Source organism: Saccoglossus kowalevskii, chromosome 6 (genome assembly GCF_978046115.1).
Source record: "Saccoglossus kowalevskii chromosome 6, keSacKowa6.1, whole genome shotgun sequence".
Classification (NCBI taxonomy): Eukaryota; Metazoa; Hemichordata; class Enteropneusta; family Harrimaniidae; genus Saccoglossus; species Saccoglossus kowalevskii.
The window spans coordinates 26,131,034-26,247,545 of NC_140646.1; the positions used below are offsets into that span (position 1 = coordinate 26,131,034).

At 35.3% G+C, this 116,512-nt stretch overlaps 4 protein-coding genes across 5 annotated transcripts; 2 read left to right on the forward strand and 2 right to left on the reverse strand.

The window, feature by feature from the left end:
- The first annotated feature begins 2,472 nt into the window (after positions 1–2,472).
- Positions 2,473–10,533, forward strand: LOC102802229 (protein phosphatase 1 regulatory subunit 3B-like). Its single transcript, XM_085500270.1, has one exon. It carries the CDS (start codon positions 2,667–2,669, stop codon positions 3,525–3,527), a length of 861 nt encoding a protein of 286 aa, XP_085356396.1. The 5' UTR covers positions 2,473–2,666; the 3' UTR covers positions 3,528–10,533.
- A 14,170-nt stretch (positions 10,534–24,703) lies between these two features.
- LOC100377324 (neuralized-like protein 2) lies at positions 24,704–28,075 on the reverse strand. Its single transcript, XM_002735214.4, has 2 exons — positions 26,815–28,075; positions 24,704–25,556 (listed from the first exon to the last, which is right to left on the reverse strand). The coding sequence occupies exons 1-2, from the start codon at positions 27,503–27,505 to the stop codon at positions 25,438–25,440; spliced, it is 810 nt and encodes a 269-aa protein (XP_002735260.1). The 5' UTR covers positions 27,506–28,075; the 3' UTR covers positions 24,704–25,437.
- Positions 28,076–28,081: 6 nt separating this feature from the next.
- Positions 28,082–50,848, forward strand: LOC100377178 (nucleoporin SEH1-A-like). Of its 2 annotated transcripts, none has more exons than XM_085500271.1 (12): positions 28,082–28,266; positions 31,056–31,106; positions 32,079–32,184; positions 32,588–32,628; positions 32,960–33,118; positions 38,202–38,254; positions 38,747–38,839; positions 39,541–39,681; positions 42,157–42,244; positions 43,189–43,267; positions 43,748–43,928; positions 48,818–50,848. In XM_085500271.1, the coding sequence occupies exons 1-12, from the start codon at positions 28,156–28,158 to the stop codon at positions 48,882–48,884; spliced, it is 1,170 nt and encodes a 389-aa protein (XP_085356397.1). In that variant the 5' UTR covers positions 28,082–28,155; the 3' UTR covers positions 48,885–50,848. The 2 variants fall into 2 exon arrangements, with proteins under 2 accessions (XP_085356397.1, XP_085356398.1); XM_085500272.1 differs by lacking the exon at positions 48,818–50,848 and adding an exon at positions 47,408–48,474.
- Positions 50,849–70,236: 19,388 nt separating this feature from the next.
- LOC100370457 (guanine nucleotide-binding protein G(s) subunit alpha-like) lies at positions 70,237–110,452 on the reverse strand. Its single transcript, XM_002734425.4, has 12 exons — positions 110,030–110,452; positions 109,841–109,913; positions 109,552–109,606; positions 109,264–109,383; positions 107,947–108,044; positions 78,263–78,317; positions 74,999–75,072; positions 74,370–74,428; positions 73,575–73,695; positions 72,835–72,965; positions 71,143–71,210; positions 70,237–70,679 (listed from the first exon to the last, which is right to left on the reverse strand). The coding sequence occupies exons 1-12, from the start codon at positions 110,166–110,168 to the stop codon at positions 70,533–70,535; spliced, it is 1,140 nt and encodes a 379-aa protein (XP_002734471.1). The 5' UTR covers positions 110,169–110,452; the 3' UTR covers positions 70,237–70,532.
- Positions 110,453–116,512: the final 6,060 nt, after the last annotated feature.

Genomic DNA, 116,512 nt, shown 5'->3' on the forward strand with positions numbered 1-116,512 from the left:
TGTTTTCATCATTTTTTAAACGGCAACTGTTTCTTCACATTAGGGTTACTGTGAGGTTAGGTTTGTTTTTCCGAACGACATTTCAGAAAACACAGGACGGATGACTTGAAAGCTAATATTCTCAAAAACAAAAACAAAAGCCGTATCGTAGTGCTATAGTCAGTGAGTCGCTATTCGAATTTTACTAGCAAACTTATTCAAAATAAAAACGGAGAAAACAGCACTTTTGTCTGTATTTAGGTTTGTATTTTCGGCAAGGTTATCTTTTTAGAAGATACACATTTCTGTAAATTTTAGTTGACCGGCGTTTTCATGTTTTTGGCCTATTTCAAGCAACTTCCTCTTCTTTTGGAAATAACCATTGTTTATATCTTATCTATAGGTGTTGGTAACCAAAGACATTAGAAAGAGATTTCTATTGTCTTTGTGGTAACATAGGTGCTAATCCTCTGTCATACCTACTTGAGCTTGTTGTAGTTATGTTTGACAATCGTGAATAACACTATTTACACAGTTTACCATGAGTAAACAAAGACTTGTGCGATGTTATTACATGGACCACGGTTGGTTTTTTTTTAGTAACCGTGCATGGACCTACAAGGTAGGTCCGTGATTATTGGAAGAGAAAAACATGTTTTTGTTTTCATGAAAAACAAAACAAAATATATATGACACTAAATAAACCGAATGCCAAAGTATTCATTATTTTTTTTAAAAAACGAAAACAAATTAAAAATTATACTTCTACCACACACTTAGACGGACGAATTTCAAAGCAAAACATTACAATAATCGGCTTACGAGAAAAAATCAAGGTCAAGAACTTAACACACAAATAATTTGCATTTTTTCTGTCATATTCTCAATAAAAATATTGGAAAAAAAATAAAATACACACCGTACAATACATTTACTGCATACGTGCATAAGAGCATGCGACCGTAATTTATTAATATACGTCATTTGTGTCAGGAAAAGGGCCGACAATTTCCATGATATTTGAACATGTAATGGAACTAACCCTTCATTTCTTAAGAATCTGCTTAAAATATTCATGAAAAGTGGAATATCATGTTGTTTGAGAAGAACTTCACAAAATGTTCACCTTAAAGTCCTAGAATGCATGTCTGAGATGTAACGTTGTGTTGATGGGGCGTTGATGGGTTGTTGAATGGACAATTACTGTTAATATTCACTCTACATACCAAAACTCTGCCCATGATAGCCATAACCTGGGGGGGGGGGGATTTATTACTAATAATAGTTCAGGACTAATGTTTGTAACCGCTTACAAAGATAAATTCATGTTTCCTATATGTTTCGCTGCTCGCGAAAGGGGACAACAAATTTTCAAATTATAGGAGAAATTCCATTCGAGACGACCAGGGTGTGCCAGTGGGCTTCTTTGATTCTACACATTTATTTATAAATTATAACCTCATGCCAGTATCGGATATATATTATCAGAGGTACATTACTTGGGGTTTGCAACGCACATAGGCCTGTGTAGTTACATCATACTATCAAGGAGGTATTCTATTTGAGAATCAACTCGTAGTGACGTACCAGGGGCGGATACAGGATTTTTTTTATGGATCCAAACTTTAAAATCGCCAGACTAAGTTAATGATTTTTTTATATTATACAAAAACAAATTGAATAATTTTTTCAACGGGGGGGGGGGGGGTCCCGGACCCCAAGAACCCCCTAGATCCGCCACTGCGTACATCTGATATCGGCCCGGGCACCATCAACTTGAAGGTTGCTTCTGATGAGCGAGTTTATAGGTCAAATACAAACTTACAAAGTGGTTCATAACGGAATATTGCTGTATCTGTCAATTAATGAAAACAAACCATCCACCGTATTCGTAAACATGCGATTTCTTCATAGTTTTGTTTTTTCAGAGTAGGGTCTATTTTTCCAAAAGAACTTAAACTTCTGAAAAACGTATTTTTTCAAGTTGTCGATATGTGTGGGTGCAGATTTGTCTCACATCTCTAGAATTAGTAGAATTGCGTAAAAACGGGCGCGTGTCTGTCTGTCTAAGATTATTTAGCAGGTTACGTCTTCAAACAACCCGGTACCCCGCCCCCAGCATACTGTGCCGTCAACAACACACGCACGCATATTAATAAGTGGTCCGTGCCCGTGGTCGCGTCCGTATCTTGGGAAAAATAGATCACGGAGCGAATAACATCATGGACACGGATTGCGTGTCAAATCCACACCCCTCCGAGATACCACTTGAAGCCCAGAAGCGCTTGTTATTTACTATTATTGTCATGGTTATCACTTCTTGTTATTCCGTGATACAATGCAACGCAATACAATAAAATAACATACTCGCATCTCCATGCAGGTTGAAAGATACTTGGCTCTGCACCCCATCATAATAATGGATTGTCCCGGTGTATGCAAATATTTCAATAAGTTCAATAACAGGTCGATCTAGGTGAACCATACTCTACTACTCTAATTTGGTGACGATTTTTCTGTGGGCTCCGTCAAATGTCGCTTTTCTCAGACCGTCGACGACATCTATACATCACGGTATACCTTCTTCGTAGGGACAAATTGAGCATTTTTTTTTCTAATGTGTGACGATCGTTGTGTAAAGGACAGAGCAGTGTGGTGAAAACTGAGGTCGCGCTGTGTAAAATAATATGGATGACAACACCAATGATACGGCTGTTGGTTGTATGCCAGCTATGGCGACTGGTGCGATGGACAGTGAAAAAGGCAATGCCCCAAAGTTTTCGCGCAGGAATCGTTTTCCAAACGGTCTTGTTGTTGACACAGCCCAAGCCGCTGCACTTCAACTGCAAGACCTCCAGCTGGAAAACCAATCGTGTGATCGCGAGGTGGAACAAGCGACGAATGCAGGATTCAGGTGTCGCACACCATCTGGGAGCTGCCTGAAAAGCCCGTGTAAGACCCCACCAACCACCCCATTTGAAAAGAAACACGTTCGATTTGCAGACAACCTAGGAAAAAGGCTTATTCAAGGCGTGCGATTGATAGAACGCAGTGATTCAGCTTCTGACATTCAAGTGCCTGATTATGTTTACGAGACACTAGGAATGCATCCGAATGACCCCATCCCGGTGACCAGCACATTTTTACATCCACTTTTTGATCAGCCGTGCGCCGACTATATGGACTTCCAAAATAGACTCCGCACCTACAATGTTTGCTTGGAGAATGCCGTATCATCGGATTTGACGGTGCTGGGAACTGTCAGAGTGTGCAACCTTGGTTTTCACAAAACCGTCGAAGTGCGATACACAATGGACGAGTGGCGTTCAACTACAAATAAAGCGGCCACTTATGTGAAAGATTCATGCGATGGCCCCACGGACAGGTTTACCTTCGGCCTCTCAGCTCCCCATGACCTAGGAATTGGCAATCGTTTAGAATTCGCTGTCTGTTTTAAAGTCGGTAGCAATGAATTCTGGGATAATAATAATGGAAAAAATTACATTTTTGAGTGCGAGCCCAAAGAGAATGTTTTCGACTTGTATTAGGAATACACTTGCATGCCAAATAATAGTTTTACCATAAAGGAGTGTCGTTTCGATTTTTAAAATTATTATAATGGCAATCACTTGAAATTCCTAATTAAGGTAATTTAATCAACCTGAGTGAAAAAAAAAAAAAAAAACTTTAAAAATTACAATTTCACTGTGATTGCCACTACTTTCAAATTACTGTTGCTAGAGGGTGTAATGTATAATTTGACCAGCCAAGGGAAAAACTTTATATAAAATTGATGTCATCAAAACTTGATTCTTGCACCAAAATTTAACAGTTTTGAAGTCTATCTGTGCTGGGCATTACTATGGCAATCATTTTGGGTATATAAGCACAACTAAAGATAAATGACTGTCAGACAACATTTTTATCAATTTAAACCCAAAAATTTATATATTTTATAGTTAAAATATTAAATTCTATTTCTTCATCTTCTTTGCTACCATGCCAACTGACATAACAATAAGTTCCAATATATATACATGTACCAAATACGGTAAACCATTCTGGCCTACATGATCACATATGGGATGGTTTATGTGTGGTTTAATTTCAACTGAGCATTACCAAAAAGTGTATTACATTATCTTTATCAGTAATGATACATTTAATTAACATATGCTAAAATTTTTAGTCACGTGATCTATTTCTTCATCTGCTTCTATCATCAATAAATACTGGTGAATTGTTATTATAATATCAGTGGATGGAGCTTCTAAATTTGATTTGATATACCATTAATTATTCTCGGACTCCAAAATCGTCCAAATGTCAACACCCCTTCAAGTTAAGGACTAGTTTTGGGTATGCATGCCATGCTTCTGGTGCAACATTATCAGGAAAAGAAAAACTATGATTGGAACATTTAAAGTGATTTACATTCATCCCTGTAAAGAATTGCCATTGTGAACGGTTATTAATCGGCAATTCATAGTGACAAAGGGGTTGAAGACATCAAGTAAACGTTTCAAATCTGATAACAGTAAGATTCAAAACGAGATGCTTTTGATTTTACAGCATCACGATGTGAATATAAATTAAGATCTGTGCAGTCAATCAACAAAGTATCTACATCATGAGTGCGAGAAGCTCAACTTATCTGACCTTTGGATGACCTTTGATAAGAATGAAAGAAATGAACCTTTAACATTGACATAAAGTTCTTTTGCTGGAGACCATGGCTACCACACAGGATAATGGACCTAAAGGGATCACATGTTTCTCTCCAGTGGGAGGTCAGTACTGTATTGTGCTGACTTTTAAACTTGGATACTTGCCATTGCTATAAAAGTTGAGTAATTGATTGATTATAGCAATATTGTGTATTGTATAACAATTTTAGTTCTACATTATTTTGGGGGGGGGGTGAATCTTTATTTTATTATTATACATCAACAATAGATTTTAACCATTTGTAATTAACAAGCCATTTGAAAGCATTCAGAACGTGTTCGAATGTGTTTAGGGTCTTCCATATAAGGACAACATGCAGCATTTTACGTCACATTCGATCACTCCTGTTTACATCAGACACAATCACTAGTGCAGTAATAACATTTTATTACTGAAATGATCTCGCGGGCAAGGACTTTCTAAAATGTGTTTTGTTGACCTTTTGTGCTGTTTTCCCACAAAATTACGACCACTGTAAAATATGTATTAGAAGCCGCGGCTTCTATTGAAATGGTACAACACAACAGAGGGGATGCGGCTTCTATTAGAGCATCTACACATATGAGAAATGATGAATTTTTGATTCTCAATTATTCGAAAAGAATGGAAGCGACTTCTATTAGGGATGCGGCTTCTAATAATAACAGATTTTACGACTACAAATATAGAAAAGATGTATAATAATAAAGTTAGCGCAAGAATACAGCAAAGTAGTATGAATTACCATACTGCCTTTGTGCACTATACTTCAGAGCTGAAACAAATACACTAAAACAATAATTTTTCTTTCGTAGTGAAAGTATGTGTAAACATTATAATCATCAAAACCTATGATTTGTGTGCATATGAATAACTTTGATATTTTTAATCATTTTTGTTAATTATTGAGTATTGATATACAATCTGAATTATGTTTTATCAAGCACTAAAAAGTTCCTTTTGCAGCAAATATTACGATATTTGAGAATATATTTACCGTTGCAAATCATGTTTGCACTTAGTATTATGTGGATGTGGTAGGGCTAAAAAATGCATACCCGGTATAAAGTTGCATGATACAACAACATTAGTCCGCAATAAAATACAATCCAGGGTGTATATCAATATGTACCACTGTCGCTGTCATGCGCAATTCCTTAGCATGGGTCAAGAGGTCAAACATGTTAGCCCATGTGTAGACGCATAGCATGGGCTAGTCTGATTACACATGCCAATCTGATCTAGCTCGTACACTTAGTATGGACTATGGAAACGTGTTTGAACTAAAGTACGTATCCTCTAGAATGACTTTGGCAGGATTTCCTACTTATGACTACCAGCGGTATATATTTCAAGCAAAATGAACTCATCTATGAGACTCAACAAGTGATTTCTGCATTATGTTTGGGTCATTCTGTAGTCAAGTCTAGTAGGTCCTCCATGTACAAAGATGCAACTGGATCTAGCCGATGTATTAACGTACAGGGTTAGCCTTAACACTAGTCCATACTAAATGTAGCAGCCTGAACTAATTTTAACCATTTTAATTATAATTCTTTTGAATTTTGTTTACAATGTTGATGGTATTTACATGTAGAGTTTTCAAGTTGCATTTGCATCATTGTTTAATATTATCGAAAAAATCAAAGATGCTTTAATTGAAATAATTTTTTTTTTTTTTGGATTTTTATTTTTTCTGGTTTCATATTTAAATATTAAGTTAGTTTTTTTTTTTTTTTTGGAAGTTAAAATTGCAGCAAGTTAATCTGAAAATGGATACTTTGTCTGCATTCTGTATCCTTGGTAACAATTTCAGTTTCACCATGGCATAAGGATGGTCATAATCTCTTCAGCTACTGTAGTTACATTTAATGAGTCAAATATTATAAATTCTGTGAGTGGTGATTGTAGAAATACTGTGAAAAGTTTTTCTTTATTTTTAAAACAGGATGGAGTTGCTGTGAAATTTCTTTTGCTTTCCTCTCTCAGATTTGTGAGTTTTTACCTTGCCCGTACCATCAAAGATGGAAGGGAAAGGTATATTAAGGGGAAAATTTTGTCTGTCGTTGTTGTTGTCGTCGTCGTCGTTGTCGTCGTTAATAATTGTTATTGTGTGCATAATAACTTTACTAATTCTATTCCAAACTTCATCAAATTTGGTCACCTTATTCATCAGTATAAAGTCTTCCCTGAGTTTGAACAACAGATGTCCTGTATGAAAATATCATGCAAAAATTGAGAAAATCTGATAAAATATTTTGACTGTTTCTACTTGACTGCTCACTGGTGATACACATCAAAGGTCACTGATCTCAGTGGAAATATGCATTGTTGTATGTGTTCAATGAAGCAAATCATTTATCTTGTAATAATATCCTTGGTAATGTATCTCAGAATCCCATACTGGGTTTCAAAACCAACTCATGGAGAGATTGCACAGTCTGATACACATTTGCAAACCTACCAATAAATTCTTTACAGAAAACAAGATGTCAGAAAATCAATATAAGCACTCCTATGAACTGGGTTAAGATCTGAAGCTAATAGAAAATCTGTTTAGTTCAAAGTTATCAAATCAAAAACAATACATAAAAAATACATAAAAAGCAAAACATTTCATCCACATTTTAAAAAGAAAATTGTTCTAAAATATATGTATTCTGTATTTGACAAACAGTTCATTCGACAAATGAAAACTCACAGGAATATGTTTCAGCTATTAGAACAGAATGATATAGTTTTTATAATACTGGTTTAAAAACGCACTTCAAAGATTGCAGTGTTTGAAGATGTAGATTCTCAGGAGGCAACAGTACTGTTGACTTCTCCCTCCACTGTACACCAACTAACTATTTAAGTTGATTTGCATACAAAGCAGAGCTTGCAACATGATAGCTATTCATAAAGGGCATTTTTTTTTTTACTTTTCATATAATACAGTAGTCACACAATGAGGCAGTTCATATTTGTCTCAGTGAATCATTAATTTTTGACAGACACCTGTACAAAATACTTGGACAAAAGCCAGCTAAGATTTTTTGTTATCTTGCATGTTTTATGAATCTATTCACGTCTAAATGCAGCACTTTTTTTTTGCGATGAAGCATTTGTTTTTATACTAAAATATCTGAATTACTTTGAATAAAGCTGGAAATTATGTCCCTTAAAATAATTAAACAAATAAGGCACCAATGTTTTTGTAAGATATTTACATCTTTTAAGGACATTCGGTAGACTGATTCCCCACTGTTGGTTCAACCCCAAAACTTGTTTGTATTCAAAATTAATTATGACAATGCATATTTATATTGAAACAAACTATGATAAAGGGAATTATATTATATAACAAAGGGCAAGGTCACCAGAGTTCAACTATGTTTTATTTTTTGGAAAAAAAACACCATCCAGATTTAGAATAATCAACCCCTAATTAAGATAATTAAGATAATCTTTTGCTGCTGCTGTATTTTCTGTAAAAAATTCACTGCACATGCTGAGTGTCAAGGTCGTAACAATCTAGGAGAGCGCTTTTTTTCAAATTTACCTAACTTATAACGCCCTCGAATCACTGTAGAATAATTCCTAAGTGCTGCATGTTAATTACTATTTTATGATAATTTGCATGCAAAATAATATGCTGGATGCAGTTACATGAACGGAATGAATCTGAAAATGACAATAACAATCTAGAGTATGCTGTACGTATCAATGTCTGGGTATTGCAATCACAAATGCCATACGTAGACATATTGGTCACAAATACCTGCATCATAGGGGCTGCTCATTTGAAAACTAGTAGGGGGACATGCAGGAGGAAGGGTACGCTGCAAAAAAAAAAGAAATTTGCCCAAACTTTCATTTCAATCAACGTCTAAATTGTTTTTCTTTTCTCTCGTTCCACAACTGTTTTACCTGAAATCCTCCAGTCCACTTTGTTTTCAAATTGGTAACCCAGAATAAATACATTTGATATATATATATATATATATTTATAATTGTATAGACACACAAGTGCAGACTTGTTTGTAGTTAAGACATGAAGTACAAGTTAATATGTTTAGACATTCCTATAGATTTGACCACACCTAAACAGGTGCTTTTGTGTGCGAGTTTTTTGATCACATGACTGATTTAAATGTACATAGTTGCTTCAGATTGCATGGATTGAATCTCTCCATTTGGCATTTAATGCTATAGATATAGTTTATGATACCAGCTTTTGTTACAGACTGGTGTTTTAAAGGTCAGTTTTGTTATTGTTAATTTTAATTGTACTAGGTGCCATAGGGCCTGAAAAATAATTGTATATTTGTTGATGATGCACTCTAATGTTTATTATATTTACCGCACCTGCTTTAAGAAATGCAAAACACTGGTGTTTTTAATAGTACATTAGATTTAGATTTAATGTTGGTATACGTGGTGTTTATAACCATTTTAAAAATGGGAATGTTTAAACAGCATGATCACAGATTTGAGCATGTTTTTTTTAGTCTAACCAATTTTACATCAAAGGGGAAACCTATTTTTTAAAAACTAAATACTGTTTTTCTAGTCCATTCTTCCTAGACTTGTGTGTATAACAGACATGTCATACGTTCGTTTAACTCTTTGAGCGTCAAGGTCAACTTTTGACGTAATCTACAAATTGATTTTGTAGTCTGCTTCTTCCTACGTAAAGTGTTGATAAAAAATTGACAAACATTTTGATCAAAAAACTAAAAATACTGGGGTAATATCTGAACTTGTCTGTATGGGCCAAAATAATGTGAAAATTTTACAAAATGTAAAAATATTTGCACTAAATTTGGGATGGAAAAATATCTGGTACTCAAAGGGTTGAAACCAAACAATAATCAGTCCCTTTGGTGTTTGGTCTAAACAACAATTACTCTACTGTATTTGAAGCTGTACAACAGTATTTTTTGCATGACAAGTTTTAAAGAATTTTGCTCAATTGTAGTTTGAATGAAGTCAAAAGTTTAACTATATCTAGTCTGTCCAGTTGAGTCGTTAAGTTTTTTAAGTGATCAGATACATAGTTATAATTTATTGTCAAATGTTCTGCTTTGGATCAAAGAAGCATCGATCACATTACATAATGACTTTTCCATACTTTAATGTAATATCCTGAAATATATCCCTTTAATATAGAAATTCTTGACATATTTTCTTTTACAAATTGACCAATCAACTTTCATATAACCTGTGAAATTCATTAAGTATATTTGGTTGTCACTATAAACAGGTTGGACTGCAGTAGCAAAAAACTCTGAAATGAAAAGATTTGCCTTCTGTTTGTTTGTTTTCACAGTGAGAAAAGAAAACTTTGTCAATATATTACACTTTTCACCCCCAGCCAGTACATAGGGATGTAGGACTGCTTTTCAGTGAACAGTTGTTTTTTCTACTTCATTAATCAGAAGTAAAATAATTCAGGTTAGAGGGTATTATAGAAGACACCCTAAGTCACTACATATTTCTACTTCAATGTTTCAAAGCAATGAAAAGTAAATGACAAATGTGGTTGACATGGAAACAAAAGGTGCTCATGTACATTGTTGCATGTGATTTGATTTAAAGACATGATTTTAATTTATAGAATTTTAATAGTAAAAAACTTGCGACTCAACTTTTTGCAAGAAGTGTGAATGTACATACAGTACAAATATTTATCCCAAGATTTTTCATGAAACGGAATGTTAATTTGGTCTGTTTACAGAAAAACAGATGCATTGTAAATATTTATAGTGTAGTTATTCCCTTAAGTGATTAATTTAACCAATATTGTGATATTGATTGTATATATAAAGAAAATAGAATATTTTATAAAGGATTGTTATTTTATTGCGTTCATGTTTTTTTGACTCGTGTGTGAAGCACACATTGGGATTCTTACCCGATCTGTGTTTATGTGTTCATGTCTGTTCCACTGATATTTCAAGAACCAAACATCATCATTTTTCCATAGATGTCACGAACTAATTACCACATTCCAATGAAACTTTGTACATAGATGCCCAGGAACAATGTGCAGATCTAATTAGTTTAGCGTTGAAATTCATTCTCGAAAACTAATTCTATTTCAATTAAACCTGGAACATAGATGCTTGTGCTTGATACAATGTGCAGACCTGATTAATTTAAAGCGGGGGGATCGTCACCTGCACACGCGCTAAAATGCAAAGGCTCATGGGCAGGTGCTTGTTTGTAAACAATGACACGCAATGGCCATCTGACGCATGCGCAGGTGATGACTCCCCCGCTTTTAAGGTTGAAATCAGTGCATACTAATTACTCATTGTCAATTGTTCCACAGATATGTTCAGTACCTCATCCCTCACCGAATTTTAAAGAAATTTGGTACATATATGCTTTGTGATGTATGTACCATATTATTAGTATTCATGCATAATAATGATCTAATTTGAATAAATTAATATGATCAGCTGTTCCAAATATTTCAAAAACCATCAGATTTCAATGAAATTTGTGCTCCAAGAGGGGGGAGGGGTTGTGATTAGTGTGCATATTAATTACCTAATTTGCATAATGTATGCCTGGAATGACTGACTGGAAGATTTACAATCCAATTTATTCTGTTTGTGTTAATAAGAGTTTTCTGTTAGTATTATAAACTTCAATTGTGTGGATCTTATTGCTTCCATATCTCAATGATTAGGCGTCTTGCTTACGAGGGCTATTTTTAAATAATTTTACAAATATTCATATACCTCCTATACCTTCACCACAGGGGAGTTCTTTCCATGCTTTCTTTGATTTTATTGATGGAAAGAAACAAGCAGCGATGATTTTGTATTTTGGCATTTTGTGATCAGGACTATCGATCCTTCAGTTATGAAGTCAAAACATTTGCCATATGAATTAAATACGACTTGCTAGAGATAATCGGCTGATCACAAAAAGAAATATTTTGAAATCTGATTCGTCTGTAGCTGGCTAGCTTGTATGTCATTTGCAAGTAGAGGGTTTCGTGAGTTCAGTATGCAGCTATAGAATTGGCACAGGTCTTCGTTTACTATAATAGGCTTACGTTGCTAATTACAAAACAATTAATTTTTTAGCAATTGTGTTTGTTAATCATGGAAATGAATATAATCATACCCAGGCAAGGTTTTTTCAATTAAGGCAATAACAAAAAAACTTATGTTGCCCTGAAGTTTGAAAATTGAAAAATTGGGTCGGTCGGTCGGTTGGTTGGTCAAATTTTTTTTTTTAAACTTGTGAAAACTAAGGGTATTGTAAATAACCCGTATATGGGAAAAAAAAAAAACGCGACCCGATATTTCATATTTTTCAGTCTGCCACTGAGGCCAACAAAACAATTTTTTTTTTTTTGGCCTTATGTTATTGTGTTGTTCAACAGTCGATGCCAAGTACAGATGTCGCACACTTTCATTTTTTCTAGTGATATTTTAATATAAATATTAAATGACCTTTCATTCAGTGAAGGCCACAGAATGACCAGCATGCATTGTGGGTAGAAATCCACAGATCCCTGTTCTGGAATGGAAATGTTGTACAGTATATACCAGTCTACTGTTATAAGGAATAACATTTCATTTGTTGAATATGCGTTATACTTCATACTGCGAATAATGTTAGGAATATATAAATATGTGATTCATGTGTGGATAGCGCTGAAATATCCAAGCCAGTTTCATTTGATATATCCCAATCAGTCAAACCATTGTTCATTTATTAATGCTCATTGATCAACTGAGAACACCGCTAATGATGCGTGCATGCAACTTTTTCCTATGTTTCATTGGATTCTAAGGAATTTTGTTAGTCCATGTCTCGTATGAATATAATTCAGAGTAGATTTCTTACCTTTAAATTTCAGGAGCTTGCACTGTGGTCTTGGCATCTCATCACAAGAGTATATTCTATTACATCACCACAGAATTAGCTAACATTTTAGTTACATCTATGATGACACTGCAATCTCAATAAGTCATTTTCTTTACCTATAAAAGGTCACACATCTTTTTATCAAAAAATTATGGCTGACTATTCACAGAGGCTCCACATCGTTTGGGATGGCTTATCCAAAATTTCTTTATTTTGAAATTTTATAGAAAATTTCTATTGACCCCCCCTCCCATTATGAAGGTTGGGACTGCAAACTCTTTTTGAACTATCTTTGTTATTCAAATCAATGAGTGTTATAAACACAAAATGTCAATGAAAGAAACAAAATATCCATTCAACATGCATATTGAAAAAATAGTATGGACTTGTTGAATTACACCCAGTGTGAATGAAATCTGTATTTGAGATATCACACAAACTTTATAATGATAGTCTTTCTGGGATAAAAAAAAATTAGGTGCAGTAGAAGAAAATTTATTTGGGGTCCCAGAAAACCTGGTCCGAGACCTGCTAAAAAGTATCAATCAAAAAAATCTTAAGTATCCTCTTCTACTTTTAATGGCTACAAGACTTTGATTCTCCAAAACCATTGTGCATATTGTCACACACAATTTAAAAAAAAAAAAGTATTGATACTCTATTAGTACCACATGTCCTTACATAAATTACAATATAGTCGTAAATATTAGAAGAGGCTACATATGGCTATTTATGATAGTCACTTTATAGTTTCTATAGACAAAATAGGTAATAGTATATGATTCAGTATAAAATAAATACAATGTGCTTCTAATAGAACAAATATGGTATGTGCATTTCTAATAGGGTGTGCTTCTAATAGAACATATATGGTGTGTGCATTTCTACTAGGGTGTGCTTCTGATAGAGCAAATATGGTATATGCATTTCTACTAGGGTGCGTTTCTAATAGAGCAAATATGGTATGTGCATTTCTACTAGAGCTAATATGGTATGTGCATTTCTACTAGGGTGTGCTTCTAATTGAGTAAATATGGTACGTGCATTTCTACAAGTTTAAGGGTGTGCTTCTAATAGAGCAAATATGGTATGTGCATTTCTACTAGGGTGAGCTTCTAATTGAGTAAATATGGTACGTGCATTTCTACAAGTTTAAGGGTGTGCTTCTAATAGAGCAAATATGGTATGTGCATTTCTACTAGTGTGCTTCTAATAGAGCAAATATGGTGTGTGCATTTCTATTAGGGTGTGCTTCTAATAGAGCAAATATGGTGTGTGCATTTCTTTTAGGGTGTGCTTCTAATAGAGCAAATATGGTGTGTGCATTTTTACTAGAGTGTGCTTCTAATAGAGCAAATATGGTATGCGGATTTCTACTAGGGTGTGCTTCTAATAGAGCAAATATGGTGTGTGTATTTCTATTAGGGTGTGCTTCCAATAGAGCAAATATGGTGTGTGCATTTCAACTAGGGTGTGCTTCTAATAGAACAAATATGGTGTGTGCATTTCTACTAGGGTGTGCTTCTAATAGAGAAAATATGGTATGTGGATTTCTATTAGGGTGTGCTTCTAATTGAGCAAATATGGTATATAGAGAAGATTACTTGTTACTTTTATTTATTATTCTGTGAAATTCAAAGGTCAAAGGTCTTTCTATTCATTCGCATATCTGGAATTTGTCCAACTAAATTAATGTGTCAGTGTTGGGGTTGATGACCTCAAAACAAACAGGTGAAAATAGAACACGTTAGAGCAACGAACTGAATGGCATAGAGCCAGCTATCATGATAAAGTTGGAATGTATAAACACATGTTAAAACAACTCCTATGGTACAGTCATTTACTGATGTCTAGAGGCTTCCCGGAGTTCAATGTACCATATAACCAAATCAGAACATCCTCTAATTGTGTCACATTACCGCTGCACGTCTTATTTCCCGTCAATTTAAGTATGCCATGAACCAACTTTCTCTAAGAAGGCTAAGAATTCTGGTGAAATGTTAATAAATTTAATTGTAAGTCACATGATGTTCGTTACTTAGAGAATAAAAGATGACGCACTTCCCGCTAATGCATGATAACAGGACGATAATGTACACAATAATACAAACCCATTCTTTAGAGGGTGGTAGTCGTCTCACCACGCATGCGCAAGATATATGGGTCTCGTATAAACAAAAATAGCGACTTTGACTGTTGCGTAGATCAACAAGTACAAACTGAGACTTTTCCAAGCTTTAATTACGTAATTTTAGGTGATTGGAAGGTATCGAAAGAGTAATCAGTGATAATCAGTGCAATTCGCGCAGATGTCAACCTCAAACTTCCACTTGAAGAGCGCATTGGATTGTGGGAAAATCAATTTTTATCAACACAAATGTCGCACATGCGCAGCGAGGCAACCACCGCGCTTTAAGCAAGCATCCCCATCTCAGCCCTGTTATTTAAACAATGAATCCTTACTATCTATGACAAGATACTGTGTGACGCAAAGCCGAATCTCGTCTGGCGCTGTGAGGAGTCATTATTGTTTAAATAACAGAGCCAGGATGTGCGCAATAATAATTATTTAAGCAAACATATTGGAAGAAGAAATGGGTCTATGGCAAGATAACGTGTGAGGCAAAGATGAACCCTTCTAGATCCTTCTGTCTGAAAATTAGTAGAATGTTTCCCTAATGTCACAAAATGAACCAATCTAATAAAGGTTCACCCAAAGTACATGTACATATATACCAAGTTTTTAAGAACTCAAATAGCCTTTTCACTAAAAATGACAAAAATATTTGCTAAAATTATATCATCATGAAATCTAATAGAAGTCCACCCAATGTATCTGTATACTAAGCGATGACAACGGAGTTAAATAAAAAATTAGGTAGGTTAAATTTGTTGCAAAATTACAAATGTTAACTTTGGCATTCTAAGGGTTTAGCAGATTGCAAAATAAAATGTTATTTAAGTAGATGATGTATTGTCATTGTACCAATTAAGTTTTACTACCGCCACCGGACATAGCAGCGCAGCGCACATATCGTTCAAATACCAATACAGTGTGTGAAATTATTGTTTCTGCTCTCTTGAGAGTTGTTACCCATCTCAACTATAAAACTTCACACGGAAATGTATTTACAATATTTCAATAGACTTGGATGAACTTGTATGGGGAAAACAGTTTGTAGAAATTTCAGGATAAAATTGTAAAAGCATAAATAAAGACAGGAAACATGTGTCATACGTGTGGAACAACTATTTTTTTTTATTGTATACCAAATACACAAAAATGGCAAACTGTTCGTTATAAATGATTTTCAAAAAGCTGTGGTGGTTTCTACTTCAAAATAATGATATTTAACATGACGAGTCCAGCTGGTAAGAAAAAATCATGCAGTTGTGTTCCAATTTTAAAAGTAGGTGCCAGAAGCTTGTCTGAAACCAACTTTGTTAACTGCCAAGCAAATTTGCACACTAACACGCTACATTAATGTTTGAATGCTCTGTGCGGCGGTAGTAAATGGTATAAAACCATGGAAGTGCATGTGCAAGTCGGCCATGTTGAATCACACAAATCTTTACACAATGCCAAATTTGAAAAATCCATTTATACATGTACTTATTCAAATTACAGCTGGCTATACACTCACACACCATATAGGTTTTATTAAAAACTCATATTCAAATTACAGCTGGCTATACACTCACACACCATATAGGTTTTATTAAAAACTCATATTCAAATTACAGCTGGCTATACACTCACACACCATATAGGTTTTATTAAAAACTCATATTCAAATTACAGCTGGCTATACACTCACACACCATATAGATTTTATTAAAAACTCATATTCAAATTACAGCTGGCTATACACTCACACACCATATAGGTTTTATTAAAAACTCGTATTCAAATTACAGCTGGCTATACACTCACACACCATATAGATTTTATTAAAAACTCATATTCAAATTACAGCTGGCTATACACTCACACACCATATAGATTTTATTAAAAACTCATATTCAAATTACAGCTGGCTATACACTCACACACCATATAGATTTTATTAAAAACTCATATTCAAATTACAGCTGGCTATACACTCACACACCATATAGATTTTATTAAAAACTCATATTCAAATTACAGCTGGCTATACACTCACACACCATATAGGTTTTATTAAAAACTCATATTCAAATTACAGCTGGCTATACACTCACACACCATATAGATTTTATTAAAAACTCATATTCAAATTACAGCTGGCTATACACTCACACACCATATAGATTTTATTAAAAACTCATTCAAATTACAGCTGGCTATACACTCACACACCATATAGATTTTATTAAAAACTCATATTCAAATTACAGCTGGCTATACACTCACACACCATATAGATTTTATTAAAAACTCATATTCAAATTACAGCTGGCTATACACTCACACACCATATAGATTTTATTAAAAACTCATATTCAAATTACAGCTGGCTATACACTCACACACCATATAGATTTTATTAAAAACTCATATTCAAATTACAGCTGGCTATACACTCACACACCATATAGGTTTTATTAAAAACTCATATTCAAATTACAGCTGGCTATACACTCACACACCATATAGATTTTATTAAAAACTCATATTCAAATTACAGCTGGCTATACACTCACACACCATATAGATTTTATTAAAAACTCATTCAAATTACAGCTGGCTATACACTCACACACCATATAGATTTTATTAAAAACTCATATTCAAATTACAGCTGGCTATACACTCACACACCATATAGATTTTATTAAAAACTCATATTCAAATTACAGCTGGCTATACACTCACACACCATATAGATTTTATTAAAAACTCATATTCAAATTACAGCTGGCTATACACTCACACACCATATAGATTTTATTAAAAACTCATATTCAAATTACAGCTGGCTATACACTCACACACCATATAGATTTTATTAAAAACTCATATTCAAATTACAGCTGGCTATACACTCACACACCATATAGATTTTATTAAAAACTCATATTCAAATTACAGCTGGCTATACACTCACACACCATATAGATTTTATTAAAAACTCATTCAAATTACAGCTGGCTATACACTCACACACCATATAGATTTTATTAAAAACTCATATTCAAATTACAGCTGGCTATACACTCACACACCATAAAGATTTTATTAAAAACTCATTCAAATTACAGCTGGCTATACACTCACACACCATATAGATTTTATTAAAAACTCATATTCAAATTACAGCTGGCTATACACTCACACACCATATAGATTTTATTAAAAACTCATATTCAAATTACAGCTGGCTATACACTCACACACCATATAGATTTTATTAAAAACTCATATTCAAATTACAGCTGGCTATACACTCACACACCATATAGATTTTATTAAAAACTCATATTCAAATTACAGCTGGCTATACACTCACACACCATATAGATTTTATTAAAAACTCATATTCAAATTACAGCTGGCTATACACTCACACACCATATAGATTTTATTAAAAACTCATATTCAAATTACAGCTGGCTATACACTCACACACCATATAGATTTTATTAAAAACTCAAACAAAAAATTACTAAGACAAAGATCCTGAAGCTTACATAGATATTCAAATTAAAACAAACAAAATTGTATCATCCAATTCCCAACTGACAAGTGAGCACTTCAAAGAAGCTATAAAATAGGGATCTACCATGATTTACTGTGCCTACTAAATATGTTTTGCGAAGTCTGATTTCATGTTATAGGAGTTCAGTCAGATAAGGTCTTGTTAAGACATGTATGGACTAATTATTTACAGAATGGCAGTAGAGCTTATTCAGCATTTTTTTTTTTCATTTATCTTTATTAAAATTTATTTTGTTCTATTATTTCAATTGTCTGACCAGAGAAGCAATCACAAAAACGTAGTAAAACAGCTTGTCCATGATTTGTGATTTATACTGTGATTTATGATAAAATTTATGTCATAATGGTTACAAACACGATAAAATAACTATTAGTTTATCAATAATGTTGGGTTTATTTCTTGGGGGTTGGAGCAGGGGGTTTGTGGGGGATTCACTGGACTTTCAGTTTAGTTGAGATGTATTGGCTAAAGTTATATTATCATACCCCATTGTAGAGCAAGTCATGATACAGGATAGCCTCCTTATATATATTAAATAACTTGTATGCTCTCTAATAAACCTTGAAACAATTAATACAGAGGCATCGTTAATTTTGATCATCAAATAAACATGTGACAGGATGTGTGAAATTTGAATATGAGCAAGACGTGTCAAAAGATATACGAGTAGGGAGGGAGTAAATCTGTCCCTGATTTTGGATTCAGTCCGAATGGTATTTTACAAGCACAATGTAGTTGTAAGTAATTATTTATGAAATTAACAAGTCTTTTTGTTTCTTAGTTAACATTAAATGTACAGTATTAATCTCACAGCCCCTTATAAAATACAAAATGAATTGTATTAAAGTTCCAACCCCAGCTGCCTTCGCCTGTTTTCCCCGCTTTACTGCAAATGAAAAATAGCAATATATCTAAAAAAAAAGTTGGCGAGGCAAAAATACATGCCATGACTTGTATTTATAATTGTCTACTTTTGGCACTAAAAATTATTGACACTATTTTAAAATAAGAAAACAACATATGTGGTTACTATGCTATTTAAGTAACATATCTAGGAGAGTATAGTACTGACATTTGGTTCTCATAATCAACACTGAGTCCAAATGTCTTCATGTCTGTACTTATTTTTATGTTCAATATTTCTAATTTATGGCAGAAATGCTAGATTTTGAAAATTAAATTGGCCACCATTTGGTCATCATGCATCAAATCACACCCAAATAAATGTGCATATGTGCTTCATTATATATAGTTTGAACATGATTGGTCAACGCATGTCAAAGATATAGCTCTGGAACTACATTTGTTAAAACAAAATGGCCACTAGTTGGCCATTTTGAATCCAATCTGAAAAAATATATTGCATCCTTTAAAACAAAATGATCACCAGTCAGCCATTTTGAGCTTAATCCGATAAATAAAAATACGTGTATCAAGGTCCCACTGTGTTCAATTTGTTGCCCTATGTTTAAACCAAATCCATCTACACATGACTGAGATCTGGTTCCGGAATTGTGAAAATATGCGATTTTGATGCATTTTAGTTATTAAAATTAGCGGCATTCAACTATCTTGAATCTGATTATTAATGCATGAGCATATGTTCGATAAAATATATGGTATATGTATGAAGTTTGGCTGGATATGGACGGATGGACATAAACACGCACAAGCCTAAAAAAAAAAGAAGCAGAGCCAAATAAGATCTGATTTAAATATGATTCGGCTCAACCAGAATTAGATAAAATAAATTGTGCAGGTAAAAAAAACCTGTTGAATTCCTGTCTAGGCATAGAATGGTTTGGGTCCATAAAAAATAAGTCTTCCGGTACTGTTATACTCTTTTTAATTTCATTTCATTTTTCATTGCTATACCTTTATTGTATTTTATAATCAAAGTCCCATAGATGATACAATAATAATAAAGATCATTATTATTATTATGTGAACATGCTGTCATGATACTGTATGTATGCCATTCTTAAAATATGAAAACAAGCAACGTCTGTGTGTCCTCTATCACACACCACTGATGCCCAAAGATTTGCTGTGACACAACTTGTTATGCTAATTCACTGGTGCAACAGAAAATTATACGATGTAATCTGACTTGTTATGATTATGGAATTTGTAACATGGCAAAGAGAACTTCACATTTTCACACTGAACAACATTCACATAGTTACAACACAGATCTTATCTTTAAATATCACATGTTGTTAAATTTACAAGCAAAGCTTTGACCTTTGTTACCATAATGTTATGATATTGAAAATAATGCCACATTTAAAACTGTGCTTGCTGTAATGTATACATTTCATTTACACAAAGTATTGTATTACAAGGAAATCAGTGATGTGCTGTAACCATGGCGTTATTGAATGCCAGCTATGTAATAAAAAGAAATCAAAGAAAGCTTAGAAAGAACTCCCATGTGCTGAGAGTATTGGAGACACATTAAATATAATTCGAAATTACTTAGCTGAAAACTAATTATGCAAATCAGAAAATTAATATGAACAGATTTGAGTGTAAAACTAATGAGGTCTTCGCAATGTAACAGAAAATCTATGTTTCCAAGTTTAATTGAAATGTGATTAGAACCAAAAAATTATGAATTATTATGCTTATTAGGGAATTAATATGAACAGATTTTTAACCCAAACTAATTAGGTTTGTACATTGTCCTAGAGCATCTTTTTACTAAGTTTCATTGAAATGGAATAATTAGTACTTTAGATATCAGTGTAAAAGCTTAAAATTGGTTAATTATGCAAATTAGGTAATTAATATGTACAGATTTTTACCGGCAATTATTTAGGTCTGTCTATTGTCCTACAGCATCCATGTACATTCCTTGATATGTGATGTATAGTACCTGAGATATCAGTGTGAAAGTTGGTTAATTATGCAAATTAGGTAATTAATATGCACAAATATTTACCCAAAACTAATTAGGTCTCTGCACAGTCCTCAAGTAACCATGTACCAAGTTTCATTGAAACGTGATCATTATTACTCGAAATATCAAAACCTGAAAATTAATTAATTATGCAAATTAGGTAATTAATATGTACTTATATTACCCTAAAAACTATCAGGTCTGTGCAGTGTCATATGACATCTATGTACCAAGTTTCATTGAAATGTGATGATTAGTACTTATACCAAATGCTGAAAATTAATTAATTATGCAAAATAGGTAATTAATATGTACTGATATTACCATAAAAACTATCAGGTCTGTGCAGTGTCATATGATATCTATGTACCAAGTTTCATTGAAATGTGATGATTAGTACTTGAGATATCAGTGGAAAAACTGAAAATTGATTAAACTAATCAAATCTGCGCATATGTTCAGAGCATCTATGTACCAAGTTTCATCAAAATCCAATGAGTGGTTGTTTAGATATCAGTGGAACAATCATGGAACAGCTAAAATTCAGCTAATTATCATGCAAATTAGGTAATTAATATGCACAGATTTTTACCCAAAACTAATCAAATCTGCGCATATGTTCAGAGCATCTATGTACCAAGTTTCATCAAAATCCAATGAGTGGTTCTTTAGATATCAGTGGAACAGTCATAGAACAGCTAAAAATTAGCTAATTATCATGCAAATTAGGTAATTAACGAGCATGGATTTTTACCAAAACCTAATCAAATCTGCGCATTGGTCCAGAGCATCTATGCACCAAGTTTCATCATGTTGGGCTATATCCTGTTACTAGGATTTAATACTTTAGTCAGAGACTTAAACCACGGCTCCGGATGTATAAAAGGAAAGATGGCCACCAGTTTTCAGTATGCAAGCATGACACTCAAGCATGAAACATCTCTTCGAGGTGCTCCGCAAAACCACTCTTTTCAACAAACATCAATTTGCGATAATGACCATTATTATACTATTATATTATCTGTCACCGTAACGCCATAAGTTATAGCGTGCCATAATTTTGTGGTATTTTATGAGGTATTTTCATCCTACCATATTAGAAAATGCAAATTCCAAATATGGAATGATTACGCAAGTAAGCGCCCTCTAATAATAAAAACAAACATGGCTGCCACAAGAGTTTGACCGGATGCCAAAGAAATCTGCTGATTCTGTTATAAACATTTCGGCATTCCCATGATGTATCCTTGGAAGGAAAAGATAATAACATAATAACAAGTCATTGAAAATGACACAGTTCTCCGTTTAATTTTTGGAGGTCTCTTTGTGCTCGTCATATTGAAGCGGAGGGGTTGTCGCGTGTGTGTCCTTGAAACTTGAGTCCCAAGTGGCATATGGGTACAACAGATTATTTATTCACATCAAATTCGAACACGTGTTGCGTGACGACCCCTCCGGTTTAGGACAGCAAAGAAAAACATGTCCATGTTATCACATTTTAAACAAACAAGATATTTGATCAAATTGCAAATTGAATTTATGACATGCTAAATATCAATGTAAATGATACATGGGTGACAGAAATATACCGGTAGTAATATGGCCAAAAATAAAAACAGCTGTTATTCGGCCATCTTTGATCTGATTATAAAACAAACTGACATGTATAATGTATGTGCCAAATACTAATGAAAATGGTACATAAATCTTGAAAATATAGTAGTAAGGCCAAAAAGTCAGATGGCTGTCAATCGACCATCCTTAATCCGATTTTGAAACAAATTGTCCTGGACATGTATCCTAACATGTGTAAGGTATGAGCCAAATTTGAATGAAAATTGACAGAGCATGTCCAAGATACCCAAACATAAAAAACAAAACAAGATGCCTGCCAGTCGGCCATCTTTGATCCAATTGCAAAAGAAATTGTCATGGACATGTATCCTAACATGTATAATCTATGTACCAAATTTCAATGAAAACTGACAAAACATGTAAAAAATATGACATTTGCAAAAAACAAGTCTTCGTTTTCGGACTTTCCGAACTGGGACTTATAAGGTTATTACGAGGATATGGAATGATTACAGGCATAAGCGTTCTAAAATAATAAAAACAAACATGGCTGCCACCAGGGTTTGACTGGACTCCACACAAAGAAGTTCGCTGATTCTGTTTTGGATTTCAGTATTTCCATGATGTATCCTTGGAAGGAAAAGATGTATAAATAATAAGGTTATTACGAGGACACCTCAAAGTATGCACTCAGACAGTACGCCGCGCATCGATCTCCGCTGCGTGTCGGTCGATAACCCAGCTGTACTGTCTTCATGCATATTTTGAGGTATCCTCGTAATAACCTCATAATCACATGTACTAGGCGATGTTACTACGGTAATTAATACTAGGGTCGATGTTTGTATTCAGAATTAGAGAACAAAAGCACTGCAAATGTTGCCAAACTGAATTGTGAGTTGGGCGAAAAATTGCTCCAACGCCATTATCATTGATATGACACCCAAGAAACACAATGTGCATACGTAAATCAGAGAAATACATACATATTGTTACCAAAAACTATTGTTGACTATTTGGAAAGTCTGAGTTTGTGGACAGTTGAATCACGTGTGAATTTTTTTAATCCAGAGATAGGAAGGATGAATTCTGGAAATGTTCTTTCCAACTTTAACCTGGATGAGAGTCGAATTGTTTGACTTCTTTCGTCTTCTCTTGTCTCAAAGAACATATACACTATATTATATCTAGGATTTATTGGCAAGTAATAATGTTTATTTTCTCCCCAGTCAATCATTAAATGATATTCTGAATAATAAAAAACTATTACCAGTAATACGTTAATGAAAATATACAGCTCAATAAATCTTTGTTCAGTCACCTAGAGGGCAAACTAACAAGTTCCTTTGTTTTTATTTTCTGTGAGGGCGCTCATCACCTAAGAAATTTGTTAATGCGCTTTAGTGAACCATCATTTTATACTTCTTGTTAAATATTGCAATTGTGTAAAGCATGTCACAGTGTAACTGATTATAGTAATAATTCAGTATCAGGTATTATGTAAACTGGAAACGACAATTTTATATCACATTGAAATAAATTTAAAATCAAAAAGCTCGGAAGGAACTACCATATACTAAGGATATTCAAGACTTTTGAAGGCTTTATCTAAGGCTAACATCTGTATCCAGTGACATGATTATATTTCCATCACTAGCAAAAGTGTTTCTTATCTGACGCAAGCAAAGTTAATTGATGCAAGCAAAGTTTAAGTGATGTGAATAATCTTGAATGTGTCAATGTTGGTGATGTAGTAATTTTCAGTCCTGTTTTTTTTTTTTTTTTGTAAATAAAAATGGGTCAGAAGTGAAAACATTCAAGAAATCGTAACTTACTGAGGCATGATTTAGCAAGGGGTTACTGTATTTTATGCTAGTGACCAATACTCTCTGGGATAGAAATGTTGGTAGTAGAATACAAAGTTGGTGCATTTCTTATACCAGTACATTATAAACAAATCATCATATGAACACCCCAGTAGAGTTCTTTATTGACATAACCTAGCATAACACTGTGGTGTGTGTGTGGTTGGAGCAGTTGTTAGAGGGCGCCATTCACACATAACATTGACAGTCAACTTGGCTATTTCAGTCAATCAACTACCTTAAATCGGATCAAACATTTATTTACTTGGAAGCTGAGTTTAGCTACTATAATTCCAAGTCGAGTACATGTAATAATATTTTTGTTACCAGCTTTTATTGCACAAAATGGTAAATACCAAAAAGTGAATGTTACAAATTTTGTTTAATCTCACTTACAAATTATGATTAAGTTTAGAATAAATACAAGTATTTTGTACCATTATCTTTTTATTGTCACATCATCACCAACTTAAATTAGATTATCCATGCAGATCACACAAGTGTATGCAATTACAGTTGATGCGTAATAAACAAGTTACTGTAGATGCATTAATTAATCACTAGGTTTCAATTTCGCTATTTTCGATGATAGGTGAAATTAAATTCATGTGAATATGTATAATAACAATAAAACTCACTGTTTCTGGTAAATTCGTTAACTTAAAAAACCCAGTGAATGTGATCAAATTTAAAAATAGTTAAATTAAATACCAACAAAAAATTAATGTTTTTACAGTATATATGTAATAATGCACAGCATACTACTATATGTGAAAAATATTATTTATGGTTTCCATGATCTAAAAAAGGGAACTAAAATTTAATTTACAAACTACAAGACTTGAAATTTCAGATATTCTTTGACTTTTGTTGGTAATGGCAACCTCATAACGTCTTCCTCGGGCACAAAAGTTCGTATGATATCTCTGCAATACTCTTGAAGCATTCTCACTGATAGAAAATTATAAGAGAGAATAATGGTTATAATTGGTAAGTTCCATGTTAACAATTAACTGTGAATGCCTCTCAAATTTAATACGTACCGGTACATGAAATACACAGATCCTTTAAAGGGAAACCTTCCAAGCCCAGGGATTGCACCAAAGAATCATGGGACATTATTGTTTATGTTAGTTACAAAGTTAATCTATCTTTTGTTATCCATTGTAATTTTAATCCAGAAAGTAAATTTGTTGTGAGATTAGGCTTAACTGGAAGTGCCCCTTTAATAGGTTATTCAACAACTCGGCAGTATAGTCTCAAAATAAAAATTAGAAATTATTGACTGATTTTAATAATGAAGTGGATAAATTTAAAAAAAAAAAATTTACTGAAACATTAATTTTAAGCAAACGTAGCAATTGTCAGTTCCTCTAAGGTGTTAATTGGATAGAAGATTACAACTAATTTTACACGAAAGAGATACCCACAGTTGCATGTCTCTACTCTCTAAGGTCTATGCATTCACGCAATATTACATGTTTTTTACAACTTTAAACTCAGACAACCAACCCAAACGGACTGACAATGCCTATTGTTTAAGGTGTTAATTGACTTAATTCTATATGCTATGTGTGCCACACTCAGTTGTATTAACATAGACACCGCCAAAGTTTATCGAACACCGGATATTCTACAAACTTCTCGCTTCTTCAGAAATTGCAAGCAACAGCTGTCAGGGCAGCAACAGTGCAGTGAACGACAATTTGTTATGCGCAGTATCGCTGCGCAGTAGTTTCAGTGACGTCATCCATATAACAGCAGTGAGATGTGATAAATGTTTATGTCTTGTGTTGTATTGCGATAGTTGGTTGGAATATAAATACATCTTGCATTCTTTTGTGAGATCTAATGATAATCTCGTTGCTCCGCAATGTTTACTTGGTATGATAAGAACTGATAACCTAAACAAACGTGACATGCATTACTTCAATAGAAAACGCTGCATTGCTAGTCTGTTGGATTGGTTGTCAGAGTTCAAAACACATTAACTGAGGTCTTGTCGACAACCTTTAAGTAAAAAATGATAGATAACAATGCAGAAAACCAAAATACCGGTACATGCAAGTATTTTGGTCCTAAACAGAAAGTTAGTAGGACTCCGTACATGAGAGGGACATGCGAATAGTCATTTTGTTGAACATTTTGGCTATTCACATGTCCTGTGCAAATAGACACTCTGATTCTTTTCATCCAAATGGTCACTTACCTATTGCTAGCTGTATTACTCTGACTCGCTTTGTTGTACCATATACATCAACCACACAATAGAATGGTCTATCCAAATCAGCCTGATCCATAATTGCTGCACCTTGATCCTCTCCATTTATGAGAAAATGCATCTCTGCAACTCCATCAACAATTTCATATGTGACACCAATCCTGCTTCCATTACATGTTGCCACTAGTTCCCCACCACTTTTATCTTTCCCAACTAGCATATGTTTAGGAATATTGACCGATCCACAGCGAATATAGCCAATGAAGTCCTCAATGAAAGGTTTACGGTGTACAGGACGTAATGTTGAGGAATCCTCATTCTCTCGGTTTGCAGAAGGTACTCGATTGTGAGATTTAGTGATTGCAAAAATCCATGTTTTTCCCATGTTAGCCAGGTCTGGCATTGAATATTGCGGGATCTTGATTTGATCCGGCTTACTCGAATCATCCACATTGTTTGTCATTAAAACAGGGTTGTGTTGGGTGAGCCCACATCGGAGATGACCACTCCATCCTCTTTCCTGTCCCTCTATCTCGACGAGAAACACTTCGCCGACTTTCAGTGGTCTTTCGCTAAACGTTATTGCGTTGGCGAAGCTGCAAGTTCGCCTTGCCACAACTCCACCTTCGGACAAGACTAAGTTAGTACCGTGGTTTCCATGAAACCGCGTCAAAGGCATATTAGAAACTACGATTCAGTGGTACGAGTGGTATTCCAAACTGAAGTTTAATATACAGAGTATCTTCGAACTTGCACAAATAAGAATCACTTCTCACGCCGGCGTCACACGGTCGAATCTTTTATTTTTCGTCTCAATTATAAAGCAACGGGTTTGCGAGTCAAAATTAAAATTCACTGCTCAATCGCTTACCTTTCACGTGTAAAAAATGTTTCACAACTGATGTAAGGAGTTCAAAACTACGGTTAGAAATAGAATTACTTCTTTACCAAAAGATGCAGAAAAAAACAACGAGAACTACAACATGGATATCGCCATTTTGACTTTTTGTTCTGTTCCAAAAATATCTGGGAAGAGGGTGATGTATTTTATGCAGTATCTATAATTGCATACGAGAATTTAATTTAAAAAAACAAAACGTATAATAATTTCTAGTTCGTTACCATAATCGATACTCACATAAAATATCACACTGTGACCAAAGATGCAATAAAAATCCAAGCACAAAGGTCAGTGTAATATCCCCCCCCCACTCAGTCTGCAATTCGTTTGACCCATTTCCGTTGACTTTATTCGCTGCATTCTGGGAAGGAGGTCAGGAACGAATCTGGACGACAGCTTGTTCACAAAATTGTGTTTAGTTTCTTACGATGTTCGTGACGAAGAGTATATCTGCCGAACACAAAGATCTCATTCACGATGTCGCCTACGATTTCCACGGACGGCGAATGGCGACATGCTCGAGTGACCAAAGTGTTCAGGTACAAATTAAAATCTTTCATCAGTCAAACGGAAGTGTGAGGGACTGTGATCTTCATCACTCAAGATAACACGGGCTGTTCCTTATCACTTATAACTTTATGAACCAAAAAAATCTCTTCCATCGGCACGTAGAATTCCTAAAATAATGGAACATTATTTTGTAGGTTTGATAATCTTCTAACTATAAATAATAATAATTGTCATGTCTCATAGTTGTGAACGCTACTCTGATTGGATGAGATATTGAAAGGAATAAATCACATTATTATACATCTGACATCGAAAACATCTGACCATAAAATATTGTATGTTGTAGCCCTGCGTACATGGCTGTGTAGGGGTGATATTTACATTGGGCTTCTTACGCCACCCCAACACAGCCATGTGAACGGTCACAATGATTTTCTAAAACCCCACATCCCCAGCGGACGTGGCATGGAAAATTACATTTTGTTTCAGAAACTTAACCATCCTCCATCAGGAAATGGCACCGATCGTTTCAATAACATTTAATGAACACTCGGTTTGTACCTTACGCATGTCTTGACAATTATAAAGTGGAAAAATTCACGTTTTGTCGTCAAACTCGCATTTGTCAACAAACTGTGGCAGCCATCTTGAATCACGCGTGTCTTAATTGCGTTGTGTCGTTACCTGAAGCGCTGTCCTTGCACAAACCTGTGTCATATGACGCCTTACTAGCTGATTTTGGCTCAAATTCCGCTCCGCCGCCTCTTTACAACAGTGTTTATACGCGGAACTTGATATTGCTTTTTACAATTTGGGTTGCCTTTGAATCACATATTTTAGTGAAACATTGTTTATAGAGTGAAATATTATTGTCATACATAATTCAATCTTTGAAACAACAGAAACTAACACATAATAACGATAATCAAATTTGTGTTTGAAGTTCAAAAGTAGTTGCGTTATTTCCGGTTTCAACTAGTTCGAAAATAGAACGTCCTTGAGCGCAAAAAAATCACGCGTAGAACTCCATCCGAACCAGACTCTAGCAGCGTAAACTTATTGCAATTTGCGCAATTTGGGCCCAGTTTGTTCTTACAAGTTTTCTAAGTTTCATTTATTTTTATTTATTAAACAGGTTTCTGAAACGATTCAATATATCCGTAAAATACGTGGCAATCGACAATTGACTTCGAAACGTTCGAAATTTCGAACAAACTCCCGGCACACCTAGCGCGATATGCGTCAGATCGGTGTAGAAGACGCCGAACTGCAGCGTCAATGGACTTAATTGATTAACGATGATCATGTGATACAACTTTTTCTTGACGTCACAGCTGCGAAAAAGAAATCTGCATGTACTTTCATCGAATACCGTTCAACGAACACTATAAAGAAACATGAATACAACTGTTCAATAAATATTTCATGAATTTATTATTCATTTATTATGTATTTGTTTTGAAAATTAACATAAATAAATGATGTATTATAACTAAAATTTAATTTATTTTTATTTATTTATTTTTAATTTTAAAAACCCATCATGCTGAGCAGTCTCCACCCATCTTTGATCACAGATGTTGTGTTGAGCTGTATATATTTGAGACACATCTGTAGCAGCTATAACCTCCATCATTAAGATTTAGTTTACTATTTCTGCCAAGCATGATGGATAACAAAATAATATATTACTTTTTAAAATTAAAATATTTTTTCTTGAAAATAACTGAAAATTTAAACATTTTAGTCAAAAACCACAACAATTATTTGTAAAACAAGTTTTATATTGATTTTCCTCATAGAAAACACGTTTTCGTCATTCAGCTCTGACGTCATAGTAAAAAAGATTTATCACGTGATCAATCTCGCGTGACCAAAATGGTGTCTCTGTTTATATACTTAAGTACCGTGTATACGCATTTTGGGCAATAAATAGTCTGTTTTAACATCCACACCTCCCCTACAGTACATCAATTCAACAACCGAGTGTTCATTACAGTATGTTAAGGTGATCGACGCTGCTTTTGGTGCAAAGAGGTACGAATTCATCCCGAAATAAGACATTTTGTATGACATGTGTAGTGTTTTTGAAAATGCCTATGGTCGTTCACAGGGCTGTGTATTGGGGCGCAGATAAGGTCCCGATGAATAGGAGCGCCTCCACATTCACAGACCTGTACACAGAGCTATGTATGTTGGTGTTCATAAGTGTTCTGGATGCGATTGAATGTCTTCCTTAATTTTAGAAAATGTGTGCCATTTTTAAGTCGTATATGGTAAAACACTTTTTTTTCTTTCTATCAGACTCTAGTTCAATAATAGCCGTGGTTTCGCGGCGTTTTGGGTCCACTCCACTCCTCACACACACCAGTTTTCCTGGCCTTTGTATTACCCCTCGCATAGGGCTTCTTTGCTACTAGCAAATGATACATTTTACCACTCGCATATGCCGTTTTTACCGCTAGCATATGGCATATTTTGCTACTTGCGACTCGCAACTTGGTACTCGCATATGGCACTTTTTCTAGGTCGTACATACCTCTTTTGGCAATCAAACGGTTAAACTAAATCACAAAACGTCTTTTTCTATATGTGTATTAGAAGTTTAAAAAACTTATTTTCATATTACTTATCATTTATTGAATTACTTCAGTCCTAGAAACCGTACCATTCCACTTGTGTAGATGCTCTAATAGAAAGCACATTGCTCTAAGTTATACCATTTTAATAGAAGTTGCAGCTTCTAATTTTACAGTGTCTGTCGTTACAAAACATGTTTTTCAACTTTGATGTACTCGTATACAATATGTATTCATAGGTATGGGATATAGGTGAAGATTCTGAGTGGCATTGTACTGCTAATTGGAGGGTATGTATTAACAATTTTAATACATATATGCATTGTTTAAAATTGTTTTTGGTACGTACAAATAACTACACTACACATGTGTAGTTTTGATTCTTCATCTAACCAATACTGTGGTCTGTATGCTGGATTATTAAAACATAATTTATTTTTGCCATATCATAGACACAACTGTCATTCACATAAGTGTATATGTATATGCTAATAAAGTAAATATGGTATAAGACTATTTCCCTGTTAACCTTTTCACCACCAGATCCTTCTTTTCATCACAAATTCAAAAATGGTCCCATTTATAGTCTACTTTCCTTCAGAAGATAGGGGCAAAAATAGCCAACTTTTTTTGGGTGAAAACTAAAAATTGACTCAAATTTTGTCTGTTGGCTCCAAAATTAGGGTTCATTTCCAGAAATATTTGATAAAATAAGAGAAAAAATGCAGAAACATTTGGAGGAAAGTCTGGTGGTGAAAAGGTTAAAAAAATTTGAATCTTGATAATTATCCTTTGTGGAAACAAAACATTTTTTTGTCCAATTTGTGATTTTCCGAACAATTGCGAGATCTCGCGAGATGCATGAAAGACGCGCGTCGAACAAAAATCGAATGATTTGATTTTGAACTAGAATTTCTTTATTTTGTAGCTCACATCGACCGGCCGATCTTTGACAGAGGAATATTGCTTCCAAATACTCTTACTTAATCGAAATTGCCTATCATCAAATGTGGACAGCACATTATTAAGCATGGAAATGTCCCCAAAATACTTTCGCGTTTGTCGAATCCCACGCGATGTTTGACGCGACTACGACGCTATGACCTTTGTTTGTCCTGTTTTTACATTCGATTTCACGCATAACGCGTGATTCTCGCAGTGTACGGAAAATGGTCTATTTGTTGTGTTTGATAATTTTTCACAATGGCAAACAAACATGTATGTGGTTGCATAATACTGATAACTTTCAATATTGTTTGAAGACTCACAGTGGTTCTGTATGGAGAGTAACGTGGGCACACCCAGAGTTTGGTCAAGTACTTGCCACCTGTTCTTTTGATAGAACTGCTGCAGTCTGGGAAGAAGTTGGTGAGTTGACCAGTGATACATATACATTCAGTTGGTTCCTATGCCACTATAATTTTATTTTCATAACTCTACACGGAACTCATTGTGATATTTTTATACTTTCTGTGAAATCATTTTAACTGCAGCTACTACTGTATTTTACAGCTACCAATGTTTGCACTTGTAAAGAGCACATCAGGGGTCCCTTCAGTGAATATATAATTGTATTCTGGGTGCCCCTCCCCTATTTTCTAGAATAAACGTTTTCATGAAAATTCAATTTGTGATGTAGGGAGGCTTATTGAGTTGTTCAAATGTAAATTGAGAATCAGTTATTGTTGATTTTTCGAATATGCAATATGTTCATTGAAATATATTTTAAATTGAATCATTTATTCCATTCTCATTATCTTTCTACCTATAGTTGGTGAATCCAATCCAAATCATAGAGGACAGAATCACTGGGTAAGTGAAGAATTAAATCAGTGTGTTTTGACATCAGTTCATATGGTTCTGGCCGCTTTTTTTTTTTTGGTGGCTGGGTGGGTGGTAGGAGGAGGGTATTCAAATCAAAAGGAGATAAGTTGAAAGATTAACAAGGAATTGGTTTTCTCTGCAAAAACAGTGACCCACACCATTTGTGAGTATGCCTCATCAAACATAGTCATGGATTCACATGTGCTTCACTGTGAAACATGCACACTGGTTTTGAGTTAAATATACTGTTGTTTTTCATATCACATGGTGATGTTACCAAAAGTTAAATGATAACCTCCACTTCTATTTTGTTTTTAAGGTGAAACGTACACAGTTAGTAGACAGTCGTACTTCAGTCACCGATGTCAAGTTTGCACCTAAACACCTGGGTTTGTTATTAGCTACTTGTTCAGCCGATGGTGTTATCAGAATATATGAAGCTCCGGATGTAATGAATCTTAGTCAGTGGTCGTTACAGGTAGGAATAATATATTACTAAGAATAGAACTATGTATAGTAGACATTGCAGTCGGGATTACAGGTACGAATAATATATTACTAAGAATAGAACTATGTATAGTAGACATTGCAGTCGGGATTACAGGTAGGAATAATATATTACTAAGAATAGAACCATGTATAGTAGACATTACAGTCGGGATTACAGGTACGAATAATATATTACTATGAATAGAACTATGTGTAGTAGACATTGCAGTCGGGATTACAGGTAGGAATAATATATTACTATGAATAGAACCATGTATAGTAGACATTGCAGTCGGGATTACAGGTACGAATAATATAATACTATGAATAGAACTATGTGTAGTAGACATTGCAGTCGGGATTACAGGTAGGAATAATATATTACTATGAATAGAACTATGTGTAGTAGACATTACAGTCTAGATTACAGGTAGGAATAATATATTACTAAGAATAGAACTATGTATAGTAGACATTGCAGTCGGGATTACAGGTAGGAATAATATATTACTAAGAATAGAACCATGTATAGTAGACATTACAGTCGGGATTACAGGTACGAATAATATATTACTATGAATAGAACTATGTGTAGTAGACATTGCAGTCGGGATTACAGGTAGGAATAATATATTACTATGAATAGAACCATGTATAGTAGACATTGCAGTCGGGATTACAGGTAGGAATAATATATTACTATGAATAGAACTATGTGTAGTAGACATTGCAGTCGGGATTACAGGTAGGAATAATATAATACTATGAATAGAACCATGTATAGTAGACATTGCAGTCGGGATTACAGGTACGAATAATATAATACTATGAATAGAACTATGTGTAGTAGACATTACAGTCTAGATTACAGGTAGGAATAATATATTACTAAGAATAGAACTATGTATAGTAGACATTGCAGTCGGGATTACAGGTAGGAATAATATATTACTAAGAATAGAACCATGTATAGTAGACATTACAGTCGGGATTACAGGTACGAATAATATATTACTATGAATAGAACTATGTGTAGTAGACATTGCAGTCGGGATTACAGGTAGGAATAATATATTACTATGAATAGAACCATGTGTAGTAGACATTGCAGTCGGGATTACAGGTACGAATAATATATTACTATGAATAGAACTATGTGTAGTAGACATTGCAGTCGGGATTACAGGTAGGAATAATATATTACTATGAATAGAACCATGTGTAGTAGACATTGCAGTCGGGATTACAGGTAGGAATAATATATTACTATGAATAGAACTATGTGTAGTAGACATTGCAGTCGGGATTACAGGTAGGAATAATATATTACTATGAATAGAACCATGTGTAGTAGACATTGCAGTCGGGATTACAGGTAGGAATAATATATTACTATGAATAGAACCATGTGTAGTAGACATTGCAGTCGGGATTACAGGTAGGAATAATATAATACTATGAATAGAACTATGTATAGTAGACATTGCAGTCGGGATTACAGGTACGAATAATATATTACTAAGAATAGAACTATGTATAGTAGACATTGCAGTCTAGATTACAGGTAGGAATAATATATTACTAAGAATAGAACTATGTGTAGTAGACATTGCAGTCGGGATTACAGGTACGAATAATATATTACTAAGAATAGAACTATGTGTAGTAGACATTGCAGTCGGGATTACAGGTACGAATAATATAATACTATGAATAGAACTATGTATAGTAGACATTGCAGTCGGGATTACAGGTAGGAATAATATATTACTAAGAATAGAACTATGTGTAGTAGACATTGCAGTCGGGATTACAGGTACGAATAATATAATACTATGAATAGAACTATGTGTAGTAGACATTGCAGTCGGGATTACAGGTAGGAATAATATATTACTAAGAATAGAACTATGTGTAGTAGACATTGCAGTCGGGATTACAGGTACGAATAATATAATACTATGAATAGAACTATGTGTAGTAGACATTGCAGTCGGGATTACAGGTAGGAATAATATATTACTAAGAATAGAACTATGTGTAGTAGACATTGCAGTCTAGATTACAGGTAGGAATAATATATTACTATGAATAGAACTATGTGTAGTAGACATTGCAGTCGGGATTACAGGTACGAATAATATATTACTATGAATAGAACTATGTGTAGTAGACATTGCAGTCTAGATTACAGGTAGGAATAATATATTACTAAGAATAGAACTATGTGTAGTAGACATTGCAGTCTAGATTACAGGTAGGAATAATATATTACTAAGAATAGAACTATGTGTAGTAGACATTGCAGTCTAGATTACAGGTAGGAATAATATATTACTATGAATAGAACTATGTGTAGTAGACATTGCAGTCTAGATTACAGGTAGGAATAATATATTACTAAGAATAGAACTATGTGTAGTAGACATTGCAGTCTAGATTACAGGTAGGAATAATATATTACTAAGAATAGAACTATGTGTAGTAGACATTGCAGTCTAGATTACAGGTAGGAATAATATATTACTATGAATAGAACTATGTGTAGTAGACATTGCAGTCTAGATTACAGGTAGGAATAATATATTACTAAGAATAGAACTATGTATAGTAGACATTACAGTCTAGATTACAGGTAGGAATAATATAATACTATGAATAGAACCATGTATAGTAGACATTACAGTCTAGATTACAGGTACGAATAATATAATACTAAGAATAGAACTATGTGTAGTAGACATTACAGTCTAGATTACAGGTAGGAATAATATATTACTAAGAATAGAACTATGTATAGTAGACATTGCAGTCTAGATTACAGGTAGGAATAATATATTACTAAGAATAGAACTATGTGTAGTAGACATTGCAGTCGGGATTACAGGTACGAATAATATATTACTAAGAATAGAACTATGTGTAGTAGACATTGCAGTCGGGATTACAGGTACGAATAATATAATACTATGAATAGAACTATGTATAGTAGACATTGCAGTCGGGATTACAGGTAGGAATAATATATTACTAAGAATAGAACTATGTGTAGTAGACATTGCAGTCGGGATTACAGGTACGAATAATATAATACTATGAATAGAACTATGTGTAGTAGACATTGCAGTCGGGATTACAGGTAGGAATAATATATTACTAAGAATAGAACTATGTGTAGTAGACATTGCAGTCGGGATTACAGGTACGAATAATATAATACTATGAATAGAACTATGTGTAGTAGACATTGCAGTCGGGATTACAGGTAGGAATAATATATTACTAAGAATAGAACTATGTGTAGTAGACATTGCAGTCTAGATTACAGGTAGGAATAATATATTACTATGAATAGAACTATGTGTAGTAGACATTGCAGTCGGGATTACAGGTACGAATAATATATTACTATGAATAGAACTATGTGTAGTAGACATTGCAGTCTAGATTACAGGTAGGAATAATATATTACTAAGAATAGAACTATGTGTAGTAGACATTGCAGTCTAGATTACAGGTAGGAATAATATATTACTAAGAATAGAACTATGTGTAGTAGACATTGCAGTCTAGATTACAGGTAGGAATAATATATTACTATGAATAGAACTATGTGTAGTAGACATTGCAGTCTAGATTACAGGTAGGAATAATATATTACTAAGAATAGAACTATGTGTAGTAGACATTGCAGTCTAGATTACAGGTAGGAATAATATATTACTAAGAATAGAACTATGTGTAGTAGACATTGCAGTCTAGATTACAGGTAGGAATAATATATTACTATGAATAGAACTATGTGTAGTAGACATTGCAGTCTAGATTACAGGTAGGAATAATATATTACTAAGAATAGAACTATGTATAGTAGACATTACAGTCTAGATTACAGGTAGGAATAATATAATACTATGAATAGAACCATGTATAGTAGACATTACAGTCTAGATTACAGGTACGAATAATATAATACTAAGAATAGAACTATGTGTAGTAGACATTACAGTCTAGATTACAGGTAGGAATAATATAGTACTAAGAATAGAACTATGTGTAGTAGACATTACAGTCTAGATTACAGGTAGGAATAATATATTACTATGAATAGAACCATGTATAGTAGACATTACAGTCGGGATTACAGGTAGGAATAATATATTACTAAGAATAGAACCATGTATAGTAGACATTACAGTCTAGATTACAGGTAGGAATAATATAATACTAAGAATAGAACTATGTGTAGTAGACATTACAGTCTAGATTACAGGTAGGAATAATATATTACTAAGAATAGAACTATGTGTAGTAGACATTGCAGTCGGGATTACAGGTAGGAATAATATATTACTAAGAATAGAACTATGTATAGTAGACATTGCAGTCGGGATTACAGGTAGGAATAATATATTACTATGAATAGAACCATGTATAGTAGACATTGCAGTCGGGATTACAGGTAGGAATAATATATTACTATGAATAGAACCATGTATAGTAGACATTACAGTCGGGATTACAGGTACGAATAATATATTACTAAGAATAGAACTATGTGTAGTAGACATTGCAGTCGGGATTACAGGTAGGAATAATATAATACTATGAATAGAACCATGTATAGTAGACATTACAGTCGGGATTACAGGTACGAATAATATAATACTATGAATAGAACCATGTATAGTAGACATTGCAGTCGGGATTACAGGTAGGAATAATATAATACTAAGAATAGAACCATGTATAGTAGACATTACAGTCTAGATTACAGGTAGGAATAATATATTACTATGAATAGAACTATGTGTAGTAGACATTGCAGTCGGGATTACAGGTAGGAATAATATATTACTAAGAATAGAACTATGTGTAGTAGACATTGCAGTCGGGATTACAGGTACGAATAATATAATACTATGAATAGAACTATGTATAGTAGACATTGCAGTCGGGATTACAGGTAGGAATAATATAATACTAAGAATAGAACCATGTATAGTAGACATTACAGTCTAGATTACAGGTAGGAATAACACCTCTGTCATGGTTTTATAATTTATTTACAGAATGAAATTTCTTGCAAAATGAACTGTAGCTGCATATCGTGGAATCCTTCCAGGTATGTTGAACTCTCGCCAAGTGAAATATTGTATATACTCTTAAACTTATTTTGCACATAAGAAGCATAAATCAAACCTGACTCTGGCTGTCTTAGAACCTTACCAATCCAAATTTTAAACTGAGTTGCGTGGGTATAAAGACTGACATAGGCGATAAAAAGATACTGCTGTCATACTGACATGTGTGTACATAGCGAATGATTTTTACCAAGCTTCTAAAAGCTCTTACAAAATAAAATAATCTGAGCTTAGTCATAGTCATAGGCTTTTTATAATGATAATGTACGAGTTACTGATTTATGTTTATAACTTTACTATTACTTTGTGTTGAATGAATGGAGAAAAGTAGAATGCACACATGTAAAGTTCTGACTACATTGTCCCTGTAACAGATTATTTAAGTTTACTAATTGAAGCAGATATTTTCTGTTCATCTCATGGGATTGATGTAGAACACTAACATACAATTTCTGTTTCAAATGTGATTGTAGAGTACATCCAGCTATGATATCAGTTGGTAGTGATGATCCAAGTACAACAGGAGGTGGAAAAGTACAAGTATATGAATATTCTGATGGTAATCGGTAAGTGGTGAATACTGCCCTCTTGTGGCAGAATTTAACAAATTCACAGTTTCAGAGTTGCATCTGTTGTGTATTTCTGCTCGCAATGATTTCAAAGAAAAGAATTTTGTCCTTATATTTCCGTGGAGTGGGATGCTATTTTTTTTTGTGGCTGCTTCCTGACTTTTTTGTGTGAAAGTTATCATGACTGTTCAACTTGTGTAATTGCAATTATTTAAACCTTATATGAAGTCAACATAAATTTTCATAGGGCTGGCTGGATAAGGGTATATGAAAATGTTTTTAACACTATTGTATATTATTAATTGTGGTCGCAGTTACCCAGTTTATTAATATATATTATGATTACTAATTTTAATTACTCTAATTTATGGGTGTTACAGACAGTTTTATGAACGTTCTTAGAAATATCTAATTTGGTGTAAATATATTTTTATTGCTATACAAAGTCATATGTAGGCATAAAAAATTGAAAGTTATTGACCAAATTTTTGTAATTAACATACATACATTATTATTGTACTGAGGCAATAGGAAAAGATGTGTCAGTTTCAACAGTTTGTCCTATGTACGTACTCGCGTGAAAACTCGTTCACTTCGAACCCACTCAAAAACCTTTGTGATGGAGCAAGTGCCTGAATTTTTCTTAAGTTTGTAACCTAAAAAAAAAAGATTATTGCATAATAAATGTTGCTTGACAGGAAATGGAACAAAGTGGAGACTTTGATGACAGTAACAGAGGCAGTCCATGATGTAGCATTTGCACCTAATCTAGGCCGTTCTTATCACCTTTTAGCGGTAGCGTCTAAAGATGTCCGAATAATCATGTTAAAGCCACTCAGGTAAGACTGAAGTGTTTGATGGTTGTTACCGACAACTGCATGTCCCACATGTATATTTGGTACTATGACTTATGATTTACTGTAAAGATGTCGGCAATCCTATATATATATATTGTATTCAAGTTGTCTAATGTGGAAAGCATATTTGCAAAATAATTGATATGTATGTCTTAAGCCATTTAAACAGATGCTATCAACTGGAGTAAAAATCTGGCTTAAATGTAAATTAAAATATTGTTATTCGGTATGGTATTACCGGTCTGAGGATATTATGAGTATACCTCAAAGTATGCACAAAGACAGTACAGCTGGAGGATCGACCGATGCGCAGCGGAGGTCGATGCGACGGCGTACTGTCTGAGTGCATACTTTGAGGTGTCCTCGGAATAACCTTATTATTATAACATCTTTTCCCTTCAAGGATACATCATGGAAATGCCGAAATCCAAAAAGTTTAGAACAGAATCAGCGAACTTCTTTGTGTGGTGTTCGGTCAAACCCTGGTGGCAGCCATGTTTGTTTTTATTATTTTAGAACGCTTACGCGTGTAATCATTCCATATTTGGAATTCGCATTTCCTTACCTTGTAAAATACCGCAAAATTATGATATGCTGTAACTTATGGCCTTACGGTGTCAGATGTATAATAAATATATATATATATATATATATATATATATATATATATATATATATATATATATATATATATATATATATATCCAAAGATGCTAAGACCGTAAAGATTTATCATTAACTTGTTGCTCTTTTGACACTAAGCATTTATGTGAGTTACTGTGGAATATTTTATTTTCGCGGTATTTTATTTTCGCGATTTTAAGATACCCGGCATTTTCGCGGGATTTTATTTTCGCGGAGTTGAATAGAGAATTCGTGGGATTAACTTCCGGGATCAACACTTGCCCAGTTGGGCAGGAAATGCTCCAGATTTTGATTAGTGAAAGCAGAAGCTACTTATTGTTTGAATGAAAAATAATCACACCTTCCTAGGTCTAGACATCGATACAAAAGTCAGTACCTGTTTTAATAATAGAACACATTAACGCCAAAGAACAAAGGTTTTTACCTTTAAAAACCAGTGATTTTCATCAAGTTTGTCAGTTTAATTTACGTTCGAGTACTGTATACACCATGTCTCTTTTAACGAACTAGTTAAAGCAAGTTAATCCACCGTCATCCCCGGGTCTCGGTCTTCCTGACCCACGTGAAGAAGTATCCCTCGTCGAGGCTAAAGCCATCGAAGCTGCTAACACCGCTGTTGAACAAAGTGTTTCTGTGTCCCGCAAACGAAAACGTGGTGACTACAATTTTTATTCTGATGAAGTTCGGGCAAAAATTGGACGATCGGCTCTTGAAAATGGTGTCATGAAGACTGTTCGAATGTTTAGCAAAGATCTTGGAAAAAATGTTTCTGAGAGTAGCGTCAGAAGCATGAGAGATTCTTATGTAAGGAAACAAAAACAAGATTCGAGTTCAATTGTCACAGCTTTACCGAAGGGTCAACGGGGTCAACCACTTCTCATCGGCCGTGAGCTCGATATCAAGGCGCAGCAGTGGATTCGTAAAGTGCGTGTAAGTGGTGGGGTAATAAATACAAGAATTGTTATGGCTGCAACACAAGGAATAGTGCAAAAAGTCGATAGAACAAAACTTCAACAGTATGGGGGAACAGTAAACATTAGTAAATCCTGTTGACAGTCTTCCTGGCCAATCAATCAAACATGTCGCATGACTTTGTTTATTTACATGAAATTCGAACACGCGCTGCGCGACGACCACCGCGCTTTAAAGCGGGAGAGTCGTCACCTGCGCATGTATCAGATGGCCACAGCTTGTCATTGTTTTCAAACAAGCGTCTACCCATGAGCCTTTGCATTTTAGCGTGTGTTGTTATCGTCGCTTGGGACTCAATTCCCGCGCGTGCGCAGGTGATGACCTACCCGCTTTCATTTTTATTTCGAAATAAATACAAGTGCAACGTAAGATCATAATCAAAATGTCTGCTCTATACAAATTTCACTTTGTATGTAGAACAGATAAATAAATACATTCCACAGATCATCAATTTACTTATTGTACATATTCACCCGAGGATAATAAAAGAAATATTAAATAAAAAATAAAAAAAAAGTATATTGTTTTAGAGTGTGTGTAGAAACGTAGCGTGTTATTCACTACGATCCAATATGGCGGCAAGCTGGCCTAATTAATTATTCATGAGATGCTAAAACAACACTTCGCGGTGTTTTTATTTTCGCGCTAATTTCTCTACCGCGAAATAAGCGAAAATAAAATCCCCGCGAAAATAAAGTATTCCACAGTATTATATTTCTTTTTCATTGCTTCAGGGGGGGGGGGGGGGTAATGCAGTTTAAACATTTTTTTTTTCTAAATTTTCATAATCGCTTACTTTTATATGCAACTAAAACTTGTTAATTATCTCTTTTTTTTCAGACGAGCTCAAAGTACCGTAGGCCAGCATAGTGGCGTTACAAGATTTGAAGTTAGACAGCCTGCACAATTTGATGAACATAACTCACAGGTAAATTTCACCATATGTGTCTCTGTAGAATTACTGTTACAGTAGGGTTGAGCACTTGAGATAAGCCTTGTGTAAAAAGCTACTACTAATCGATCCCACAGTTGTTGCACTATTTCTTGTTCAATATATTGGTTCCATGTGACTCTTATGTGCATAGAAATCAAATTTGAACACCTTAACTCTCTCATGCATCAACTGAAATTGGTTACATTAAAAGTGGTTACTGTAAACTGCTTAATTAGTCCCTGTTCAGGTGATCTGAATCAGTGACAGATGGGTCGTACCATTACCAATCTCAGTAGAAAATGTAGAGGGGTGTCAGGGCTACATTTTGATGGGAATTTTAGTGGTGATACTGATATACAAAGTCAAGTTGTTATTAAAGGTACATCAAGGTTTACTCAGATTTATGAATGCAGTTTCTTGAGCATGAATGAGACATAGTTGACCCGGGTCAATGACAGTTTTCAGTTATCAGATTAAGGGCAATCACTCTATGATGAGTTGTACCCACATAGAGTACATATTAATTCAATTGTTTGCAGATGTTCCATTTATTATTTTAACATGAGTATTTTATAATTAGATAACGAGGACTGTGACATTCATGTCTTGTTTTTGCTGCAATGAATTTTCAAGATTGGATGAAGACAAAATTGTGCAAAAATCACTGACACTCTGTATCGTGTGAACAATTTCCACTGCAACAAAATTTCGCTTTTTTCACTGTCTCCTGAAATTCGTAAAAATATGTCACTCACAAAATTGAAGTGATTTGATTCATAAGGTTCTAGGAGAGCTACTTAGTTTACAAGTGTTTCAATTCTGTAGAAAAATCATGCATCATGTTTTGCAATATGATATAAGTCGGGCACAGTCCCTGCATACAAAATATGTATTACTGTGCTTTATGCAATAGTACATGAAGTGTGTTCTTGTTACAGGTATGGCGAGTTAATTGGAACATTACTGGTACAATACTAGCATCGTCTGGTGATGATGGATGTGTGAGGTTATGGAAAGGTAATTTATACATAGTATCACATGTGATACCCAAAGTAAACAACTTGTTCATTGCAAACCAGTCTCTGATATAATATAACATCTAATCATTTGCAGACAGTATAACCAGTCCGTATCAAAAACCAGAAAATGTGTCTCAACGGAATTCTTTTTCCAATCACCATCTCCGCTTATGTAGAAAATAACTATTACAAGAACAATTGACATATATCTGTCTTCCGTTGTTTCTTTGATCAATGTAGCGTGTTTTGTTTTAATTTCTCTCATTATTAGAATTGCAGATATGTGTAAAAGTATTTATTTTGTATGCAGTGGGTTAGGGAGATAGATGATACTCGGGAGTTCTGGCAATCTTTAAACGAATAAAGCAATTCACTACTATTATTACAGCCCTTAATTCATAGACAATATAGTTGATAACATTATTTGTAATATCCTGTGATTTTGGGTGTTAACCTCGATATAATATTTAATTTGCAGCAAACTACTTAGATAACTGGAAGTGTATAGGAGTTCTAAAAGCTGACGGTACGCATCATGGGCCCGGGCACAGTGGACGATCTCATTCGTCCCACGTAGTTGGTACATCGGCTACATCAGGAGCATCATCATCATCATCATCCGGTGCTGCTGCTGGCAACTCGTCACAGTCAAGTACAAGGTATTATAAATTAGGTGCTATCGCTCATCCTAGTGAAGTGGTATGGCATTAGCCCCGCCCCTTTTCCATAGGTAGTGAAGTGTTCTGATCAAGATAGAGGAGATGACCCAAATGCGACCATGAAAGATTACAAACTGCTTTCCACTAGATTGGTTATAATTTCTTGACATTATACTTGAACCAGGTATTCAAGATTCAATGTTTATTGCAAACTACGCATCACTATCATAATTTTATGACTTGTTATTAATAATTTCAATGTGACTTTCTGCTAAAATTGATTTGTTCAATTATGACTAATGTGTGGTGTCCAGTATCGTATTGATATTGTTGCCTTGATTTTATTTTCACATTTTCTAGTCTCATTTTCAACTGTCTACTAATAATTCTTGTGTTAAGGCTGTGAAATAAACTGATGGGTACAGTAATTGTTTTTTACGCTGTTACTATAAGTTTTGATGATTTACTTTTAAAAAACACACAGAACTACATGTATATTCTATACTATAGAATTAAATACCGCCACTGTTTTGATCTCCAATATTTAGTCAAAACTGTGGATTCACGTGTTTTAAGGAATTTCAAACCAAATTGGAAGTTGAATGCATGTCATTAGGATAGATAAAATGAAAAAACAAACTGTGTGATCAACCAGGCATTTTTTTTTTTTTGAGAATTGAGTCTGAAATTTTGTGAAAAACAGTACAACTTTCATATGTTTTGCATATTCTATATGCTTAGTGATATGCGCTGGAAAAAAAATCATAATTGTTATGGATAACATTACTGACATTGTTAGCATTAATAAAAAATGGCATTTCTAATTAGATTACTATTTACTGTTATATTCAATATGATTCTTCTCCCATAATGCATTGCAAACATGCTTTAATAGGAGAAATTGGATCAAACTGTCTTGAAAACAGTTATGTGTCATTGTAATCTTACCTCCATACCGCTTTGCTAGGATGTAGTCCCTCACATCCTGGGTTGGTCCAGAGTCTATTTTCACTACATGTACAGGTATTCTTTCTCTAGTAGTTATTGAAAGATTTGTAAGTTATGCATTGCAGATGAGATCTGAAAAACTGCCTATTATCATTAGAGGTCATCTTTTTTGATGCTATTTTCATCAAATAAAGTCTATTAAATAGCAAAAGTTTAAAGACTGCAAAAGTGTTACACAAAAAAGTTACATAAACCTTTTAACCACCAGACCTTCTCACCCAAATAATTCCGCATTTTTTTTTCTATATTCTATAATATTTCTGGAAATGAACCTTAATTTTGGAGCCGACAGGCAAAATGTTAGTAAATTTTCATTTTTTTGCTCAAAAAAATTGGCTATTTTTGTTCCAATCTTCTGAAGGAAAGTGCAGACTGTAAACAGGACAATTTTGTGAATTTGTGATGAAAAGGAGGAACTGGTGGTGAACAGGTTAAAAGAGTATAAATGCAGATGAAATGCATTACATTTTTGTGTTATATTAAGCAGTGCAAAACTTGCAAATATCAAGAAAATTTTATTTAATTCTTGCAATAGATGAATATGCTTGCTTTATAAATTAAACTTATAACATTATGTAGAATTTGAGCAATTATTTTCAACGCTGCACAATGTTTCAATTTTTGCAAGTTAATTTTTTCAGCATTTCTAAAAATATGCAGAAGCAGGAACATTGAAGGCTTTTTTTTTACAAAAATGTAGTATCTTGCATGTCTACATTCTGAAATCACGTTTTTTCTCTTTTAATGTTTTGTACCTTGTTTTTGAATTTTGTCTTTGGTTTGGTCTTTGGGTTTATACACTGCAATTATGTAACTATTTCTTTTAATTTTTTTTATGTATTTCCTGTTGAAACTAACAGGCTCATGACCTTTTCTTTGGATTATTTAATATCAATATTATTTTGTTTTTGCACTACTGCTGACTTACAGCAAGTCTCAGAAGTATTGGGGCAGCCAATTTGCAAACTTGCTAGCGAATTGGCTAAATGTTTGGGTTTTGACTAAACAGTTGGCTTTCGAATCTCGCTGGCGCCGACTCGTCGTCGCGTCCACTCCGGGCGAGTCTATTTTGCATTAGGGAACATAGTATGCTTTTACGTAGCCTGGTACATGCCTAGATTACCCCGAATGATTTGCTTTGCGAGGCGTTGTAATGTGAAAGTAGTTTCCCTGGTCATCCTGGGAATGGCCACAGTCAGCTGGCGTGCAAGTGATAATATGATAAATGCACCGATATTTACTATATGGGGGTAGCCATCTTGAACACTGATTGAAACTAAATAAAGAGACAAGTTGAGAAAGTTTCCTATAAATCATGGAGAAAATGAATGTTCACATCCAAACGATTCGTTGGGGTAACATTAAACCAACCGCTAATAAAATTTGACTTCATTCATCGTTTTTGCGTGGACAATCCCTTGTATACGAACACCACGAAGAAAATAGAACACTTTTCCTGGTATATTTGAAAGCGAAATCGCCATCCAACTAAAGTATGACGACTGTCCCCTACTGTTATATAGATTCACCCAGAGTGGGCGTGACCACAGGACGGCGCCAGCGAGATTCGAAGGCCAACTGTTTAGTCAAAACCCAAGCAGTTAGCCAATTCGCTAGCGAGTTTGCAAATTGGCTGCCCCAATACTTCTGAGACTTGCTGTAACATCACTATAGTTTATGACACAGGATTCATTACCTCTTTAATTCATGGCATATTTAATTCATAAAAAAGTAAAATCATTCCATACGTAACTTACACGTCCACAACAGCTGCATTTACTTCTCTATTCACCCACTTAAAGATGAGATGAAAGTTTTAAACTTTCACCTCGTCCCAATTTTTGGGAATAACCAGTGATTTAGTGCTACATTTTATTAAAAATAAAAGAAAGATTGAAACTTCTTTAATTGAAATGTACTGAAACAATCTTTTAGATACGTTAATTATTCCAATTATTTTCTTGACTTTTCAGATATTAGCCGATTGTTCTCACATTTTATTTATAGATTGGCCACCCTTAGAACAGTGCTGGCATATTCTAATATCTTGAACTGAGCAAAAGTTATGATACTATTATTAAGTAAAAGGTGTTTTAATAATTTGTAAACTCTTGCTGTAAAACAATGTCACCCGATAAAATGTCCGCTGGCCTGTTTTTTATTCCAAAATCAAATACTCTAATTTGCTTTCTAACAGACAGTCGTTTCTAAGAAGATTTTCTTTTTAATCACTTTGTTTCTAAAGTTGTTGACAACATCATGAGAAAAAACACAATTTGCAAAATTTAATATCAGCTGTCATTTCTGTCCATTGAACAGCCTCATTAATGTCTGGATGGCTGACTCAGACTCAAGGTCATCTCCAAACTGCATCTCATCCTTATGAATTCTTGGGAACTGTTCATCTTGCTGTATTCTCTTATCATATACATGTAGTACAGTTTATTTAATTGCATTATGATTTTTTGCAGTGTATTTTACCTGTCAAGACCAAACTTCAAAAAAGTATGATCAAGAGCAGTGTGTTATGTGTACATGTTAGTTTTACAAATTTAAAAGTATTAGCTAAGATGATAGTTACAGCTGTCAGACATATTTAAACTGTTATGGCAAAGACTAAATGAACAAGATTCAGAAACCCCTATTCTGGATCAAATATTGGTGGAGGGTTATGGCTGGTCAAGGCACGGAAATTCCAAAGAATAGATGAAAACCCTGTAAAATGTAATCACCTTTCTGATTAAAATGCCAGGGGTGGATTTGGTACATTGCATAGAAATACATATCCTAAAATTGCAAAACAATTCCATTGACAAACAGTTCATTGTTCTAGTTTTTTGTTTTTTTTGCTTTCTACTTCACACTCCATGCAAATTGATTTGTTGAACTGCTTACTACTTATGACTGGTGACATATTTTGAGCAATAATACTAAAATGAAGTTTTAAAGTGTTTTTCTCATTCGCCATGAATTACGCAACTTGCTAAAGAGAATACTTGTTATTACTTTCATCAGTTTCCTGGACTGTGATCAAAAACTTGTTTTAAAAAACACTTTTACAGCAATTTCTTGATTATTTTTTCAGCTTGTAATTTAAAACTTATTGCATATGCATTTTGGCACAGTTTTACTGAAAATTTTTTTTTTTTAAATATCATCGCTCATGAATATTACTTTATGCAAATGATGCAAATTGCATCATACTATTCCCACTCTGGCAACAGTAATTCATTCAGATAAATTTAGGTTTGTTTGCATGTTACAACTTCATAACTACACACTCTTTTTTTCCCCATGGTGCACCAAACACATGAAGTAAATTTTTACATTGCATTTTGGGAAATGATTATGTGCATAGCATTATGGGAAATGATTATGTGCATAGCATTATGGGAAATTCTGACATGTCACTGGTATGTAAATTTTTTTGGTGGTGATTATGAGATTACCAACCAACATGTTATGAGTGTGATCAATCAGAAGATTATGAAAACTTTGTAATTCTATTTTTACAAGAAATAAATGTTTCAAGATGATATTTCTTGATTTATTCTTGATTCATATGTATATTTTTTTTGTAGTAAACATATTGTTGCTTCACTAATTACCCATCATGAAAACTAACAGGATATGACCTCACTACTATAAACATTGCTATGCATCTCTAGTTCTAATCAGCTATGAGTAAAATAAAAATTATATATTAATTATTCATAGTTTAATATTGAAACTTATTCAATACTGCCTATTCTTGATAATGTAATACCTTCTTTTGGTTGATGGCATATCTGTTCTGTGCACTAATTCACAAAGCATCGTGGAGGTAACAGTGTTCACTAGGTGTGCTATTAATAGTTTTGCTTTTTTCTCCTCGTTTTCAGGGTCCGTTTTACAGTCTCTCCAGTTACAGACATACGGGTAGATCAAAAGTATTCAGTATTCTTCTGAAATGACTGGAATTACTATCAACGCATCACAATTATATATATATTCTTATTCTTAAGTTATTTTTAATCTTTTGTAGTTTTAAGAAATGTTTATTGAGTTGTCTTGAATCAAAGTTAATTGGTGCACTGTTTTCCTAACTCTAGTAGATTACAACGTAAATCTGCACAAACTGATATGCTCCTAATATAGACTGCTTCTTGATTACTAACTGCTTCTATAAGTGTTTTAGAAACAAGTATTTTAATATCAAACTACACATTTTGCCACATGCTTTAAATAGTGATAGTAAATGGCTGCCAAGATCTCATTGAGAGTGAGACGCTACAAGACTTGTTTTGTCCTGTCCACAGTAAGAGGAACAATGGACATGATGTCCTTGGAGAATTATATATTATTTTGGGGGCATAAACAAGTCTTGTATATAGCCACTGTTAGTTCTAAGATTTTAGAAAACTGATTTTAACATGCATAACTCTTTGATCAGATATGCCTACATTTAATTTTAAGTGAGTTGAATATTTACCCAAAAAGGGCACTTGGATCATTGAGACACGAGTCGCACTTGGATCATTGAGAGACACGAGTCGCACTTGGATCATTGAGAGACACGAGTCGCACTTGGATCATTGAGACAGGAGTCACACTTGGATCATTGACACAGGAGTCACACTTGGATCATTGAGACAGGAGTCACACTTAGATCATTGAGACAGGAGTAACACATGGATTATTGACACAGGAGTCACACTTGGATCATTGAGACAGGAGTAACACATGGATCATTGAGACAGGAGTAACACATGGATCATTTAGACAGGAGTAACACATGGATCATTGAAACAGGAGTAACACATGGATCATTGAGACAGGAGTAACACATGGATCATTGAGACAGGAGTAACACATGGATCATTTAGACAGGAGTAACACATGGATCATTTAGACAGGAGTAACACATGGATCATTGAAACAGGAGTAACACATGGATCATTGAGACAGGAGTAACACATGGATCATTGAGACAGGAGTCACACTTGGATCATTGAGACAGGAGTTACACTTGGATCATTGAGACAGGAGTTACACTTGGATCATTGAGACAGGAGTTACACTTGGATCATTGAGACAGGAGTTACACTTGGATCATTGAGACAGGAGTAACACATGGATCATTGAGACAGGAGTCACACTTGGATCATTGAGACAGGAGTAACACGTGGATCATTGAGACAGGAGTCACACTTGGATCATTGAGACAGGAGTAACACGTGGATCATTGAGACAGGAGTCACATTTGGATCATTTAGACAGGAGTAACACATGGATCATTGAGACAGGAGTTACACTTGGATCATTGAGACAGGAGTTACACTTGGATCATTGAGACAGGAGTAACACGTGGATCATTGAGACAGGAGTCACACGTGGATCATTGAGACAGGAGTTACACTTGGATCATTGAGACAGGAGTAACACATAGATCATTGAGACAGGAGTTACACTTGGATCATTGCGATTATTAGGCCTAACAAAATAAACAATTATGTTTCTGGTTTCAGCGTTTTCAGAATCAAACATTTTTAGCTGATCGTTTTTCCCCATCTATTTCACCACTGCACAGCACACTCTGTTGACAATTAGATGAAACCAGCAAAATTTGTCTTAACAAATTTCAAGAAAACAAAATAACCTCACCACCCAATTTTTGAAAAACAATCTGACCAGAAACATTTTGTTTTTGCTAGGCCTTTTGTAATTTTCTATACAAGTTTAATTTCACTTAGTTCAAAGACTGCATGGGTATAGCACCCTCTGTAGGCCAGATTACAGTATGTACATGTATGTGGTTTTTTTGTATTGAGGAAAAGCCACCATAATAACCAAAGTCATATTTTTAGCTCATTTTTATGGACTTGTATATAACTCTTCTACATTTTAAAATAATAAAGACTATTTACAAAGTTTATGCTAGCAATACTATCACAATTGATTTTCATCCCAGTAACAGGTGGTCTTCTTAACAATTCCTACAGATATGTCATCTTATAGGCTAAAAATAAATGTCCCATAGGCTGCTATTCAGATCCTGTAGTTGCAAGATGTATGTTCCACTGCAGCGTGGCCTCAAAAGATAGTTGCTGGTAGCAGGATTGATGTACTATATATCACATATGTAGCATTGCTGTTCTTGGGTATACATAATACTAAAACAGAGTCTTTCTCCAGGCTCTCTGTGTCTTCAACATTTTTATTGTTTATAATTTTCCCCTTTACAATAGGATATTTTTGTGTAGAACAGACCAGTGATGCAGAAGGTTCATTTTATGAATTCGCAGTGCATTGACACATACCTGTATTACCTGTACCTTGTATTAACGTTTCTAGTATATATATATTGAACGTCACAGTTTTCAGTTGCAAAATGATAACACTGAGTGTATTTTGTGTCCATTTGCATATAATTCATGTTTGTTTCAAGGTCAGATTATTGACAATGAGCAAAGTATAATTTTCACAACTTCAACCTCAATCTCCTGCATTCCCAGTGGAACACAAGGCTGCAATACAATTATGCCCCTGTACTCTGTCCTTAGCTTGAGCCCGGGGGGGGGGGGGGGGGTATTCACATTGAAGTGCCATATGTATATGTGCTGCCAAAAGGGGTCCCAAATTCACCACTTCTATCTGAAAAGGGCTATGTTATTTAACCCAGGTCTGTCTGAAAAGGGGCATCTTTTTTCATTATTTCTGTCATTACTTCATTTCGATCATCAAAGTCGATCCCCGGGAGTCCATCTAGGTAAATAAAAATAGCTGACCAACCCCGATCCCCTGGGGGAGGGGGGGGGGGGGCTTTAGCCTATGCTTCATTTTATGAGAGACCCATCTCCTTCAACTCGAATATGACAGTCCTACGCCAGGTTGTCTTTGGCCTTCTCTTTCCCGGTGGTGTCCATATCAGGGCAACCATATTCTGTCTTCTGTCACCTGCCATTCTGAGTACATATCCCAGCCATCTCAGTCTACGAGCTTTAATCTGAATTGACATGCTCTTGGAGTTGGTCTCCTGGTGTATTTCTTATTAGATATCTTGAGGGACTGTAGATGCCGCATATTTTATGAAGACATCCAATGTGGAAGGTATGTCCTTTTTTTCCACACTATACACTACAATACCACACGACAACATATCATTCACCAAGCTTTCTTTAAAAAGAATCGCATAGATATAAATACATTGTATTAGGCTACAAATGCACCTATTTTGTCACCAACAAAACTGATGCAAAGACATTCTATACAGAGGAAGACATTGTCAGTATGCTTGAATTCTTAATTGACAACATATGTGTAGAATTTGGAGGACACATCTTTCAACAAACCATCAGCATTCCAATGGAAACTAGTTGTGCTTTCCTTCTGGCTGATTTATCTCTTCAAAATTTGGAAAAAGATAAAAAGCACAAACAAGCCAAATTGTTTAATTTCAATTTCAGGTACATAGATGATGTACTATCCATCAACAATCCTACATTCCTTTATTATCTGCCTAGGATATATTCACCTGAACTAGAAATAAAAGAAACAACAGAATCAAATACTTCTGCATTATATCTTGACATTTATCTAGAATTTGACTCCAAAGGTAAAATCTCTACTAGACTATATGACAAAAGCGATTATTTTGATTTCGCCATCATTAATTTTCCATACATTCCACTTGCTATAGCCTGTAGTGTATACATTTCACAACTTGTTCACTATGCTAGAGCTGAATTTATGAAGCACCATAGACTTCTCTATTCCAAACTATTTGTCATAGTGTAAGGCCTGCTTTTTGCAATCGAGAGGGCCACCCACAGAACTGACACTGGACAGGGGGTTCTTTTGCTGCTAGAATGGGGTAGACAAGACGACAGTACTGGAAATGAAATACACATACACCAAAATATAGCTCCTGGCTTTAATACCTCTCAAAATAATTGCAAGAAATAAAGCACAGAAAAATACAATGAATAAAGTCACTAAAATAGAGGATTGCTTAAGGAAGTGTCCATTGGTAATAACTCAAAGTTCCAGGATGTAATAATGGACGACATTCAATGGCTTCTGCAACACAACATCGAGGAAATACAGGAGTCTTGCTTGCAGAGGAACGCTAGTCCTCTGAAGGGCACTGCTGAAAGCAGAAGATCGCAGAGCAGTTCATACAAGTCTCACAGAATGATGGTTGTAGCCTGTATCACTTGTCACACAATATCGTAGCAGCATACACAGGATACCAAGTTGAAATGATGGACCCCAACTGTCCTGAGTCTGTCTAATTTATAGGCATGATTCAGTGTCACCACCTGGGTTTCCACATGAGCCAATCAGAATGTGATCTTGCTAGCATCTGTGTCACGTAGGCAACACAGTAGATCATAAACATCCTTTCTTATTCAAATAACAGTACACCTGGTAGATTCCAATTCTCCTTCCAAAGTTGTAAACACCCTTTGTTATGTAAATCACACGCACACCTGGTAGATTCCAACTGTCCTTCCAGAGTTGAAAACAAGTATGACCTGTCAATCAACTTTGACAGTTATCACATCGCAATGCACACTGTTTCTTCCCATGATTTCATGTACACTTGCAGGGTTTGAGGTAATAAAAACCTAGAATAAAGGATGTTGACACTATTAGACCAAGGCTTCAAACAGAGAGCATCTTGCCAGGACATTCAAATAATTTTTTGGCAGGTATCACAAGTTTGTGAGAAAATATAATCGTACTCTTAAATAGATGGTCTCTGATGTCATTTGTCCCATGTAGGAAGAGGACCGCTACCTGAATACGTTTGATATATGGAGGGTGCCACATGTGGAGCAGGATGTGCTCACTCTTTTTGAAATGCATAACATTACTTCATGGCTTTGGGTTCACATGTCATTCTTTCATTGTCTGTGTTGTGTTGTTTGTCTCTTGTACAGCATTTCTTGTCTATGGACTTGTGCTGTCCCCTGTTAGACATATTACTTGGATATTGGATTGGTATGATTGTTATTTCCATCTTACACCCAAGCCTTTCAACCTGATTGAGAAATTCTATGAATTCTTTGAATGCAGTGTCATCTTGGAAAACACAGAGTCACAGAGTTATGCAAGATTGTATCCTCTCACCCATCTACATCAGACTGCCTCCATGGCATACCTTGAAACGTGTTTTCTCACCTGGATGACCTTGATTTTGCCAATGACCTTGTAGTTTTGTCATTCAATCACAACCACATACAAGAAAAGTCTGATCACCTTAACCACTACACCAAACAAGTAGGTTTAGAAATAAACAAGAAACAGACATAAATACACCAGCAGCATCACCTTTTACCATCAATGGTGATAAAATATATAGAAGACTTTGCATACCATGGACTATAAGAAGTGACAACAGAGCTAAAATACACATAACTTCTGTACTTCTGTATGCTCAGAATATGGTAAAGCCTTAGATTTTCCATAAGCTATCACAATGCTCACTATCAAATGCTTCCCTGAAGATGGTATATAAAGGTGAATTCCTCTCGAGACATTGCTCGTTAATATGTCATATACCAAATATCTGGCCTATACATCCACTTCCTCTATGGAAACCTGCTTGCTCATGCTATAATTTGTAATCTATGGCCTTGTCAAATTTCTTCAAAAGTATGCAAAACACTGCTAGATACTGTTGTCACAATTGCTGGGGACCCCTTTTTTGAAGTTTGAAGATGAGGCCCTTGTGCCAATCTTTGCCATTGACATCATATTTACAGATCTTGATAAACAGCTCTGTAAGAACCCTTTGAAGCAGGGGTGCAAATGCTTTTTACCTAATGCTTTTTGCAAATCTCGTTTCGAGTGCAGTTAATGTGAAAACTGATATGAAGGAAACTGGTCTAAGGATTATTTTGCTTGTGCTCAATGAACAAAATTACTAGAAATGTGGCATGTTTTTCATTGGACTTATCATAATTAACTGATCATACTGTCAGCTGAAGATGATAAATGTGATGGTCATCTCCTTTATATTGTAAAATTCAAGATAAGAACATGAAAATGTATTTCTTTGTGAGCCACCTGTTGTAACTAAGTTGCTGTTTTGACCCAAGCCATCTCCTATTGATGTTTTACCATCACTTGAAGATATCTTCTCTGCCAGGCGACATGAGCTGAATGTCATTGTTTTTAACTTACTCATGTTACTGTCGACCCAGTTTCTTCATGTCCATATTCCGACACTATAAAGATACTCTTGATGCTCATGTTGCTCGACGACCATTTAAAGTTACTGTAGTAAAACCACATTGGGCTATGCTTCTTCTTGTCAGCGCCATGTTGAATCAATACATTTTTGAGAGAGGTCAATAGAAGCTGTCCTTTTTCTTGTGTTAAAGAAACTCACCAAACAAATCGTTTGCAGTCTAACATACCACCCACTCTTTGAAACTTCATCTCAGTAAGCTTCTTCCTTAGTTTGTCAGCATGGTTACAGATGTTATTGAATCCATCAGTCATTAAAGATGCTACAGGACCATCATTCAGATGAGCCTCCACCTGAATGTGCATGAGATAATTTAATTTAAAATCTTGTACAGGGGCAAAATCAATAACTTTGTGGGCGTTCCCCAAAGCAGTTTCCATCAACCCAGACAAATATTCAGTTCAGTGATTGTGTCAACAACAATAGTATCATGGAAAGTCTGATGCTCTCTCTCTCAGACTCAGGTCAACAGCACCTAGTGACAGATTCCGACCAGAATCTCCACAATGCTATTTGATCTCAGAGCCAATCGTTGATTTTATTGCCACATCACTGAATACCAAAAGATTGATCTATGTGGCATGTTTCTCTTGTTAAAGTGCTTTGGATGTGGTTTTGCTGTGCTGGGACAACATTGATGTTTATGCATGTTTATGAATGATATCATGAAGGTTGCGACAAAATCTTCCGGAGATTCCATAGTTAAACTGCTTTGAATGTGCTGTTCCTGTGCTGGAACAACATTGATGTTTATGCATTTGTATGTATGACATCATGAAGGTTGCAACAAAATCTTCTGGAGATTCCATAGTTAAACTGCTTTGGATCTGCTGTTACTGTGCTGGAACAATATTGATGTTTATGCATTCCCTCCATTTCTGTTAATAGTGGCAGTTCAATGTCTACCAACACATTCACGATATTGATGGCCAGGTTGTGAGCGTATTTCACTGCTAGTAGGCCATTGATCTTGCTATACCAGAGTAATTAGGGGTACTACAGAGGTTACAACCTCAAAACCATCCTTTCTATCCCTCTATGCCACAGTTGAAAATACCCTCCATGGTGAGTTAAAACAGCCAACAACACTGTATTGATGGTTGGTCTAGGTAAAAATATTATAGGATGGTGCGATTATGGATTGTATAAGGGGGTTTGACATGGCTTAGTGCTTATATTACCCTTATGAAATACAGTATATCACAAGATTTATCCTTTGATGACAAGCTTGCCACAATTTGGACCATTACGAACTAGAAGTCTTGCAAAGATGCCTCACCTTGACATGATGTTAGTTGTTGATCTTATCAGGAAAGGGCAATAATTGGTCAATGTGTCAGGTGAGAACCTTGTTATTATATCTACAAACGAAATATTAGAAGCTCTCAATTCATCTGCTATATTTAATTAAAGCACAACACATTTATAACACAACATAAACATACACAATCAGTGATCACAAAATTAGAAAAATATCTGCTTTAAGGAATACCTACATGAATTCTAACAGTACAAACCCTCTTTTTCCTTGTTGTAATGTTGTAATGATCAAGAAATTCATCAATCAAGAAATCAAAATTTCGGCTTGGTTTATTGATCGTGATGACAGAGATGATAGCAGTATACAACACTGGAGGGAGCTTTATATACATACAAAAATATTTGATCAAGCTGACTGAGGGCGCTTTAGCACCAAATCAGACAACAACTTCATTTTCAAACTCAAACTTGCAGAACGCCAATTTAGTATTTTGTCGTGAATATAATGCTAACCATCATATTAAATTAAATTACAATGGCATAAGTAAGGTATATTGAGTAGTAGGACAATGTTTCATGCCCGTTATTGATGTAATCTTCTCAGGATCTGGTCTGTATTTATCACGAAGCATTCAATTGCCTGTCTGATCTCTATGATAGATATTTTGTTGTCATTCTGGACAAAGCTCCCAACGGTGTTTGTATGTAAGATATATTATTATGATCATGTGTGACTTGTCCTTTACTTGTCCTTGTCCTTTACTTGTCCTTTACATAGCACTTATCTTGTCACCTGAACATAGCACTTATCTTGTCACCTGAATAGAGCACCTGAATATAATACTTATCTTGTCACCTGAACATAGCACATATCTTGTCACCTGAACAGAGCACCTGAACATAACACTTATCGTGTCACCTGAACATAGCACGTATCTTGTCACCTGAACAGAGCACTTATCTTGTCACCTGAACATAGCACTTATCATGTCACCTGAACAGAGCACGTGAATATAATACTTATCTTGTCACCTGAACAGAGCACGTGAATATAATATTTATCTTGTCACCTGAACAGAGCACCTGAATATAATATTTATCTTGTCACCTGAACATAGCACATATATTGTCACCTGAACATAGCACATATCTTGTCACCTGAACAGAGCACCTGAACATAACACTTATCGTGTCACCTGAACATAGCACGTATCTTGTCACCTGAACAGAGCATCTATTTTGTCACATGAACAGAAAACATATTTTGTCACCTAAACATAGCACTTATTTTGTCACCTGAACAAGGCACCTGTATATAATACTTATCTTGTCACCTGAACAGAGCACCTGAATATAATATTTATCTTGTCTCCTGAACATAGCACGTATCTTGTCACCTGAACATAGCACATATCTTGTCACCTGAACAGAGCACCTGAACATAACACTTATCGTGTCACCTGAACATAGCACGTATCTTGTCACCTGAACAGAGCATCTATTTTGTCACATGAACAGAAAACATATCTTGTCACCTAAACATAGCACTTATTTTGTCACCTGAACAAGGCACCTGTATATAATACTTATCTTGTCACCTGAACAGAGCACCTGAATATAGCACTTATCTTGTCACCTGAACATAGCACGTATCTTGTCACCTGAACATAGCACGTATCTTGTCACCTGAACATAGCACTTATTTTGTCACCTGAACAAGGCACCTGTATATAATATTTATCTTGTCTCCTGAACATAGCACTTATTGTGTCACCAGGACATAGTACTTATCTAGTCACCTGAACAGAGCACCTGAATATAGCACTTATCTTGTCACCTGAACAGAGCACCTGAACATAGAACTTATCTCGTCACCTGAACAGAGCACCTGAATATAGCACTTATATTGTAACCTGAACAGAGCACCTGAATATAATACTTGTCTTGTCACCAGAACAGAGCACCTATTTTGTCACACGAACAGAGAACTTATTTTGTCAACTGAACATAGTACGTATCTTGTCACCTGAACATAGCACCTATCTTGTCACCTGAACAGAGCACCCATTTTGTCACATGAACAGAGAACTTATTTTGTCAACTGAACATAGCACTTATCGTGTCACCTCAACAGAGCACCTGAACAGAGCACTTATTTTGTCACACGAACAAAGTACTTATCTTGTCACATAAACAGAGCACCTGAACATAGCACGTATCTTGTCACCTGAACATAGCACGTATCTTGTCACCTGAACATAGCACGTATCTTGTCACCTGAACATAGCACTTATTGTGTCACCTAAGCAGAGAACTTAGTTTGTCAAGTGAACATAGCATGTATGTTGTCACCTGAACATAGCACTTATCTTGTCACCAGGACATAGCACTTATCTAGTCACCTGAACAGAGCACCTGAATATAGCACTTATCTTGTCACCTGAACAGAGCACCTGAACATAGAACTTATCTCGTCACCTTAACAGAGCACCTGAATATAGCACTTATATTGTCACCTGAACAGAGCACCTGAATATAGCACTTATATTGTAACCTGAACAGAGCACCTGAATATAATACTTGTCTTGTCACCAGAACAGAGCACCTATTTTGTCACATGAACAGAGAACTTATTTTGTCAACTGAACATAGCACGTATCTTGTCACCTGAACATAGCACTTATCTCGTCACCTGAACTTAGCACTTACCTTGTCACCTGAACAGAGCACTTATTTTGTCACACGAACAAAGCACCTGCATATAATACTTATCTTGTCACCTGAACATAGCACGTATCTTGTCACCTGAACAGAGCACCTGAATATAATACTTATCTTGTCACCTGAACATAGCACGTATCTTGTCACCTGAACATAGTACTTATCGTGTCACCTGAGCAGAGAACTTATTTTGTCAAGTGAACATAGCATGTATGTTGTCACCTGAACATAGCACTTATCTTGTCACCAGGACATAGCACTTATCTAGTCATCTGAACAGAGCACCTGAATATAGCACTAATCTTGTCACCTGAACAGAGCACCTGAACATAGAACTTATCTCGTCACCTGAACAGAGCACCTGAATATAGCACTTATATTGTCACCTGAACAGAGCACCTGAATATAGCACTTATCTTGTCACCTGAACAGAGCACCTGAACATAGAACTTATCTCGTCACCTTAACAGAGCACCTGAATATAGCACTTATATTGTCACCTGAACAGAGCACCTGAATATAGCACTTATATTGTAACCTGAACAGAGCACCTGAATATAATACTTGTCTTGTCACCAGAACAGAGCACCTATTTTGTCACATGAACAGAGAACTTATTTTGTCAACTGAACATAGCACATATCTTGTCACCTGAACATAGCACTTATCGTGTCACCTCAACAGAGCACCTGAACATAGCACTTATCTCGTCACCTGAACTTAGCACTTACCTTGTCACCTGAACAGAGCACTTATTTTGTCACACGAACAAAGCACCTGCATATAATACTTATCTTGTCACCTGAACAGAGCACCTGAATATAATACTTGTCTTGTCACCAGAACAGAGCACCTATTTTGTCATATGAACAGAGAACTTATTTTGTCAACTGAACATAGCACGTACCTTGTCACCTGAACAGAGCACTTATTTTGTCACACGAACAAAGTACTTATCTTGTCACATAAACAGAGCACCTGAACATAGCATGTATCTTGTCACCTGAACATAGCACGTATCTTGTCACCTGAACATAGCACGTATCTTGTCACCTGAACATAGCACTTATTGTGTCACCTAAGCAGAGAACTTAGTTTGTCAAGTGAACATAGCATGTATGTTGTCACCTGAACATAGCACTTATCTTGTCACCAGGACATAGCACTTATCTAGTCACCTGAACAGAGCACCTGAATATAGCACTTATCTTGTCACCTGAACAGAGCACCTGAACATAGAACTTATCTCGTCACCTTAACAGAGCACCTGAATATAGCACTTATATTGTCACCTGAACAGAGTACCTGAATATAATACTTGTCTTGTCACCAGAACAGAGCACCTATTTTGTCACACGAACAGAGAACTTATTTTGTCAACTGAACATAGCACGTATCTTGTCACCTGAACATAGCACTTATCTCATCACCTGAACTTAGCACTTACCTTGTCACCTGAACAGAGCACTTATTTTGTCACACGAACAAAGCACCTGCATATAATACTTATCTTGCCACCTGAACATAACACGTATCTTGTCACCTGAACAGAGCACCTGAATATAATACTTATCTTGTCACCTGAACATAGCACGTATCTTGTCACCTGAACATAGCACTTATCGTGTCACCTGAGCAGAGAACTTATTTTGTCAAGTGAACATAGCATGTATGTTGTCACCTGAACATAGCACTTATCTTGTCACCAGGACATAGCACTTATCTAGTCATCTGAACAGAGCACCTGAATATAGCACTAATCTTGTCACCTGAACAGAGCACCTGAACATAGAACTTATCTCGTCACCTGAACAGAGCACCTGAATATAGCACTTATATTGTCACCTGAACAGAGCACCTGAATATAACACTTATATTGTAACCTGAACAGAGCACCTGAATATAATACTTGTCTTGTCACCAGAACAGAGCACCTATTTTGTCACATGAACAGAGAACTTATTTTGTCAACTGAACATAGCACGTATCTTGTCACCTGAACAGAGCACTTATTTTGTCACACGAACAAAGTACTTATCTTGTCACATAAACAGAGCACCTGAACATAGCACTTATCGTGTCACATGAACAGAGCACCTGAACAGAGCACCTGAACATAGCACTTATCTCGTCACCTGAACATAGCACGTATCTTGTCACCTGAACAGTGCATCTGGACATAGAACTTACCTTGTCACTTGAACAGAGCACCTGAATATATCACTTATGTTGTCACCTGAACAGAGCATCTGAACATAAGACTTATCTTGTCACCTGAACAGAACATTTATCTTGTCACCTGAACAAATCACGTGGACAGAGCACTTAGCTTGTCACCTAACCGGAACATAGCACTTATCTTGTCACCTGAACAGATCACCTGAACATAGCACTTATCTTGTCACCAGGACATAGCACTTATCAAGTCACCTGAACAGAGCACCTGAATATAGCACTTATCTTGTCACCTGAACAGAGCACCTGAACATAGAACTTGTCTTGTCACCTGAACAGAGCACCTGAACATAGAACTTTTCTCGTCACCTGAAAAGAGCACCTGAATATAGCACTTATATTGTCACCTGAACAGAGCACCCGAATATAGCACTTATATTGTAACCTGAACAGAGCACCTGAATATAATACTTGTCTTGTCACCAGAACAGAGCACCTATTTTGTCACACGAACAGAGAACTTATTTTGTCAACTGAACATAGCACGTATCTTGTCACCTGAACATAGCACCTATCTTGTCACCTGAACAGAGCATCCATTTCGTCACATGAAAAGAGAACTTATTTTGTCAACTGAACATAGCACTTATCGTGTCACCTCAACAGAGCACCTGAACATAGCACTTATCTCGTCACCTGAACTTAGCACTTACCTTGTCACCTGAACAGAGCACTTATTTTGTCACACGAACAAAGTACTTATCTTGTCACATGAACAGAGCACCTGAACATAGCACTAATCGTGTCACCTGAACATAGCACGTATCTTGTCACCTGAACATAGCACGTATCTTGTCACCTGAACATAGCACGTATCTTGTCACCTGAACATAGCACTTATTGTGTCACCTAAGCAGAGAACTTATTTTGTCAAGTGAACATAGCATGTATGTTGTCACCTGAACATAGCACTTATCTTGTCACCAGGACATAGCACTTATCTAGTCACCTGAACAGAGCACCTGAATATAGCACTTATCTTGTCACCTGAACAGAGCACCTGAACATAGAACTTATCTCGTCACCTTAACAGAGCACCTGAATATAGCACTTATATTGTCACCTGAACAGAGCACCTGAATATAGCACTTATATTGTAACCTGAACAGAGCACCTGAATATAATACTTGTCTTGTCACCAGAACAGAGCACCTATTTTGTCACATGAACAGAGAACTTATTTTGTCAACTGAACATAGCACATATCTTGTCACCTGAACATAGCACTTATCGTGTCACCTCAACAGAGCACCTGAACATAGCACTTATCTCGTCACCTGAACTTAGCACTTACCTTGTCACCTGAACAGAGCACTTATTTTGTCACACGAACAAAGCACCTGCATATAATACTTATCTTGTCACCTGAACATAGCACGTATCTTGTCACCTGAACAGAGCATCTGCATATAATACTTATCTTGTCACCTGAACATAGCACGTATCTTGTCACCTGAACAGAGCACCTGAATATAATACTTATCTTGTCACCTGAACATAGCACGTATCTTGTCACCTGAACATAGCACTTATCGTGTCACCTGAGCAGAGAACTTATTTTGTCAAGTGAACATAGCATGTATGTTGTCACCTGAACATAGCACTTATCTAGTCATCTGAACAGAGCACCTGAATATAGCACTTTTCTTGTCACCTGAACAGAGCACCTGAACATAGAACTTATCTCGTCACCTGAACAGAGCACCTGAATATAGCACTTATATTGTAACCTGAACAGAGCACCTGAATATAACACTTATATTGTAACCTGAACAGAGCACCTGAATATAATACTTGTCTTGTCACCAGAACAGAGCAACTATTTTGTCACATGAACAGAGAACTTATTTTGTCAACTGAACATAGCACGTATCTTGTCATCTGAACATAGCATGTATCGTGTCACCTCAACAGAGCACCTGAACATAGCACTTATCTCGTCACCTGAACAGAGCACCTAAACATAGCACTTATCTCGTCACCTGATCAGAGAACCTGAATATAACACTTATATTGTAACCTGAACAGAGCACCTGAATATAATACTTGTCTTGTCACCAGAACAGAGCACCTATTTTGTCACACGAACAGAGAACTTATTTTGTCAACTGAACATAGCACGTATCTTGTCACCTGAACAGAGCACTTATTTTGTCACACGAACAAAGTACTTATCTTGTCACATAAACAGAGCGCCTGAACATAGCACTTATCGTGTCACATGAACAGAGCACCTGAACAGAGCACCTGAATATAGAACTTATCTCGTCACCTGAACAGAGCACCTGAATATAGCACTTATATTGTCACCTGAACAGAGCACCTGAATATAACACTTATATTGTAACCTAAACAGAGCACCTGAATGTAATACTTGTCTTGTCACCAGAACAGAGCACCTATTTTGTCACACGAACAGAGAACTTATTTTGTCACCTGAACAGAGCACTTATCGTGTCACCTGAACAGAGCACCTGGACATAGCACGTATCTTGTCACCTGAACAGAGCATTTATCTTGTCACCTGAACAAAGCACGTGAACAGAGCACTTAGCTTGTCACCTAACCGGAACATAGCACTTATCTTGTCACCTGAACAGAGCACCTGAACATAGAACTTATCTTGTCACCTGAACAGAGCACCTGAACATAGAACTTATCTCGTCACCTTAACAGAGCACCTGAATATAGCACTTATATTGTCACCTGAACAGAGCACCTGAACATAGCACTTATCTTGTCACCTGAACAGAGCACTTGAATATAATACTTGTCTTGTCACCAGAACAGAGCACCTATTTTGTCACATGAACAAAGAACTTATTTTGTCAACTGAACATAGCACGTATCTTGTCACCTGGACATAGCACCTATCTTGTCACCTGAAATGAGCACTTATCGTGTCACATGAACAGAGCACCTGAATATAGCACTTATCTTGTCACCTGAACAGAGCACCTGAACATAGCACTTATCTTGTCACCTGAACATATGCACCTATCTTGTCACCTGAACTGAGTACGTATCTTGTCACCTGAACAGTGCATCTTGTCACCTGAACAGTGCATCTGGACATAGCACTTACCTTGTCACGAGAACAGAGCACCTGAATATATCACGTATCTTGTCACCTGAACAGAGCATCTGAACATAAGACTTATCTTGTCACCTGAACAGAGCACTTATCTTGTCGCCTTAGCAGTGTGATTATCTTGTCATCTGAACAGAGCACTTCAAAATATGTCGTCACTTGTCTTTTGACTTTGACATGCAGGATGCTTATCTATTGCCCCGAATCTAGTGATTATCTTGTTACATGAATTGGGTGCTTATCTTGGGATCTAGATAGGGTGTCTTTCACGAGACAGACACAAGCCAGAACACTTATCTGAACATGGTGCAACCATCCCTATCCTTACCTGTGTAGGTTTCCAAAACATGATTTCAGAATGGAAAATTCAGTGTTTGGCCTCATATATATATATATTTTTTAAATATCATAAATTACATATTTGTGAATATTGATCAACTTCTTTGAACCATTTGTTTTGTCTTAATCCACATGTGATGGCAATGTGTCCCACACAGAACTAATATCTAACTCAACTTTTAGAGAATTCTTACAGATTTAAACATAAAACATGCTAACAGAGTCTCTTATGAAATGTATGTTATAGAAATGATCGTTCAAGCTAAAGCGCCCTCTAGTGGCCAGATCATAAATAAATAAACGCTGCTCGGACTGATAAGTATGATATATTGAAGATAATATTTGGTAATCATAGTCCTAAATAACTATTAAAAATAGCTAGACGTTTCGAGCAATGACTCTTTATCGATAGCAATATTCACTTGCTTCTATGCTATCGATAAAGAGCCATTGCTCGAAACGTCTAGCTATTTTTAATAGTTATTTAGGACTACGATTACCAAATATTATCTTCAATCGTGGCCAGATCAGTTAAGAGGCATACATGCATTGCCATTAATGTTTAATTATCAGAGAATCAATAATTCAGGACATTTAGTTCTTAAATTATCTCAACTTAGTAGTAGTACGTGGTATATTGAATTAAATCAGCTGACATTGAATATTGATCCAGATACATCAGTGAGTGGGGCAAGGTTTGTGAAGTCTCATTTCCATACTTGCCCAATGTGGCGTTTCACACTCATCTTTTAACGTGTAAAGAAACTTATTTATGCAGAAAATGTTCATGCATCATCATCAAGTGCTCTGATCAGTACTGGTCCATAACAGAGGATCTCCAGCATTGACTCACCACAATAATTGTACTAGATCATTTCAATGTACCCTGGCAGCTTCAGTTGGCCATCTACATGGCAATGCCTCGTTTTGTTCAGTGATTTGTTTTGTTTAAATGGTATTAATCACCACTTAATTAGAAACTTTAGTAATTTCTCCAAGATCTAATCCGATAGGTCTCATGATCAGCTTGGCTCACTTTTAGTGTGATCACTTTGCGAGTAACTGCACATTAGTATTATTATACCAGACATGCCCTGTTGCTATAGTTACATTTTTGCAGTATGGTGTTCCATGATTGGCTTACAAGTTGCATATCAATCTCTCCACCCACACCAACACAATATACACATCCAATCCAACATCCAATTTGCAAATACCGCATTTGCTCTATTAGTAGCGCATGCAATATCTTTCTCAGGTTTTTCAATTTTTTTTCTAAGTAACATTTCAATGATTCAGTATACAGCAAATGCGATGTTTGGTTTATATTTATAATAGAACAAATATGGTAGTAATACTGAATATTCGTAAATGTGTCACTGAAAAAGCAATTTACACTGCCATACCATGTACGATATCTGCAATACACACAGGGCAAGGAATACACAATAAACAGATAGACAGATTTCCAGGTTGTAATGTTTATGTCGAACATGGCAAACTATCTAAAAAATAACAGCATGACTTTCTATAGGCAATAGCAATGTCAATGTCAAGTGTCTGTATACTTATTTATTATGCTTGTTTCTGGTCTTTTTATAAATAGTGGTTTCACATACACAAGAGAAAAAAAAAATTATTGTATATGTGGAAAATACTACCGTGGCTTTATCGCGCAACTCTTGTATGAGAGAAATACGATTAAGTAACCAACGTGGTAGAAATAGTGTACCATGGTGAAAAGTACTACAAGATAAACATACATTGGATTCCTCTTTATATACACATCCAAAGAAAAGCGAGATTTTGTCCCTGACAATGATCGTTGCTATGGGCACCATGGTACAAAAAAGAATATTCTGGATGTATGCGTACAAAGATCATGTGTAACAACAAAGCTAGTTCAGTGATAAAATAAAAAACTGGAACTAAATTTGCTCAATCTAAGAAATCTAGCTTTAAAGTAAACCACTCGAAATGAGTGATGGATCAAAAAGACAGGTTAGCTCATGCTGTTGCAATGTTCCTTTTTTTAAAAAAAAAAACTAAAATGATATTTTTCCTACTTGTTTACACATGACTTATTAGGATATATATAATTTTTTTTACAAAAGTTCCGTCAATCAGCAAATCCCGAATTCAATTCTAGCATTTCCTTTTGTCTTCACATTTACACAAACAAGCTCTGCACAGAAATAATCAAAACACAATTGAGGACACACAAGGACACGTTACTCCTTTACAGTTTTTTTTAAAAAAAAGAAGCTCCCAACAGTTTTTGTCCCCTTTCTCCCCTAAATTAAACTTTTTTTTTTCCAGTGGAGGCCATTTATGACAAAAATAGCGATGAGGTTCGATCATAAAATGTAAATTTTCTTTCAAAAAGTCATTTTACAGTGAAAAACAAATTGTTATACAGAAAGTGAGGTTTTAAATGTGCATTGCATCATGGGAATAAAACATGAGGTAAGCAGCAGGCCATGATCCAATCGGCGTATCATTGATACCAGCAGTCCATTCTGAATGTGCTGCATTTCACCAGTATAAAATGTTGTCAATTTCAAACCCACTATTTCCACTGTTTTGGTATAGTTTTCAATTTCATATGAAGACAAACACGGGATTGCAAATAGGCAAAAATAACAGGATTCTGCAAAAGCAAAATCAGTTGTAGATTCCAGTCATAACCCTACCTCTCGTCCCATATTTGAGATAAATGTAATAATCCAAACATTGGAAATATGATATAAATGACACCAAAATGGTGGTAAGACTGGGAGGGGAGGGGAGGGGAGGGGTTGTTGGGAGGCAACATGTTACAAGTGACTTGGTGGCATCAGATCCACACAAGCCGTATAGCCATCAGTTACAGCTCTCTTCAAAACAACTGGCATGGCAAACTTTATTCGCTCGTGTTGTATCAGTACCGCAGAAAAAAGAAACGCATACTGACAACATTCAACATGTAGAAATAACTGGCTAATTTAGACAGTTTGGTGTGTTGCCATAGTGATCTGACACCATACATATTGTAGAATAATGTTAAGCGCGAACTATGCAGATGCACTGTGTTTTGGAAAGAGCGATACTTTACATGGGTGAAATTACAATTGCAAGATTCAACTATTGTCAAAAGTTTTTTGATTCATTTTGTGTGTTTTTTTCTTTTAGAAAGTTACAAATTCTCTCCCCCTAACTTGTCCTACACTTACTCGCATCCTGGCTTGGCCTCATAGCCATGGTCTGTATGTATTTCTAGTTTGCAACAGCATGAACATCTGGCAGACAAGCACCCACCTCCGACCGCTCTCACCCCCCTCCAAAACATTGTAAAATGGATGAACTCAGTGGTAATGGGGAATGTACCATTTGCTTGTAGGGGTGCAAAGAGTGGAGAAAAGTGAAATACTACCAATTTGATCAATTGTAAATAAGCATGACAAATAAAAGCCAAATTCAATCAAATAAAGCTACTTCAAGCACAAATTACTACTACAGGTTACAGTTGATTTAGTTTTCTTTCATATCACGTTATAGTAGTACTTTTAAAGTTTATTTCTGTTAATTTACTTTTTCCTATTTCGCCATAAAAAATGTCCTCTCCTGCAATTGCACAAATCAAAGTGGATAATAACGACAAGAAGGGCTCAAATTTGCAGGGAAATATATTAAAACTGAATATATTTTCTGAAAGCTAGCAAGTGATTGGCCCTTTAAGTTCCTCCATTAAATAATAATAATTGTTTAAAAAAAAATCTGATCTGTGAAATAATATATAGACTTCCACATTGACAGGGAAATTCTGAAGACCATGGAAAGAGCCAAGTAATAAAATTAGCCAATTCTCTTTGAACACTGAAAGAACTTTGTGGCACTTTAATTTGACAACATTGGTGCCTATCAAGTACAACAAAATACATAGATCAGTGTTAGGAAAGACCACCAATTTAAGAAAACAAACAAAAGCATATTAGATTAACATAAAACAAAATAACAGGGAATTGACTAGATTTATTTATTGTATGATGTTGGTTACTATGCTTATTGCTGTATTTTACACATGGTCACAACAGCATAAACTTATCAAAGAGTTGGGTGGTCAATCTTTAAGTGAGAATTGATTAGAGGGCTTAGAGCCAGCACCTGACCCTTGACCTCATTTAGAGGGCTTAGAGCTGAACGCTTGACCTTGTTTGGAGGCTTTAAAGCCTAACGCTTGACCTTGATATGTGTTGATATTTATACATTGTTTCTGTTTTTCTATGAAGAAAACTTTCTAAGTACAGGTGACTGTTCAAACACTTTGTCAGAGCCCCAGGTTTGTAAGTTTGTTACTCAAAAATTTAAGCGAGAAGTAGAACGCTGACACGTAAAATATAGCCAACAAATACGGTAAATACTATGAAAAAAATGTTTGTTGGGGAGAGAGGGGATGAAGAGTCAAAAACTTGCAAAAAATCTACAAAAAAGGAAAGAACGTCTTGTTTAGAAAACAGAACGGGAATAAAAGTTTCCCATTTTCTGCCATGAGGTCCATCAAATAATGATGAGACAGCCATGTATAAACAATTTACAGCCAATATAGCATTGTGTGTTCAATGACAACAAATTTCAAACTCTTCTAAAATGTCTTGCCTGTAAAGAAAAATACTCAATAGATCTCTTTAGAGCATGGGAACCTTGGTAAAATAATTATCATTATTATTATTACAATTAATATTAATTAATTTATTGTTAAACCAAATTTGTGGGACTCAATAAATTTATTTGTAAAAACCTATTCATTCTTCAATTACATCACTTAAGTAAATTTTACCTCAACATCCACCTAAATCACAATTTTCAATTGTAAAACACGCTATTCAGATAATGGGATCAAGAGTGACCCAAATAAAAAAAAAAGAGGGGGGCAGGGGACCTGCGAAAAAAAATACCTTACTACAGAAAACAAATTTGGATATCTCTAGGTATTGTTTTTCACTTCAATGTATTTTAAAAAAAAAAAAATCAATTTAATGTACTTTTCTGTAGCAATTTCACCCTTCCCCCCAAACACACAATCAAACTGACCTTGATGGACGAGAAGGAGAGAAAAATATCCCTGGCAATTTGCCAACAATATATACAATGACAGAAATCAAAGATATGAGTACCACTCTGGTTAAGCATACATCCATTCATTACAGAGCTCCTACATACAGCTGTGAAAGAAAAGGAAAAAAGAAACACGCCCTCCCTTCTCAAAGCAGCATGTTTCTCATCTACACGGATTTTGTTTTTCTTACAAGATTTTTTTTTGTAACCTTCGTCCTGATTGGTCAGTTTAAAACCAAACCAGGTGTGTGCATGTATAAGGTGTTGATTTAGCCACACTTATGGTAAAAGTGGGGAAATTGTGTGTTTTTTTCAAATAGAGGTTGTTATGTGAAATTCCCTGTGCAATTCCTTACTGCTGTTTTTTCCCTACATTATCAACTTTTTTTGAAAATTTTGTTCCCCTTTTTTGTTTTTATTTTTTTTATATATCACAAAGCTAGAACTTTGTACATAGTATGCTCTTTGGTTAGGTGGCCTCTTTTTTACAGTATTTTTTAATCTTTCAATCAGAGACTGAGTAAAGCCACAAATTAAGAGCTGCAACATTCAAAAAGATGAATGTGAGGTTAAGAATGTCCTCTTTACTTTTAAGTGGTGTGTTAATGGTTGGCCAATATCACAATAACTCGTATTGCCTGAGATGCATTCGTTGAATGATGTCACGGCAGTCGTTGAACACTCTTCGGATGTTTTCAGTATCCACAGCGCATGTAAAATGTGGATAACAATAATGCCTGCCATCACCACTGGCTGTACTTATCCGCTGAAAACAAAAACAGAAAAATTATGATGAACTTTCCCTTAAAAATATATCTAAGATTTGCAGCAAACTTCCAATTTCAAGAAATTAGCGAATTTCCATTAACTTGGGGAAAATCTCATGTTGTTCTGCTTGTACAAAGGTGTTCAAATAATATTAACAATAATTCAGTTTTACATCAATAGTCACCAGCAAACCCTACATGTTAGATATACTAAAGTTTCACACAGTAATGAGATTATGGAGTTTATTGGTAATTTTGAACCATTACGTGACGTGGAGAGGAAGAGCTTTAAAGATTTGATTAGAAGGAATATCTGTGAAGCCATGCACACTGGAACCAGATTCCAATGATTAAAAATGGAACCAGAACAACAAATCAAAGAATGGTAAAAATCAATTTCCAATGGTTTTCCTACCACTTCCATCCTATGATGACGATGAATAAATTAGACTGGAAACTTACCAAGAACTCGTCTCTGATGAAATACTTCGCCCTGGTAACCTGATCGTCATCACCTGGTTCAGTTGTTGCTACAAGTTCACAAAACAAAAAGACAATGGAGTAAGAAATGAGCACAGTATGGTAAGAGTTGGATTGGAAATATCGTCACAAAATGACCAAAGTTGAAAGAAGTCCATCAAAGGAATACATAAAAGCAACCAGGTTTGTCATTTTCAAGAAGAAATATTTTAGCATTTTGCACCAAAAATATTCACTAAACTAAGACTTGATGTTATTGTCATGAAATCATTATAGTGTATATATTTTTTAAGAAATCAAAAATAAAAAGCTGACGCCAGTGATCCAAAAATTACAACAGACAATCAGTAATATGATTAGCTCCGCTTGGCCGTGAAACTGACAAATACCGATATCATCTATTCAGAATGTCTAACAAGTCACATCATGACAGTGTCTGTGAACAAAACTGAGATGAGTCGTGCATTTTAAATCAGAACTCGCGCCAAGGTTCTAATATGAACGAAACATGTCCATGCAAGACAGATCCAGTTCTAGAATGACAGAAATGCTTGTTTTTGATGCATTTTTAACATTAAAATGGCCGCGATTTGGACATTTTGAAGTTGTTTGTGAAAAAAATAAATGTGCACATGATGTGATGTGTGAAGTTTGAATATAATCAGTCCAGGCATGTCTGAGATACAGGTACAAATACACAGAAGAACCATACTTTATCTAAACAAATCTTTTTTTGTATAGTGGACAAGTGTCCTTGATTTAAACAGGTCATTGTCAATGGCAAGTCCCTGTTCAGTTTTCAGTGACTGTCAATTAGTGCTGAATAATTATTTACACTCATGTTACACAGATGTGCATATGTGAAAATATGCAATCAAATTAGATATGCAAATCACTGGTCATGTGATCAGGTAAATTGTTTCTAAATGAATTTGTAGTGTATGATCAGTAATTGCGAGTGAATAATAGTCTAATTTAATATCATCAAAAATCAGATTTAATAAATGAATTCTAAATTTGCAATCTAATATATGGTCACAAACTTGTTATTTCTATTTTGAATAATTATGCAATTTTTGTATCCACATATGGTAAGCATGTGGCAGCCTATTTGTTACGACACTCTTTCTTACAATGTTTATGGTGGGAAAATTAAGACACACTTAAATAACTAGGCACATGCAAAGAATGAAGGATTCAGTCCAGAGGGCTATGAAATATGATTCCGGCCTGTTTATTTAGTCCCTGTTTTTGAACATTGAACTAAATCAGCCATTTTGAGTCAAATCTGGGGGGGGGGGGGTTTGATAATAGACATGGCTTGATATTGATGAATTTTTATCACAAAAATCTTGAATTTGATCTTGAAGCAAATGCATGTGCTTATGCATGATATGACGTGTGATATACATGATCGGTCAAAGCATGTCAGGGATATGACCATGGAAGTGAATTTGTTAAAACAAAATGGCCGCTAGTAACCATTTTAGGTCAGTCTAACAATATGTCAACATCCTCATTCTAAGAAGATTTATTCACTGAATTTACTACGTAATGAATAAACAATCTCAAATTATGTACTATATAAAAAGGGCCAAGTGGGGGAGGGTAGATACTGTTTGAAATGGAGGGTTCAGTCAAAAATGAATACAACAAAATACAACTTTCACATACCGTCTGCCGGTACAGTATAATTTGCGTATTCTTGGAAATAGTCTTCAATTTTTGACTTCCCTGCCCTCACTTTCTCTGCTAGTAAATCTTGTTTGTTCAAAAAGAGAATAACTGAGATTGTTTTCAACCACCTATGGGAGACAAAAACAACATAGGAGTTATTATGAGTAATAATCCTTGTAAAGCTTACTGACCACATAAAAACGTTTCTGGTTTCAAAAATCTCAATGAAACTAGCTAATAGACAATTTAGTTTTGAATCTAAAATACAAAGCAGCATCTGCAACAATGGTCAATATTCATATATAATTCAATTACACTGTTCAACAACAAATGATGATTTGAGATACTTGCATAAAGATTCTACACTTTTAAAATTTAATGAATATTATTATATATAAAGTGTAGATAGAAATCACTAAAAATGACAACTTCTCCCATTACCTTTGTCTTGACATAATTATTTTCACTTACAATAACAAACTCTAAGTGAATACAAACTCAAAGTGAAACGAGAACATAATAATAAAAGTTTTTGAATGAGAAAATCATAAAAGTGTCCAAAACTTGCGAGTAGTTTTAACAAAATACAAGCTCAACAACCCTCCTCTGCAGTCAAAAAGCTTAGCAGTCACTGCAGACCGAGACCCTCTTCTGTCAAGAGGCAGTCACTAAGCTACTATTCAACCAATCATGCTTTAATAAGGCAATGCAGTAAAAGTATAATCATCAGTACTCGCCTGTTATTCCAGATACTTTTAAACAGTTCCAAAGATTCTCTAAGCCTATTTTGACTAGGATCTTCCCGCAGTACCAGATTGTAACCACTGCACGCTACCACAAAAATAATTGCTGTAACATCTGGAGCAAAAACAATTGACTTTAATAATAACACCGGACATATACACAGTTCACTTAGTACAGTTATGCTATAATTACAAGTCTTCATAAGAACATAATGGGAGTAAGCGTGGTGTATATAAACACTGTGTATTGCCAATTCTTAGAGTATAATCAGTTTGTGATCAACCACTATGATTGCTACATCGTAAGTAGTACATGTTCACTGACATACAATACCACTCTCCCTTGCAGAGTCTTCTTGACCTAAGGAGCCACAGAGAGCCTCAACAAGTGGGATGTTCCCTGGCGACTACCTAGCTTAGTGATAAAAAAACCCATAGTCTCTGCGACGGAGAATGATACAATACAGTACACTCCCCCCTCAAATACCATTTTTCTGATGTGAAATAACTTATTAGATTGCAGCTAATTTCCTCCTTTTCCCTCGATATGAACATAGAATGTTTTCATTAATTATTATTGCCACCAGCCTTTGGCGGAAGGTTCTGTGTTATCAAACTCTACTGTGATTAAAAATTGCATTTCCAGATTGACAGAAATAGAAAGCACATTATGCTTCAAACACGATACCACGTAATTAGAGCTTCAGTGTGGACGAAAATAGAACTATATCTACTTTTCGTAGACCAGTTGAGGTCAGAACAGGAATTATAGCAATAAGACTAACTTACCATTAAAACATTGAATCCATTTCCGCCTTTCATCCCTTTGGCCTCCTACATCGAACATGCTGGTAAAAAAAAAAAAAGAGAGAAAAAAAAAGATTAGAAAATATAAAGAAAGGGCATATCTTTATGCATCATTGCTGGAGTGTGTGTCATATGATACAGATATTGGATATTTCCATTGTAACAAAACAAATTGCATTTCCTAAAACCGGACATGGATAGTCTTAACTAAACAATTAGACCTTCCAATATAGCTTGTTTGTGGTAAAAACCAATTGATTTGGAACAGATTTGTTGTAAATTATAAAGTTAGAAGGATTTTACTCAATGATATACATGCACTTCATACAGACTGACAGGTATATTTTGCTAAATTCTAACATCTTCCGAGTACACAGCTACACTCCTTGGCGTATTTAGTTCACATGTTATCCAAACCATACAGGTACGATAAGATAAATTTTGGCATTTGTACATGAAGTATTACTTGACAAAATGATTTGATTTCAAGTGGAAAACTGGATTAAAGATGAAGTTATCTGTCAGTGTGAAGACTCAAAGGTAATCCTTGTGAGGCACTGGGAAGTGATAATTTTCAAATCTGGTAAATTATAAATAAAAGAGAAACTTACTGAAAGTTTACTTTATCGACTTGAAACCTTGTTTCAAATATACCTGATGTTAAGACTCGACACCGCAGTATATCCTGCAAAAAATCACAAATATATGGTTAATGAGAAGAAGAAAAATTCCGCATCAATCTTTTGACATCCACTGTCAAATTAAACGATCTCCCTTGGAGGACTTTGCTGGGAATGCAGCAAGAAATGTTATCACAAGGGGGCGGGGTATTGAAAAATTGCAAAGGGCACAACTTGAGTAGATCAAGAACCTTGGAAGAGTGATCCATCCAGGAATGGGAACCTCTAAAATCAAGGTTATGATTACATGTGGTGAAAAACAAATGCTAGCAGTTAACCTCAAAAAAGGAAGCCTGAAGCCATGAAAGAGACAGCTTAGACAGGTCAGACTTGCAATAAAGCATACTTTGAGATACTAATTCAACCACATGTAAAAGAAATACTTCATCTGAGAATGATTCTAAGTTCAGATGAAAGTTAGACAAGAGTCGAATTGCACAGTCCTAAAACAAAGCTTCAAAACGAAAAAAATGGCCGCCAAAATCTCATTGACAGAGCCATTAGACTTGTTCCTCAAATAGTGTTCCATTTCCTTGTCATTGTGTCCATCGTAACCATGGTAATTGGAACAGAGGACTTGCGACGATGGAAGAAAATGAAAGACTATTTGAGGGGTAAAAATAAGGCTTGTGTTCCACTCACTCTGAACGAGACATTGGTGGCCATTTGTTTCAAAGGTTTGTTGGAAATTGCTGCAATTTGCAAATATTACAGCACTATCTCCTTGTTGTTCCCTAAACATGAGACTGCCTGGTAGACCAAGGCCATACTGTTCAAGAGAAATTGAAACCAGGGTCTATGGGCATGCCAAGATAAGTGGGCTTGATAAAGTAAATGACCTATGGGAATAGATTGACCAGATTAGACAAGCTTTGGTGGAGGTGATCTGAAGTAAATTTTTTAGAATTTCATGATCACAGTCATCCTACACAATGGTGAAATCATGACAGCTATCTACATATTAGCACATATGCGTTAATTACCAAGAATAATTAATTATCATAATCAGCACCTCATTATACACCATTACCACATTCTTGTCATAGAGGGCAGTATTGTGATCTGTGACAGGTATCCCCTCCATCCGCACATTTAAAAAAGACTAACACAAGTTGCATTTACATCCAATAAAATAAGTGATGACAGTGCATAAAAGAAACAAAATGAAAACAGATAATTTGCGATCCGTGGAGGATTTTTAGTTTAATTTCTAGTGTTTTAACTGCCTGAATAATTGAAAACATAGCCCCTTGTCTTTAAGTTAATACATTCTAATAATAGAACAAGCCGATGACAGCACTCATGGTTACAAAACTATTCAGTGTTCAAGTGACCTACATTCTGCTCCTGACCTTTGACCTTGCCAAGGCGATGCTAAGCAATTGGCTTCATTAACATGCTGGCAATCAGGTCAGACATTCAGACTCCTTTTTCATTTTCTTTTTTTTTTTTATATCATTTAATAGCAAGAACAAAAATATTTAGGCCAAATACTTCTATAGAATGGTTGTCTAGCAAACATTTATGTCTACTGGAAAATTGGTGATTCTAGTGTGCCACCCCGCGATAATTTCCCAAGCTACCCTGGGAGAACATATGCAGAGATGAAATATTGACTAAAATTTTAATTCTGAAAGACGAGATCAATATCCGGGGAGAAATATGCCGTCTTCAATAGCCCTCTGTCAATAATTGATTATTGGATTTTTGTCTGTTTTACTGACAGTTTTGTGAAGGTAATGGGATAGATAACTACCGTTCATTCCCCTTCTGAGTTTCGGTAAATGACAAGGACATTCTTTCTGACTGTTTCATCGAGTTGATTTTTTTGATTTTTTGTACAAGAACTAAATTGTTTCATTTCCTTATGCATTTGTAGATGCGAACAGCTGTGCATCTTGTCCACTAACGTCCAGAATGGTCACATTTGCAAAGACCACGGATAAATCAATTTTCAATAATGAGCCAACAAACAAATTAAAGTTGCTGAACACTTACCACTGATTATTGTGATAACCATAAAATAAGACGAAATCAGTTGGCATGGCAACAAATCTGCACTTGACAGAAACCAGGTTATGGTGTCTGATTTTCATTGTTGTATCATCACTCACAACAACTTTATTTTCAGGAGAATTTCTAAATTTAATTTCAAGATTCTGTTGGATAAGATCTCTCGTGATCGCGATCGGTACTGTAACCCTTACGATGCTTACAGGGATCAGTGAAAGTTTTTTTCGTACAAAGTGGGAATGAAACTTTCGGATGTGGTCATATGGTTCATTTAGTAATAAATCATAATCTTGCTAATGTTACTGACTTAGAAATTATCCATAAAATGTACTTAATACAAAACACAAACTACATGCATTTTAAGCAAGAAAGGTTTTTTTATGGGGAAACTTTCATACTTGGATCAGAGCACAGAAACCGAGAAAAAACACTCTTACAAAGCTAAACTATATACTAAATAGTGAATAGACTGAGCAAATTTAAAATATGACTGGTCATCTTGGATTTAAGCTAGATTTGCATATGGCACATTATCACTGCCTCAGAGTTGAATACGACTTGTGCATGAGAAACACACAGTTCACAGACGAATACAAAAACAGGAAAACACCGTCTTATCCTCAAGACCAAAAACTGACAAATTCCATTCCATCACAATAATTCCTATCAAAACTGTTGACACAGGAGAGGGAGAAGAGAGATTAAGTTTTATGACTGAGAATGTTAAGAATTATATGTAAAAGCAACCAGGTTTATTTCGCTGGAAGTGACAAAAGCGAGAATAGTTGTAAAAGTGTCAATACAGCACGAATACAGTCAAGGACTAACAACATTATTGTATCAACGCCCTCTTTTCTTTTGAATGCCTACAATGGCTCTGATCGTAGAATGTAGAAGCAAAATGGCCGCCAGTGTCAAGCAAATACACAACATACTGTGTAACAATGAAACTAAAGATGCCTACAAATGTTTTACAAGAAAAAACATACCAAATCAAAATACTAGTCTAAGAGAAGTAAAACGAACAAATATAGACAAATTTTGTCTCAATTTTCAGTAAGTAATAGCATTCAATACCTATGCCATACATTACTGTTGTATGATTTGGGAGAGGGGAGGGTGGGGGTGTAAAGGGCATTCAGTCACCTGACAAGAATGAAAAAAAAAATCCATTTCTCTTACCTGTTCCGTGGGACTGTAGTCTGGTTGCCTGACTACATTTACTTTATCCAAAAAACTAGAAAAGAAAGAAAGCACAAAAAACCTTAGATTACAAGAATAAGCAATGGTATTTATAAATCAACAAGCTCGTTTATTCATGCAATTAATAAGAATCCTCACACAACATTTATTTACAAAGAAAACACAGAATATCAATTTTCTACAGAACAACAAACTATATTCAGTGAAACTTGGGTAGAAAATATGATCATTATTTTTGTTTTATTTAGATCGGTTTATACATTTGTATGAACGTGGAAGCCTGCTATTAAAAAAAATGTGGGTAGTTACAAAAGAAGAAGACACCTAAAGGTAGTTGACATGGCATTTCAACATATAGATAGAAAGCACACCATACAGAGACGTGACATCATAGTTTATCATCTGATAATGTCAATTTTATGACGTTTTTCTGTTGTTGTTTTTTTTTTCAATTTTCTATTCAAGTCATTGTTAATAAAATTAACAAAATTTAGTGCTAATTCCTTTAAACTCCACAATTTTAATAATCGTATTTAGTGTAACTCTTTGCATATTTTCAAATCTTTCTTGATTACCCATTTGGCTTGATAAAAGATTTTGAAAGTACGTGAAAAAAACACAGATTTCATTTGTGAGGATGACAAACGTTGAATTTGGTGATCAAAGTGTTCACCACGATGATAATTTAACCCGAAAAACTGCAGATACATCTAATTTTTTTTGACTAACCGCAAATATTGATTCGGTACATTTCATCTATTTATGGCAGTGTGACATGGGATAAAAAATCAATTTAATAGAAATGAGATAAAAACAGTAGAGTATGAATTAAAAACTTGAAAATCAATTACTGTAATGCACTCAAATTTTAAAATGCTCTAAATTTATACAGTGAAATAAATTCTTGTGAATTTAATATATGCAAGTTACTTGACAAGATTAGGTAACCAACAGACAGAAAGCAATCAAAGCAATCAATAAGCTACAAATAATGTATGGCTGTGTATCGCATCTACAAAACAAAAATTGAAAACCCATCGATGTTTAAAAAGAATTCATTTATTTATTGAAACTCAGATTTAGCAATAATGAAAATATTTATTTACTAATACCATATTTGCAGAATTATGTGTAGTATCGCATGCGCTTACGGAAATAACTGCAAAAGCAGTAATTTTTGAAAGATCAAGAATACAATTAATGTTATCTAAACAACAGCGAGATAAACATGGCTACAAAATTTGGGGATCATCGCTAGACTCAAGCAATTTGATCAAATTTGTCTTAATTAAAAGTAGTGCAGTTTATAGTGAATGCTTCTGTGCCAGTGGAAAAAGGGTAATACTTTCACAAAGCCAACAACGTTTCATCCAGACAAAAGAACCTTTAACTTGGTGGGCATCAATCGCCAGCATCATGACACAAATGAATAAAGAACCTTTAACTTGGTGGGCATCAATCACCAGCATCATGACACAAATGAATAAAGAACCTTTAACTTGGTGGGCAACAATCGTCAGCATCATGATACAAATAAATAAAGAGCCTTTAACTTGGTGGGCATCAATTACCATCATCATGACACAAATGAACAAGTCATTGTCAATGACACGTCCCCGTTCCGTTCATATTTGAGTGACATATACATTCAAAGCAGATCATGACCGAAATGCACCTGCATATGTACAACACATTGTGCTAAATCTGAACAAAATCCATCCATGCATAACTGAGATACGGGTCCGGAATGGTGAAAATGTGCGATTTCAATGCATTTTCGGCCTTAAAGCGGCCCCCATTTGGCTATCGTTAATGAGATCATGAAACAAATGCACATACATATTTGTGACATGATGTACCTTGTGTGTGTGAAGTTTGAATTTGATCAATCCAGACACGTCTCGGATACGGATCCAGAACTGAATTCTTTAAAACAAAATGGCCGCCAGTCGGCTATTTCCAACTTGATCCGAGAAAAAAAATGACGTGCATCAAGGTCCTATTATGTTTAATGTATGTACCAAATTTGAATGAAATCCGTCCATGCATAACTGAGATCCGGGTCCGGAATGGTGAAATGTGCGATTTCAATGCATTTTCGGCCTTAAAGCGGCCGCCATTTGGCTATCGTTAATGAGATCATGAAACAAATGCACATACATATTTGTGACATGATGTACCTTGTGTGTGTGAAGTTTGAACTCGATCAATCCAAGCATGTCTCAGATACGGATCCAGAACTGAATTCTTTAAAACAAAATGGCCGCCAGTCGGCCATTTCGAACCCGTTCCAAAAAAAAAATGACGTGCATCAAGGTCCTATTATGTTTAATGTATGTACCAAATTTGAACAAAATCCGTCCATGCATAACTGAGATCCGGGTCCGGAATGGTGAAAATGTGCGATTTTGATGCATTTTCTGCCTTAAAATGGCCGCTATTCGGCTATCGTTAATCGGATCATGAAAAAAATGCATGTGCATATGTCCCATATAATGTGTGATGTATGAGTGAAGTGTGAACTTAATCGGTCCATGCATGTTCGAGATACAGGTGATCACGGACGGACGCACGGACGGACGCACACAGGGCAAAACATAAGTCCCCGTTTTCGGACTGCGTCCGAACGGGGACTAATAAAGAACCTTTAACTTGATGGGCATCAATCACCAGCATCATGACACAAATGAAAATGACAGCCCCCATTAAATTTTTGAAAGTTGTCTTTGTGCTCGTCATATTAAAGCGGAGGGGTTGTCGTGAGCGTGTCCTTGAATCTTGAGTTCCAAGTGGCGTATACAACAGATTGTTTATTTACATCAAAACAAGTGTTCCATGTAGTAGTAATATGGCCAAAAATAAAAACGGCCGTTATTCGGCCATCTTTGATCTGATTATGAAACACACTGATATGTATGATGTATGTGCCAAATACGAATGAAAATGGTACATAAATTGTGGAAATATAGTAGTAAGGCCAAAAAGTCAGATGGCTGTCAATCGACCATCCTTGACCAGATTTTGAAACAAATTGTCATGGACATGCATCCTAACATGTATAAAGTACATGTATGTGCCAAATTTGAATGAAAACTGACAGAGCACGTCCAAGATACCACATAAAAAAAAAAAAAAAAAGATGCCTGCCAGTTGACCATCTTTGATCCAATTGTGAAATAAATCGTCATGGACATGTATCCTAACATGTATAATCTATGTACCAAGTTTGAATGACAACTGACAAAGCATGTCCAAAATACAACATTTTCAAAAAACAAGATGGCTGCCAGTCGGCCATTTTGAATCGAATCGCTAAACCACTGCATGTGCATATGTCCCACATAAAGTACTAGGCACATGGAAAGAATGAACGAAATCGGTCCAAGGGATTCTGAAATATGACTCTGGACAGACTGACGCACGGACGGACACATGGACGAACGGACGGAGACCGAATTATATGTCCCCGTTTTCGGACTTCGTCCGAACAGGGACTAATAAAGAACCTTTAACTTGGTGGGCAACAATCGTCAGCATCATGACACAAATGAAGAGAACCTTTAACTTGGTGGGCATCAATCACCAGCATCATGACACAAATGAATAAAGAACCTTTAACTTGGCGGGCAACAATCGCCATGACGATAATAAACATTGCAAGATATCTGATTCTGAGCACAGCCCAAACCTGAGGGGTTTGCTTATTGAGAAATTGATTAATGGCGTCAGAACACGTTCAGTAAAAGCAAATGGGGGAAAGAAAGAAACAAAGAAACGAGCGACAGAACCTGAGAAAGAATTGATCAGCACTTGGGGAAAATACGGTGGACAAACGACAGGGTATCTTTAAAAAAATGCATTCCAAAGGAAAAGATTAAGCGATAAAAATGCTAACAGATCAAACCTGAAGAGGTATAGACAGTCATTTAAAGACGAAAACAGCATAAAATCTTACAAAGTCATTCCTATCCCAGTATAGACAAACATATTTCTGTACATGAAGACGCACATCTTTCCAGAGATTGTCGCTACAATCAGGATTCAACAATCCATGAACTTACAGATAGACAGAAAAGACAGCTGAGAAAGCTTGTGAGAATGACTGCTAAAAAGACATATTTGCTGTATATAAAATAGCCTATTGTGATTTAGAGTTGCATTACAAAATGCTTAGTTACAATATCGCCCTGATATATAGCAAATAGGTTTTATAATTGAGGGCATGTAGCTAGACAGTATCTGATCAAGCCCTCTTTGAAGCAGTGTAATAAAAATAGCATTGCCACAAGTATATCCGCCACTTTAACTGATCAGCAGTGTTCAAAATAGAAATGCTCTCATAAATTACTCTCTATCCAATCCGTATTTGACAGCAACATGAGTGAAATCAAATAATCCAGTTTTCCAGCATTGGTTATCACCGTGATTGCCCAGCTGGCCCGAGTACCGTAATCTCTCGTCCCGCCAAATACAAGAAGCACCAACGGAATTTTATTTTTTCGGACGTTTCACGTTTCTGCATTTTTACAGTAAATCTGTGATATCTACAGTTTCCCATGATGCATCCGTGTAAACAATTTTGATGTTTCAAATTTAGTCACATTTTAGATCAACAATAAGCGTAAAGCCGAAGTGTTGAATTAATTTAATTAGTGTAGGGATTCCTAATTAATGAAAAATAATGTTTAGAAAATAAGCTTTGTCTTGAGAATTTGTCGTATTATTTAATATGTATACAGGTACATAAGTTAACTATAAGCAGGTCAAACCCATGCACAGAGGGCAACACAAGTACACGTTTGGTGAAGTAAATATTAAAAATTTGCCTATTAAAGAAGAAGTCTGTCAGCTGATATAGCTCTGCTAGTATCATGTCTTGAACTTGTTGCCAAGGACATGGTCATGGCTGCAAGTGATACGCCTACTAAACACTGACACTGCATTGTATTGTGGGATTGTTTTCTGTCATTCTCACATAAAATTCAAAATTAGGTTTTATTTACATGACAGTGGGCCACATTTAGTTAATTCTCACATGAATGTTCACAAAAATTATGGGGAAGTAACCGTATTCATGTTCATGAGGAAATATCCAAATTGCTTATAAGGAGTTGTCACAATAATCAGGACCCCAAAACCTAATAGTGGCCTCTTGGCGGCCATTTGAATCAAGGTGTATTCCAACGATCATCTTCAATATTATTCTCTACTTTCCTAAAATCATAGAATCCACATCAAAAGATATTTAAAGTGTGTAATTGCCCGATCCCACAGCCAAGGCATTTCCTGTTGTACCAATGATGAAAGTGGTCCAGTACCAGTCATTGTTTGTAATACATCCACTTAAGACGAGTCACGGAAGCCAGCAAGGAAGAGATTACATGTGTCATTCTTGACAACCAATGATGGTGTTGCCAACATTCAATGTGCATATTTTTCATCTCAATGGCAATGAATACATAATTCTGCTCAGACAAGACATCTGTCATACTGATTGTCCAAAGGTTGGCAAGGTACATATCACACAGAAGCACTTTTATACCTTCATCTAGACACTACTGGTCACTTTTATACTAGTAACACCTTCATCTTGACATTACTGGTCACTTTTATACTAGTAACACCTTCATCTTGACATTACCGGTCACTTTTATACTAGTAACACCTTCGTCTTGACATTACTGGTCACTTTTATACTAGTAACACCTTCATCTTGACATTACTGGTCACTTTTATACTAGTAACACCTTCATCTTGACATTACCGGTCACTTTTATACTAGTAACACCTTCGTCTTGACATTACTGGTCACTTTTATACTAGTAACACCTTCATCTTGACATTACCGGTCACTTTTATACTAGTAACACCTTCGTCTTGACATTACTGGTCACTTTTATACTAGTAACACCTTCATCTTGACATTACTGGTCACTTTTATACTAGTAACACCTTCATCTTGACATTACCGGTCACTTTTATACTAGTAACACCTTCGTCTTGACATTACTGGTCACTTTTATACTAGTAACACCTTCGTCTTGACATTACCGGTCACGTTTATACTAGTAACACCTTCGTCTTGACATCACTGGTCACGTTTATACTAGTAACACCTTCGTCTTGACATTACTGGTCACTTTTATACTAGTAACACCTTCATCTTGACATTACCGGTCACTATTATGCTAGTAACACCTTCGTCTTGACATTACCGGTCATTTTTATACTAGTAACACCTTCGTCTTGACATTACTGGTCACTTTTATACTAGTAACACCTTCATCTTGACATTACGGGTCACTATTATGCTAGTAACACTTTCGTCTTGACATCACTGGTCACTTTTATACTAGTAACACCTTCATCTTGACATTACCGGTCACTTTTATACTAGTAACACCTTCATCTTGACATTACCGGTCACTTTTATACTAGTAACACCTTTGTCTTGACATTACCGGTCACTTTTATACTAGTAACACCTTCATCTTGACATTACTGGTCACTATTATGCTAGTAACACCTTCGTCTTGACATCACTGGTCACTTTTATACTAGTAACACATTCGTTTTGATATCACTGGTCACGTTTATACTAGTAACACCTTCATCTTGACATTACTGGTCACTTTTATACTAGTAACACCTTTGTCTTGACATTACCGGTCACTTTTATACTAGTATCACCTTCATCTTGACATTACTGGTCACTTTTATACTAGTAACACCTTTGTCTTGACATTACCGGTCACTATTATGCTAGTAACACCTTTGTCTTGACATTACTGGTCACTTTTATACTAGTAACACCTTCGTCTTGACATTACTGGTCACTATTATGCTAGTAACACCTTCGTCTTGACATCACTGGTCACTATTATGCTAGTAACACCTTCGTCTTGACATCACTGGTCACTTTTATGCTAGTAACACATTCGTTTTGATATCACTGGTCACTTTTATGCTAGTAACACCTTCGTCTTGACATCACTGGTCACTATTATGCTAGTAACACCTTCGTCTTGACATCACTGGTCACTATTATGCTAGTAACACCTTCGTCTTGACATCACTGGTCACTTTTATGCTAGTAACACCTTTGTCTTGACATTACTGGTCACTTTTATACTAGTAACACCTTCGTCTTGACATTACTGGTCACTATTATGCTAGTAACACCTTCGTCTTGACATCACTGGTCACTTTTATACTAGTAACACCTTCATCTTGACATTACCGGTCACTTTTATACTAGTAACACCTTCGTCTTGACATTAACGGTCACTTTTATACTAGTAACACCTTCGTCTTGACATTACTGGTCACTTTTATACTAGTAACACCTTCATCTTGACATTACTGGTCACTATTATGCTAGTAACACCTTCGTCTTGACATCACTGGTCACTTTTATACTAGTAACACATTCGTTTTGATATCACTGGTCACTTTTATACTAGTAACACCTTCATCTTGACATTACTGGTCACTATTATACTAGTAACACCTTCATCTTGACATTACTGGTCACTTTTATACTAGTAACACCTTTGTCTTGACATTACCGGTCATTTTTATACTAGTAACACCTTCATCTTGACATTACTGGTCACTTTTATACTAGTAACACCTTCATCTTGACATTACCGGTCACTATTATGCTAGTAACACCTTTGTCTTGACATTACTGGTCACTTTTATACTAGTAACACCTTCGTCTTGACATTACTGGTCACTATTATGCTAGTAACACCTTTGTCTTGACATTACCGGTCACTATTATGCTAGTAACACCTTTGTCTTGACATTACTGGTCACTTTTATACTAGTAACACCTTCGTCTTGACATTACTGGTCACTATTATGCTAGTAACACTTTCGTCTTGACATCACTGGTCACTATTATGCTAGTAACATCTTCGTCTTGACATCACTGGTCACTTTAATGCTAGTAACACATTCGTTTTGATATCACTGGTCACTTTTATGCTAGTAACACCTTTGTCTTGACATTACTGGTCACTATTATGCTAGTAACACCTTCGTCTTGACATCACTGGTCACTATTATGCTAGTAACACCTTCGTCTTGACATCACTGGTCACTTTTATGCTAGTAACACCTTTGTCTTGACATTACTGGTCACTATTATGCTAGTAACACCTTCGTCTTGACATCACTGGTCACTATTATGCTAGTAACACCTTCGTCTTGACATCACTGGTCACTTTTATGCTAGTAACACCTTTGTCTTGACATTACTGGTCACTATTATGCTAGTAACACCTTCGTCTTGACATCACTGGTCACTATTATGCTAGTAACACCTTCGTCTTGACATCACTGGTCACTTTTATGCTAGTAACACATTCGTTTTGATATCACTGGTCACTTTTATGCTAGTAACACCTTCGTCTTGACATCACTGGTCACTATTATGCCAGTAACACCTTCGTCTTGACATCACTGGTCACTTTTATGCTAGTAACACCCTTGGTCTTGATATCATTGGTCACCACACTATAACACCATCAGTCTCTGGATCACCAGTACTCGTACTGACATCAATTTTATCCATAGATAGATTTTCTTGACCATTCCAATGGGGTTTGCTCAATGTTTCCTGCACAGACCGACGCAAAAGACGTATCTCTACACAACTCCCAAACATGATTATATCTTTCCAACAATCTGTCAGGCCTGCACTTCCACACTATAAGTTTGTAAATTTATACAATGGAAAAGTTTTCACTATTTCACAATGACTCACTCTCTTACTTTCCTGGTTGAGTTGCTAATTGTTTTTCAGTTGTAATTGAAAACTACAAGGGCTTTTATCTTCAAAACTAAACCTCCAAATATTGAAGCCAAATTTTTATCATATGTGAGGCTATAGCATAGGGGTAAAGACGATGTGGAATAGACCATTTTTCGTTCACTGCGAGAATCGCGCGTTATGCGTGAAATCGAACGTAAAAATAGGACAAACAAAGGTCATAGCAACGTAGTGGCGTCAAACATCGCGTGGGATTCGACAAACGCGAAAGTATTTTTGGGGACATTTCCATGCTTAACAAGTCATTGAAAATGACACAGTCCCCGTTAAGTTCTCTTTGTGCTCGTCATATTAAAGCGGAGGGGTTGTCGCGAGTGTGTCCTTGAAACTTGAGTTCCAAGTGGCGTATACAACAGATTGTTTATTTACATCAAAACACGTGTTTTGTGTCATAGTAATATGGCCAAAATAAAAACAGCCGTTATTCGGCCATCTTTGATCTGATTATGAAACACACTGATATGTATGATGTGCCAAATACGAATGAAAATGGTACATAAATTGTGGAAATATAGTAGTAAGGCCAAAAAGTCAGATAGCTGTCAATCGGCCATCCTTGACCAGATTTTGAAACAAATTGTCATGGACATGCATCCTAACATGTATAAAGTACATGTATGTGCCAAATTTGAATGAAAACTGACAGAGCATGTCCAAGATACCGCATAAAAAAACAAAAACAAGATGCCTGCCAGTCGACCATCTTTGATCCAATTGTGAAATAAATCGTCATGGACATGTATCCTAACATGTATAATCTATGTACCAAGTTTGAATGACAACTGACAAAGCATGTCCAAAATACAACATTTTCAAAAAACAAGATGGCTGCCAGTCAGCCATTTTGAATCGAATCGCTAAACTACTGCATGTGCATATGTCCCACATAAGGTACTAGGCACATGCAAAGAATGAACGGAATCGGTCCAAGGGATTCTGAAATACGACTCCGGACGGACGCACGGACACACAGACGGACGGAGACCGAATTATAAATCCCCGTTTTCGGACTTCGTCCGAACGGGAACTAATAATGTGCTGTCCACATTTGATGATAGGCAATTTCGATTAAGTGAGGGTATTCGGAAGCAATATTCCTCTGTCGAAGATCGGCCGGTCGATGTGAGCTACGAAATAAAGAAATTCGAGTTCAAAATCAATGCGCGTCTTTCATGCATCTCGCGAGATCTCGCAATTGTACGGAAAATCACCTATTGTGAGGGTTGGATGTAAGTATGGCAGTCAGGGTTTAGCTATTCTTCTCAATTTCCTATGACAAAACTGATAGAATGTGTATGAAAGTGAAACAAACAATAAATATGTAATCGTAAATAAATATGTAAGACGTCGGAAACCCTGCCGTGGCCATATTTTTAAATCTGGGTGGCCATTTCCATCTAAGATCTATTCTAATGTTTATCTTTAATATTTTCTACTTTTTCCAAATCATGGAATCCACATCAAATTATAAAGCATGTTATTAACTAAATCTCACAGCCAGAGCATTTCCAGTCGCACCTAAGACGAAAGTGATACAGTACCAAAAATCATTGGAAGTGAGGGTGTGGCTAGTCTTCTCAGTTTCCAATGACATAACTGGTAGAAATGCGTTCCAAACACAGGTCAATCTCAGGAGTATATCCAAGTAGTATGCACAAGATCGTAAAGAATGGAAAGAATGGTACATACTTCACATAGTAAAACATTGGTGTTTTCACTATTTCAAATTATGACTACCACAGTTTTTACTCAATATGTGAACTGACATGCTGTACATGGTATGGCAGTTAGTGAGTACAAATATTTGTCAACAATCGAAAGAATTTATAAATAAAATCTGGCAAACAAATATTCTGTAGAATAAAAATATTTACTGTTGATAACTACAATATTCACAGAGGTTTATTCTATTTTAGCTGAAAAAAACAACAACAAATTCGGTCTGACATTTTCAGTATTTTGCAGTATTTTCATTGGATTTCATTTTTACTTATGCTGGCTTTCAGCAGTGGTAAAGGTTAAAATTAATAAGAAGAGGTCATGTGAAATGCAACTTATTTCAGCTGAAATCATTTTCACACGCAAACTAGTCATTGTGATAACATACGTCCTTGTTTGTATTTGCAGAGACAAAATTATATATCCTTCTTTGTAAGAACCATGAACACTGTGAGTAAAAGCATGCCTCAGAAGTGGTTAAGGAAACTAAAGCCAACAAGGCCAGCCAATCTGCCATTTAAATCCGATCATAAAACAAACTGACATGCATTAGTAAACCATTACGTGTGACGTTCATACCAAGTTTGAATGAAATCAGCCCAGACATGCTACATGTACACATAATAATTATCACACGACTGACTGACTGACAAACGGACGGACAGACGAATGGACAGACTGGTTACTATTTGCTCTATTCTTTGCAAATTTTAGCACAGTAACTGAAAAAGCTAATAAAATTATATTTAGACCATGCATTTTATCGCTAGCGACAAATAAAATGAGTCCTGAACAAAGCCAATCAATGTGTACTTTTATCCAAAAATATACTGCCAGTGAGAAAGCGTCTGCAATGAAGGGACAAGGTCCAATAAACTGGAAAATAATAAAATGTCCAAACCACTGATTTAAAATCTTTATCACAGACGCAATGCGTCATTAATCAGGAATGCATTACACCAACATGCATTTAGGCCATCATACGAGTGATCCAAACAACGAATGTAAAATACAGCCAGCTAAATTGAGCAAATATTAGATAAATATTAACAAAACAATCGTGTCGATCAAATTGTATTTTTCAGTTAAAAACAAATTTAAATATACAAAAGAATAATCTGAAAATAGCAGAGGATATTATAATAGGACCTGGTATAACTTGATTTGAAATATTATTTTCTAAATTCCCAAAAGGACGAAATTTACACATAGAAAGCCAAAACAGTTATTAATTTAAAATAAAAACCTGCACAATTCTCACCACAACAGATGGTGACCCATCCAGTGAAATTAAACAAAAATTCCTCATTGCATGAACATGAGATTAAAAAAAAAAAATCCAAATCTATGGAAAAAAAAGTGAGAAAAAAAGATTCTTTTTTAAGTCCGGATAAAAACATACAAAACCTAGAAAATTCTGGGTGGGTAAAATGATCTACCCTTCCACAGGGTTAATGTATGCTTGAAATAAAAAGTAATCAGGAAACCTTGGCTGTGTATATAATTGCATATACAGCACCATACTCTACTATATATAGTACCTGGGAGTTAAAAATAGACGCGTATAATTGATCAGGCTGCTGGGCCTTTCAAAGGCTGGTTCTTAGGGCTTTTCTAATGGCGCTTGACAAACAAAATGCGGCATGCTCGAGTCAATAATTCTGCAGAACTCACAACACAGCACGCAACAATGATTTGACTAGCAGCACAACTGTGCAAAAAGAAACCACACACTACTCTTTTGTCTGACCTCCCTCCTCTCTTTACCTATTTATTTCTTTATGATAAAATAAACCAGCCCTCCTGTTTATGTTTTATTTTTATTGAAAAAAAAAAGACAATTAATTTTAAGGCTAAACTCAGCTTTGCTGATGTTATTAAAGTGTTGTATTTCAGAATTGGTGAAATGGTGCATTCATATGCAAACTACAGGGCTGAGTGGACACAGGGAATAAAATAAAACTACGGGTTAAAAATACAGAGTTCCAATTTAACAAAACCTCAAGGTGACATTGAGGAGTCGCTAGCTGCCCCACAAACGTTACCAAAAATAGCACTGGTAGTAAAAATAAGCAAATATTGAAAAACACACTTGTGCTTGGTGCTTAGCACACTATGGATATAATTTGCAGACAAAAAACAATGCCTGTCCATACATAATTATATTTTACAAACATATGAAACTGAACAATTATTTATATTCAACATTATATTAACACCAATAATCAATGTTTATTATTATTAGATCTTCAAAAAAAAAATATTGTCACTCACACAACCAATTAATATTAAAAGACAATTTAATTAGTAATAGATTGTTAATATAAAAACAAAAATATCACAGGCAATAAATGGCTGCCATTTTGACGTCAAACATAACAGATATTAATTTGTACAACATCAGGTCCGAATGGCGATGAGTCATTTAAAATTAGGAAAGAGAAGAAAAAAAATGAAAGGAATAAAAATTGTAATACAAATAAAGAGATACTATACAGACAGGAATGCATTGGAATTACAATGGTTCTATTTTTATCCCAGCCTTGGCTAAATTAAAACTTGTCTGAATAGACCGTGATGACACTGCCATTTCAATATACAGTCAAATGACATAAGCATGTAAATTAGCTGACAAGGAAAACTGATGAAATATATGCATGCATGCATCGTCTCTGCACAGGGGGATGACTACGATTGGAACCGGTTGCCAGGGTAATAAGCTGATAGGATTGTAGCTATTTTTAGACACAGTGGATATGGAGTAGCTAGTGCATCTATAATTGTGAGTGCATTTACACTTCAAATAAAGAGTAAGGTTTTCTTTCAATTTTTTTTTTTTGATGAATCTTTTACTTGGACAAACAAAAGCACAGATAATTTGAGTGTAAGTAACAATGCTATTTCAACAGTTGATTTTTTTTTTAATTGGAGCTCAGTAGAGAGGCTCCTTGACACAGTTGGGCTAAGAAAAGCAAAGGGATGCAGTCGCCATAGAGACCATACAGATCAAAATGATGTACTGAGAAGAAGGGCTTATTAGTATCTCCACACAAAAACAAATTTTTTATTTTTTTGAATATCCCAGCAATGTGTCCCAGCATAGTAAATACTATGTATGTAAATATAATTTTCCAACTGACAAATTTTTGGGGAATAAATTCTTTTTAAATATTTTTAATTCCTGTTTCCACTGCTCAGACACCCAAATTCCTTACTGCCAAAAAAGCAGGCACCAATTGCGATAAAAATAATACACAATTCAACTACCTTGACTATCAAAACAAGCAAAAGCAATAAACAGGTTTATATATGAGAGCTAAGAATTGTACACAAAAAGGCAGTTAAAACTTCCGTTTTCATGGACAAAATGTGATCGGCTGAAAAAAGAGTGGATGTAAAAATTTATCAAGTGTTTGGGACAAAAGCAATAATGCATTTGGATCACGCTGCAAACAGCAAGGTACTTATCATATAGATACATTAAGTCAACAGTTTCAAGGGATGATAACAAAACTCAAAGAATGAGTGAAGGAAAATGCATGGTTCTATTTTTAGCATAGGTCACATGACACATATCAAAGCATGAGTTTGACTGGCCATTGGGTTCTCAACATGGCCAGCATACCAACATACAAGCTGGTTGTCAGGCGGAGCTACAAAAACTGGCGAAAAAAATCTATCAATAAAATCTCAAAATACGCTCCCTAAACACCCACCCAATTTGAGTATTTTTTTTAAAAGCATTCAAACTTGCTATGAGAGTGAAACAGCTGCAGAACTGTTGATCTAACGCCCAGAATAATTCCCTAATTCATTTCAATTCTAAGTGACAGCTGACATGGTCTACAGACCCCCAGTACTGTTCTATTTATATCCTCCCAGTTGACAAGAGATTGCCTTGTGCATATTACCCATTACGTAGCCCAGATTTACTTTGGTCTTAGCTTTTCTACTAAGCTTAACCAGAATATGGAGAAGCACCAATTCTTAAATTCACTCACGGACAAAGGACATATTTTTAGCTTTTTTTGTTGCACAAGCTAATTGTTGGTACATTTTATGACATTAACCAAAATCCTTAACTACAATTCTCCCCGTATATAATAGTATAGCCGACTTTTAATGTTCTTTTTTTTTCATTATTACATGTATTCTCCATCCATAAAAACTATTGCCTATTGTGTGTTTTATTGCTACTGAGAGGGACAACAAAAAACAGAACATACCTTCTACTAAAAAGCTACACAATGAACTCATCAGCTCTTTCAAAATACAGAGACCACATCTCTGTGTCCAATAGAAAACACTGGTCACCCTAGCAACAAAACAACCAGCTTTGCCAGATACATTTGACTGTTTTTTGTATATTGATAAGGAAACGGCAACAAATGTTTTCGATTATAGGTGGTATATGTTCTTGCTCAGTTCACACAACTAACATCATTTAAGGTTGCACTGCGTATAACAGAGGGGTGTTTGTAGACTGGGATACAAGGAGTAGTTAAATGTACACCAGAATGGCGTAAAGTGCAAACAAAATACATTTTCATCACTTGTGAAAATGAATGCATAGAAACCATTTGTATAAAGAAAAGGAAATTCTATAAAGTCGGACCGAATCGAGAAAATGTAAATTTGTCAAGAGCAAAAAAATAATATATACTGGTAGATGAGATGTGAACATTCAAATGCAACCATTTAAAGAGTTAGTTGGTCACTTTGAAGTGTAGAGCAATTCTGACATTAGTTTCTGTTAAATGGGGTCATGTACCATGCTCAGACATTACCGCTTCCAGGCAGACTGAATCTCTTAAAACTGGGCAGTTTTCACCTTTTATTTGTATATACAGTAAAACCAGTCTCACTTAAACGAACCCCAAGGAACAAGATTGTTCTGATTACAGAGGTGTTCAATTATCTAGCACCAAGAAAACTGTTCAGATTACAGAGGTGTTTGATTTTAATATAGAGGTCTATTACAATAAAACCTGCCTATAAGCAAACACCACCAGAAATGAGACGACCATTCAAATTACAGATACAGAGGCCTGTAAAACCTGCCTAAACCAATTGCCAAAGAGACTGAACGATTGTTAGGATTACAGAGATTTTGAATTTAAGGAGGTCTGTTAATACACCAATGATTCACTTTTGTGTTGACAACCATGGGTATATATTTATTAAATTAGATCTGTTCTTACAGGTATTTCCCATACCTTGAGAATATTTTTTTATTATTATAAATCTGTCACCGTAACGCCATAAGTTACAGCATGCTATAATTTTGCGGTATTTGACGGAGTATTTTCATCCTACCATATTAGGAAATGCGAATTCCAAATATGGAATGATTACGCGCATAAGCGTCATCTAATAATAAAAACAAACATGGCTGCCACCTGGGTTTGACCGGACTCCACACAAAGAACTTTGATGATTTCATTCTAAACGTTTTGGATTTCGGCATTCCCATGATATATCCTTGGAAGGAAAAGATGTATAATAATAAGGTTATTACAAAGATACCTCAAAGTATGCACTCGGACAGTACGCCGTCACATCGACCTCTGCTACGTATCGGCCAATACTGCCGCTGTACTGTCTTCGTGCATACTTCCTCGTACTAACCTCATATTATTGATAGGCCAGCAAAATTGTTCAACTTTTCCTCTCACCACATCAAACTGGAGAATGCCTATTTCCTCCAATAGAAGCACACCCCAGAAATTACAAAACAGCTATTTTTTTCACAAGCACCCTAACGGTCAAAAGACCTCCGCTGTCCTATAAAAATATTTTAATAGTCAAGTAATCCACACTCACAAGACAAAATAAAGCACACTCTCAGGAAAATAGTTTGGCTCTTGTTGCTAAAAACACACCCACCCACTTAACTTTCATCCACAATATTGAAAGCACAACCATATCAGTAACAGTTTGCTTAAGAATCATTGTTATGCAAATTAATGAGCTATAGGAATAGCTGTGTTCAGTCATCTTTGATTATAGCATAGCTAATAAATTTAATGACAGTGCTCCTGGATCCCCACATGTACCCTCGCCACTTTACAACATTATCATTAATTGTTGTCATTACCATTAATTATTGTCATCATCATCATCATTATGTCATCATCATTATGTCAATTAGTGACGTTCCATAAAACTTGTTTAGAGTTTTCTCATACAATAGGATTTCAATAAGGATATTGTTGACTGTGATGACGATAACTTGGATTTTAAATTATTTGGAAATCAAATTGATATTGTTGTAAATTATACATATCTAGGCGTTGTCTTTGCCGAAAATGGTTCATTTAAGTTGGCATGTGCAATTTTGGCCGGAAAAGCTTCAAAGGCAGCGTACGCGGTCAGGAAAGGAATTGGTAACGAGATTTCACCAAAATTACTTCAAAAAATATTTGATTCAAAAATTAAACCAATTTTAAACTATGGAGCGGCAGCTATAGGAAATCGGTATTGTAAACCAATTGAAGATGTTCAGTTAAAGTGGTGTAAATATATATTAGGTGTGGGGCAAAATACAACCAACAATGCAGTTATGGGTGAACTCGGACGATATCCACTTAGTATTGGCAGAAATCTAATCTGTATTAAATTTTGGAAACGTATTCTGAAAATGTCATCTAATCGACTCGTTTACAAAGCCTATAGAGAGTCTGAAAAAATGGCACAGATAGGAAAACCATGTTTTGCTTTAGCTATTAAGAAATTATTAATTAAACACAATATGCATACTGTTTGGGAGAATAAGGTTTATCTCCCAAATTATCGACGAAACAACGTTGTTAATTGGAAAGAAAGAGAGAGATTGTTATTTCAAAAGTTGGAAAGATGCTTTATTTGACGATGTTCGTAGATCCCCAAACAGTAGAAATAAGTTACAAACGTTTCGCCAATTTAAAACAAATATTTTTTACGAGAATTATTTGGATATCGTTCATGTTCCCCTGTACAGACAAGCTTTAACTAAACTCCGGTGCTCTAATCATAAGTTACACATTGAGACCGGTAGATATTATGGAACTCCAGTGGAAAATAGAACCTGCCAAATATGTATAGATGCTGTTGAAGATGAAACTCATTTTCTGGTAGTATGTCCAGCATATAACCATATTCGAAAACCGCTTTTTGATCGAATTAACCACATTGAACCACAATTCGAGTTCCTTTCGCCTATCGCCTATTTTTTCTCAGGATAACCATGAAATCATCCAAAGTATTGCAAGATTTGTATACACAGCTTTTCAGATTAGATATAATCTGTTAGTGTGAGTTCTCCAATAGATGAGTTGTATATGTGTGTGTATGTGTATATATATATAATACTTTATTTTATTGAGGCGAAAAAAGTCACGCCTGTAACTTTCGCATTGTAACCTGTTCCCCCAGGTTAGTGGGGTATATTTCTTTAGAGAAATGGAAATAAAATAATAATAATAATAATACAATGTGCTTTTGATAACTGTGCTTGATTTCGGTTTAAAATACCCCAAGAAAGTGTTCAATGTTCTTCATGTAATTAGGTGTTCGTTAGACAAGGGATTTTTCACACAAAAACTACAAATTCGGTCAAATTTTGTTAGCAGTTGGCTTGATGTTGCCAAAACGAATCATTTGGCTATGAAAGTTTGATCATTTTTTCATGATTTGTCGAAATCAGAAAACCCTGTTTCTCAACTTGTCACTCTTTTTAGGTTCAAGCTGTATTCAAGATATCGGTAAATTAATCACATTTATTTTATTATCAATTGTACGCCAGCTGACAGTGGTTCAGGGCTCAAAATGCAACTACAGTATCTCGGCAAATGGTTTCAATTCGCCACGAAAGAATACAAAATTGTGACATTACGCAACAACAAAAGAATGATCACAAGAAAGATTCAAAGCAGGATCTTTCTCTCTGATTGGCTATGACAACTGATACATCGCTCAGTGTAATTTGGCCACATAGGTGTGGCTAGAAGGAAGATCTCTACTTATTAAAAGTTAAATAGACAAAGCAATGTCCGTCCATAAATAAACTTAGCAAAAATGAGGTGATACCACAAAATCTTGGTTAATATTGAAGAGTAAGAAAACACAAAGACCACTGACAACAAGAAAATGCATTTGTTTCTCTCATCTATATTCACACGATAATACAAGTTCTTATCCATGTTGCCATGGTAACCAATGCAATCCCAGCATCGATTATAAAATAATTACAAAAAAAAATCATGATCAATGAACAGTGCAATCCATACTCTTGTAAAGATTCATCTAAAAATACCTGCCAAAAAACATTATCTTCTTAAATTGGTTTAAATCTCAAACAAAAGATCAGAATCAACAATCGCGGATGGGCTAGGTTTTTCTTTCTCTTTCAGTATTAAAGACATTATCTTCAAACAAAAATTGAGACACTGCTTTCAAATATTTGAGATATTACTGCTGAAAATGCTTATAACAACTGAACATTTATATACACCATCTAGACAATCATACATTGCTTTCTTTCAGCATTCCTAAATCAAATAACGACGTTAAGTAGTTTAAAACAATTATGCACAACCTTATGAGAAAGCTGACAACCCTGGAGAAATAAACAACAAATACAGGGGATTCAACCAACCCATCTTTTTCCCCCCTGAGTTGGAGACCACATTTAATGCAACAGTGAGCAACAATGATGCCAGACCCTGGGCGGCTACTACCCCATAAAAAAAAAACGAAGGTTGATTGGCCTCCCAAATCAAAGAGCTTGTGAACAAATAGTAACCTATCAACAATGGTAGCAATATCTTTTTGGCTGTATCTTTTTGCTGAAAGCAATTGAGTAGTATTGAAAGGCATAAATGCAACTGACAGATTCATACATTTGATTTACAGGATTCATTAGTGAAGGAAAAGCCCTTTTATGCACATCAAAACATTCCAGAACATAAACAACCCCAAAGTTGACCACTTCCCTTGTGAGGACCTGACCTGAGGACAAGGCAGAAGTCAAAACGCAGTAACCCCCATCAAACAATCAGATGGTCTGAAAATGTAATTATGTAAATGCAATTTTGTTTTTCTTTGCTGAATGTGTGTCTATGTTTAAGGTTTGTGACACCATTTCAGCAGCAGGCGGAATATCCAAGCCATTATGATGAAACAATCGTGCTCAGACAAAAAAAAACTAAGTCTCTTTGCGAATGAGACATGATGATGTGTCATTCTTGTCAATGATTCAAGTAGCTGTAGTATCGTTTCAATTCTATAAATTTACATCTTTCAGCATTCATGATAATGAAAATTCCAGCAACAACTTGCTTAAAATGCCAAATGATGAAAATGACCGACTCCCGTCCTAAAAAGTTCCATTGAAAATGACTGACTGCCGTCATAAAAAAAAATCCCCCAATGTAAATTAATATGACACGTAGCCTAAAAGCTTCAGTGAAAATCACTGCAACACCCAGCCTTCAGTAAAAATCACTGCAACACCCAGCCTAAAAAGCTTCAGTGAAAATCACTGCAACACCCAGCCTAAAAAGTTTCAATGAAAGTCACTGCAACACCCAGCCTAAAGAGCTTCAATGAAAATCACTGCAACACCCAGCCTAAAAGGCTTCAATGAAAATCACTGCAACACCCAGCCTAAAGAGCTTCAATGAAAATCACTGCAACACCCAGCTTAAAAAGCTTCAGTGAAAATCACTGCAACACCCAGCCTAAAAAGCTTCAGTGAAAATCACTGCAACACCCAGCCTAAAAAGCTTCAACAAAAATCACTGCAACACCCAGCTTAAAAAGCTTCAATGAAAATCACTGCAACACCCAGCCTAAAAAGCTTCAGTGAAAATCACTGCAACACCCAGCCTAAAATGCTTCACACAAAATATGCGAAAAATGTCTGTTGCAAAATAAAAGCAATTTACATAAGTTAAATTAAACTTTTATCACCTTTTACAGAAGAAAAGTAACCTAATTTTTTGTTCATATTTTTTTTCAAAATTTTGATGAACACAAGTAGCTAATAGAAAATTATGCACATCGGAAACAAAATTAACCCCCCCAAAAAAAAGTATAGAAAAAGGCAAAATGTTACGCACAATTTTAGTGACGAAAACTATGGTGTCTAATTAGTTAATCATGTTAATCCGTGATATGGTGTATATACACAAAAGATAGCTTGGTAGAAGTGATACGTATTCTGCTATTCAGCAGCGATGCTTCAAACTGCAGAAAATCACCCTAAGACCAATCCTGTATTGTTCATGTGTGCTGACAACATACAGTAACCCACAGATTTGATGAATTAGTATTCATGAGGTCAAATATTCGTGAAAGTCGACAGTCTTTAGAACCACGTGAAATTTTCACTGCTACAAAAAGTCTCTCACAAAGTCAACGTGGTTTACTACATATGATTTACCTAATAAGTATGAGAAGGAAGATAACACGAGGGTCACTCAGAATTATTGGGATCCCTTCCCAAGCCACTGATCATATAAACAAAATAAATGAACACTCATTTGTAACCAACATAGAAAAAAATTATGCATGCATGCATCAGGAATATCAAATCAGCTCACAGTGTATCCAAACAGACTAAAAAAGATATATATTTTTTGTAAAAACACAAAAATGATCGAGTTTGATATCTATATTCAACATTATTGTAAAAACTAGTCAGCAAAAGTGAGAGTGATCATCAGGATCCGTAAAGAAATACAAATGAAACCATTCATTTCTACAAGAATAATTACTGACCCTACAACCAAAGAAATCAAAGATGGTGAATCAAACCCCCACATATTGCAATAATTGCTCCATTTTAGATTGATGAAACCATTTTTTTTCTTCTTTTAAATCAATACTTTTTATACCAATGCTATATACAACAAATAAATGTTACAAACCTGTATTTGTAATGAATGGACATGGCAGAAAAAAAAAAAAAAAGCGAGAGGAAAAAAAATAGTTCATGGAAGAATTACATTGATGAAGCAGCAGTTTGTAGTACCATAGTCTACATTTGAGTCTACAGAAGGAAAATGTATTCTATGCTCAGAAGGTGGGCAGAAAATAAACAGAGAAAAAATATGTAAATTTCCCCTTTTTCAGAATGAAATACATCCTTAGTCGGTGTTACAGTGTTACAATTCAGAAGAGAGCAAAGGATACGCTGAAAACCGTAAATCAAAAGCATGAAATTTGATTCATTCATTGTAATCAGGGGAACGCTGTTCAGATTTGCCCACTGCGAGGCCCCATAGTAGACACTGAAAGAGACTGCGCACTGCAACGCCATAATGAGAATTACTTAATTAGATGTGGGGGAAAGCTAGCAACCATATACCTTGGCTGAATAAACATTACAATCGCTATCACTAAAGACTATTTATCAATTGTAATACTGCCAGAGAAAAAAAATATTTAATATGCTAAGGCTATTCAATGAATGCGTCTGATTGGTGGAGCATTACGACTGAAATCAATAATTTTGAATATACAAAACAGATACCTGGTTACCAAGGAGAATTATGTAGATTTGCAACAAACACACTGCATTCAGACTCCCTATCTTGCTGTAAAATCATAGCCATATCGGCCATTTTGTCTCAAGATCCAGTGTCAGAGTTTCAAAGCTACAGACGTTTATCCATGCACTTAGGCTGCCATAATTGTTGAAAATTATTTTCCAACTGCTTGCAGCTATGGTATTCAGGTTTTTGGCAGATCATTCTTCCAACTTTTCACGTGTGATAACATTTTCTATTGATTTTCAGATTTAGCATGAACTAAAAATTTCTATTGCCTAATTTCTATATAAAAAAAAACCCTGGGTCACGATTTCTCCTTCCCAATGACAATAAATTTATGTATAAACATATATTAAATATAATTGTAGAAATTGTGAATCAGAAAAAATAGTAATATATTTCACATTAAGATTTTTATGTAATCAAATTCATAATATGTATTAATAAAATACATATTCAAACATAATGATGGTGATAGTTTAAAACTTCAAAAAAAATATTCAGAAAATGAACAACACTGTGGGGAAATATATTGGTTTTCTGTAGAAACTAAAGGTGAAGACAAGGTTTCTTAGTCGAGACCAGAAATACATGGCTGAGGAGATCGATAATATGGTGATGTAATATTCTACACTTGACTAAAATTAGAACAGAAGGGTCATCTTTTGAAAGACATGGGGGGGGGGGTTGTCAGATGTACCTTTCAATGGCTGATAAGGTGTTTTCCAGATGCCCCTCCCTCCCTCTCACTTAGTCTTCAGATCCAAGCAAAAAAAAAAAAAATTACCTTGGATGAATATTAAAAAACATCACGACTACAAATGCAATTGTACCGGGGAGTTCATGAAAATATTTGAATTTTTCTATCTTGAAATTTGAAAATTAAGAAAAGAAGGAAAATTAAATCAATAAATACAGATGGGTTAGAAATAAATTAGTTTAATGTTTTTTTGGATGAATATTAATTTATTACTTAAATATTTTAATACAATATTTTCTGTCACTGCCAGTCCCCAACTCCCTCAATGTTGAGGGGAGAGGGCACAACAGCAAAAATCCCAGTAGAAAAATGTGAAACAAGACTTTCTTGCCCAAATTCTTCGGCACTTTTTTTCTTATATTTTTCAATATTTCTGGAAATGAACCCTAATTTTAGAACTAACAGACAAAATTTGACTAAATTTTCTGTTTTTACTCAAAAAATTTGGCTATTTTTTGTCCCAATATTCTGAAGGAAAGTGCAGCCTATAAACAGGACTATTTTTGAATTTGTGATGAAAAGCGGGAAGTGGTGGTGAGAAGGTTTATCTGCCTTCAACTAATGTCAGTCTAGCACATTATCCACTATCTAAACTCATCTGCCCGACCATCCATCCACGAGTATATAAATATATAATGACCGTCTAATTATTTACAGTAAACACTTTAAATACAGTGACAATACAATATGTCATATGCCAGCCAGCAAAGCATTTCATAAAAATTTTAACCAAAAAAAATTTAAAAGGAAACTCAATTTATTTGAAATTAAACAAATTTGATGCAGTAAAAAACATTCAGAGTAAATACTGTTCATATTAAAACAGACAATACAAAAACAACACAAAATTCATTGTTCAAGCTTCACATCAAAAGCTGTTTCAGTTAATCAGAAAAAATTTATGAGTTGGCCAAGTGAAAGGTCGGTTACTATATTACAGTGCATCAAAAGCCTGCAACTGCCACATAAAATTACTGGGTCACTGATCATGAAGAGCGGTCAGAGGACATGATAGTATTATTCAGCAATTTCAATCAATCGTATGAAAACCAAGCACTCTACTAGCCAATCCTACAGTTACTTAACATGGAAATTTAGTAAATCCTCATCAATCTAGACCAATCAAATAGTGCTTGTCAGGCAGAGATCAGATGACATCGATCTGCTTATAGTATGCTAGCTGTGATTGGTTGGAAATAACTCAACAAGCTGACAATATTCTCAATCAATTGAAAATATCACAGGGAGTCTAAAAATAGAAATGCACCAACTCCAATTACCAGACAGACTTTGTTTTCATCTTAACATAGACAGAAAGGTTTCCACAGCATATTTCTTTGAGTTTAAAAAAAAAAGAAGACACAACTGACTTAAGAAATGTTTTTATATTACTAAAATTTGTAAATGAATTGTTTAAGATACACTTAATTCAGCGAGAAACAATTTTTTGTGGATTTTGCGAGTCAGTGAAAAGACTGAAATTTGGTAGCTGTCAATGACTTTCACAATATTTTGACTTTCTAGCAATGAAAATTAACGATAGTGATTAACAGTATACAACTTTTTTTTAATTATGAGAAATATACTGAATTGCGATAATCGCATAAAACCCACGAAAAATTGTCTACACAAACATGGTGACATGTGGATGATTTATGCAAATTAAGTTATATTTGAAAACTACCCAACATCAATACAATGTGATCTTGTCAAAGAAAGTGTCATAACAAAATTCAACAGGGCAAGAAAAAAAATGACACATTAGGTGAAATACGTTGCGCCAAAGTCCAAAAAAAGTATTATTTTCCTGAGAGCTTTATTATTCTACAGTGCACAAGAGTTTAGCACGTTTTTAAACAATTTAGCACAAATATTTTGCCAGCAGGTAACATTGAGCAGACTGATGTTCAGAGAAAACATCATGACTAAATGTAGCTGAAAATGAAGCGTAAAACTAAAGCAAGTGTCAATCCACAAGAATATTTGTCACTGAATGCTTTAAAATAGGTTATACAAAAAGGGGAGAGAGGAAAAAGACAAAAGTCCAGACCACTGTATAGTATGCAAATCACACTGGATGAGAATAAATCAATGTACAACGCAACCAGCAACAACAGTTGGATGTCAAGCTACCTATTAATTTAAGTGCGCTTTTCCAAGAAATCCCTCTTCAACACAACAACCATGTTACAATTAAATCTGCCAGTTTTTTTATTTTTAAAAATCACTTGAAAATGAACTGACAACTGAAATTTTTCAATTTTATTTTGAATGACTTCAGTAAATATATTATCACGAAAAGAAATGATATTCTTGTATATAATCATAATTTTTGTTAGCACGTAACTATGGCAATCCTGTTACAGCTTTCTGATAAAATCTTAATGACCTTATCTATATTTAGTATTTCATTTTCAGATGTGCGCTTCTTTTTTAAAATTATTTGTTGTGATATTCTATGATTTGATACATAGTACAAAAAAAAAGCACAGATTTTGACTTTTTCACTCCTAGTTTTCATTGCACATTTTATTTCCATGGGTAAAGATACCCAAAGCTGTCTCCAGGGTAATTTTCAGCTGTGCTAAAAATAGAAACCTTGTTGTCTTTACTCCAGGGACAAAGCTTATCTATTTGGTCAACATAACACATGGTTGAGACAATAGGGCTCCCCAGCTGTGCAGTACTGAAAATAACCTGTGAACAAAAATAGCACTTAGGGGGTCCAGAGTTGAAATTAGACATGGACACTGATTTTTCTAAAACAGATCAGGTCCTCATTAATGAATGACAGACTATATAACCAGGGCACTAGCAGAATGGAGAAAAGTGCAAACCGTTAAGCTGCAACTGACCTGGATTTAATCCAAACCATATGAAGTGGCAAGAGTAACCTAACCCTTGTAAAAATAGACACTGCTAGAAATAGACTGGTGGACTGGACAGAAAACTCAAGATGCTCTGACCTGGGTGAACTGAAAACTGAGAAGGATTTTTAACCAGGCCCGGCTTATTTTCTTAAAATAGCTCCATGCTGGCAGTTGCTATGCAGCGATAGCCTCTGCTGTTTACGGCTAAAACAAGCTGTGAGTTTTCAGTTCTGCAAAACGCAGGACGAAATGAGACAACAGTTTTATATAAATTTACTATTGTAAAAGCATAGGCAGGCTGGAGTGGCCAGTAAACATAGGCTAAAATGGAGAATAACACCAATGTAGAAAAGTTTGTCAAACAGTCACGACTTGAATTGTACCCCCCGAGGTATGCCATGATGGCCGAGTACGCACATTGCATAAATGGTAGTCAGCAAGCGAGAGAATGCTCAGACAAAACACCTATCAAATATAGACTGTTGGTCAATTTATAGCTGATATAATGCCAAAAATAGCTGCAATTGACAATGTATGTAAAGCAATTGACAACCTTGCTATTCATGCAAAGAGGGCATGGCTAACAAGCATTTTTTGTCAAGAGCAACGGCAACACACACATATACATACACGCTTGGGTAGAGGAGAATCAGAAACACATTGGTAAGCGCTTATATAGATAGCGGAGCATCATGGACTATCCAAGCAACGACCTCATTTCAATCAAAGCACTGTAGTCATGGAAATGAAACTCTAAAAATAGCACATTGGGAGGAGAGCTGGTTCTGTGATATTTTTTTTCCCTTTGAGTATATAAAGCTTAGAAGAATTGACAGAATCTGCGATGAAACACAACAGTAAAACAAACAGTATTATTATTTATAAATAATCTTAAATTGAGGCAGGATAGATTAAAATGAATCCATAATGTCAACATTTTAAAATTTTGATTTACAAGCAGAATAATTTAACAAAGCAATACTGTGTGGCAACTGATTCTAGCAACAAATGACTCCAATACCACCTACAAAAATTAATTTTCAAATAAAACACAGACTTTTTAATTGCTTAAAATTAGAATTTTTTTAAACAAATGAAGCGTAATCATTTTTTTAACCTCTGAACTTTCAATGATGGCTGACCCAAAAACCCACATTTTGAATATAATGATTGAAGGCTACCTGTTCTAGAAGAGGGTGTTTAATTTGACAATGATAACCCCTCAGGAATACCTTATAATAGGGGTGGTATTTGTTGACAAGCTAAGGTTACTTAGCAACCATTTAAAACAACCTACAATTAATGGATTTATCGACAACCATGTTCTACTTGGGTGAATTCCATGGTGGAAGGAGGGGGGAGCTAAGTTGAACATGGAATTGCCATATAATATTTGGCTAGACTTTTATAGCGTCTTTCAAATTTACGAAACACACAAGTAAACAACAGCAAAAATTCACAGGCAACTGTAGAATATGAAATATATGAATATGAAAAAGTGGTGGTGAAAGTACAATATTGTGAAAGATTGTATCCATTTATGTTTGAAACGTGAATTACATCAGTTGCAATGCTATGATGAATGACCACTCCCCTAACAGGTCATATCCACACAGCTCAAAATTCCACATTGGTCAGATTCTATTTGTCACAAGTAATAAATCAATTGGCCAGCATTCTGTTACAAATTAACACCAGGACCACATGAACCCCAGTAACCAATACAACAAGATGGGAATCAATTCTTGCAGGTTTTCAAAACATTGAAAGTCAACATATATTATAGATATACATTTAGTCATTTAAATATTAGTTTCTGATACTGCCTCAAACCTTACTCCAATTTGTTTCTATGGTTTCCATGGAAACACTCCCTTATGCGACTCCTGGGAATCTTCGTTTTAATCATTGACACACAAACAAGCGGGAGATAAGCAGAGAATCAAGTTCAGCGCTTCAAGCACGCGAGCAGGCTATCTATGGTAACACTATCACCAATATGTTGTCTGATCTCAGTAGAAAATGTTTTTAAGGACGCAGCCTGAATGTTGACTAGGAGTCAATACCACAAAAGCAAAATGGCTAATATGGCTACAAAACCTCCAAGGCAAAAAATGTTGAAAACTAGGAGATAACCATAAAAGATTAAACTGCTTCTAAGAAAAGGAACATGATAAACATATAAAAATCAAAGACTATCCAACTAATATTATGTCATATCTTTTGTATAATAATCATAATGCTATCCATGGAAATAAAAATTAAAAACAAATTTGATTTGACATTTTTATGCTTAACGGAAAGGATAAATACTACCAATACATTCACCAGAGAGAGAAACCAAAAGTAATTAATATCAGTAGATTTACATTGGGCGCCACTCAGAACTGATCTTCACTGAGATGCATAATATGATGTCCCTAATGTGACTGGTTCAAGCAAAGACACTTCTGATTGCGGGTCATGTTACATTATTCCATATTATTATTTACTATTAACATTGATATTTTGGTAAAGACATGACTGGAAAATTCCAGCACAGAACAGCAACAACAACCATGAATTGCCATAAATCATTACAGCGTATTTTTTTTATGCATAACAGCAACAACAAAAAGAACTTGCGGACACAACTAACGAGGAAAATGAAACCCATCAGTATATAAGCAGTACCAGATTCATGATTATGACACTTGTTTTAAAAATGGTACTACAAACAAATTACTAAAAAATTTTAGTAAGCCTGTTACTATGACAACAAAATAAGTCAAACTTGCCATCCACATCCACCAAATTTAGACATTTTAATTTCATCAGCACTAAAAATTGACACTGTATCATTATGCAATGCTCATCCACAGAAGCTGACAATAAGTCAAAGATACCAGTCATTGATAATAATTCCCAATCCCCATGACATTTCACAATTTAACGGTGAACCAAATCAATCCCCCAATCTAAATTGCATCTGAACTTGTTTAAAGGTGCAATACTTCACAAAATTGCAGAACAATCATATAATTCATTAAACAACAACATTGCCAAACTAGATGACAATATTTTGATATAAACATGAAGAGAATGGATAGCATACATCTATGACCTCTAAACCATAGACCTAGAAGTGGAATAACTACAGGTAATGAGATTAGTTAACTATCTCTGTCCATAGCAACCACAACAGTAAAACACCAAACAGGCATCTTAATTTCACTAACACACAAGTAGTGGGGGGGGGGGGGTGTCAATGTGAGGAGGGGGGAATCTCCAATGATTTAAGATCAATACGATGATTTCTTTAAAAACAAACAATTCTATCGTCTTCCTGGTTTATAATGTAATAGTACTCATTACGTATGTGAGTGTGCATATTGAAATGAATCAGAGAAAGAATCCGAGGTTTACTAGTATTGCAATGAGCGACATCTATCAAGCAGAGCCAATGCCAGGTCGAACTAAAAGATACAGTGGGCACAATAAGTGTTCACCACTTGAAAATAACTACCCATATCAATGAAGGGAAGACATCCGAAGGGCAAAAGATATTCTCACAATTAGGGACGACTAAGAAATCTCGGTTAAACCAGCTCATCAACATGCACCGAGAATCAAGTTCAATATGAAACTTAATGAATCAGACAATTTTTCTAAGATTTCTTTTAAATTCAGCACAAAAATTATTTCCCTCTGTGTGTCTATTCACATAATATTTAAGCAGAATTTAATCCTATTTAACAGAAAATTTGTAAAATTTAGATCAAGCATAATTATAAAATTGTTGCTCTGTTACTAATTTCATAACACAGTTGGGTTTGGAGTTTGTCACCTCAAATTGCCTTTAAATTTAAAATGTAGCTTTTTTTCATTTTCACAAAAATAAAAAATATGATATCACAGGACAGTAGATTTATTTTACAATATTAAAAATATATGGAACTCACTATTTTGCACTGTCTATAAGTTGGTACTCATTTGACCTTTCATAACACGTTTGCACTCCTTGATCTTTCCACAAAACCTCTGTGTGATCCCAAAATTCCTAAAAAAAAGATAGAATAGATAAACATTAAAGATAGAAGGTTAGAATCAGAGAAGATTGGAAGAAGAAACAGCTATATCGCTTTAGTAAATCTGTTTCTTATCACACGTTGTTTATTGTCCTTAATTTCATAAAAGACCAGCTGCTGGTTCAGGGTGATTGACTTGTTTTTACCCTTCTTGAACAGGTATTGGATTTTGTTCGCAAAAAATATCCGGTGATGAGTAAAGCAAAAACATTTTACTGTGATATTCAGGAATATTTATTGAAATACCGATAATGGGAATAGGAAGTGACAATGCTTGACGTAAATAGGAATCAATATAGTCAAAAGAAAATCCTGGTCTACAGCACAAACAGTGTATATAGGAACAAAATGAATGTAAAATTCTGAAAATCTATCACCAAGATTCGGGCAGCTGGGGCAAACATAAACATCAAAAGGGATTCCTTGGTAACAAGATTCATCTTCAATAATAGCACAATATGGCAGTGACCTCATGCTTAGGTAAAGCCATGTTTTTAATCAACACCTTACAATAGGAGATGGTTAACATCAAAATTAACAGTTTGCTTTCAACGGATTACAATAATATGATTTTCTGTTTTTCTTACTTGCCTACTAACTGTATACAGTTATATCTCAATGAACACATTGGATTCAGTATTAGCAAATCAATTATGAAATGGGTTCCATTGACAAAAAATAGTTTTGAGAGGGATCAGGAGGTATCTTGCATCTAAAGGTGGAATCAAGAATTTGTTTTTTGTTACACTAAATAGCAAGACAGTCTATGGAAAGACAAATGTCAAGTGCCTAATTAGAAATCATGTAAATGACATTTACAGCAATGAGATAATGAATTCACTCAGGTGCTTGTTCTAAAAATAGACTTAGAGAATGAATTTTACAACAAATCAAGTGTGAAGTGGTTTTGATGCTACACATGATAAGTAATTTGGAAATTATTCTGTGAAGGGAAAATTGCAGAATATGCGTTGCTTTCCACTAGCAACGTTTTCTGATCTCAGGGCGGTACAAGCCCTCCTCTTTAGTGGGTTGGGCACACAATCACGAACACAGTGATTTGCGTTCTACACCAGCTTTTTCCTTCCAGTCACTCGGACCAAAAAAAACAACAATACATTTGTTTGTCACTGTATTGTTATACGTTGATTAGATTACAGTTATATTTTTCATCTCGACTGAACGGCTTACCTCTGGATAGTCGAAATCGGGCGAACTCGAGACGTCTTGGATGTAATCCAGTCTAAATTGGTTCTCTGGATGCTCAAGGGCTATAGGCGGTGTTAGCGTACTCATGGCTCCCGTAATCGTCTTGTAGAAACGAGAAAAATAAGACAGTCTGAGTGAGGACGACACGTTTATATTATATGGACATTGATTATGCAAAGTCAGTACACAGACATGATCGCTGCTTCAGAATGCAATGTAGTCAAGGTATTAAAACTAAAATCAGGACTCGAGATAAAAATCAAAACTCACCAAAATCGCATCTCGGATGTTCTTTTTAATATCGGCGATTTTCTGTTTCTTTTCCCTAGTAACGCGTGAAAGGAAAATTACATAACGAATATAGTAGATAAATTCATTGAAGGACTGAACACATAGTTCCGACGATCAAGCAAGTGTCGAAGGTGTACATGTTGTTCGCCAACGCAACATATATAGAGGGTGTAGGGGTTAAAAATATGCATAGTATAAACAAGCACAATAATAATGTCCACCTTAAACCCAGGAAGATTTCAAGGAAGAAAATAGCTCGGACACTTACTCTATACTAAAACCGTCCACATGAAGAATTCTCATCTGTTTGACTATGGTACTTTTCCCTGATTCCCCCGCACCTTGAGAAAAGAACAGAACAAAACAGCGACATAGTGGTTTATATATGCTTATGAGATCAGCCAGCCAGTCGACAACAAGAGAACTGCGATCTAGCCATTTTGTGTTGTCTACTAACCCAGTAACAGCAACCGATGTGTTGCTCTGTAGATTTGTTTATCCTTTTGAATTTGCTTGTCGATCTTCTTGTTGGCCTCCTTTCGTTTTTTTTCTTCATCTTTTTGTTCATCAGAAAGGCCGTTTCCGAAACACCCCATCAGTACAGCTTCAAGCTTCGCGATGAGCGCCTTTCAGCGGCCTCGTTCAGCGAAAATGACACCACAAATGAACGTCCAGTGTCCGCAGCAGCCACCTATGTATATCCACGAATGATTGGTCGTTAGTGCTGGATCTATCCCGGTGGCGTTTTTGGTGATCTGGAGCCTGTAATTCCCAGCTTATTCACTGCTATTTCCCTCTCAAGGCTGAAAGGACACAGCAACCACACGTCAACTTTGACAAGCAAGCCTAGCTAGGGTGGGGTGTAGCAATGCATCACGGGAACCACCATTACTCATTTACATACTATTAACATTATATTTGCATAATATCTGCAATGTAAATGAGTGAGCTGGACCAAATAAACCAAGACACGTGACAACTGACAGCTGTGACGTCAGTCACTGACGTCATATTTGCGTCTTGTGGGCCTTTTATAGTATTTTTAAATCTCTCTAAATTATTATGTTTTTATTTCGATAATATTTTTCCAAATCACGGTTTATTCATCATCGATTTTTTGAGACTAGCTCTTTCAAATCTCGTTGATTTGGTTTGGGGGATATATTTGCTGTGTCCGTTGCTGTTATCCGCGATTGCTTGAGAGGCCTTCCAACAAACTTGCTTCTATTAAATGAATATCTTATTTTTGTGTATATCTGAACAGACAAGCCTGTACATGATGTTTTCTTTCGAACAACGCCAGTGCTCATTCATAAATCTGCTCATTGTTACTGTTCGCTTTCCCGTACCGTGCTGTAATTAGGCTCTGTATGGCATGTGCCGTGAAAATATTCAATATACATCAAAGTAAATTTTCTGTTAGAGCATGTCGCCCGAAGGACGCTACATTGACGTGGAATTTTTCAGTAGGAATTGCAGTAACACTTCGCCCTGTTTAGTGCCGTTACGAAAATAAACTAATAACGAGGGGGTGTCGTTCTGTATAGTATGTGGGGGGGGGGATTTATGGTTGTCGTTGGTCCTGAGGCTATTGCTGTACTAGTGGCCGACATTTCAACGTCAACTTTATGTACGACTTTGATTTACACGCTCAACTGACGGTATGACAGACTCGAAAACAAGATGCATTATTTCGGAATTGCATATTTTAAAGTATCCTTACTCCAATTTATGTATTTATTTAATTATATACACAGAAACGACACATCCCATTTTCAAAAGCCGTGGTTCCCCGGCGTTTGGAGTCCGGACCGTACACCGACGATGAACTGTGTATACCAACAGATGTATAGAGGTTGGTAAGTGGTGTACATAATTTAGGAAATGGTGTGGGAAGAAGTGTCAGCTGCTACTTAATATTCATTTTTTTTTAAATCGGTGAGTTGTTTAAAACGTGGTATGGAAAAAGAACGTGCAAACAAAAAGTTCTCACCAAATGTTGTCACTACTTATCCAAATCAAAAAGTCACGCTGATAATGACGGCAATAGTAGAGGGTTACTTGCGAAAAACTGTATGTCTAAAAGTAAATTTGCCAGAATAAACAAATCCATATTTCAAAAAATGTTGAAAATCGCACACTGATTAAGTGCGATTTAATAATAATATTCACGAGTATGATAAAAACGCGTTTTTGCACTCATAAATGCCTGTAGTGACCACGGTACACAGTTGAAATTGCTAACAGGCCAACTTAAGCCAGACGAGGATCCCGTAAGCAGTTCGGGAGTTAGGTTAAAATTTAAATTGTTGATAAAATGGACGTCGTTTTCAGCACACACAAATGGGACGGTAAAATATACCAATGGCGGAGAAGTATACGTCTATGTTTATCTAAAAAACTTAAAACACGCACATGCCGTAAGTCACATTATTATAACACGCGTATATGAGAGAAACCCCCTTCTCCACGGGAATGGTTCACGTAATTTTCAAGTTAAGACCGTACCCACCTGTTGGATCTTACAGTGGTAACCAAGACTACACACAAGTTCATGAGCACCGTCGGTGGTTACATTGTAATAGTAGATTACATATCCATGTTGATTGTTCGATAGTCTGTAAGTTGATAGTATATTGTCAGTTTACATGCCGATATACCAAGTCAATTGTCGAACCCAATTGACGTAACAGCGCATGACTCATCTTAATAGTACATGCATATATACTTGAATACTTATTTATTTGTGGGGTTTATGAGCTTAAAATTGACGTTGAAGCACCCCTTCTGTAAAAATATCTCCACTGGAAATATTTGTTATCAGTGCGGCATTATTGGGAGCGTTGGCACCTTTTTTTTCAAATTCCATCGCACATTTGCATATCATTTACATAAATAATGATACCTTCGAATTAGTACGAATACATTTAATAGAACTTGTAAAATTTTGCATCGATTTGTTTTTCCGAATTACAAGATCAATTGCATTTCTTGTTTATTCGTTGGGCTTCTCAAATTTAAAGGGCGGCAGTCGTCGTGCCGCGTCCTGTTCGATATGGGACTCGTAGCGACGTATACAACGCGTGTAAAATACATTGTTTATTTACATGAAATTCGAACACGCGCTGCGCGACGACCACCACGCTTTAATGCGCAGATTTCGAGCTTCATTTATATTAAATAGAGTAACAGACCCAAAAGACACATTTTGTTTTGGTGTGCCCACTTCAAAATGAGTATGTTGCAACCGCTACATTTCTCGACGAATGTACAAAAATGTCCGTTTCATGTGTTATAAAAATTTCTAAAGTCATTGCTGGTAAGATTTATGTCTACAAAGTACAATATAAACATTGCCACGTGTAAATAAACAAAGCAAATAAGTACACTTTAAGTTGTATTTGACTACATGAGAAAATATAATAAGTATCGGTTATTTATTTATTTATTTATTTATTTATTTATTTATTTATTTATTTATTTATTTATTTATTTATTTATTTATTTATTTATTTATTTATTTATTTATTTATTTATTTATTTATTTATTTATTTATTTATTTATTTATCAATACCACAGCCGAATTAAATAATTGAGAAAAATCGTGAATTATTATTTATTTTTAATTTAAGGGCGATTCACAAGGTCATATAAATCATCTACAACGCAACTTATCGGGTATTTGACGAGAACACGCGTAGATTCTTCTGTCCACACGGTTAGATTTTGGATATCGAAGTTGTATCTGATTTCAGTATGGTGGGTCGGGATATCGTACTGTCCTTTTAACTTGAAACACCGTCAAAATTGAGTTCAACTTTTCTGTGACTCCCTCTCCAAGTTTATTATTGTTACGGCATCGTACTGTTTATTTACACTGCTGTGTAGGCGTTCACATTTGAACAAGGAAATCCTAAAAATATAAAAGTTGTATTGACAATCAGGAAATAATACCGTTCCAGTTCTTATGAAATAAAAACTTGTTTTTCGAGATATATACTTACAGTGTATTCATTTTGATAACTGTTTTGAGTAAATGGGTCAGTCATGATAGTCTCTCTACTAGGAGAGTGACTGTGGTCATGATTAGGACAACAATTCCATCTTTTGTACCTCCTAGCGCATGTATTTTAATTAGATATGTTATCCTTTTCGTTCACAGAAATTGAAATTGTGTTCCTGTCTGAAACACTTTGCACAGAAATATAAAACATATTACAACACCGATTGTGTTTCTACGGGAAACCCTTTACACAGAAATACAACACTTTTTATAACTCAACTATGGGATTGCGTACTGCGTGCCGACGACAGAATAAATATAAAGTACTGTACTCCAATAGGGTAGTTTAAACAACAAAAGATTACTGTAAAATGGTTCGGTGATATTGCCATCAAACACAGCATGGCAAATTACATTGTTGTTTGTGAAACGTTCAGATTATGTGTACACGGGAATAGATCGTTGTTTACGTTTGCCCCGTGTATGCGTACTTTGTTTTCGCCCCCTCAACGACACCGAAGATCCATAATAGTGGGATGCATTTAAGGCTCTATGTCACGACGTGATAGCCCGAAGACGGGATATATTTTATTTTCGTTTCAGATTACATTCACTCGTGCCTACCCACGTCGTTTGTGGATGATTGACGTTTGGCGTCTCGACACCATAGAACTATCGTACTTGAAATCTTGGCCCAGTAGACCATCTTATTCACAGCGTTTTTCACCTTGGTCATTAAGACATTCCTCGTCAACCTTACCCCCCCCCATTTGTCATCTTTTCAACCAACCGTGACAACCTTTCAATTTGTTCCTTTCATAATTTCTAAATTTCGATTAAAAAAAAAAATCTTAGGTACACAACCTTGAAAAAACTCGTGATTATAAATATCTGCAAATCTTATTTTGATCGAGCACCCGGCTAAAAGTTAACTTCATCTCTCATAGCTTTATGATGCTCGCGTAAGTAAACCAAAAGAGTTGTTTCGGTTTGCTTTCTCGGAACGAACAGTGTTGAATCGACAAAAAAAAAATATTTTGTAGTACATATTTACTGGCAAGTTTATTTTAGTCATTCCATTGGGAGACAAGGCAAAATCGTTTGGCAGTTCTCGTCACGCGGCCACTAGTTTGGTATACAATTCACGGGATAATTATTATATATCTTATTTTAATTTTGCTTAAAAGACTTATTTGAAAACAATGTCAAAAATCCATATGTTGTTAACCTCAAAAAGCGCACCAATAGGGGTGAGTAATCAGATTAAGTGCTATATCGAAATAAATAAATAAATAAACAAAATAATGAATAAAATAAATGAATGAATGAATGAATAAATAAATAAATGCGTCTGTTTGGCGAATGAACCCGAATGTTGACAGTATACATGATGGGTATTAGTAAGATATGACGTCAGTATGCTCGCCATGTAAAGAAATCAGAAATGACCGCGGAGGGCGCAATGGGCATGATAACGAAAACTCGGGGCTGGTTGTGCTTTGAGAAATTGTAAGTATACAAATTGCATAAAGAGGAACATCAAAAACAGTAAAATAAAGCCTACATTGGTTCACTAACTCATATACAAATACACGAATGTAAAAGGATATATGAAATAAAGCATACAAAATCATTGGTATGTGTAAGTTTTCCTCTGCTGCAGCAGTGGAATTTCGTTTGAGACGAAGGATATATACAAGGCAGAATTTGATAAGTGGAAAAAATATGTCAACAGACGTGCTGCTTTCCGATTGGTCAGATTGTAAGGTGCTGGAGCCGAGCAGCCAATCAGACACAATCTTGTAAGTTGCCTGGCATTGACGCCGGGGGAAAGTGAGACTTGGGAATTTTGCAAACTGAATTCACGAGAATACCGAACAACTTTAAAGGGCGGCAGTCGTCGTGCCGCGTCCTGTTCGATATGGGACTCATAGCGACGTATACAACGCGTGTAAAATACATTATTTACATGAAATTCGAACACGCGCTGCGCGACGACCACCGCGCTTTAATGGTCAGAAAGAATTACATTCAAGCACATACGCAATAACACGTGACTGATCAAGAGGAACTACAAGTATACTGAGGTCATTCAACTATGGATCGAGGATTGCCATAAAATCAATATGATCTCAATACATAGTAAAATCTATCGTGGAAAACAATAATATTCCCAACAAATATTTTAGCGACAGCCGTGGTTTTGCAGACTGAAAATCTCCCATTGACAGTGTGGTGATGATTACATTGACTTTTTAATCTCTTTAACTGTCTTCCAACAAATAAAAGAATACATGATTATATTGCGAACTAACAAAACAGTGACTGTCACAATTTCGGATATGGTATTGTGATTTGTACCATTTGTACCAAATTACTGTTCAAGAATAATAGAAATTACATTTAAAACTAATTATTTAAATTACAATTGATTGGATTTAAGCAGGTGTCACTGTGTCCAAGACTACATTTTGAACGATAATTTAGCAAATACAGCTCCTCAAATGGATCTTCTGTCTGAGTGTTTGGGAACAAGTACGCCGCCCATCTTTGTAAATATATCGAATGTACGTCATCTAAAATAACATACACAATTTCTAAAATTCAAATTCCCTTTTGTTTTGATTTAAGCTGAATTTCCGGCATGAATAATCAAGCGGTAAGTGTGATGGCGTGGCCCAGAAATCACGTGTTTTTTGGCGACTGCTTGTCGCGACTGGATTGCAATGTCATTGTGTCATACAGCGGGCAACAACCGGTCATAGCCTCATCGTCATATGTGTATACTAAATAATTTATATTTTGAGGTCAGCGGTATAGAAGAAAGCTTGGGCATATGAAGTAAAATACGTCGGTAAGGAGACTTCGAATCCTTTGGAGGTTGCTTTCCGTAAATCATGTTTGACATCCCACCATCAGACCACACGTGAAAACAA

What these genes read in the sequence shown, in the direction of transcription:
- LOC102802229 (XM_085500270.1), top strand. Translation starts at nt 2,667, where the DNA reads ATGGATGACAACACCAATGATACGGCTGTTGGTTGTATGCCAGCTATG.
- LOC100377324 (XM_002735214.4), bottom strand. Translation starts at nt 27,505, where the DNA reads ATGCCTTTGACGCGGTTTCATGGAAACCACGGTACTAACTTAGTCTTG. An exon ending in AGTAATACAGCTAGCAATAG is followed by an intron (nt 25,557 to 26,814) that starts GTAAGTGACCAT and finishes ATTTTCTATCAG; the next exon opens with TGAGAATGCTTCAAGAGTAT.
- LOC100377178 (XM_085500271.1), top strand. Translation starts at nt 28,156, where the DNA reads ATGTTCGTGACGAAGAGTATATCTGCCGAACACAAAGATCTCATTCAC. An exon ending in ATTGTACTGCTAATTGGAGG is followed by an intron (nt 31,107 to 32,078) that starts GTATGTATTAAC and finishes TATTGTTTGAAG; the next exon opens with ACTCACAGTGGTTCTGTATG. An exon ending in TTGATGAACATAACTCACAG is followed by an intron (nt 42,245 to 43,188) that starts GTAAATTTCACC and finishes TTCTTGTTACAG; the next exon opens with GTATGGCGAGTTAATTGGAA.
- LOC100370457 (XM_002734425.4), bottom strand. Translation starts at nt 110,168, where the DNA reads ATGGGGTGTTTCGGAAACGGCCTTTCTGATGAACAAAAAGATGAAGAA. An exon ending in GTGGACGGTTTTAGTATAGA is followed by an intron (nt 109,607 to 109,840) that starts GTAAGTGTCCGA and finishes ACGCGTTACTAG; the next exon opens with GGAAAAGAAACAGAAAATCG. An exon ending in TCATCAGAGACGAGTTCTTG is followed by an intron (nt 70,680 to 71,142) that starts GTAAGTTTCCAG and finishes TTTTGTTTTCAG; the next exon opens with CGGATAAGTACAGCCAGTGG.